At 39.6% G+C, this 144179-nt stretch overlaps 1 protein-coding gene across 1 annotated transcript; it reads right to left on the bottom strand.

The window, feature by feature from the left end:
• Positions 1-40287: 40287 nt before the first annotated feature.
• NR5A2 (nuclear receptor subfamily 5 group A member 2) lies at positions 40288-140509 on the bottom strand. Its single transcript, XM_037907685.2, has 7 exons — positions 140184-140509; positions 136272-136390; positions 134844-134985; positions 131427-132073; positions 86286-86405; positions 69577-69724; positions 40288-42040 (listed from the first exon to the last, which is right to left on the bottom strand). Exons 1-7 carry the CDS (start codon positions 140263-140265, stop codon positions 41793-41795), a joined length of 1506 nt encoding a protein of 501 aa, XP_037763613.1. The 5' UTR covers positions 140266-140509; the 3' UTR covers positions 40288-41792.
• Positions 140510-144179: the final 3670 nt, after the last annotated feature.

The following is a 144179-nucleotide window of genomic DNA, read 5'->3' as shown; positions in this document are numbered from 1 at the left end:
CCATGTTATAAATAATAAAATGAGAAGAATGAAATGATACACAAATACATTTTAAAATAAAATATTTGAAAATGGTTTCTGATCTATCAGGATCTATTTTTGGACTTTTTTCTCCTTACGATGTCACGAGCACCTAAACCAGCATATGGCATGCAGCTTCATGCTGTTGGTGTTAGTGTGTCATTTCACATTCAGGAAAAATAGAACCCTGAACTCACATTCCTCCTATGAAACAAACTGTATAAAGTTTTATAGGGACTAAATCTATAGAATTCTGCAGCATCTAAATAGAGGGTTCTATGGAAATGCTCTAAAACCCTGTATAGAATTTTATAGGAAGGAATCGTCTTTCTGAAGTGTTTTTACTATGCAGAAGAATGCTATAGGAGGATTATAATTCTCTATTAAATTCTATTGCATGATTTAAAAAAACTGTAGAATTATTTATTTTTTGTGTTAAATTGACAGGATTTTTTCAATAAGTGTTGTTTGTTTGTTTGTTAACCTGCTAAGAACTCTGAGTCATGTTTAAAATGCATTGGTCATTTAAAAAACTATTCTACACGTGTATTATGTTAATTGTACTGCAGTTTAGTGTGTGTTTTTTAAATAGTTCAGTTAATCTTTAAACCCAGTAATTGGAACTTTAAATGCAAAATCTAGATATACAGGTACTTTATTTATATTGGAGTTTCACGGAATACAATGTGACTTGTTACTTTGCAAGTGCAATTTAAACTACCTATTTTTAAACATAAGAATGAGTGGTCCATGCTCTCTCTGACTTGCTTAATATAAGTTTAAAAATACTATTTTATAATATCTTGTTTTATTTTATAATTTTATTTTATAAAATTTATAATATCTTGTTTTATTATATAATATTTTATATTTATTTTATAATATCTTGTTTTGGGGAGCAGCTTTCTTCTTTGACAGCAAAATTTGACCTTACATACTGTATAACATTGATTTTAAAATTTTAAATGTTTTAATAAGTATTAGTAGTAGTAGTAGTAGTAGTAAGAATCATGATGATTCAATATCCCCTTTGTCCTGCAGTAGATGTCTGACTGATAACTTTTTGTGCTAAATCCAAGTCCAAGATTTTAAAAAACAGGCGTCTAAAGCTAGGTTCCCAAATCCATATTTAGGCACCTAAATAAGTGACCTGACTTTCAAAAGTGCTGAGCAACCAACAGCCACTATTGAAGTCAGTTCCATTTACTGGATGCTTGGTACTTTTGAAATGGAGACCAGTTATATAGGTCCCTAATTATGGATTGAGGAGCTTTACTTTAGGCTGCTGATGTTGAAAATCTTGACCCCATTTTTTTGCAGGAATATATTGTGGAGAGTGGATGATAATTGTCCTTGTGTTGTATGGAACTCTTTTTATAGTGTTCTATCTATTCTTTATATTATGTGGTAAAATCACCTGAGTGTGCTGTATAAGGGCCAAATCCTTAACTCGTCACACAACCCTAGTGATCTCCTTTGTGCTCTGCAGCCTGTGCTGCAGCCTTAGGGTTAAAATTGCTCCTGGGCTCCTGCGTGCCTCTTCCATGGGGTCGGATGAGGGGTTAACGCCCAGTGCATCTGAATAACTAAGGACCTGTGGCCCACCTGTGCTACCCTGCCACTTCCTTACTCCCAAAATCTCCTGCCGCCTGATACAGAGTACTACACTGTTCCCATTGAAACTGGTGGTGTAGGTTTAGGTCTTGCAGGCTCTTTGTAGGAAGCCAAGCTATTCCCTACACTACAGTATGTTGGAACATGGCAATAAGAGAGTCAGATGTTATTTCTATATGACAAAAAGATTAATTGCTGACCTTTCCAATCTCCTGGTGTTATCACATGGACTGTATAGAGAGCTGGGATGAGAAAATATTTAAAATAAAATGTGATTTTATTACCGTAAACAATTCCCTGATTTAACAAGTCCCATTTTCCTTAGTCATTCAGAGTAATGGAGAAGGAAAGATTTCTTTTATATGGAGGAGCTTAGAGGTGTCAGGACATAAAACTGTTACAAAACCTTAGTTTTCGTGTTTGACAGGGGTCAAGCTTCGTGCCCGCTTTAGATGAGCCATTTGGAGCCAGATTGTCAATCCAAATGCAAGCTGCTCCATTTCCTGTTTATGCCTGTGCAGAGTTACACATCCTGACTCGCTTGCCTTCAGCTGCAGGTTTTTCCGCACTCCCCGGGAGATTTCTTCCTTAAAATGGCTCATTATTTATCATTTAAGTAAGCCATTGGAATTTTGTTAATTCCTGTTTTACTTAACACATGCAAAATGCTATCATTAGCTAAAGGAAGATAATGTTAAGGTAGTAACTGTTACTGATAGTACTAATTAAATGACCTTTGCAAAACAAAACCTGATCAGAGAGTGCATGAAATGAAGAGAATTGATGCCAAGTTTACTGCCTCACAGAGACCCTGCCTATTGTATATTTGACCTGAGGTTATCAGCAATTAAAACCTGGTCTACTAACTTAAAAATAAGCTTTAGGGAAATTCATATATTTTGTTCATTACAGTTTTAGAACTTTTTACGTAATCTGGTGTACTTTGAATTAAGTCTTTTCTATTTAGAAAAGGAAATTAACAGTGAAAAGTAGTTCTGATGTATTCATTTAAATACAGGGTGTATATATACTGTTGCTGAAATTGCTTGGGATTTTTCTGTTTTTCACTAATAACTTTTCTGGGTCATTATCCTTTTTAGTGAGCTGAAAAATGAACAAATCTGGTTAATTGTGATTTTCTCTGTCCCTTTTAATCAAATCTTATTTTAAAAAAATTCACAAACAACCATGTCACCATTGTAAGCTTTTGTTATTTGTACATATTCCACAACATGAGGTACTCGGTGTCTTTCTTTATAAGCCAAGATTTTTCTAAATATAGAGCTAATGGCTGGAAATTTGGCTTGAATGTTCTTCAAAATAACCATTACATGCAGTCAAGTTTATTGCCTAAGTACTGTCAAAGTCAAATGGGTAGTCATAGTCTGCATGCACAATTCCTTTCCATCCATTCCCTGGTTTCTTGAGAATTTTATTTGATAATAGCTGGTGCGATTATTTATATTTTGAGTACAGGAAAGTATTGTTTGATTATCATCTAATTTCATTTTTCCTTATTGTTTGCTTCCTATAGAAGATCTTGATTTAAAATGCAAAAAGTAGCAATTTAAGCCATTTTCCTCAGTCAGCCCTTCAATAAGCATAACTTCATACAAATATTGTTCTGTACCCAGGTGAACTATAGAATGACTATGCAACTAATTCCCTTGATGATCATGTTCAGTGTAAGATGTATTAGCACACATTTTGTTTATCAGACCAAAAGAACATCCCATTTAGGGGTTTTCCCCATAGTAATCAAGGTTAAAGAGAGAGCAAGACAGCATTCCCCTCAGGGGATACATGAATAAAATGAACTCAACAGATGTTTAAGACTAACCTGTAGTACCAATTCATTTCTATGATAGACTTCTAACATGATCTGACTTTGTCAGTGTAGCTAGACAAAATGAATATTTGTTCAAAACCTGTAGTTTAATTTGCCACAAGATCTTTCCTCCACATAATGTTCTCAAGGGTCAGATCTTTGCCTGGGGTAAATTAGTGATACTCATTTACTCTACCTGAGGATCTGGCCTATATTGTATACCTGTGTTGATATGCATGGGAAGCATTTAACTTCTCATGTTCTAATATATAGAGTATGCTTTTACTTAATTCTTTCTTGCTGTGTCAATAAGTGTTACATCACAATGTGAATCTTTTTTTTATTTTACTTACTTCTTGGGTAAAAGGTTGATCGAGTCCAAATCCAGAAAGGATCATTGTAATCATGTAGTCTAACACGGGCCATAGGACTCTCCCAAAAACAATTCCTAGAACGTATCTTTTAGAAAAACATCCAATTTTGATTTTTAAATGGCCAGTGATGGAGAATCCAGCACAACCTATGGTAAGTTGTTCCAATGGTTAATTATTCTTACTGTTAAAAATTCCTTATTTCCCGTCTGAATTTGTCTAGCTTCAACTTCCAGCCAATGGATCGTGTCACACCTTTCTCTACTAGATTGAAGAGCCCATTTTTAAATATTTGTTCCCCATATAGGAACTAATAAACTGTAATCAAGTCTCCTCTTAACCTTCTCTTTGTTAAGCTAAATAGATAGTGCTCCTTGAGTCTATCACTGTAAGGCATGCTGTCTAATCCTTTAATCTTTCTTGTGGTTCTTCTCCAAACCCTCTCTAATTTATCAACGTATTTCTTGAATTGTGGACACCAGGTTTGTGACCACAAAAATGTCTAACATTCCAGATATTTTTCTTTACAATTACAGTGAATGCTGCTTGATAGCATCCCTGATATTAACAAGTTCCAGTTAATAGCAACACTTTACTGGGACCCAATCCTATCCCATTGACTTTCACAGTAATGGGATTTGGATACTGGTAACAATGTGCCACAAACTGAGAACTCTTTTTGGGAGAAAGGCCCCTGCCTCAGGCAGGTCTGTGGGGCTGTATATGGCGAAGGAAACACTGGGACGTGCCTTCCTTGGCTGCAGCTCTGCAAACCTACCTGCACCTGGGGACTGCACAAGAGTTAAGGGGTTGGGGCACCTGCATCCCCTCCTAATGGGGGAGCCCTTGTTGGAGTCTGGGTGCCATGGCCTTGGGGAGGGGAGAGGGAAGGCTATGGGCAGGGTACCAGTGGGGACAGGTCTGTAGCCTGGATGCCAGGCTTTCTGCAGGGAACAGGGATGCTGGGGGTTGCAGAGTTGCATAGTCCCTCTCCCTGCTGCTGCCCTGCCCACAGGCAGGTTTGTGGGGCTGCAGCCAGGGAAGGTAGGCTTCCTTCCCTGGCTGCAGTGCCTCAAATCTGCTGTCGGCTCATTGGTAAATGCCAGATAATGGCAATTCTTTGCTGGCAACTGAGGGGTTGCTAATCAGCAGAATGTACGGTGTAATTTCCCCCTTGTTTATTAGAATTCTCATTCTTGCCACAATGAGGATGTACCCTGCTATGCCCTGGTACAACTGACTGGAATGGAAATGAGCATTCCACCCAATTTGGCAAGCAGGTGAGCACAGAGAAATTAGTTGTTGTTAGCCTCAAGGGATTCCTGAGAAATGCTGTCATTGATGATGGAGCATCAGAGTATACCTATAGCTGAGAACTGTGGGTTATACTCTCACCGTGGGGCAGCATGTGGGGGATAGATGGAACCCACTAATGATATTTGTGGGGTGTGTGTGCGCGCACGCACACATCTGCATGTATTTATAGTTCTGTTAAAAAAAATCCCCTTATACAAGGTGGCAGGTATGGAGAGGAAGGATGGTCCAGTGGTTAGGGCACTGGTCTAGGATGGGAGCGACTCGGACTCAATTCCCTGCTTCAGCCAGCTTGGCACCATCCACCTTTCCATACTTTCTAATAGGGTATTTTTAAATTATTGAAAAAAATGCCGTTCTTTTCCCTGCTGCTTTATGTCCTCTGGCTAACAGGAAGTCAAAAGGATAACAATACCACCTATCACTGGAGAGAAAAGACAACAAAAGGAAAATAAAGAAACTGAACAAACATGAGTCGATATCCTTCTATAAATGACTGCAGTGTTGTGCAGTGATTGTTCAAAGTCCTACAGCTTACATAGTTTAAGGCAATTTCTACAGAAATGTCTGTGGAATACTTCATCTCAGAGCGCCTCAATACCACTCTGAGGCGCTGTAGGAGGCTATAGGTCAGCAATACTCCTAGTCCTGCTCATATGATTCCAAAATGGCGTTCTGCAATTGTGACCATGACCCAGATGATTATGTGTGCCTGAAAACTGGATGGATATTTTGTCCCTGTTTTTGTAATCCCTGCAGACCCCGGTCACCTGTCGGGTGGCTGAGCACGTACGTATGAGCAATCTATATATTGCTACTTTTCCTCTGTACAAAGCCAACCAGTGAGTTCCCTACTCCTCTCCTATCAAAACTCTTCCCCGAGTTGCCCAAACAGTGCTATGCTCCTATCCCCAAACCTCTATCAGAACTGTCCCCTGAACTGGGTAGGGGAAGGACATTTATGGAGTTCATGCATGGCTTGAGTTTTCTCTACTGTCCGGAGCATGGTAACAGTTTTTGGCTGTTTTTGATAGTTGTGAACAATTGTGGTGACTGCTTCTCATTATTCAGATGCAGCATGTATTGTTGCTTATGTTATTCAAAATGTGGCTTGTTTTATTTGTAAAAAGTGAGTCCATCATTTTTGTCCTCTCTCCTGGTGGCATTAGTAATGTATTACATAACAGTTATGCCTGTATATTTATCCTTGAATAAAAGCATGCTTTCTCTAGTATATATCTGAAACATTTTTTGTGGGGTAAAGTTTCTTAATTTATAATGTGATGGTCCTCAAAAAGCCATTGATTCTAAGTTCTCTGTTTTGCTCTTTTTCTCAAAATTGAATTGCTTTAAGAAAATGAAATAAACTCTCTATTTTAAGTTCACAGCCATGACAGACGAAGATACAATCAGAGACTTCTATCAGTACTAACATCTTCACTCTAGACTTTGGGGATAAATAGACTTCTCCATTTACCACTGAAGTGTGTGAAGAACAGCCTATAACATGATTGAACTCCATTGATTTTTCATAAAAATTTAATAAGATGATACAGGTCAAAAGCTTTGCAAAATTTGTAATAAATCTCTGTGGCAATCTGTACAACGGGGGGAGGGATAGCTCAGTGGGTTGAGTATTGGCTTGCTAAACCCAGGGTTGTGAGTTCAATCCTTGATGGGTCATTTAGGGATCTGGGGCAAAAATTGGGGATTGGTCCTGCTTTGAGCAGGGGGTTGGACTAGATGACCTCCTGAGGTCCCTTCTAACCCTGATCTTCTATGATTCTAAGATTTGATTGGGAAAGCTGGCATAAAAGGAGTGTAAATACAAGCTGAGTTATATTGAGGGTAATGAGGCATATGAAACTTTTTGGTTAATCATTTTGAGCCTTGTATATCAGATGCTGCCAAAATAACATTGTGTTGATTTCAGTATATTTTTAGGTGTCTAATTTTTATAGGGGATTTTTGTGTTTTTTCAGTACATTATTTATCCTAACTATCCATCCACCCAGGCTTTTATAATAGCACCCACTGCTATAGTATCTGAGTACCACTTAGGTTAAAAACCAAATGTACAAATTGCCTGAGACCTTGTTTTCTTCCCTATTTTCCCCTGAGGCAATTGTTCAAACTTGAACACTTGAGTTTACTAAAATCATGTTGGGTTCCAACCACAGTACAAGTTTTAACCATGTTGCAACCATGTCAGGATACAACTCTGTTGTATTGAGTTCCATGCGCTGGTGATAGTTGTAGTATAGATGTGACCTAAGAGTTGCGAATTGGTTATGTGAGGAGCAGCATCAGTGGTAACCTTTTGCATGTATCCTTCTGTATATACAGCAGAAAATATCTCTGTGAAGAGTACTTGTAGCTCTCCCTAGAGGTGGGTAAGTGTTCACAGACCCTCGCCTTTTCACTGCATGAGAAGTCACAACTGTCCATGGGGATAAACAATGGGCTACTTCTGCTACTCATCTTCCTTGCTTGTGTTTGTGGCTGCAGCTCAGATTCACAGACTGAAGACTGGCCAAGCTGGTCTGAGGATTCTGTCCCTCAGCACCTGAGTTTGTTGCGTGCCACAAAACCCTTTTATGGTTTTATTTTGTTCCCTAAACATTCATGCTATACAGAAACAGGATGTTTACTAACTGCCCCAGTTAAGAGGGGCTGCCTCTATTTTTCTTTTTACTAATAGAATTAAAAGGTGTTTCCCTATTTTCTCCCTCACTCTCAGTACTTAAAGCTTTCCAATGTTGGCAGATATGTTAATTACTAAACTCTCCTTGCCGAGCTCTATAAACATAGGGTCCTTGGTGTATAGGCCAAGAATTCAGGAAACCTGAGTTCAGTTCTTGACACTGCTAGTGAAATACTGTGAGATCTTGGGCAAATCACTCACCCCCCTCGATTAACTCCTTTGTAAAATGGGGAGAAGGTTTACCCACTAATCCAAAGACTCCCACTGATGTCAGAAATCTTTGGATTAGGCCCAGTGTGAGATTTCACTGAAGTTGCAGTCTGATAAATAACTGCACTGCGATTGTGGTTGCATAGAATTTTCCAGAAACTTTTACGTTGTTTTATTTGTGAATGAAATAAAATGCTAGTTTTAGTGCTACTTTATGTAAGTGTCACTATTTTTAATCAAATCTGAGCTCAGTGCCAGATGCTGTTTCAGATGTCTGGTTTTGCAAAAAAAAACTCTGTTCCTACTAATAGCTTCGTGTCATATACACTATTTACAGTAACTTCAGAATATGATGCAGAATTTTCTTTTATGATCATATGAACAACATAGTTTACTAGAAATTGCAATAATTTTTTTGCCATAGTTTTTGCAACCGATTTATATTAAAGATAAAAAGGCTTGGCAGAATTTGATTTTTATTATTTTAGAATTTCAACAGATATGTTTTTTAAAACAATTATTTTTATTTATTTAAAATTTTTCACAATTATGGGAAATTATGGAGGGGCCAGACAATTATTTAATGATACTAGATGTTAAGATTCAAAAAGTTAAAGTTTTATAAATTGTTTAAACACAAATTGTCACATATGTCAAAATATACAAAATATCCTTAAATCAACAAACCATACCTGTTTCTACTATTCATTCACTTGTCCATTTGTAAAAAGCCTAATTCAAAAGTATAAATCACTGGATTTTGACTCTAAAAAGTTTTCAAGCAGAACTTGGTATGCCTATCTGTAAATTTTGGTTATTGATGAAAATATTTTTTCATTGCTCTGTGTGTGTATGGTGAAAATGATATTTACTGACAAAAATCTAATCCTTCCAAGCCTAAAGATAACCTAGAAAGAAAACCTTCACATTGAGCCAAGCACAGAAAAATGAGCTCACTATCTCCTTACTGGCCAGGCATTGTGGGGAGAGGAGAATTCAATACATAAAATAAGTCTAAACAATCCTCTTAAAAAGTTCTTTATAGCTCCAGTAAAATCAGTGTTTGCTATTGGCATCACAGATACCAGAACACTCCTCAGAAAACTGAGGTGGCCCATAAGGGCACCAGAAAGACTTGAATGTTTTCCTGCACAGGGAAGAGTTTTCAAAGGTTCTTGTTTATTGTCATCTTCATGACTGCTTTATATATGAAACAATAAGCATTTTCCTCTGGGCTTTATGGGCTGATGCAGCTGAGGTGTGCTGTCCTACAATGGTGCACTCTGGAGTGTCAACAGTGAATCCAGAAGAAGCAGGAGTAATAAATTGCCTCCTTCCGAAAGGTTATTTCTGGGTTGATTTTTTTTCCATGTGCACCCTGGGCACTTAGAATTTCTTTCTGTGCTTGGCTCAGTGTTTAGGTTTTCTTTGCAGGTTGCCATCTATTCTAAAAACTCAATTGAAATCCTTCTGGTCACCTATTAAATGTGATGGTCTTGTGGATTATACAATATTTGTTTTCTTTGGAATTATAGTTTGCTAAGAGAAACAGCTATTTCCATTCTAGCTTTCTGTTCCTCCCTATCATATGCACAGATAGTTATAGACTTGAAAAAGAAAGTCCAAATAAGGTTGATGTGCTGGAGACTTAGGCTTAATTTATAAGCACTAACTGAAAATGGAGCCCATCTTATCAGGAGAAGGTTGGGGCTTGTATAAAGCCAGGAAGTGAGAGCAGAAGGGGCTGCAGTGTAGAGGTCTGCAGTCATTCTCTGGGCCTACTGAGGAGAGAAGGAGGAAACCTGGGGAAAAGAGGGGAGCAGAAACCTGGGATCCTGACCTGGAGGGAAGGGCTGATCCACAGGCATGGTGGAGAAGAAAGCCTCTGGAGGGTGGAGTAGGAAGAATCCCAGGGGAAACAGCTGCAAAGGTTGAGACTGTGCCAACCAAGGCTGCTGATTGTAGGGTTCTTGGGCTGGAACCCAGAGTAGTGGGCAGGTCCGGGTTCGTGTACCAACCATGAGGAAAGTGGCAGAGTCTTGAATGGGAAGACTGCCTAGAATGGCACCTGGACAGCTAGTCCAGTGAGACTTTGTTACCCTGGAAGGGGAAAACTTTATAGTGACCTGGCTGAAGAGCTGAGTCTCAAAGGGGAAGCATTGTGACCCCTAGAGAACAAGAGGGGCCATAATATGGGAGAAGGAAGGGGGCATCAGACCAGGCAGAGCTAATCCCCAGATGCAGCCACAAAGGGGTCCCTGACCCGTGAGTAAACCCTGGTACATTGCTATTAAGAACAATCGCTGCTGACTTAGTTTCATTTTATGAAAACGACGTGTTGGTCCCTTAAGGAACTTTGGACAACATCTATTATTGCTTCAGGTTCCTTACTTGACAGTGCAGTCTGGAGGTAGCGTTTGTACACTTAGTAAGAGGTTTCAGAGTGGTAGGCGTGTTAGTCTTATCAGCAAAAAAAACGAGGAGTACTTGTGGCACCTTAGAGACTAACACATTTATTTGGGCATAAGCTTTCGTGGGCTAAAACCCACTTCATCGGATGCATGCAGTGGAAAATACAGTAGGAAGATTATATATACACAGAGAACATGAAAAAATGGGGGTTTCCCTACCGACTGTAACAAGACCAATTAATTAAGGTGGGCTATTATCAGCAGGAGAAAAAAACCCTTTTGTAGTGATAATCAGGATGGCCCATTTCAAACAGTTGACAGGAAGGTGTGAGTAACAGTAGGGGGAAAAATTATCATGGGGAAATAGTTTTTACTCTGTGTAATGACCCATCCACTCCCAGTCTTTAGTCAAGCCTAATTTAATGGTGTCCATTACCATTGGCCAAACTGGACAATCTCTACGTAAAAAAATAAATGGGCACAAATCAGATATCAAGAATTATAACATTCAAAAACCAGTCAGAGAACACTTCAACCTCCCTGGTCACTCAATTACAGACCTAAAAGTCGCAATTCTCCAACAAAAAAACTTCAAAAACAGACTTCAACGAGAAACTGCAGAACTGGAATTAATTCTGCTAATTTTAACTGCAAATTCCCCCCCCCCCCACTGTTACTCACACCTTCTTGTCAACTGTTTGAAATAGGCCATCCTGATTATCACTACAAAAGGGTTTTTTTCTCTGCTGATAATAGCCCACCTTAATGAATTGGTCTCATTACAGTTGGTATGGCAATACCAATTTTTCATGTTCTCTGTGTAAATATATCTTCCTACTGTATTTTCCACTGCATGCATCCGATAAAGTGGGTTTTAGCCCATGAAAGCTTATGCCCAAATAAATTTGTTAGTCTCCAAGGTGCTACAAGTACTCCTTGTTTTTTTTTGTACACTTAGTAGGAGAAGTAGTTTATATCTCCTGTGTAGATATGCTGTTTGGAGATGATATTGTTTCCATTATCTCTGTTTATTCTGATAGAATGTACTTATTGTAGGACCAAGCCCTGACTGCTTATGCAGGGTGTCAAAGGGCCTAACACCTGAGAAACTATAAGCTTCCATTTTGTAGGTGAGACAAAGCATCTGCACAGGATGACTCAGCATCCTCTGTGGGCTCCAGATGGACACAGAGGAACATGAAATGGAGGAGGGGGTGTATTGCCTCCAAATGAGGGTGTAGCTGCTGGGTCTTCACATGATGTGGATCCATGTGAAACAGGTGGGAAGCAGTGTGCTGCCTCGAGTGCTCCCTCCACCTCTGTCTCCAAGAGTAACTGGAAATGGAATGGTTGTGTGGGTGCTCTGCCACTACGACATGTGCCGAGGCTGTGATTTTGTTCCAGGGTGTGAGTCCAGGATTCCAGGATGTGGTCCTATGTACAGAATATGAAACCAGGAGACCTTGGTACTATTCCCTATTCTGCCACTGGCTGGCTCACTGTGTGACTTTAGCCAAGGCACTTAACTTTTATTTGCCTTAGGTGCTCCAGCTGTAAAATGGGAATAATGACATGTACCCAGCTTTGTACAGTACTTGGAGATCTACAGGTGAAAGATGCTACATAAGAATTATTATTATTCCTTCAGCCCCATGGTGGGGCAGTTGATTTTTGTGCAAAGTCCTTTTCATTAGGCCTTTTCTCATCTTTTCAAAATGGAGTTCATGGTTCATTTTCCTTAGCTATATTTTCAGGTGAGGAGCTGAATCATTCTCTCTGGTTACATTATGAGAGATCTCTGTGCATGGTTTTTCTTACTAAAATTCGTGATTTTCAAATGGGCCTAATGCATCCCTTATGTGCAATAATGGTTTTACTTTGTTTGATTTATGCTTCTGAAGGAAGCAGCCCTACAGGAATATATGGAATGTGTATGCCAAAAACAACACAAAAATATTCATGTATTTAAAGGAAGAACTCCCCCCCCCCAACAATAAACAAATTCAAATCCAGACCTATGTTTGCCAGTAAATTATTAGGAAGTTATGTAACAGCAGTTTAATACAGAGTAACTTACTGTAGCTCAGTAGAAGTACACTGCATCCTGTGGGCATACAATAGATTGTTTCCTTGAGAAATACAGTTATTAATGTGTCATGCTAAAGGACGTCCTCTTACGGGTTATGCCAAACCCAGTTGGAGATGTCAAGTTAGGGAATCTTACAATTAGCACACAGCAGTAACAGGTTGGTATGCATATTTCCCCCACTCTTTTTGTCCCACCTCATCACCTCAGGAGTCAGTGTTCACCCAGAGGTTCCCTATAAAAGTCCCCCTGCAAATTAGATGGCTACATTTTAAAAATTAAGAACAGGGACACTTCTATAGCAATAGACCCTGCTACCCTGGCACACTTACTCCCTGCAGCTTCACCTCCCCTACTGATACTGACCCACACAGCTCAGCACCAGACTCTTCAGATGGCTTTAAAGGCCCAAACAACTACTGGAAGCCACAGCTACAGCACAAGCTGGGGAAGTACTGTTAACCCACCAATTTGTTAAATCATGAAGCACTAACCACCTCCTGCCTCTAAGCCCCCTTTCCCTCTGTATCTTTCTTTGCCAGCCCTTTGTCTCCATCTCTTCTTCCTGCCTCCCTTCCTTCTCACTTTCTTCCCTCAGATGCTCTTCTTGCCCCCTTCCTGTTGCCTCAGAACTACTCATTTACCTGTTCTGATAGATTAAAGGGCCATCCAATGGTATTGACTTTCTACAGAGACTGAGCTCAGCTGCAAAGGGTCTTCCAAATATAGTAGTTTGTTAATGTTGAGCTGAGGGTGCCCAGCACCAGCAGACTTTGGTCCCCATCTTTCAGACATAGTCACTGGCCCAAAATAACGTTAATTCTCCTGAACAGAACTGTAATCATACCACAAAGACAGTCAGAGATCACAGGAACCTTTGGCCTACTGAAAATCATGATACTGGCGAGAGATGCTTTTCTAACATGTACCAGAGAAAGTGTGTGAGGTCTTTGCAGTAACCTGTGTGTTACATAAAGTGACCTGTAAACAAGCAAAGGATACAGGATCACCAGGAAGGAAGGCCAAGAAGAGGCTGGAGCTGTTGGGAATCAGCTTTGTCAATAGATGTAGAGACTGTTTTCTGGTTTCAGAGAAATGTTTGCATACAGTACAAAGATATGTGGCCTTAGAAACATCATGCTACTGCCCCTGTGTCTGTAACTTCACTCCTGAAAATAACGAAAGGTTTTGATGTAGTAAAATCACCTAGGAGAGACCTATGTAGTCTACATAGACAGTGGAATGCAGTTTGTTTTACAAGAGGAACTGTAAAGTGATTTATTTATATAATTGTTAGCCATGTTATCAGGTAGACCCTGGCAATCTGTGTTACTGTCTGCATCCACAAAGGTGCTATAGCATTTGATTAGCCTAATCCAATATCTGAAAAGTTGTAGCATAGGTGAAGTGAAAGAGAGCAGTTAACTGCAGGAGAAGGGAGGAGAGAATAACAACCTTCCCCCCACCCCCAATCTCTCCATATCCAAACCACCCCCCTTCCCCCAACCAAACTAAAAAACACAAAGTTTTCAGAGCTTTTGCTTGGGACAGTTCTTTTTTTTTCTAAACTGGCTCATACCTTTCTAGTTGGCTTTGTGAAGGTGAGCTCTGCAAATCTGTTACTGGCAATTTAACATGTAATCCACTCTATGGGCTATATTCTATTATACTGCCATGAAGATGAATAGATAGCTAATTAATGTTTATTTCATTAAGAAAAGGAGTACTTGTGGCACCTTAGAGACTAACAAATTTATTAGAGCATAAGCTTTCGTGAGTTATAGCTCACTTCATTAAGGTTATTTGTAAATTGCAAGCATAAAGGAGGGACTAGTGGATTGTGTACTTTACGGGTGTGAATTATACTTTGATGGTTCCACACATCTTCACTAAATTTTGTATGTGCGCTGTAACCAGGGGGACAAACAGAGGTTTTAAACTGGGCATGATCTGAATCATATCGTTCCCCCCTTTTTAGAAAAATAAGAGTTAGGAGGAGTGGATCTTTAGGCAATCCTAATAAAATGTATTTTAAATCTGATATACATTTCCCATTTGTTTTAAGATATTTCAGATTAGGAGTTATTTACTGATCATAATGGTCTTATGTTTCATATTTCATTAGAAAAGAGTATGATCAATAGTAGACTTAGATTCCTTCATGTTATATTCTAGTCTAGGGATTGGCAACTTTTGGCCCGCGGCCCGCCAGGGTAAGCCCCCCAGAGGGCTGGGCCAGTTTGTTTACCTGCCGCTTCTGCAAGTTTGGCCGATTGCAGCTCCCATTGGCCATGGTTTGCCACTCCAGGCCAATGGGGGCTGCGAGAAGCCATGGCCAGCACATCACTTGGACCGCGCCGCTTCCCGCAGCCCCCATTGGCTTGGAACAGCAAACTGCTGCCAGTGGGAGCCGCGATCGGCAGAACCGGCGGAAGCGGCAGGTAAACAAACCGGCCTAGCCCGCTGGGGGGCTTACCCTGGCGTGCCGTGCGCTGACAGTTGCCGATCCCTGTTCTAATCTATAGAGGTGCTCAGACACCGTGGTGATGAGCATCTTCCAGTACTGTCTTAAGCAATGTGACTAACATCTGCCATGCATTTGTTCTCTCATCCTCTCCCCAAGGAAGAGAAGTGGGTGCAATGGAATGTTTTGTTTTGGAATGTTTAATATATAGATACACACACAGAACCTATACAAATGTTAAGGGATACTGAGAGATTCCAGAGAGAATTTCTAGTTCCAGAGAATGGTGGGAAGTTCTGGTCATCGTTATTCTACTGGGATTTTCAAATAAACTAAGGAATTTAAGCTGGGTGCCCAACTCTCCCTGAATTATTGGAACAATTAGAACAGAAGAACATAAGAATGGCCATACTGGGTCAGACCAAAGGTCCATTTAGCTCAGTATCCTGTCTTCTGACAGTGGCCAATGCCAGGTGCCCCAGAGGGAGTGACCAGAACAGGTCATCATCAAGTGATCCATCCTGTCGCCAGCTTTTGGCAAACAAAGGTGAGGGACACCATCCCTGCCCATCCTGGCTAATAGCTACTGATGGACCTATCCTCCATGAATGTATCTAATTCTTTTTTGAACCCTCTTATAGTCTTGGCCTTCACAACATCCTCTGGCAAGGAGTTCCACAGGTTGACTATGCATTGTTTGAAAAAATACTTTTTTGTTTGTTTTAAACCTGTTGCCTATTAATTTCATTTGGTGGCCCCTAGTTCTTGTGTTATGAGAAGGAGTAAATAACACTTCCTTATTTACGTTCTCCACACCAGTCATGACTTTATAGACTTTTATCATATCCCCTCTTAGTTGTCTCTTTTCCAAGATGAGAAGTCCCAGTCTTATTAATCTCACCTCATACGGTAGCAGTTCCATACCCCTAATCATTTTTGTTGCCCTTTTCTGAACCTTTTCCCAATCCAAATATCTTTTTTGAGATGGGGCAACCACATCTGCACGCAGTGTTCAAGATGTGGGCACACCATGGATTTATATAGTGGCAGTATGATATTTTCTGTCGTCTTATCTATCCCTTTCTTAATGATTTCCAACATTCTGTTTGCTTTTTTGACTGCCACTGCACATTGGATGTTTTCAGAGAACTATCCACAGTGACTCACAGATCTTTCTTGAGTGGTAACAGCTGATTTAGACCCCATCATTTTATATGTATAGTTGGGATTATGTTTTCCGAATTATTGAAATTCAATAAGATTTGGGAGCCATGGACCAGTGAATGCTGGGCGTGTGGAAAAAGGGTATAAAAATCTGTGATGCAGGACATGAGAAGGGTCACTGTGGCATTCTGTCAGCTGATCATTAAGTAAGGGATATTTTTGTGGCTCCTCCTGATCAAATATGATCCAACCACACTGGAATTCCAGCAGTGAGAACAGGGAAATGCAGCATGGCCCCCTGGATAGGGCACTGGAATGGATATCAGAGCTGGATTCTATTCCTGCTTCTGCCACTCATGTGCTGTATGATTTTGGGCAGATCAGTTTCCCATTTTGTAAAGTGGGCATAATGATCACCTACTTTTGTGAAGTGCATTAAGCTTCTCAGATGAGAAAACACTATAGACTAGTTTGTGGCTTATCCTCCGTGCCAACGCAAAGAAGTAAGAGGGCTAAGTGTCCTGCCTTGCACAAGTGGGTGTGGGGTGTAGAAAGGATGGCTGCGCCAGTGCATTGGGGAGTGTATACTGCTGTGGGGCTGGCACTGTTTACTCCCTCTTCTGAGCAGCCTGTTGTGAGAGGCAATGCATTGTTGGAGAAGGAGGGAAGACTGTGAGTTGAGCAGTCACAGAGCCCTTTTGGGCTGTTTTTGCTCCAACAGTGTGTTATCTCTCACAACAGTCTAGACTGCAGTCTGATAATCTCACCCTGAATTAGCACTAAGTATTATTAGTTATTTTTATAACAAAAGAATGAAATGAAAAATAACCCAAACCCATATGCTATGAATGTGTAAAAACACGGCTGACTATAAAAGGAATAGAATATGACATCAAAGTGAAGAGCTCTGGCAAACTGTCAGAACTGTTCCTTGAGCAGCTGGAGGTGTCTTTGTTCATTTATGCTGTAAAGATTTTGGGGGTGGGGGAGGGGTGAATTGGGCAGAGAAATGTGAAGGGGATTCTAGGGAACCTCCACATTTATCGGGTGGCACTAGCGATCTCCTGTCCACAGGGAACACTTATTTTATTTCTGAAACTTAAAAAAACCCTCATCGTGTAAATAAATTGAAAAAAATACAAAACTTATCTTGATCTTTCTAGCCATTGCTATGTTTTTGAGTAATATATTGTCTAAGCTATGGCACTGCTGTGATGTATTAAACTAATATATCATAAGAATGCCATAGCTTTGATGATGTATTCATGTAATACATCATTAAGGCGCCATTGCTCTTGCGACGTTTTATTCCAAATATTACCAAGTGCTTGGGTCAATGCACAGGGATCTATGTATGTGGGACAGAAAAACAGGAAGTGTTTCTAAGTACAAAAATACAATAGAACTTAACGAAAATGCTTCACATGCAGAAACAGTTTAACAGGATTTGGAACCACATGGCTTGTGCAGGAATGGTTGAGTTGAATAGGAACTTAAGGACCAAAACTTTGATTTGAATGGCAAAATTTATGTTTGAAACATAAATATAACATTTAGGAAGATGGAGCCTGGTCCTACTCCTGTTAAAGTCAATGGCAAAATTCTCATTGACTTTAAAGGTGAAGGATCAAACCAGTAGTCTCTAGGGATGGGCAAAATGATTTGGAATATCTATGAACCTACCTGAACACCTCTTCAGAACTTGAATTAAACCTGCAAAAGTGAAGGAATTTTTTGAATTTTTTGTACAGACTCTTTACAGGACACAGTTTTGCACTCCACTCTGTACACCTAGCTCCCATTGACCTCAGTGGGAGTTTCATGGGTGTGTCTGAGAGCAGAATATTTCCCTTGCCTTTTACTTATTTTTTTTCATTGCTTCTGCAGTTACTGGTTTCAGCTGGATGTAGAAGTGAAAGTACTACCATATGTGAGAGAGGTTGTTGCTGTCACAGCCTGACTGACATTGGGAAGTAGGGAGTGTCTTTCATGACAGTATGATCTCACAAAATTCCAGCCTTTGCATAAGTTTCTGAGACGCATCCAAACCATTAATGTGCCTGAGGTCCAGCCCAATCTAATATTCTCCTCAACAAGTCCTGGGAGTTAGGTACACGTGGAGATGAATGTACTCAACAGCAACTGAAAAGCTTAAAAAACTAACCTAATTATGTGATAACTACGAATTTGACAGCACATCATAAAATGTATTAATATAGTGATGTAAAATCTTACTCTGGTTAAAAAAAAAACACAACAAAAAACAAAACAAAACCCAATCCACAATGTTTTTCCGCCAACAAATTTTTTCTGTGTGAAATTTGCAGCCATCTTTGTTACTCTTCTATTAGAGAAATAAAATTTATTTCTGTGGTATTGTCATGGGCTGTACAGACTCCATCCTCTCCAAGCCTCTAAAAGGTTGACAGGGGGCCTCCTCAGCGGGGGCTGAATGGAGACCCTGTACCACCTTGGGAGACCAAAAGGCTGCAGGTCGGAAAGGAGGGGTGGCTGCCAGAGAGGGTGAGGAACCACTGAGAGCAGGGGCCTTCAGCAACAGACTGGTCAGAAGCCTCCCAGGTAGTTTGACTTCCAGAGGAAGAGGATCACAGAGCATGCGTCTGGGAAACAGTCTACAAGAGAGGCATAGTGGGAAACAATAAGAGATGAGGTGGGAGAGGAAACTGCTTTATACAGGATCTCTAGATTCAGGGGCTGCAGAGCACCATTTAAAGTGGAAAGGCCATAGATTTGCCTTTGATCCTCCTCTTCCCTTCTCAGATGCCCTCTCCACCAACAGCCTGATCCCCTGGTTCACGAGCCCCTACACCCACTGCCTCCAAATTCCATTCTTATATAGGTTTTTATTCCACACATATCACCATAGTATCCAGGTGCCTTCCAGTTGTGCATTAAGCAACATGACTACACATCTGTCACGTTTGTTCTCTCATCATCTCTCCAGGAGAAGCAGCATGTGCAGTGGAGTGTCCTGTTTTGCTATGTTGTTTTTTTAAATATACCTGTTTGCTATGGATTTACATTAGAGAAAGCAAGGTCAAAGGAATTCGCCTTGAATTTGGAGGAAAAACAAGTAAGGTTTGTGATAGTCCTCAATTCCTGGGGGAGCTCATTCCACAGTCTTGAAACTTATTGTTGAGATTTCCATTGTGCCAGAGGAGCAAAGTTGTTGAACGCAGTCTTTGTTCTGGAGCATTGAATGGTCTTTTAGGTATGCTGGGCCCAGCACAAAGAGCACTTTGAAGATAAAGACTGAGATCCAAAACTTGATTCCAAATTGTATGGGAAGCCAGCATAGAGTGCAGAGAACAAGTGTGATGTCTTCATGGTAGTCTGTGTTGCTGAGGAGATGTCCTGCAGTGTTTTGTACTAGCTGGAGTTTCCTAAGTGCTGAAGGTTTCATGCTCAGGTATATTGCACTGCAGCTGTCCAGCTGAGGGGTGACAAAGGCGTGAATAAGTGAGGCCAAGTCTTCATCTGCTAGGATGGGACGGAGTCTCCTAGCCAAGCGGAGATGGTAAAAAGCATTATTCGCGGCTATTGCTGTAGCATCAGTGAGGAATCCAAGAGTACTCCTGGACTACAGACTGCATTGACCAATTGTGGATGTGAACCTTCAAACAAAGGATACTGCACTGTGGTTGCAAATTCCTCTGCCCAACAGTGTTTTGCTTGGGTTCAGCTTCAGCCAGCTGTCCTTAACCCATGAGCTTATCTAATCCTAGCACTGAACCATCTTGATGGTGGTGATTGTGTTGTATGTGATGGATAAGTAGAGCTGTGTGTCATTTGCATATTGCTGGCCCTTCAGTCCATATCATCTAACCACTTCACCTAGTGATTGCATGTAGATATTGAAAAGGACCAGAGAGAGAATTGGTCCTTGTGGAACCCCACAAGTGAGGGATCTAGTGGTTAAGTTAGCATATTCATAAACGATCTGGAAAAAGGGGTAAACAGTGAGGTGGTAAAATTTGCAGATGTTACAAAACTACTCAAGATAGTTAAGTCCCCAGCAGACTGTGAAGAGCTACAAAAGGATATCACTAAACTGGGTGACTGGGCAACAAAATGGCAGATTAAATTTAATGTTGATAAATGCAAAGTAATGCACATTGGAAAACATAATCCTAACTGTACATACACAATGATGGGGTCTAAATTAGCTATTACCACTCAAGAAAGGGATCTTGGAGTCATTGTGGATAGTTCTCTGAAATCATCCACTCAATGTGCAGCAGCAGTCAAAAAACCGAACAGAATGTTGGGAATCATCAAGAAAGGGATAGATAAGACAGAAAATATCATATTGCCTCTATATAAATCCATGGTACACCCACACCTTGAATACTGCGTGCCCATGTGGTCGCCCCAGCTCAAAAAAGATATATTGGAATTGGAAAAGGTTCAGAAAAGGGCAACAAAAATGATTAGGGGTATAGAATGGCTTCCGTATGGACCTTTGGTCTGACCCAGTAAGGCTGTTCTTATCTTCTTATGTAAAGTTGCAGTTTCCCATCACCTCTCCTTGTGTGCGTCGCTCTAGGAAGGACTCAGACCACATTGGCACTTTACCTTGGGCTCCTTCCTCTACTCAGGTGATACAGCAGTACGTCCTGGTCAATGGTGTCCTCACAGAAGTCCAGGAGAATGAGAACAGATACCTGCTCTCTGCCCATTGACGGGGGGAGGTCATTCATCAATGTCACTAAAGAGGTTTCAGTTCTGTGCCTAAATGCAGATTGTGCCAGGTCTAGAATGTGGTTAATAGGTCTTTGGCGAGAGCCGCTATGAGCTTGCTCAGAAATGACAGGTTTGACACTGGGCAGTAGTTGGCTAGGACTGTAGTATCCAGGGTGGGTTTCTTCAGTGTTGGCTGGATGATTGTGAATTTGAAGGAGAAAGGGAATATTCCTTCTTTGAATGAAGCATTGGCTATTTTAGTGAGGAGTGAGTAAGTAGCATTACAATCTGGTACATGGGATTGCAACGCCACTCAACTCTGGCCCAGCCAAAAAGGTTGGCACCATGGCCAAAGTGGTTCCCTCCCTCCAGTTCTGTAGCCTATGGGATTGGAACCCCTAGGAGTGGGTGTGTCTGGGTTTCCATACCAACTCCAGCAAGGAGCTATTAAAGCCTGCTGAGCAAAGTCTGAACACCTAGATGGAGATACTAGGGTTACCAGCCTGTTGACTCACTAGACTGTAGAGACTATTAACTTTACTGCCCTGAGAGGGTGGAGACTATTAACAATACTGTTGGAGGGCTGGAATTACTTTGAGGACCTACCAGACAAATGGCTGAACTGTGATTGGCTGAACAAAAGGGAAACTGAGGCAGAATTGACATACTTGTTCGACTGCAGAGGGTGCCACTGGCTGAAAGCAGCCCCAGACCAGCGTATATCATAGAGACAAAAACAAAGTACAATTCCTTGCGAAGTCTGAGAGGGACTCACAAGAAAATCTACAGGGAATAAGCAATAACATTTTAATTACAAATCACTGTATTTCTTGCACTCAGGGACTTACGAACCTACTGGAAGCATTTCTCTTTTCAGTTCTTGCCACTGTAATATCTGCAAGAAGATCTTACACCTTTTAGTCAATTTCTTACATCATATTACCCTCACCTCTAGGTGGTATTGGTAATGTACTTTGGTGAGTAACACATTTTGCATACCATCTCCCCTCTTTAACCCCCAACCCAAAATGTATGGAATTGATGCTATTACAAATTCTTGACTACTAGGACTTCACAATTGTCTCTTTGCAGCATGGTCACTTCGCACTTCACAGCAGCTGCAGGGGTAGAACCCAGACACTCCTACTCCTAGAGAGCAAACTCTGTTTCTTGAGCTTAAGACAAATCCTGCTGTCTGTGAGCAGTGAAAGGGCTATGATATACAGTTGCGCAGTCCTGCTTCTAACTAGTAGAAAACCTGTATGTGTACTACTGGTTTATTCATACCAATATACTCCATAGATTACTTTTTCACCAGATAGTCTGTATTCTGATACCACTCCATCTACAGTCTTTGTTTGAGAACTCTTTTGTATTGTATCATATGATCTCACGAGGTGGTGGTGGAGGATATAGTCAGAGTTGTTGGATGAGGCAGTCACTTGAAAAGTGTCATTTCCCTAGAAGTATCTTGCACGTTCCCTGGATTTTCATAAGAAGAGTGAAAAGAGGGCTTCGGTTTTGAAGCTAATAGCCTAGCGTATGTTAATTTCATCCTGCAAACACAGAAATGACCAACATTCTATTAAAAGATTCTGGGTACCGTAGTCAAAAGGCATTTCCTGTACTAAGTAGAATTTAATTGGAACTACCATCAGAGGGCAATAAATCAAAATGCAGTGCTATGTGCATATATTATAACATTGTTTTTCCAACCCAATAGAACTGAGCAGTGTTTTGCGCAGTCATGTGCCCATGGGAGTAGGAGCTGTAAAAACTTGGCTGCCATCTTTATCATTGCTGTTTCTAATCTTGGACACCTTTACGCTGTTTTCTTTTACAAAATTATGTTTGAACATATATTAGGGCTAGGTCGGTGGCTGGTTGGCTTCAACTCCAGGTGTCTGTGGCCTAGCCAGCAGTGGGATCTTCATCCAGCCTGGGTGATGTCAGGCTGAGGGTAGAGAATAGAGATCTGAAAGACTGAAAAGACAGACCTGTGGAGAAAAAAATGCCAATGGGGGATGAAGAACTAGAGGAGAATTCCAAGGGCAGTAAAGGAATTTTCATTATAAGAAACACCTATGGACATAGTCATGTTCTGGATAACAAATAATTTTGTGTAGCTGAGGTTTGACTAGTTGAGGTACGACTATAGTAAAAATGAAATTTCTAAACTATTTCCAGAAATACTTGCCACTGTTTCTCCATTTCTGTTGCTGTGGCTGCTACTGTTGTGCCATTTTACTGATATTTCCCAGCAGCAGACCCAGTGTGGTGGAAGGAGAGTTTAATAATTTTCTGTTAAGCTGCATGTGACTAATAGCTCAGAGAGCACACTGCTAAAATGGTGCGCTAATCATTGCTGAGGGTCACAGTAAACATACAGAAATCCTAAATGGGCATATAACCTTCAAATTCATTTTGCAGTTTTCACTACATTTTTCTGAGCATAAGTGGATGTGCACATATGTTAACTGTGAAGCTAAATTATTTGCCTTGATTTTGTCAAAAATCTAGCTCACTATTGCCCTGATCCTGCAAAACCTTATGTTTACTAACTTTAACTTCTAGGATAGTTACACTGAAGTCAAGATCCCATTGATCCCATTTGCAGGACTGGGACCTAAGTCAGTTATAGATTCACAAGGCTCATATTTTCTGACTTGTGCATCTAGAAATGGAAAACACAGCTAAGTTTCTTTGTAGCTGAAAGATGGCAAACTTTATTTGTGCTTAGGTTGGAAGACAATAGTAATCCTCTGCTGATTTTTGCAATACAGGGAGACTGTTGTATAGAGGCAGAAAAATGTATAAGCTGTTTTTTGCTGTTTGGGGTTATAGGTCTTGTTTTCTAAGTGCTACACCTTTTATTGATGTAATTTTTTTTTTTAAAATAAATGCACCTCTCCGCCAATAGGCTTTTCTTGTATGATGGTTCCTGAGATACTTGTTTGTTTTGACAGCAACTCAAGTCGGGTGGGTATGTTACAAATGGTTGCTGTAATAGGTCACAGACAGCTTGACAGTTTGGCACATTTTGTGACAAGAAGCAGTTCTCAGACCTAACAGATGCTACTTCACTATTCTCTTTGATCACTACATGCCTTCTTAAGAGGTACTGCTGCTGTAAGTATGTCATTTTCAGTTCAGAGCTTGCCTACTGATATCAAGTGACTGCTGCTGGGACTGAGACTGTAGTCTGCATTACATGGGAACTTAGTGTCTCCTTGGGTATACGCTAGACATAATAAAAATTTCTTTCCATCAGCCGATACAATTTCTTCTGGGATGTTGGTGTTAAAAAGGGATTTAAAAGCTATCCAGATCTGGTGACTGGCTAGGAGGAGATCACTAGTAAAAAAACATACTGCTTTAAATATACTAGGTGGCTTTTTTCCTCCTTAGATTATCTCATAATTTGCATTATTGATGGAATTTACGTATCATAAATAGCAAATGAATTGTTTATGAAACAATGGCGTGTACTTCCTTTTAATACAGCCCTATTTATTGCTGTAGTAAATGTGTCTTGGAGTGGGAAACCATTCATAACCAGCCATTAATGGAAATTATTTTAATGGTAGTTTAGTAGCATGACATCTTACTTAGCGCTACAGGGAAATGCATTTCAAGAAAAGTCCATCTTATAATTCTTAATTGTTATCAAACTTTTTAATAATTAAAAATTATGAAGAAAGAGTATGCATAGAAATGAGAGCAACAAAAACTGAAAAATTGCAATGAGTCTAGGAACTTTGCAATGCTGCTTGATACGAATGGAAGTGTGGGGATTTAATGCCACTGCCATCTCTTACACTCCATTCCTTTAATTAAACAGCCACATTATTTAACATTCTCACTTGTATTATTCCTGGGGGAATTCTGTGCCAAAAAATTAAAAATTCTGCACACAATATTTTAAAATTCTGCATATTTTATTTGTTAAAATAATGCAATATAATTATTTTGGTAATTTATTTAAACTACAATACAATGGATGAAGAATGGGAGTGGGGAGCATTGGAGGAAATCCCCAACCCCACTCTGTCTAATAGTAACGTAGCTAGTATTGACCCCTCCCTGCTGGTTATTAGTCTATAAATATTCAGCCAAATGCTCAGTGTTACATCATAGGCAACTGAAGAGCAAGCGAGGGCTGAGGACTCAAACTCTCAATTTATATTGGCTACTGATCATCTCTAGGAAGGTCAGTAGCAAACAGTTCATGGAGTACATTTTGATAGGATATTTTTTCAGTCCAAAACTTTAGACCAGCACCATAAGTATTTATAAGGCCACACTGGCCTTTACAATAAGGCTCGTTTACACCACTCTGGTAATGAAAAGGAAACTTGAAATTTTTACACCTGTTTTATACTTCTGGGGGAATTCACTAAAAATAGTGGGAACAATTCACTAAGCAGGCAAGCTGCTACATTCTATTCTGCCTGAGAAGACAGAGCCTGCCCCATGCCTACCTCCCAGAAACACCCAAAACTCTGCCCCTCCAGACCGAGCGTGCCGCAATAGTGAGTGACAGGGACAGAGTGGTGTTTCTCTCTCACATGCATGACTGCCCAGCCCTCCCATCCCAGCAGTGATTTATGTCTCTACTGGCTGCTCCAGGCACCCAAACTGATCTGCCTGCACTGCTGGAGTGGGGAGCATAACAGCTCTTGCAGCTTCCCTTTGCTTCCCCATCAGAAGCCATTTTTCTGCAAAGAAATCTGTGGGGGCCATGAATTCTGCTCATGAGCAGTGACGCAGAATTCCCCCAGGAGTAAAAATTAATATTGTAGCAGTGCCCACAGGCTTTTGGCAGATCAGGATTCCATTGTGTCAGATGCTGTATAAATACTTGTCACATTCTTCACAATGGACCAAATTTGGTCCAACACTCTTTCCGTTAGTATATAGAGAAAATCAGTGATGTTACAAGAGGAAAATATCCCCCCAAATTAGGAATGACATCCTTTTTCAACCTTCCTGGCCCAAAGTGAATAACTTTCTTTGCCATGGAAAGGTGGTACAGTAACCTTTTCTTACTATGTTTCGAATTAGGCACTCTCTTCATCATTAATATTTCCTGGGGTGTAAGTTCAGCCTGATTTCTCGGCGTGATAAAACTCCTCCATTCATTGACACGTTGCTTTCTTCATTCCAAAGACCCCTAATACCCACAGCTTATACTGGGTGGCTTTACCCCCACACTAAACTACTTAGCATCTGGGTCACAGTTGCATCCACTTTATACCTGCACATTTGAAATGCCAAGTATCCCATCTTAGGCTACAATCTTCCTACAGATTCCTGTCATATTCCTTGTAGATATTTTGATCTTGCAGGACTTGGGCACCTTTGAGATCTACTGAAAGAACCACATAAGAGCTAGATATTATTAATACCTAGGTATTATTAATGATTATTTATTGTAATTTTGTGGGCTTTTCTAATTGCCTGCAGCTTTGCTCCCCAGAAACCCTCAAATAGCCAGCCCTAAACACAGAAAGAAGGAAGGATTAGCTAATTTTTGCCTCTAACTGAACAGAGCTAAAAAGCCCAGAGGGTGGAGCCTTTCATTAGCCTTGCCTTTCTGGCTTTGTCTCCTTACTATGAAAGTGAAAGAAAAATTATACCAGTAAAATGACTTATTTCATTCTTCTGTCTCTTCTCCCACAGTCAAGCTGGGTTTGGTTACAGTATTGTGAAACATACATACATTGCCCTTCTCTCCATGTTTTCAGAGTTCTTAATGTTTCTGAACAGCTACTGGTCATTCCTAAAAGCTGTGCATTGTGCTGAGACTCTTCTTCTTATACCCAGGCTTTAGATCAAATTGTAGCTTAATTGTTACCTGTTAACTTTTCCAAATGTGCTTCAAAAGGGTGAAGAAAAAGTGGGGAGCTTTCTCAGATCCTCTTCATGTGCAAGTCTCAGTTGGGTAGCAGAGGACAGTAGGATATGGAAATACAGGAGTGGGCTCCTCCAGGACCAAAGCGCAGCTGTTCTGTGTGCCTGCTTATTTTGAACAATAAGTAACTACAATAATGCAGTACTTAACAAAGTTAGGTTAAAGCCTGATAAAAGCAGAGTAATGAAACAGATTATTGGTTGGCTAATGTGTGCTAAATCATCTGCTGTTGGCCATGTTCTTGGTTCTTATGTCAGAATTATGATTCACCAATCCAGGGGCATTTATACTCTAAACATAAACATCAAACCAGAAATATACTACTTAGAACAGAGTTAGTCCCATTGGCTTTAAGGTATGAAGTGCATGTGGGATCCTAAGAAGAAACGGATTAGGATTGGCTGGCTAGAAAGACAATAGGAAAACCAGGAAGCGTGGGTCTCTAGTAACTTTATATGGGGGTAAGAATCTCACTTTTGGGAAAATGTAATATGTGCCTAATAGTTTTGCCGAGCCTTTCAGCAATCTTCAATGAAGTTTGGAGGGATGATTCTTGAAAATCAGCTAGAGCCTGAGAGCAGTTGCCGTAATCTCAAACTACTAGGAAAAGTAGGAGAGTGGTAGTAAAGTTTTATTTTAACGAATTCATTGATGGCAACAGTGGCTGTAAATGTTCTTTGTTACTGGCCTAAATATTATTGAATCTCTTGCAGTAGCAGTTTGTACTCTACTTAGAACTACTTATATGCATTACTACAAACTGTCAAGTACCCCACTCTAAAAAGAGAGGCTGGTCTTTTTGAAATCAAAATAGCTAATTTTTTTATCTATTAGCTTCACAAGGAGTTGCTTATGACTATAACCACTGACCCAATGAGCCAAGCACCTCCATCAAATACTTCACTTAATGGTGCCTTTTATTACAGTTCAGCGACCCAGTAGACTACATATTTGGTTGGTGTGCTAAGCACCTCTGAGAGCTCAGCATAAAACTTGCTGCACATCAACTGCTGCAAAATGTTCTCTTGTGACTGTGAGCAGGCATTTCTTTTTACTTTTGCTTAGAAATATCAAATGACAGGAAAATAAATCAGGAAAATCAGTGCTTGCAAACCTCCCATTTATAGTCAGAGATCCCTATTCTGGTCAATAACTTGATAAGGTATAAAATTTATAGAACAAATGAAGAAAAAATGAAACTGTCTTTCTGATTCTTGTCTTGCTTACACTGTTGTAAATCAGGAGTAACTTCATTAAGTCACAGCCATGTAAAACTGGTATAGGCAAGGGGCAAATCAGATGCTTAGTTTTCAGTGTAAATTGTCTTTAGGCTAAGTCCATCACAGCAATACAACAGTGAAGATTTCTTTGTGTGTGTGGGCAGCACCTCTATTCTGTTATGTTTAAAAGCGCAGTATCATCACTTGTTTATCACAAAGTTCTGTTGTTGTTATAGGTTCATCCAAAATTAAATTTAAAAATAATTAGTGAACTTCCTGATAGAAGAAAGAAATAAGGATAAATCGAACAATAATTAGTAATTTAATATTCAAAATACTGTGTCCTCATGCAGGATCATACACTCCCCAAAGATCAAATTTCTGAACTAATGAGTGGGATTTTATTTCCAAAGAGGCTATCACTTTGAACTCTAAATTCTGGCTGGCTGGCTTTTTTTTTTTTTTTTTAATGGCACCATAAAGTATATATCTGTACCTTTCAATGCTGCGCTGTCTTGGATTAATTTTCTTGGATCTAAGATTTTGGAGCCGTGGGATTGACCAGCAAGCAAATAAGATATATTATGCATATTAATTCTGGCTTTGTAAGATAGTGAATTGCACAATACTCCCACAGCAGAGTCGTCTTCAGATTGTCTTGTACAAAGTTGAAGGAATTGCTTTGGTTGGACTTAGATCGGTACTGAAACTATCATAGTGTTTGATAGGTTGGCATGTAACAACTGCTCCATGTATTTCAGTTCATATTATCTCTGCAACATGTCTTGGCCTTTTAACAGTTCATTCAGTAAAGGAGAGAGAGGATGTTAATCAACAGTATATTAGTGGTATTCTCTGTGGAAGGGCTGCTTGTAAACAATTTCTGAAGGGGCACATACTGTAGTTTCCAAGGTGAAATAGTATTTAACATTAGAACGTGTATTTACCATTGGAATTAGACATGGGTAGTATCCAAAACCCAAGATCCCCCAAAATCAGAGACATGTGGAAGTTCAGATCTGAATTTGAAGCTTGAGATTAGTTGCTGGGAGATGACACTGTCTAATTTCTAATGCTAAAGACTAACCCACTGAAGGAAAAAAAACCCTAAAGTGCTGGGTTGACAGGAGTTCTGCAAGATAAGGAAAGAAAGAAGATAAAGATATTTTTTCATAATAGGTTATACTATTAAGGGCAAAAATGTCAAATTCTTTGTGTTGTATCTGATTGAAATTTTGTTGTCATTACATTTTGTACGTGTATAACCAGGGGTGCTGAAACAATTTATAAAGTGAGGGTGCTGAGAGCCAACCAAACTGTAAACCCTGTACATGATGGAAACCACTGCAAACCAGGAGGTGAAGCAGCACCCCTATTTCCCACACTTATGCAGATTACCCTCCCCAAATAAAACAACAAAACCCACCTTTCAAACAAAAACAAAGAGATGTTGTCATTATTTTGGTTGCCTGTTGGAAGATGTGCTTACTTCTTTGGTCCTTATTCTTTCTTGTTCAGTAGCACATCAGAAAAGAGGGAGTTAATCAGAGCCATGTCCAAAAAAACTCAACTTCTCTAGGGTCACAAAGGAGTTGGTGACAGAAGAGGGAGTGGAATTTAAGACATTGTGGCTCCCAGTCCTGTGAGAAGGACCATTAGACCACATCTCTTTCTTGAAGAGTGTCCTAGGTTTTAGCCTTTTGACTAATAGAACTTGTGGAAATGGTTCAAAATGTTAACACATTCCCCTCTACCCCCCAATTTCTGTTTTTTATACAGCTTATGAAACTGGTCAATTTTTTTCTCTGAAAAAGATTAAATTGTTTTTTGAAAAAAATCTTCACTATATTTTGACTAGCTATATTGGTTAGTATGACCCTTCTTATAGCTTTGAAACTTGTAAAGAGTTAAATTACAAAGCAACTATTGGGAAGATCAGCCTAGCTTTCACAATATCCTTGGCCTTAATTCTATCACCCTTGCAAATCTGACTTCACTTCCTCTTTGGAATTTTGTTCTTGTTTTGCATAATTACTTTTTATGCAACTGTAGCCTTCAACCCCCTGAGTTCTTTTTATTGAACTTCATTTTGCATATGTAAATATACTATGAATTTATTTAAGAACAATGTGCTTCATGATACATTCTGTGTCTATTGAAGAAATAAGTAAAATGTGATACAATTAAATGCATTCCGTAGTAGTTTTTAAAACTCTGCTTGATGGTAGGGTTTCATATATGCTGCTTTCTCAGTTGACCATAGTGTTGAAAACATTTGTGTAGATGAGTCTTTGAATGCTCCTAGGGCTAAATTCTGTTCTGGGCTATTTGTGCATGTGTCCTGTTGCTTTCTTTTTAAGATCTGATTTACTTGTGTAGGAACCACTCACGTGAGTATGATTTGCACTGCAAGAAATCATGTAACTTTTTTTTTCTGCAAGACACATGATAAGTGTCGTTATAACAAAGTTTAGGAAAGCAAACAAAAATTCACATTAATATTTCCTCACCTCTAGATGTCCCATCTGTCCTGTATTGTAAACTCTTTGGGGCAAAGACTGCCCTCATTTGTGGGAACTGGAGAAAGCTAAGCACATTGTTGGTGCTAAACGAATTAATTATGATAGTAATAAAGTGGTCTCAGTGTTACTTCTGAGGACCAATAACAGTTCATCCTGAGATCCAGTTCATGAACTACAATTCTCAGCTGTCATTTTTTCTGAAAACAAATTTACTAAATACAGATAGTTATTTGATTCTGTAAAATAGTTTCACTTGAGCCAAGATGCAGCAGGCTGACCAATGACCTTGTCTTTGCTGTTGGCCGGATGATTCTTCAGGCTGATCTGACCAGGGCCAGCTGTTGCTTTTCCTGTTTTGACATGTTTTGGTCATTTTGCTGCTTTATAAACACAGCAGGCATGTTATTTTGAATCCTTTAAACTATTTTCAGGTCACATAGGTAACATTCATGACACCTTTCACACATTTTGTTCAGTTGATTTGTAAGCTTTCTTTGAGACACAGAAAAAAGAGGCTACAAAGAGAGAAATGATGTAGAGATTAGATAGAGAACAGATTTAGGGGGAAGACTGAGGGGAGAGAGAAGGAGGTGAGAAGGCAGCAAACAGGAGACAGAAACAGAAGTGTGTTCATGTTAAAAAGGACTTTGGTCTGAGTAGGAGAGCCTGAGTGAATTAATCATTGGAATTAGAGTGGAATAGATGGGCAGAGATGAATGATGAACAGAACTGGAAGTTAAAAACAAGCAAACAAATTTTCCAAAAGGGATAGAAACAAAATAAAATCATTGCATTGATGAGTGAGGTGTCAGAAAACTAAGTAATGAGAGAGTTAAGAACTTGAGGTAGATGTCCCATCTAGTACTGTGACAGGGTCGGGCCAGATGGCTACAGGAGAGTAACAGAAGGCAGATATATTAGCCCCAGGTTAAGTAGGTCCCTTTCCCCTGGGTAATGTAACAGGGAAGGTTCCAGAACAATCAGGAACCTTCTGGAGACAAGACAGACAGGCTGATTAGAACACCTGCAGCCAATCAAGAAGCTGTTAGAATCAATTAAGGCAGGCTAATCAGGGCACCTGGGTTTAAAAAGGAGCTCGTTTCAGTTTGTGGTGCATGTGAGAGGAGTGGGGAGCAAGAGGCACTAGGAGCTGAGAGTGAGAACGTGGACTGTTGGAAGACTGAGGAGTAAAAGCATTATCAGACACCAGGAGGAAGGCCCTATGGTGAGAATAAAGAAGGTGTTGGGAGGAGGCCATGGGGAAGTAGCCCAGGGAGTTGTAGCTGTCGCACAGCTGTTCCAGGAGGCACTCTAGACAGCTGCATTCCACAGGGCCCTGGGCTGGAACCTGGAGTAGAGGGTGGGCCGGGTTCCCCCCAAACCTCCAAACTCCTGGTTAGTCACAGGAGGAGTCGACCTCGACTGTGGGTTCAGAAAAATGGTCAAGCTGAGGCCTGCCATGAAGCTTCAAGGTGAGCAAATCCTCCAATAAGCGCAAGACCCACCAAGGTAGAGGAGAAACTCTGTCACAGTACATATGTCTTGGTGGTAAGTCATGCAAGGGGCCATGGATGGGGTCTCCACAACTGGTGAGTTTCTCCCTTAGGCCACAATCCAGCAAAGCTCTTAAACCCGTGCTTAACTTTAAGAACACAAGTAGTCCCATTGACATCAACAGAACTATTCATCGACTCAAAGTTAAAGATATGCTTCAATGTTTTGCTGGGTCATGACCTTAATGAACTTGAATTTATGAAATTCTATTTACAATGAAGTAGAACAAGAGTTCCGTGCTTTGCAAAATGTGAACTGTACATCCAGTTACAGTGAACTTTTACTCACAGAGAAGTTGTTCTGTAGAAAAAATGACTTCACTGTCTTTTGATCATACTTTGGGGGTTTATATTCTAAATGGAAAACAATCCTTTTACAGTTTGCATTTTCTTAATAGTCTGTGAGACAATCATACTATATGATTTTAAATAAAAAACGGTCTAATTTAATCAGAGGCTTCAGTTTTCACAGCATGATCTGAATGAATTGATTGAACGTACTTAATCAATTATGCAATGCTCTGGTTTTCTTAATCATCAGTTTGTATAGATTGGGTAAAACAAAGCTTAGATGTATTAGATGTAAATTAATAATGTCACTTTATATAGCAGCTCCCCGAAATACATAAACAATAATTTATACAAGACTTGTTAACACTTCAAAGCAATAGTAATAATCCCGCATTTTATTTAGTTTTATTTCTTCTAGATTAAAAGTGAATTAAGTTTAAATATTCATGAAACATATATGTCATATTCAGCATCTGTGCTTCCTTCTAATTGTATTGTATTTTTATTCTAAGTTCTTTCTCTGCTCTTCCCTTACCCCATCCCCTTCCTGTTACATTTTATGGGCTGTGTTCACAAGAACATAGACATGGACACAACTACATATTTCTTAATATGGAATGCTAATGCAAATAGTCCTCCAGCTCATCTGTTAGCTCAAGTAATTTGAGAGTACACAACTGGAGACGAGATGATCAGTACCTCTGAAATTAGACTGCACCAATAGTTATCTCAAGATATGGAGATTAAATTAAATTTTAATTTAGGGAAATTAAATCCTCTAAATTAGAAGACACTTGAAACTTTGTCCCTTTTATTTCTTTCTGTCTCAATTTCCCCATATATAAAATGGGGATAATACTTATCTACTTTAATAAAAATGCTTTTGAGCCTTGCATAAAAGATGCTACAGAACTGCAGAGTATTAATTTCATCAGTCTGTAGTGTGCATTGAAGAACTTCTTTCATCCTTTGCTGCATGTAGATCTAGACAGAATCATGAAGTTCCACAAGGTTGTGATCTTCCAAAGGAACATGGCACCAGGTGCAGTTGGTTGTATATGTTATACATGTATGGTAATAAGGAATCAAGAACTGACAAATTACAGTCCTGAACTAGCTTGGGCCCATGACACACGCTACAGTTTTTACCAGCAAGTCTGAGATCCTTTGCTCTGAAGACCAGTGTGTTACTTTTGCACTGTTTATGAGGCTACTTTGAACTGACTGGCTTGTGTTCTTATGCTCTGTTGAATTTTGTATCATATTTGGAAAACTTTTCCTCAGTACTTGAAAAACAGGAAACTGGCATGAGGGAATGTAAATCACAGAGCAAGTGGAAATCTCCATCTTCTCACCTTTGCAGTACTTCAAAAGCAAAGTCTAAAGGCTTGATGGATCTGAGCTCAAAGGAAGAGAAGTCCCACTCTGAAAGCACGCTCACATTGGAAATTAACATCTATCCTACAATGAACCACTGAAATAAAACAAATAACCCAAATTTAAACCAAATTAAATATAACAAAAAGAAACTAGTTCTCTTCAAATTCTGCATAAGGAATTTCTCCCAAGCTGAGATGGCATCATATCAAACTTTATCTCTGAAGGAATTTATTATAATTGTCTGAAAACAGGAGTTTAATAATGAAAATACCACTTTAACTTCACCTGTAAGATACCTACCACTTCACTCTTATATGGCTTCTGAGAATGATGAGTGGCAAGGAAAACAGCTTGTCACCTGGAATTGCATGATGGGAGTCTTTCAACTTTATCTATGGAATTGCGATATTTTGTGCTAGGTACTATAATATCTAGAATCTGCACTGGAAATCTCCAGATCTAGTTTCTAGGTCTATCTGTGACCTTTTACAAGTCAGCATATGAAGTGCTTGTATGGCAGTCAGTTTAAAGGAATATGCAATAGCCACCTATTAATAGTAGGTTAATTTAATAAGATTCTGGACCCTCCTGGAGCCGTGGGGTGGAATGAAAACTCTGAAACTACTTTTATGTTGCGATGGATTACAGCCTACCTGACAGCTGGAGAAGAGAATCCCCCCCAGTCTGTATTTCTGGCAACTAAGGCAAGGAAACACGCATTTTACCAGAACAGCCAGTTCTTCTTCTGTCGAATCTCTTTACTTCTAGGTTGATGCTGAATGACTTCCATCAATGTTGCTTATGTTTCTGAAAACTATCCTGAAAGAAGATAGGAGAACACCAGTTAACTCTCCAGGAAACTGACCTCACTTCATTATATCCAGTGGTCACAAGAACATTCTCCCCCACTCTAGTGATGCAGGGCTATGGGAGTAGAAGAATGTACTGGTCAGTAAAAGCACTGGTTAACAACACTTGGGGGCTTTTATCATGTTTTCATCTTTAAAATACTTACACCACTACTGTAAAGCGCTGCTGAAATTTCCATTTTATTTCTTTTGGAAATATTAAAGGCAATATATACAACAAATAGTCTGGAAATGTCCTACAAATAATTAAAAGAAAGTGATGATGCATATTACAAATACTGTGCATTATTGCTGACATTCTCAAAATGCTTTCCAAATGTTAAACAAGGGAGCGTATGGACCATGGGTAAAGCCAATTTGCGGCTCTTCCATTCACCCCTCCTTAATAGAATCTTATCAGAATCTGGCCTGGGTGTGAAGCTGCATGCTAGGGGTGGAGTCTTTCCATACAAAAGTAATATTGACTGATATCACTAGGGAGATGTTGATGGATAATGTCTCAATGCTAGCAGCATGTTAAATATAATTATTGATAACTAACAGATTAGACCTGTTATCAAAGGAGAGGGTATCTATTTTGGAAAGAAGACAAAGTACTCCATCTTTAGGACAGCCATTTCTAAACACATTGTGAAGCTGACAGTTTAGCACTCAGTTTATGAATATGCACTTAGCTCTCACATGGACGCTGGCTGCTAAACAGAAGATAATGTGGTAAACCTTTTCTGCCACTGCAACTCTACTCTAAAAATTTAATTTGGTGCCAATGGTTCCCTTTCAGTTTTATGCTAACTATATATTATTGATGGAAATTAGTAATAACAGCTCTCTGTACATGACATAAAATTGCCATTTGTGGCATTTGGGGTGTGCGCATGTGTGTATACAGTTACTGGGTGACATCTAGAAATGTATAACACACCAACTGCAACTTCTTCTGGGCCTTTCACACAATTTTACTTTCATCTCTCTAGTGCAGGTTACTATTTGCTATGTTATTACAAATGACATTGTGGATTAATACCATCCAGGGAAACATTCTGAAGCAACGGTTACTGTATGACTGACATCAGCTCTGCCAGAAAGTTCCTGTTCCGTTAAGGCTCCAACTGCGGCTCCTGAACTCTGAGATCTATCACGCACTGCACTGAATGTAAGGGGTATGGACTCAACTTCTTTTGAGTGGCTGCAGCAACATAACAATGCTCATTAGTGTTGCTGGGAGCATTCTGAGAAACATCCTGAGCCTCAGTTTGAGAATTGTTTCCCTCCTTTAGAGTGTGAATTTAGCAATCACAAAAGTAAAAGAGGGGGAGCAGATACCGATGTGCAGCATTTCCCCATGTTGCCTTGCAAATGCGTGTCAACCTGTGTGGCGTTATGGAGACAATTCCTGCTGTCCCTTTGCTGTTCTGACTCAGGCAAAGTCCCCACTAATTTCAGTGTGCCACTATTGCCTTTGGCCTATGACAGCAAGATTGAGACACAGGATTGATAAAGAGCTTTTATAACGCCGACAGACTCCGGTTGTCGGCATTGAACCTGGGGCCTTTGGAGCTTAGTGCATGAGCTTCCACTGCATGAGCTAAAAGCCAACTGGCTGCTAGCTAAGGCTGTAGAGCAAACTCATTTAACTCTCTTTAAGTAGTCTCAGTGCCACTAGATGGGACAGAACACCACACGCAGAAGGTGTGTGGGTTACACTTGCATACTACCACCCTGTTGCTTTTGCTTTGTGACTTCTTCATTATACCCAGAGTGTAATAGCTGCAGGGCCCCTTGAAGCTGATGGTTACTCTGCAGCTGGCTCTGTTAGTAAACCTGGGACAGGTCCTCAGCTGGGGTAAACTGACATAGTTCCATTGACATTAATGGAGTTGCATCAGTTTACGCCAGTGGATAAGGAGCTGGTTGTCCCAAGACTGCCAGTTAGCGCATCTCTCTTATATTAATGGTAAATTGCTATACTTAAACTAATATGAAAGCCAGGGTCTGAGTGAGCTCTCCCCTGCCATCTATTGATGAACTGGGGGAAAAGACCTACCTACAGACATCACTAAGAGCTGAAACCACTAAGAACTGGGCTAAGTGGTGGAACTGCTGAACACAGCATTGCAGTTAGAAGCAGGGGTGGCACTGAGCAGCAGCAAAGATGGCAGTGACAAAGGCAAGCAGTGGCAGAGACCACAGCGACAGTAATGAGCAGTAGCAGAGGCATTGCTCAAACCATCTTCCTCCTTCTCCCATTCAGGGGTAGGAGGTGAGCTTACATGCAGATCCCTGAATTCTGGGACTTCACTGACCTCAGACAATCAACTGTGAGTGGGGTGTAGTGGAGGGAAAGAGGCATGGCATGTTAAAGGGACATTTGTCAGACTTTGACACCACAATGTGAGAAACTGAGGCAAAGGTCTATTGCCCATGATACTAAAGGGTGGGTGTTTACTTATGGTTTGCATACTTTTGAATAAGTGGTGCAGTGGTTTCCCAAATTAATCCTGAGTTCCTCCTATTCTTAATATGTTTCCTTTTGTTACACACAGACTCAATGCTTGCGAGTGGGGAAGTAGTGCCTCTTAGAGGCACCCAGGGGTGGTGTTTAGTTTTCCCAGCTTTCTGGGTGGAGGTTTAAGCTAGTTCTGTTTTGTAATGTTAAAAGTAACCCCTCAATATTGGACCTGGCCCTTGTTGCTGAGGACACTACCTGGCAGAAGGATTACAAATATTTTTTTATCCGGCATATATGCAAATAGCAGAGTACTGCTTTGACACACAGGTGATCTGAATCATTCCAGCATCACTAGGGTACCTCTATAAAACTGTCTTAATACTTGTCCCTAATGCTGTTGTAAGTTGGCTGAACCATGCTTTGATCATTGTTACTTTAACACTCTTAGACCTACAAATATTGCCAGCTTAGATATTAGCATCTAGTTTCTACACAACAACTTTTCCTATGAAAGGTAGTAGCTCATTGTGTAATGTTGCACACAGTAAATGCTTTGGTGAGAGTGAAAATATTGTTAATATATCTTATGTTAGAGACTGAACTTCAGGCTTCCAGTGAAGAGTTAAAGAAACTGTTTTTTAGCATGCCAGGAAATTGTCAAGATCACTAAGGGTTGAACTGTGTTGACCTGAGTTACATTGAACTCTCTCTTTGCATGTTTCCAATAAAAACATACATCAGCTTGCTTCAGAACCAATGTCAAACTTAGTTAAAGCTAAAATCCCCTCCTAGTTTGTGTATACTGTGGATACTAAATACATCACTCATATATATTAGGAAGTTTTTTCTTAAGTGATGCTAACTTGATAAACTTGACATCTTCTTTGCGGGCTGATCCAAAAGTTTCTTGTAATACGTGCACCTTCAAAATAAAAACATATTCCTCCACCATTTAAGCCACACAATATTATCTTTAATTTTTGTGTCTCTTTAGTGAATTTGTGTTTCTTATAAGCAAAATATTTGTACACAACTAATTCTAGACCTAATCTTGCACTGCTAAAGTTTTAACATTGACTTCAGTGGGAACCTGATCAGGGCCGAAGAGAAAAAACACTTTAAGCTAGAAAAGGAACTGGGGCAAGGTGTGTTTGATCTCAGTAGTGGGATTCTACTGACAAATCATAGTGTACCACTATTCCTCATGTTCTTGAAATGGCAGGCAAAATAATTTTTCTAGTAGCAGCAACATCTGTCTCTTTGGCAGAGTCCTCTGGCAGTTGTGTTGCAAGCTCTGGCCTTGTCATGTATTTACATTGCTGACAGGTTAGTCTGAGCTCTGCTGTCCTCCTGAATGCTGTTAATTGATTCTCTTTTGTCTTTGTAGGTAACACTGAATATCAAACTGCTATTCGAAGACTAAGAATGCTGTTAAAGAATACATATAAAACCATGTATCTATAAATATGCTATTTTGAAAGGAGATTTATCTTGCCCACTCTTTCAAGTCATGTGTATTGCATTCAGCATATGCATCTACACCATGTTCATCATGATATCTGGGGTTTCATACATGCAAATTTATATTCCTTTCTGCATCAAATTTTCTTTGGCCTTATCTTCAGTATTTTTTAACTCCTGCTTGAGAAACTGACTTTTCTTTGACTAGGATTTAATTTCCAATGCAATGGGATTATCATAAAAACAATTTTAAAATAATCAGGATGGGCATATCAATATTTATTGAAATACTGAAAAAAATCCATTGGTGATGCATAACTCCTGGCAAGAACTGACATGACAATAGGTATTTCACTGATACAGTAAGAGAACTTCAACTTCAACAAGTAACTAACTGCACATTCTAAAAGTTGCATGGATTCAAATCCGAGGCAGCCGCAGAATGTCTGTAATACAAATATTCAGACATTACAGATCATCTGCTTACAAATACAGAACTATAATAAACCAGGCAAAGCCAAAACCTTTGTATTTCAGTCTGCTTTTACTACTATGTCCTGCAATCAATAAGGCAGTCACAAGTAAATGTCTGGTTACAAAGTGGTTAACAATTAACTTAGGGAGATTTTTGTTTAAAAACTTTGGGCAATCTGGAGGGATTCTTGGAACCACAGATACTGCTAATATATGTTATAGTTTATCTGAAACTGTTTTCATTAAATTGTATGCAAATTGTTGCTTGTCTTTTACATCCTTATATTAGTACTCTTGTCCTGTACATAGATAATGGTGCTGTGCATACAGTTAGCAACACATTTTTATTTATTTTTTAAGCTTTAATATTCAGTGAGGTTCACTGTAGAGTTTCCATAAAAACAAATCAAGAATTTACAGAATATGAACACTTGAAAAAGAAAAAAGAAATATTATACCCATGTTGTACATATGTGACCACAGCAACTTCACTACCACCCTCAAATGCCATTCACGTCTTACTTTCTATAAGTTTAGTTGTTTTGTTTTTTTTCAAGTGATACTTCCATCCCTATTGATTATACAAGATACTCAGGTGAAATATTTTCATATTAACATTTGATCTGTAAAACAGCGTGAGTGGTGTTCCATGATGTGAGACAGACATCTACGTGCTGTTGACACTAGGCTTGTACCCTACACATGGACAGAATATTAGAGATTATTAATACAGGTGATTAAAATAATCTGTTTTATACTAATGCAGAAATAACTGATGTCTTTGGTATACAATGTACAATGTTTGGAAAAGAATTTAAGATAAGAATGCACCTTGTTAAATTCACATAAACCAGAAGAAGCTACAAGTCACATAATTTACAATAGATTTAAATAAACTACATTTAGGATTATGAAGATTTACAGACATTTATCAAGTGAATGGTTTTAATTTGTAAAGACCCTTGTATGTCCCTGAACTATGTTCCACTAACTTGAAGACATGCTACAGTAAACACATATATTTGGCTTCTTCATTCTGGCTATATCTTATATAAAGATGAAACCAAGGACCAATAAATTAGCATCATAATTGTCTACAGTGGAAACTATGATATACAATATAAATAAACTATTCAAAAGCCAGCAACCTTCATGAAAAAAAATTAAGGGATTAGGAGTTTATACAGTTTCTACAAGTGATTGTGCAGCCGATAATCTCAAAAAATTAAAGTTTTAAATGAGATTCCCTTTTTGATTTTAGTGTCTCACGACATACAGTAATTCAGTACTGGTAAAATAATTACCAATCAGAAAGCAACACTAAGGGAATCACTTCTTTGCAATCTTATCACAGATTTTTTTCCCACAGGACCTAAAGAATGTAAACACTAGGGTTCTTTTTAATGCAAAGTATTAATACTCTTATTTTAAACATATGTTGATCCACATTTGCCCAGTTACCTTTTAGGATAATGAAATAAGGCAAGACTTTCATAACTGTGGCACTACATGTTATAATACTGATATCTTCTTTTGGATAGAGATGTAATTATTTGTCCTTCTCCAATATTTGTTCTGCAGCAGACTTTGGTCTACATAGACATGGCAGTATCACTCTTCTTTACCCATGTAGAATATTTTAATTACCTAACTTTTTTAAAAAAATATTTGTTTTATTTAAATTATGTGTTTAAAACTTACCTTCTTTTCTTGGTAATTTTAAAGATCACTTCTTAGCAAGCAGTTTTACTTCATCAGCTCACACATTTTGATTGTTGGTTTTTTTGCATCGCTAAATGCACTTTAGATGTTGACTTGCATTATTTAGCAATGTTACCATTTGAAATCTGAGAAGATTTTATTTATTTTTAAAAGAAACTAACTTTAAACAGGATGGCTAAAAGACTGAAAAACTTCAGCAAGCTTATTTAGCACGAAAATCTTAGACAATGCCAGAGCCATGTTTTTGACACTGTAATTGAAACATGGTTGAATTGGCAAATTTGCTTTGGAGCAACTATTTGTGATGTTTTATATCCATCTCATGTAATACTAATAGAAGAGGGATACTGCCTGATTTAATTACATGAACACACAAAAAACAAACTTCAGAACATATTAAGAATGTCAAGCTAACTTATTAACAGACTCTTCATATTATCTATTTGCAGGCCTGAGACAGAGACATTCAAAACCAGGCTTTTATGATTTGGTGGAGTTATTATACAGTATGTGGCCTACTCCAGACCTTTATTACAGATTGAATAGGTGCCACAACATTTATCACAGGCAAAGTAAGCGTTGGGTCCTTGGAAGGATGATAGAAGATGTCGATGGTGCAGTTTTGCATCCTTTAGAGTTGTTTTAGAAGTCCTGCTGTACAATGAAGGATTTTAGTGCACTCAATTTCTCCGCTATATTAGCTTAATAACACAGATCAGTTTGTTCCTAAATTTCTTCATAGTGGCGATCAGAAAAGTTAAATATACAAGAATTGTTCCGGTTTTTTTCATGTTGACATTGGTGATAGATCCACTTGTAAGCTTGTTTCATTCCAGTACAAAGTCCTATAAAGATTCCTTTGGGGATGTGTAGCATTTGATTCACAGTTTGCAATACAAATACCCTGATACATCACTTATTTACTATTAAGTATTTGATTATTATACCATTTTGCAAAGTCTTAAAACCAAGTTTTTAATTAGCATTGCTTGGAGCAGTTCAGAGTATTTTTTTTTCTTGAAAGCAGAAGCTCTAGTGGGTATAATTTATGCTCTCTTTGCATGCAGCATTTCAATGAGAAGGTTATTACATGGCACATCCCCATTCAGGTGTTTGTAGTAGAGGTATTCTTCGGCCTGCATACTGATGGCCCGGATTTCTGGTAGCCGCAGGAGAAGCTGCCCAAATTTGTCTGTCTGTTGTGGATAGTTGCACATTGTATAGTCCAGCAGAGCAGCATTCACTTGTTCCTGAACACCTTCCACAAGCTGGAAGTTCTCAAGGTTTTTGACATCTGATGGGGGGAAAAAGAAAGTAACATTTCAATTGCATTTGAATTCCTGTTTACTAATGCAATGTTTTACTTAAAAGATGTTTTTTTCTCTTGACAAAAGCATACTTTACATGCTGCTGAATATTCAGCAAATCCATTCCCCAACTTTCCTGGGAAAATGATCACAAAAGAACTCTAGCAGAGTGTCTTGTTGAAATTTTGCATACACCTCAAATCAATTAGACACCAATGGATTTTGAGCAAGGTCAACTCTTTTCATAGCTTACAAAAGGAAAGGTTGAAGATTTCTGAAGTAGATGACCATAATATATTGCCAGCAAATGAGTCCCCAGAGGAAGACCTATCTTTAACCCAGTATATTAAACAATTCATATAATTCTGTATTAATTTTTCTGACCCAAGGTGAAATCTTTGTCCAGGGTATGATGTAGTTAATTCTAATAAAAAGTGACAGGGTTCTTGTTTCTGTTTGACATTTTCTAAATGATTCTGAAAGCCTTTGACTTGTCTAGCCTATGCTAATGAGCCATCTGGTACACTCCAGTGACTGCCAAAATAATCTTACCTACTAGAAACTCTCTAAAATATATATTTCAATGACTAATGATCTTTATAAAATAAAACCCATGTCCTTTGGACAGAATAAAAGATAAAAAAAGTGCCCTTTAACCTGAATACGGTTTATAAATTCTGATACACTGATCTTCTTTGCTATTGGACAACTGTCATTCACACTGGTGAGGTGGGCACTGACAAATTGTTCATTCTAACAACATACGATTATCTATAAAGCACCTCTGAGCTCTCTAGGAATGTTGAAGTAGGTGGTTTACTAAAAGGTAGTTTGGTGGCATACTTATTTTGATGTGTCTATATTGCTGTATTATGTAGTCCTTAACATGAGATGCTGAACTTTTTTTATTATTCAAAAGAGTGTAAATTAAAGTTCTGTTCAATGCAAAAGACAACACTATTGGAAAGCTTAGTTAGAAACTAAAACACAAAAAGATCTAGAAATTCAAAATTTCAGGATAACTAAAATCATCCTGCTTACATGTATGCACCAGATGCTGTTAAATTAACAACTTTATATATATGTATGCAGTGATCAAGGTACAGTTGCTGTGAGAACGTGTCTTGGTTGTCAGCATAACATTATGACATAAATGAATGTTAGCAAGAAACACAATAACAATGTTAATTAACATGAACGTAGAGGCCAAATTTTCTCCTGTGCAGATTTTTCCAGCATAGTAGGCAGGGAACTTGCTGAATTCCCACCTGTGGAGTCTCCTTCAAATTGTACTGGTGAAGGGAGGTGAATGGAGGTTTTCATTATGAAGATCAAGAATGGGTTTTGGCCTGGGATACATGTGGCACTCACTCGAGCCCAAGCTTTGACCTAATTTATTTTAAGCTTTAGGCTATTAATGCTAGAATGTGTTTTAATGCTTTTAATAGGTAAGAGTATAAGAGTGCTTGAAATGCAAGTAGATGAACACACGGTATAAATTACAGGCTTGGCAAAAAGGTGAGACCTAGCAAGGCCTATTACAAAGTTGGCATAACTAAATTAGGGGTTAGCATTAATAAGTCACCTAGGGTCACCAGTTCTGGGGACTTTTAGTGATTTGTATCTTGTGACAAGCAAGTTAGCCACACAGAAGTGAAAAACACGTTATACAGTAGCTTTTGGGGGGATTTGGGGTACATGTATCCATGGAGCTGACTACATTGATGTATCAAAAGTAGTGGGAAAGGGGTTGACCTAACAGTGAGGCCAACCGTAGAAAGTTAATTATGGGCAGCCAGCATACCAAAAAAGGTTTCCCAGAATATCACAAATGGATTGGGGCTGAACCATTGTCAAATATGGTCCCAGTCATGTGTAGATGTAAGGAAAGAAAGGGGTATAAAGAAGACATGTATCTGATCTTTGGTGAGCACCTGAGAAGCTGATGTAAACTGGACCATCACTTCCAGATTATGATGGACTCCACTGACTATATCTATTTTTATCTGTTTCCTATGTTTTCAGAAGTTTTAGTATGACAACACTAGGACTGGCTGTTTCTATGCATCTGATTTTTGTTCAGTTGCATGAATGATTTGGGCACTTTGGTTATTAAATAAAAACTCTATTCATGTGATTCACCAATCTCATTTATTAAATAATAATGTATGTAGCTGGTAGAGAGGGAACCTGCTATCTGTGATTGGTACACTTTGCACCCCAAATCAATTTTTCAGCCTATATGCCAGAGATCAGGTCCATCGGCACCTATTCCTAAAAGTACTTCTGATGGAGCAAAGCCTGGTTCCTGCACAGAGCCCAAATAAATTCTGCTGTGTGCAGGAAGACGTCGGAGGTGATTGAAGGACAGAATTTTCCCATTCCAACCAGGCAACAAGGTCTGAACCACTCTGAAGTTTCTGCATGGCCATTAATGCAGACTTGGGACTACAGTAGCATACGCAGCTCTTTACATGGGTTGTCCCATAGCCCCAAATCCCTACTATGTATGCCTGCTGCAGAGACTGACATGCAGCAGCTGCACTCTTCAGCATGCTGAAAATATGAGGTTTCCCTCCATGGTTACTCTGCACCTTGCTCCTTCAAAGCGCTAATTTGACTGTGTGTGTGAGGCCTCCTGTGACCAAGGTGTATTTGGCCCTTACACTCTCTGTCTGAAGAGAGGAACAGCCTATGCCTCTACACTGAGCTGAGTTCATGAATCAACCCTGGGCAATCCACTTGCCTCCTTTTTATTGTGCTGCAGGCCTGAGCAACTGGGAGCACCATCTCCTCATGAATTGCTGGCTGGCCTTAAGGAAGCCAGTAGGAAATCCCTAAAATTGGGGCAGGTTCTATCCATAGCTGGGGGTTCCAGAAACCAGACTTCAAAGTCTGATCAGCCACCTCCCCTAGTTATTCAAACCCACAGTTATCCAAAGTTTTCTGGTGTCCCCAAAGATCTTTGGATAATCAGGTTTGCATTATATTATAAAAATATACCATGCATTGTTTTTAAAGACATTGTTTCAATGCTCATAATTGCAAACTATGTGGCTGTAATTAGTCCTCCAGGTGGCTGTAATTAGTCACTTTTGCTCTTTGCAATGTCTTGTGTGGGAAATGGCATAATTTCATTTTCTCTAGTCTACAGAAAACAAAGTGCACAGAATTAAATGTGAAAAGTTGTACTGCTCTGCATAAATAACCAGCGCCATTTGCTTTTTAGAAGAGTAATGACACTCACAAGGTATTTTGCAATTCTGCAATGGTTTAAAAATCTGTCTAAAATATGTTTCTGGGAGGTTGTTAAGAATACTAACATTACTAACTATCACAATTATTTAAAATGGGTTACTTTCAAATGTGAAATATAATCACTAGTTTGCTGCTATAATGTAAGAAATTCCCATAGACACTGCAGGTGAAGTAAAAGACAAACAGATAAACAGGGAGTATACAGTTTAGACTATATTAAATGAACAATGATATGTTACAAAATCAGTATGTCAAACATCATCTTATAAATGTAACTTTTGAACTGCTTTCAGCTACTGTGGACCTGATCCAAAACCTATTAAAATTGATGGGTATCTTTCGACTTCAATAGATTTTGGATTAGGCCCTATTTTAGGTTAAATTATTATAATATTTTTATAATAAGTTTAATCCTGACTTCTGCTCTATGTTCTTAAATATTACTCGTGTTTTCAACTGTAACTTCACAAAACTACTTAATTCTTAGCAGAGATGAAGAACAGCCAAAGTCTGAAAATACATAGACTTCTTAAGCTGATGTTTTTCCTTCTTGTTTTTTGTTTAAGATATGGAGGCAAAGTATGTGCTGTTGAGAGACATATTGTGCTGTCAGATGTGCCGGTATCATATTGGAGTCAGTGGGGCTACATTCTGCCCTCAGTTAAACTTGTGCTACCTGTGACCTATGACATTAGTTATGCCTATGTGACCCTTTGTGAGTTCAGTGGCTCGATCTGATTTAATGGAGGATGCATGGAGGTGAGGGCAGAATCTGTCTCTGTGATATTTTCTCACTTCAGTGCACAGAGCTTTAAGCATTCCTATAGAACAGTGATGATCACTCTAGGAATGCCATATAAATAACTTCAATTAACAATGACATTAAATACCAATGCTAGTATTGTGGCTAAAATGCCACATATTCAAGTTGAAAATACACTTCTTAATGCATTTGCTTTAGAGAGGTATTCTTAATAAAGTATTACCATTGTCTGTGGTCTCGGAAAACCCGCTGGGTCTCACAAATTATGCACAAAACAAATGTAGAAAAACACAGGAGATAATTATGAGGCATTGATATAATGGGAACACATGATTTTAGGCTTCATTGTGAGGCCCAGTACCCCTATAAAATATAGCATTTACTTCATAATTTTTTTCATGGAACCCTTATGTATTTACTTAAAAGTAGTCACAGTAATAAATGTAAATACTTTTAAAGAGATAGACAAGGTGGGGAGAGGTCCACCTCTGATGAGGATGAGTAACAAGGGAAAATAGAAAATGTAAGGTATTTTTGTTGTCTTCTTCAGCTTTGCAGGTTAGAGCAAAGGAGATTATAACACTATTGGGCCCACTGCTGCTTCCTGATGCTTGTGTATTTAGCTGATTATTCATAATGTGGTACTTAACAGTAATTTTGATTTTCTTTTATTTTAGCTATTCTAGGATTTTTTTTAACATTTGTGGTTGTACCTCTGGGTAAAGCGATTTGATTTCATTATAAAAATATTTATCTTCTGACTAAAGATTCTATGACCACTAATGTTTTATGTGGACAAAGCACCAGTCATCATATTGAGATTAGCTGGGATGAATTCACCTGACAAGTATAGTAAGAAAATCTGTAGTGCTTTTTATAAAATTTTTCAACCTATTCCAGTTTTTTTTGCAGTCTATATGTCTCCTATCTATCTTTGTATCTCTTAGTGAGATTTTAAAGTACATATGTTTAAGCTTAAAGTAATAAATTCGTTTCAAAGATTTAAAAACTTGTAAAATAAAATGAGCAGAAATAGACCCCCTCCCCTTGCACCCATACACCCTTTAAATTCTAGCAACTAGAAAACGCATGTTATGTTGCTACAGTAAGTCCAATCTCTTATCTCATCTACTTTATTCACTCAGGGACTAATTACCAACTTTTTACATGAAACAGCCTTACTGTGAGCTCACAGTGGGGCGCACATCTTTTTCCATCCTTATTGGAGAGTACACCCTTAGGTCTTCTGGAATATATTACATGTTTTACAAGAACTAGCAATAGCTATTCTGTCAAACATAGACTTTGTGTTCTCTATAGTTTACTTCTGAAGATGAAGACAAAAAAATTATTATAGTGGTGCCAGTAGCAGCCCTATAGTCACAGTAAAGGTCTGTCAGTATTCTCACTAAATCCTCAATTTTCACGGGTTCATACCTCTGTCATCAAATTGTGCTCTAAGCTGAAATTTTGCATACAAGATGAGCACACTTGGGTTTTGAAGAAAACACTTTTGCATATTTTCCAAAAAATGGGTCTGGCCTTTAGAGGGGGGAAATCTTTAGGTTTCAGAGAGATTTCCTCCCCTCATGTTCCAAACTTGAAACACTGAAATTTGGTGTGCTATTAATCTATAGAGAGCTCTCACTGGTTTGGGAATTTTGAAAAGAAAAATGAAAGGGAATGAGAGATTTAACTTTGAAAAATGGTTACTGTGCAGGAGCTGTGTAAATACTTTTCAAAGAAAGTTAATTAATTTTTAGTACTTCATTTCACCAGCCACTCCTGTCTGCACTGCATGAACTAACTGGCCATGCACAGAACCCATAATTCCACTCCCTCCTCTCTGGACTTTGGAGTTCTCGGCTCCTACTCTAGTTCCACAAATGAGAATGCTAACGTTCTCAATATTTTAAGGTATGAGAGGAGAATTTTTCCAGAAGATGTCAAAAAGTGAAGTACTTTAGAGATGAAAATTCTGAAATGGTTCCTTTTTTAAATGTTTACATTTTTCCCAATGTTTCCTTGCCTCTCTGCTCTTAGACTCCCAAAAATCACATTGGGCTGCAAAATTTGAAAGACAGAGATTTCGACAACATTTTGTAGTAATAGGTTTTGTGCTGTATTTACAATACTTTAAAGTAACTTGCTATTCTAAAAGACCATGATCCATACTTCCGCAACAGATCTGCTCCCTATAAGTGTTCAGAATCATATCTACTTACTTTTGTGTCAAAATATTTTATAACTGCTTCATACTTCTGTTAAGTTCTGGAGATAAATATGACTAGGAGAGAGTGAGCTGGATTCTGTTCCTTCCTTCCTTTGTGCATCAGCATATTTACTAAGTTCCTATCACATCTGCTTGTGCAACCCCAGAATAAAAGGAGCTTTGTACAGATTCACCTAGGCCTAATTTGACCTCCAGAATCTTTATTACTGGTGATGATACATGAAAAGAAATGAAGCCAGCTTGACTCTCAGATCCTAGGTTGAATTTGCGGGGCTGGCAGATAAAACAAAAACCATTACTACTTTTAAACTGAGGACATTTATCATTGAAATGATTGAGACACAGTAAAAATGGAACCCCAGAGCAGCATATTTACCAAGTCACTTTTCAAAGTAGAGATTAATTTAAGTCCTGCTCCAATCCCTATTGACTTCAGTGGGCCATAGATAAAATTATTAAATTTATTATATATTAAACTCTGTTTCTCAAAGGACTCAGCTGTAGGGAAAACGTATGGACAAATACAGTAGTATACTTGATGTATACAAACTGCTTGGGTGCCCTATTAAAGACCTTTGTTCTCCTCTGCCTCCTCACCACATTTGCAGCAGCTGAAGCACCCTTCAGCCTCAGCCTCCTGAAGTCACAACTGACATTTACACTTGGACTTTTTTGGCCTATCAGCTGTCAGATGCCTGAATCTCCCACTCTCTCCTCTTTCTTTCCTCTTCTCTTTTCTCCTCATGCCTTCATTTCTTCCCTCCCTTCCTTCTGTCCAATTTATTTCTTCATTATTCTTCTACCTGCCCATCCAAAGAATAAAAAAAGCAAATCTGGAACTAATAAATCATGTGCCATCCATTCCGGTGACCACATGCTTGTAATTTGCATCCTTTCCCTACATTATTTATTTTTGTCTTTTTAAACTATATACCCTTCAAAAGAGGGACTGTATCTTTCCATATGCAAGGTTGAATAGCAACTATGATATTTTGGGGTCTATCAAAAATAAGACTCCCCATAGGTTTCTAAAGTTGAACACGCAAAATTATAGGATATTTTGGACAATTTGGGCAGAAGTGACTTGCTGAAGGTCATATAAGGAGTCTATGGCAGGGAATAGACTATATCTACACTTATGGTGGCGTGTACACTACAGGCACTACACATGTCACTACCTGCCACAAGGAAAGAAGGCAGGCAGGGTCCATACTTGTTACTGCGGTGTGTAGCTACGTGCTACAGTGAAAGGCTCTGGCAGTGGGGGAAGGATCTGGGAGCAGGGAGGTAGTGGGGAAAGGCTCTGGCAGCAGGGAGCTGCTGCCAGAACCTTTCCTCACTGTCTTCCGGCTGCCAGAGCCTTTTACTGTGGTGAGGAAAGGGTCTGGCAGCAAGGCTCTACACTGCTAAAAATAGACATGGGAGGCTCTACTTTGGCATGTAGAGAGCTGTGTGGACAGTGTCAGGTATGTACACTGGGGGTTCAGGCACGTGGGGCACACTACTCGTGAAAGTTGTGTCTCGCTGTCTCCACTGATATTTATAGTGCTGGCTGGGTGTGCACTGTCTGTACTCTACATGTTGCCATAAGTGTAGAACATAAATTAGAATCCATATTACTTGACTCCTAGTCAAGTCCCCTGTCCACAGTATGACTAATGGCTAGAAATATTCAGCTTACCAAATATGGCAAATACTTGTACTTCTAAGCGAGCTAATGATTTCATTGGCCTAATAATTCTTTCTTCTCAGAGCCTCTTTGTTTCAAGAGTTGTTGACTGAACTAACGGTAGTCATAGGAACCTGATTTGTCAACATATAATGTTTACAATTTGTAAGTTATGAATATTCAAAATCAGTGTAATTTTATATGAAATTCCTGGAAATGGTGGGTGGGGCAATCTTTCAAAAGACTTGAAGCTGAGAACAAAGGTAAATAAGGTGTTATATTTAGTTAATGACAAATCACAATAAAAGAGGAATGTGGAAATATACATTCCTTGGATGGGAAGGTACTGAAAGTCTGGAATAAAGAAACAGGGGTTTTTAGATAGGCATTTTAGGGGTGGAAGTTGGAATATTATGTTTCCCCTTTACTAATTAAACACTGTTTATTAGAGGAATAATGGGCAGATTAATTTCAGGTGTAGTTCCACTTTAGTCAGTGAAATTACACCAGGAATGAATATAACCAAATAGAAGTACAAATATTTTTTGAAAATATAGCCTATATAAATTTCTACTGTGGTTAAAACACAGAAGTGCAGCTGTCACTGAAACCCTCTTGAGTAGCAGGCTGTATCCTTTTATAAAGCCCATCTGTCTCTATGAAAAATGCATGATCATAAAAAGCAGTGTTCCTTAGGGAAAAACCTCTCTGTGCTAATCTTGTAGACACTTTACAAAACACTTTTTTAAAACTTAAGTTTGCTTTTGATTTTCATTCTGGAACTTTTGTGTTTTTGCGAAGTTTTCTTATTCTAATAGAATAAGATATGAGGTTCAGTTTGTTCAGGTGGCAAGTCCAGACTATGAATAAGCTATGTTATAATATGAAAGAGAATTAAACAGGCAGATCCAAGTGGGGATATATTAAGCCAAATTTAAGCTCCAGTTGTTGAATTTAGCCTGTACTGGATGTCTGGTTTGCCTCGGGATAAATTCAGCTTTTCAGCTAATCGAATGAGGAAAACTGCCTCAGGTATGATAAAATTTACAAGAGAGCTCAGTCAAACAGTTCTTGTTATAAATATTAGCTTAAAGGCATTCTTCTGGTTTTTGGATCAGGACTGTATGTACATTTAATTATTACATTTAAAACTTTTATCAACTTGGCTAAAATGTTAGGTCAGCCAGTTATATTATGATGCTCTATAGGTAAGAGTAGAGCTTCATACTCCTTTTACTTTTGTATTATTCTGTGAATCTTGTTTGGCTACACAACACCATTTGATTTCAGTGTAACCAAGTCCCAGCAAGAACAAGAATTGTAACGTCTTTTCTTTAAAATGAGAAAATATAGCTTACAGTAAAGATGTTTTAGTGATTTACTAATCTCAGAGACCCTGTACACTGCCATGTTTTTCTGCCAACATAATAGATATGTTGGCAAAAAAATTACCTAATTTAGTAATTAAAACAAAACAAAACAAAAAAAAATACAGATGAAGAACATAAATATTTAGCAAAAAGAAAAGGAGGACTTGTGGCACCTTAGACATCCGATGAAGTGAGCTGTAGCTCACGAAAGCTTATGCTCAAATAAATTTGTTTGTCTCTAAGGTGCCACAAGTACTCCTTTTCTTTTTGCGAATACAGACTAACACGGCTGCTACTCTGAAATAAATGTTTAGGTGTACTGTGGAATCTGGTTGATAGGTAGCTGTAAGTTTGTATAAGTTTTAAGTGCTAACCATAGCAACATGTTCTGTATGGTATGGTAACACACAGCCCTCTCCTAATGGAACACAGTCATAGACCATTTGTACTTTTTTGAAGTTTTGCACACTCTACAATGTGAGTGGAAATTCTTCTTCCATTAAGCAAATGACTTTTCTTGTTTAGTTTTTTGTTTGTATTCACTTGAACATTTTAGCTCTTACCTTAAAGGGCTCAATCCTGCAAGAGGCTGAGCACTCTGGTCTCAACCCAGCAAAGCAGTTAAGTGTGTGCTTTACTTAATGTATGTGCTAAGCGCTTTGCTGAATCTGGACCAGAGTGCTCAGCAGGATGGAGCCCACTGCGGCAACAAAACAGTGCAGACACACTCACTATGATCACAATTCGCTTTCCTGGGTCCAATCCTACACCACTGAAATCAGTGGCACTTTTGCCATCAGTTTCAATGGGATGAGGGGTCAGGCCCTGACATTTCCACATGGCAAGACTACAAAGCCAGGGGCCAAAACGAAGGAAAATAATCCAGGGTCCAACCAGCATCTTATTTCTGGGGGAAAAAAATCCATTGTCAAAGTGATTTCCTAACAAGGTCATTAAAGCCAAGTTCTTATCAATAATTTTTTGACATTGTTTAAATTATTAATTCATCCAAGTGCTTGGGGAAATGTATTTTGTGTATGACGGACAGTAAATCCATAGTGTGATTTTTGTCTTCTGCACTCCGAAGCATGTGGCAGAGGGAGCAGCAGGGATACTGACCAAAGGAATCTCAAAGTACATTAGCCATTGTGGCTCTTACTTATATATATATTATATAGGTACAATGAGGTGTGTTAAGAATGGAATGACAGCCTCACTCTTTTCCATGCGTTCAGTGCTAATAGTAAGGGGTTTTGTTGTTCATAATATCTATTTTGCTATATCTGGCAAGTAGTTACCATAATGAGAATAAAGATTTGTGTAATTGTTATGGTTCAGTAATGTGCTGTGCAGTATGGTATGATAACAATAGTGGTAATAAAGTTTGACTATTTTTACATAATATCAATGAAAAACTTGAGCTTTACTATTATTACATATGGGATAGTCTTTATGGGGGCATCTGCGTTTTTCACAATGTAGACTTTACAACTACAAAGATGGCTGGAGATTGGTAATGAAATATGGGGCCTTCCCATCTAGGCGACTGGTTCAAATCCATCCAAAATTAGAGCTGATCAAAAGTCATCTGACACCAGTTTGGTGGAACTATGTAAAATGAAGGGGAGGGAAGTCCCATGCCTCACTGGCAGATGTGGATGTCACAAAATCCACCATCATGGCCGAGTGTGAGAATCTGTATCTGTGCAGATAATAGGTACTGCTGTTGGCATTCTTGGCAGAGAGGCCAGGGAATGAATGGGCATGGAGACTTTTCACCTTTCCCCCCTAAAAGTGGTCCCTCCAGGTCAAGGCAGGGCACTGCTGCTTCTTGTTCCATAGATAAAAAGCAGGCTTCACTTTCAGAATCCTTGACCTTTCACTACCATTAAATGCAGTTTAACTATGTGATTTACTACTAGAATATTTCAAACCATCTTTCTTTTTACATAGCCTTGTTACTTGCCTGAAAAGTGGTAACATAATTTTTCTACCAAGACTTTTTGTCTACGCTTGGATATAGAAGTGGTTTGGATACTTAAATTACAGAGAGAGATTTCATCCTGTGGCTTCCACATGTGCAAAGGCACTTTGCAGGTACAAACGCTTGCATATGTACTTTAAAAAGTCTTACACCTGTGCACATGCAAATGTTAAAATCTGAATTAATTATTTCCCCCCATTGGGTCTTCTGTATCTGTTGCTAACTTGCATATGCAGATGTTTACAATTTCATGCACACACATGTAGTGGATGGGTAAAGACTCCACTGAAATTTTACCCCACAGTGTGATGCTTTCCATAGCACAACTTAACTGTAGATTCATGTCTGTAAATTCTATTATTTATTTGTATTCTGGTAGTGCCTGTGGGCCCCAGTGGAGATCAAGCCCTACTGTTCTAGATGATGTGTAAATAAATAGCGAGAAGCAGTCCCCGCCCCCAAGCACTCACAGTTTCGACAAGATAGACAGGGATGGGGGGAAAGGAAGTATTATTCTCCCTATTTTACCGATGGGGAACTGAGGCATAGAGAGATAAACTGACCTGTCTAAGTCAGTGGCAGAGCCAGGACTTGAACTCAGATCCTTTGAGTCCCAGTTCAGTGTCTTAACCAAAATCCCATCCTTCCTTTCTAAATATTATTTTATTTTATGCTTGGTGGCCATTCTGTTTTGAACACATGACATTCTCATGAAGTGAGCTTTAATTCTCAGTCACCTCCTTCATTTTCCTAGTCACAAATCTATTCAGAAAGGCTTCTATAGTGTAGCAGCAGAGCACATTTTAAAAGTTTTCCCTGGTGTAAATATGAGGGCTAATTAGGGATGGGTGGGCCAGGTTAAGTAAATCCCAGATCTCAAATCAAATTTGAACCATTGCTGTGGATAAACAGCTTGATCCTGTGAGTTGCTGAATGCCCTCAAGTAAGTCAATTTGAGTTCAGGGTGCTCAACGCCCCAGAGGATCAGGCCCTTAATTCTGCCTCCACTATCAAATCTCTGTAAAGACTTCTAATCCTAGTTCCATCTCCCACTGCTGTTTCCTCTTCCACAGGACTCAGGTGGGCACTAGGCTGAGCTCAGGTGCACCACTTACTAACTCTCACCTACAGCTTCCCCTTTAGGGGCCCAATCCAACTCCCACTGAAATCAATGGGAGTATTTCTATTGAATTGACTGGTATTTGGACCAGGTCCTACTTGAAAGTAAGTGTCCCAATGCACCTCAGAGCATGTGAATTTTTCCAGCTGTGAGTTTCAGGAGTGTTTACTTGTGGACAGGGTTACATTTCCCATTCCCATTTTATTTTAAAGAGTGAAATTTATATCTTCATTTTAATTTTTTTTTTTTACAGATTCTCATTAATCTTTCTAAATTAACAGTAGAAGTTACACTGGCTGGAGCTACAGAAATCTTTAAAGAAGCTTGAGTTTCTTACTTTTAAATGTGAGGTCATGACCGCGAAATATTGCTTTTCCGTTAAATCACAGTACTGAAACAAGGGGGAATATATGTTTTGTGGGATATAATTTAAGTAAGTATATACCCGCACCCTTGTGTTATATATTTATATAAACATGCAGACTTTCAAGTTCAAAGGTATTCAGCAGCAAACACTGGATTCTCTGGTTATACATGATCATATCCTAGAAATGCCAGAGGAACTGCTAAAATTTGCTGCAGCATTCTCCCACCCTTGCTGCAGAAAACAATACTTCACTGCTGGAGAAATCCAAGGGCCCTGATCATATCCCAGGCTATCAGCTCATAAATTTTCTTTTGTTTCTCTGCATTCTTGATTTACATTCACTAATTGGAAGTTAATGTGCTCCCAGAGGCACATAAATCATATTTAATCTAAAAATCATACGACTTTCTTCCAAGGTGTGCTTCAGAAGGCCACTGAACATGTTAAATATTCTAAATGCCATCGCTGTATCTACTATGTCTTTGGTAATATTATAGTGAACCTTTTTTAGTAGGTAGTGGTGACTGGGTGTTTAACACAGAGGTTATTGTAACCATTCGCTTTAATCAGAGGAAGTTTTCTGAATGTGGACTAGTGAACATAAAAGCAACCCTCACTACATCTGTCCGGCTGAATTTAATTAAATTATTTCAAAACAAAGCAGTGAAAGATTTCATCTTGATATTAATTTTCCTAGTTCAGCTTTTGGGGTAAACAAACAGTTCCCAGTGTAGAAAAGACAAATCAGCCTTGGCACCTACCCTGCAAAAGAATTACCAGCTAGAGTTACATGACATAGGATCCAGTTGCGTCAAAAATCCCAGATATTTGATGTTTCAAATTCAGACATCCTTCATTTAGACCGAAATAACAGACATTTATTGTGTACCTTGCAGTTGGTGACTATTTAACAGCAAGGTGCTCTCACAGTATGGTACTCTTTACTTTATGTGCACAGTAATGAAAGTTCACTATTGATTTTTCTGTAGCTGCTTGTAACTATTATAGTTGATACATCAATAGAAAAGGAAAGCACAATGTTTCACAGGAGGCAGAAAATCAGAGAATACATGATGCTGTGATAGTAAATCATGGCATAATCTCAGGAATTGATAGATGGTTACTGCTCACTTGAAACCCATGGCTTTCTCTGAAAAGACTACCCTATAATCGCCCAATATGTTCTAACAGACTGACTGCCTGTAATAGTGCTAACGGACACAACACAATGTTTCATCTTCAGAGTAATAGTTTCCACAAGCTCAGTTGTTTTGTTGTGGCAGAGTCCATTTTGCATCTTATTGCAAAGGGAGACAGAGAGAGAATATGGTTTGAATATGGTTTGAATATGGGTAGGACTTGAACTTTGTAAGAGATTATTTCCGGAAAAGAGCACAGAGGGTTTAAGTAAGTTGTCATTAATTCTCAACTTGCAGAAGTCTGCAGGTCTCAGTAAAGGAAATGCCTAAGAATTGGTTATTGTTGGTGTCAAAATATTTGAGCTGTTTTGTCAGAAAAGACAACTGCACAGAAAATACGTTTACCACAACCACTTCCGGTTCCAGTGTTCTGAAAGGGTGCCAGAAGTCATGTGAATAATTGGTGGTGCTCTTAAGTGTCTGCTGCTGTGTCTGCAGAATGTTTTCAGGGCACAAATATGTCTGAATTGTACAGTATGCCTTGTGAGGTTTTTACCAGGAATGCGCTCAGCTGCTCCATTCCCTTTTCACCCCTGTCCCAGCTATGGTAGTTTTACTTGTGGTTTTATGAACTGTATGGTCCCATCTCACTGCTAAACTTTTAAAATGTAAAGATCTGTGGTAAAGAAATGGGATATTGCTGGGGGCAAAACTCCAGATAACATAGCTGGCTGGATGAAGCTTTATGTATTATTTATGGCTCTCACAGTAGCTATTTACCCATGTTCCTGCACTTGTAGAATTCCCTTCTAGATATTTTTTTGAAGAGTTCAGGGTTTGACTTTTGGCCCTCTCAGCCCTCCAAAAAGCAGCAGATGATTCCATCTCTGCAAGCCTGGACATCTGCCAGAAAAAATGGGTATCCACAAAGGGAACAGACATCCTCAGAAAATCACCTGCCTCCCTACCGAACTTGGACAGCAGCTGCCCTTTGAGGAAGAGTCTATCTACAGTAATTTATTCTGTTTTGGTCCATGGGTATTTTTGGAGAGGAATCATCAGGAGGAGGCCCAGAGTCCTTGCCTTCCCTGTCCCCAAGCAATCCACCCCCATGAAGGGTTCTCCTGCAGTTGGGAGAATGGAGAGGGTGCTGTTGAGGTGCCACTCCCCATTTTGGCATCCTACCCCTTCTGTAGCTCAACAGCAGCAAGTGGAGGGGTATACTGGGACCCACATTTCCAAAGGTCACTGAAAGTCACTGTCTGGTGATGATGGTCAAAGTATATTTTCTGCATAAACTCTTGAGTTTAGTTTATAAAAGCAAGTTAAGAATATCCTTAATAATTAAGGACAGTGAGTGAATCTTGTGCAGGCTGAGGTTTTGGAAACTGCATTGAGTATTTTGGGGGCTTCTAAAACTAGTTCACCCTGCTCACTCTCTGCTGCATGCTCCACCATTGTGGTAGGCACTGTACAAACAGATACAGACATAGGGCCTCTTCCCTTAAGAGCTCATGTACATAATTATGTATCTGTATTGTTGTAGTGTCTAGGAGTCCCAGACATGAACCAGGACCCATGGGGTGAGGTGCTGTAAACACAGTACAAAAAGACATGCCTGCACCAAAGAGATTGCATCTAACTACTGAAGCCCATTTCTGCACTTTCTTCCATTGCTCTTTTCCTGTTCATTTATTCATTTCACTCTCCCTCCATCTCTCACTTTTACTCTTAGTTCTATTCCATTTTTCTCTTTCCTTTCTGCCAATTTTCTCCTCCCCACCTTTTAATATTTTTTTACTTTTCTCATGACCCTCCATTCTCTTGCCATCTTTTCCTCTGACCCCCATACCATACTGTTCTTACCCTTCATCTTTTACACTTTCACCACTTCCTCTTTTGTCCTGACATGCTCTTTTTCCTCCCATCTGTTTTCCTCCCTGAACTTCCTTCTCTCTTGTTGACCTGCTCTTGCCTCCATTTTCCTTTCCCTCCCTCAGATCCACCCATTATTTTTTCTTCCTTCTTTGCTAGGAAGCCACTCAAACTGCCCCAGTTGTTCCTTCTACTCCACCCAGCGTCCATATTCCTTCCTTTTCTCCACTTTCAGGTCTCTCCCCCTTCTCTCTCTCTTTCCAGGTTGTCCCCCCTTTGCTCTCTCCCAGGTCCTCTATTACATGTCTCCATTAACCACCTCAGTCCTCACTGTTACAAGAGTGCTCTCTAAAAGCGATGTCTGTATATATATAGCTAGTTAAGTAATGTACTAGAAGATGGTGCTTAAGAATATGCAGCATTGCACACAGGTTTTCTAGGAGCAGTAAAAGTTGTTGTTGTGCCCTGGAAATGGATTCCTTTGTGCAGCTCTTTACTTCAGTTCTTAACGGCTTTCCTGTCTCCACCATGGCTAATTCCAGCTGTGTGTTCTTGGCTGTAAGTAGGATAGGCCCAAGAATCTCTTCAGCCTGGCTGCAAAGATTCTTTTGATGCAGAGCCAGGATGAAGCAGGAGCTACTGCTACTATGTATTTGCATAGCCCTCCACATCAGACCTCTCAGCAGTAGGAAGCAGAGGTCATGTCCACTCTTGCTGCACAGCAAAGAGGCAGGCAAGTGTACATTTGGTTGGCCAGCAGGTGACAGGAATAAAAGCTGCCATTTGGCACTGGAGAAGGCACTGCTCTGCTCGCAACCTGGCAGGGCTGCTACAGCCATAGTCAGGCATCAATGGGATGAGAGAAGTATGATGGGGATTTTTGGCACACACTGCAGCGTGTGTTCCCTTAGAGGCTGACTATCAAGTTTATGTTGGCTTTCAGGTGATCATCTATGTTCATGCTGTGTTTAAACATGTTTGTAGCCAACAGCTCTGATCCCAGTGTGGAATGGGCCTCTGTTGGGGTAGATTGTTCTATATTTCAGATTTAGCTCATAGTTATTTACAGCACTTCATTGTTCCCTTCTACACCTCATCATAAATTAATGTTTGTAAACAAACTCTCGAGATGTTAGAAATTGGCTGGGAAAATCACTGTTAGGATTTTTAAAGGTTCCATATATTTAGTACTGCAAACCCCTACAAGTTAGATATTATGGCCAGATCCTGCCAATCCTTACTTATGTAACTAGACACATTGCTTACTTACAGGAGTAAGGATTTGCAAGAACCTCTTAGTTTTACTCTGGCGGGGGGGAGTGATGGGGGAATTATTATCAGTTCTATAATGATTACTTCTACATAAAAATATTTAACTCTCAGCCTGGTACAATTACTTTCAGAATCTATCCATACATTCAGAATAATACCATATGTCTCAATTCAACAAAGCACTTAAGATCATGCTTACCTTTAAAAATGTGGGGTGGGCCTATTGAATTCAAAATTAATCAAATGGGTAAGTTTTGCTGGATTGGGGGCCTGGGACACCAAAACTGAGGAACTGGTCTAAGGAGTTTACTGCTTCTGCTTACAGTACTTGAAAATTGTGTATGCATGCTCATTCGCTCCCTCCCCCCAAACACATGCAATCCACTGCCATACAAACATTGAACATATGTAATCTACATTAAAGACATATATGGTGCACAAATTCCAAAGTGACCTATCAGACCCAACTGTGGATATGTGCTGTTTTCAGTATAGATGGTAGCAATGGGGGAAGCATCTAATACTACGGTGACTGACATTCTATAAATTCATTAGATAGATAAAGTCCCTTGGTGTTATGATTGCAGAAGATACTGGTAGGCTTATTCTGAAATCCCCACTGAATGCATATAAAGGCAGTATAGAATACAAACATCACTTGGATACCCATGTTTCTAATTACTGACAAAATTGTGTCTAACAAATATGTGACCTAATTTTCTCTTCAGCATCTGATCCTTTTGTTGTTTAAAAAATTGCATTTTTAAAAACCCAGTGAAAGAAACTGCAGGCTTTTTTTGATCTGTAACATCCCCCCTTCCCCAAAGGTATAGTGACCATATCGGAAGTAGTTCATGCCTGGTGTAACTCCATTGAACTCAGTGGAGTTACACCAAGGTGAATCTGCACCATTCATTGTGTTTTATCAAATAAAATCAATGCAAATGAATGATGATTATTTAATTTCTACATAATTTTGGCTTAGTGCACTTGTTAAAACACAATCCATGTAACCATAAAACAGAAGGGTAACTCTGCTTCCTTTTGAGGAGTTTATTAACCATGACTCTAACATCCAGAGCTGAGGTGAATTATAAAGGATTAAAAACCAAAATGGCTGGTTTAATTCCTCCTCATAATTTATTAATCCCCCACCTCTGTTCATTTTACTCCTTTAAAATAATTTACTTTTTTCATAGACACTGAACAGGTATAGATTGAGAAACCCTTTGAAGAAAGGAAAGTAGAAAACAAATGTTAGCTGTCTGTTTTTCTTCTGAGCTGATTGTACAGTGTTTGGAAACCAGCATGGAAGGCTGGACTAAAAAATTGTCAGCTTGCCGAATAAGTGTTGTCCAAGAAGCAAAGAGTAGTCTTGCATGGTCAACTCAGTTTATCAAAAGCGGCAAAGAGTCCTGTGGCACCTTATAGACTAACAGACGTATTGGAGCATAAGCTTTTGTGGGTGAATACCAGTTTATCAAAATCCTCACTCCACACATCATCATTTAGCATCTGTAACAACTTCAGGAATCAGGACTCATTTTCCATTATTTGGCTTTTTGTTGCTGGTTATGATGGATGAAGTAAAAGGAAGACAGCTTGATTTCTTTCCCTATATTGAATTTAGAAGGGCCAGAGTAGCAAAGGAATATGGTTTTGATATAAGGTTGCAAAGGAAAGTCAAGTACATGGCATTTTGTGCCATACAATATATGGAATGTAAGTGTTTGGGTGTGAAAATTGACCTTTGAAAGGATTCATTTCAAAGGGTTCCACACAGTTTTAGCCCCTTGATTCCCACTAACATGAAAATGTAGAAGGTAACTCCTTCAGGACAATATGTTACACAATTTATAAAGAAAAAAGACTTCCCCCAACATCCACAAAGGTTCTTTAATCAGGGGCCTTTAGCTGTGACTTTTATGGAGTCTGTCATAAGGCAGCCCTGCCTAGAGTGCCCGCCTGTGACAGGCTGCAGTATAACAGTCATGCTTGCCTCAGTTTCCCCTTTCAGAGGCCCCAGTAACTCTATGCAAGCTGTCAGGACCTACTTCACTCACAGGGTCCAGTCACCCTGTCTCAGTGCCAGATGATATTTTGGTTATGATACTTTCAATTATATAGCATCTTTCATCCAAGCATCTCATTATTACTTACAAAGGGTGGATAGATACTATTACCATTTTACAGATAAGGAGATTTAGGCATCATTTGAATAATCCAAAGCCACATTGTGAATTTGTGACAGTCAGTAATAGAAAACAATTCTCCTGACACCCATCCCTTTTGGAAAATCCTTCATAACATGAGTTAATCCTAAATGTGTTCAAATCTAAAGCAATTAGGATCAAAGACATAGAAAATAAACAAAAGCAATATGTGAAATATCTTTATTGGGCCAACCCAGTTCAACCAAAGTCTACTTTAATAGATTTTAAGGCCAGAAAGGACCATTATGATCATCTAGTCACAGGTCAAAGAACCCCACTCCCCCAGTAATTCTTCCATCAAGCCCATAACTTCTATTTAAGCTATAGCATATATTTTAGAAACCCATCCAGGCATGATTTAAAATCTTCAGGTGACAGAGAATCCACCATCTTCCTAGGTGGTGGTTCAATAATTAATTATTCTCACTGTTAAAACTACACCTACTTACTTTGACCTGCCTAAAAAATATTTATTAGCTATCTCACCAGTTCCATTTAGGGCACACTTAGGGCTTGATCCTAGAAATGTGAATAATCCCATTGACTGCAGTGGGATTACTCACACTAGTAAATATTTGCAGGACTAAACTTTTATCTGATAACCAGGGCAACTCTACACTAATAAGCAACCAACTTAATGAATTTAAAGGTGTCTCCTTGCTTGTGCAAGTCATTCTTAGGCTGGGAGTAAAGAACAGGGAATGTAAACGATCATGTTCATTTCCAAAAGTAATCTACGCTAAATACCATCAGTTAAGTAAACAACACTATTAATGTAACAAGCATCACATGGGATAAATATATTGTCAAACTGCTGTTTGAAAAAATATACTTAAATTCATGGCGTTTTTAGCTACTGCAGCCAGCTGCCATCTCATAATAAATGAAATTCACTCCTTCCCTTGATATAAATACATATTGATTAGGTTTAAACTCTGAACTTCAAAATGAGTTATATCTGCCCATGGCTCAACTGCTTTGTTCACTAGACAGAGAAAAAAACCCCAACAACTCCAACACCTATTATACTGCGTTTAATTAAGACAAGCATCAGCTTTATGTACAATTATTTGCTTCTGCCAAGTCTCTATGGTGCAAATATTGAACGGTCACATCTCCTGAATGCTAATCAATCCTTTCTGAATTCCAAATGATTACATAAATTTAAGGAAATGTTTATTTGCCAGTATTATCCTCCGATGCATACATTAGTTAGACATTAGGATCAAGATATGTGCATCTATTTGACAAGTGTACAGTAAGTATTTTTTCAAAATTAGGCTATCATATGGGGAAAGTTAAAACTACGGCTGCATGCTAATAAAGCTGAGAACCCCAGGATATTTCTCTTGCTTATCTGAGTTCACTAGATACAATTTTTCTAATGCACTCGGGTAACAGTATGTGATGAATACATTACAAAGACCTCCAATGGTTATCACTTAAAACCATCGTAATATTAGACCAGTTATAAAGAGGCATATTTTATAAGCTGTCAAAGGTAAAACAATAAATCTGGAGTGACCACGATGTTCATTCTGAATAAGATTAAATTAAACCATAAGTACCGTCTGTTACTTTGAATAAGAATCAAGCATATTTAAGGCAACAATTCTATCTTTGCATGCATGTGTGCAGTCAGCTTTTACAGAACTCAACTAGAGATCTGCATTAGCTACTGGGGGCAGAATTTGTCCCACAGAATACTTCACTTCCACCTTGTGAAATCTGTTTTGAGATCTTTGAATGAAACATGCTATATAAATGCAAAGTATTAGGAATATTATCTATGAGCCTCACAACAGCCTTTAAGATAAAGAACTATCATTGTTCCAATTTTACAGATGGTGAAATAGAGACACAGAAAGTCTTAAGTAACTTGCACATGTGAACTGGAAATAGAACTTCTGGGAATAACTTTGTCTGACCTAATCCTTCCTCCTGTTATTTTATGTTTCCAAATTTATAGCACCTTTAGTGAACTGTGCCTTTAACAAACCCAATAGCAGCCCAAACCAGAAAATCCAAGTGGCTGGGTTCAGGTGTGGTAGATGCAGAATGATCTCTGAGGTCTGCAGGTCTGTTAAAGGTCTGTTTGTTGGGTTGTGTCTCTGTGTGTGATAACAAATTGAGGATCATATACCCCTGCACTGATTAGTTTCTGTCTAGCTCTCTGATATTGTCCTCTGTTCCCTCCTCAGACCCCTTTGCCCTGCTCAAGCCACATGACTCACTTTGTTCCATCTCACACTCACCAGATCTGTGCATCCCTAAGCCTTGAAACTCCACCACAAACCAGTCCCCATGCCCCCTTCACATCCCGCTTTAAAACATACTGCTTCCAAATGATATCCTAGTGTTCCTCACCCAAGAAGGGCTAACTAATCATGTGATAAAAAATAAACCCTCAGCAAAAACTGTGGAAGTGACAAGTTACATGTGAACCACAAAGCTTTAGTAGTATTTGTTGCTAGCTTTTGTCTGTTTAGATAGTAAGTTCTTTGGAGCAAGGGACCGTTCCTTGTCTGTAAATCACGCAGCACGCTGTGGATGCTATATAAGTAAATAATAGTAATAATTAATAACAAAATGCTTTTCCAGCTTCAGGCTGCTGCTGAGCTCTTGGAACCAACTGAAAAGTGTTGCTGCACAGATTTCTCTGTGTGCTTTCCAAGAAGCAAATGATGGAGCACAATAATGAGAGCTGTCCTCTCCCATCTGTGCTTGAGTACTATAGAGAATACACAGACATAAGCACAGGTTTCTTTGCTAATATTGCTCCTATCTGGCAGAAAAGGGGCACATCCCTAATGGACAATATAACATCCAGGGAGAGTGAATCACAATTGTCTCCCCATGTGACATGGTGGCCTGCTTGAAAACTAAGGCTTTCTTTGCTTTGTTTAATAGCCCATTGTTTGCCATACATAATGATTAAACGTTTACTGTTTGTACAAGTCCCTGTTGCCTCATGTTAAGTGAGATGCAAGATCAATAGTTGCTCTGCAATTATTTGCCCATTGATAAAGCCTTCATTTCTTAAATGAAGTACATTTATCTCTGTTCTGACAGAGATGAGAGAAGTACCAGTCAGTTGCTGCCTATTCTAGCAGTAAGCTCTGCAGGCAGACAAGTGGCTGGACATGGGTCAAATGATGTCTAACTTTCTTCCTATTGGCATTTCACTTTACAAACTGTTCTGATGGAAGCGTTGACAAATCCTTGCTGAGTTCTAATGATGAAAGCTAGCAGGACAAATAGGAAGTTTTGGTAAAGGGAAAACAGTGGCTGGATTTCAGTTTAAATGACTTGACTATATAAATACTGGACAGCAATAAAGAAAAGATCTGTTGCACTGAAAACTGAAGATGATAGAAAATATCCCAATGAGAAACCTGCTTGGTTGTTAAAATGTCCATCTTAAATTAGTCATTTAGGTAATGAAAAATTAATCTGAACTCTTTTTCTTTTGTAGAAAGGGGACCTAATTTAGAGCTGAAGTGTGAAATCCTGGCCTCGCTGAAGTCAGTGGCAAAATTCCTATTTGCTTCAAGGGAGCGAGGATTTCACCCAAGTTATGCTGTGTATCTGTTTCTGCTTTAGGGTTGCAGAATGTTAGTGCTAGTCAGTGAAGCAGGAAGGTGACGATGCTGTTCTGCTGCTAAAATACATACACACACAAACAGAAAAGTGCATGTGAAGAGGAATATTTTTGACATTGTTGGATCTGTAAATAATTCGTACGTTTGTAGCTTTGTTTATATTAGCTGTTATTATCAAGCAGTCTGCAACTAGTATTTTAATTATGTTAGATGTTTAATTTTGTTGGGGGAATTGATAGCTGTTTCTGTGTGTGCTGATTATTTTATTTAGATATTAATTGTCAAGGTTTGGGTGGTAGTATAATAAGCAGTTAGTACCTGTGGCTACTTTGCTTTCTAGGTCCAGCGTTTGGAGATGGAAAATCTGTGCATGGAATGTTAATACACTGGGGACTTGATCCTGTGAGATGCAGAACTACATGTAAGACATGCTGAGCACTCTCAAGTTCCACTGATTCCAAGGGGGAATTGAAAGCTCTGAACCCATTGATGAAGCAGGACCTGTAGGTAGAACTATTCTGCGGAATTATGTATTAGGATATTAAAGCCTCTATTTTCTACTATTTTGACCCATCTTGGTCTTCAGTTCCCTGTAAAATGAGATCAAGTGGTATCTGGCTATTTTTGAATATAGGGGTATAGAATTCCAGACCATAGTTTGCTGCTCTGTTTGGAAATGCCCTATAAAGTTTAATAGAAAAATAATTTTTCTGTAGGTTTTGGACCATCTTATAGAAAATTATACTCCTGCTGTAGAATTCTACTGGATGTTTCTAAAATCCCACAGGAAGGATCCCATTCCTTGTTAACTTCCATAAATATTGAAGGTAATTTCAACAGAACTCTGTTTAATCCCCATAAAATTCCATGGGATTTTCCATAAAAGGCTCGCTGAGAGTGATCCTGCTCCCATTGAAGACAAATACAAAACTCCCATTGACTTCAATGGGAGCAGGATCAATCCCATGAAGAGCTCAGGCTTCAGTGGACTGTTACATTTTGTCAATGTCTGGAATAATTTCTCGGGGGTGGGGTGGGAGGGGAATTAAATAGGTAACAATTTAGTTATATTTTGGTGAGACTTGATTTAATTGTGGCAGAGAAGGGGTGTTTATTGATTTCAGTCTAATTTATTTTGGTCTTATGATCTCTGTGGGTCCCATCCTGCTTCCTTAAAGGGGATGCTGTTTCCAGATACCTGGGCTTGCTGACTCTCTCCTGATATGTTCTGCTCCAGCTCCTCTGCTCTCCATTCCTTGTGAGTTAGGCTATGGACTTAGATCAAAGGTGTGATTTGTAACTGGCATAGGCATACTTGTGCTAGCTTTAATGTAATTAGCATAGTTAAAAATAGCAGTGAAGACATGGTGGAATGGACCACAGAGTGGGCTAGCAACGTGAATACCTACCCAGGGGGACTGGGCTTGCAGAGGGGTCTTCAGTGAGAAGAGAAGAAACAATGGGATAGGGGTGGGAGGCACCAGAAAACAGATGCCAAAAGGGGCAAGGGAAAAAATGGAACAAGGAAAATCTGTAAAACTCTCTCTCTTTTCTGGTTCCTAGCTAATTTTAGGATTGGCTGGACTTTGGGACTACAACATGAATCCTCTCATTTAAGCTTCAACATCCTTTTATTATCTCTGGAATCAATCAAAAGCATTTTTCTGCACAAGCCCTTTGGACCACTTTACTAGCAGATACTAACAGTCTACTTCTCGAATTTTATATCTAGACCAGCAGTTCTCAAACTATGGGGCGGGCCTCCCAAGGGAGGCGTGGGAATGTGTCAAGGGAGGTGCTGTGTGCTTGTGCTTTTTGTGTGTGTGCGTGAAGAGCTCTGGCTGTCAGCCCTGGGTGGCTGGGCTGGGGCTTGTGCAGAAGGTCCATGGACACCTGGGAAGCGGGGATATGGGGACAACCGGAGCCCCACCACCCAGGATTGGGCTCTCCTTCCCTCTCCACCCCCCACTCAATCCTTCATTGGGAGGCAGCTTGAGCTCAGACTCTCCTTCTCCCCCATCCCCAGTCCCTCACCTGGAGGCGACAGGGCTCTAGCTGTCAGCCTTGGGGTGGCAGTGGCAGGGCAGAAGTAAGGATGGCAATTGCATGCTAAGTCTGTGGTGAAAAGTGATATTGACAACATCACTAGGCAACTATCTGCATCTTTATGTGCCTAAATACCTTCAAAAACCTGGCCCTTAAACACATACTTGGCTTTAAGCCTGTGAGCAACATCATTAACTTCAGGGGGATTATTCATCTGCTTAAAGTTAAATATGTGCTTAAGTGCTTTGCTGGAAAGGACATCTGTGTTTACTATATTAATTGTCTCATAATTCTACTTAAAATTTTGCCTTAGTTCCAGTGAAAACTTCGGATGATGATGAGGATGATGATAATTAATATATTTACATTTTACTCTTAGTAGGATAACACGTAGCTTTAAATATTGGGCCAAATTCAAGCATGCAGTAAGTAGGAGACATTCTGTTGAAGTCAATTATGTTATACTTGGATGTGCTAGGCCTGAATTTGGCCCTGTGAGTTAATCTGTTTTCAGATGCACTGGACCTCTCTCAGGTACACCGCTTTAAACATTGTGATACATAACTCCTTTGATTTCAGCAGAGTTGGCCCTAATTTACACTAGTGTAAGTGAGAGGAGAATCAGACCCTCTGTCTCTGAAAAGGGATGGGCACCATTGCAAGATGCTGTATACCCTCAACTCCTTTGAAGCCAAGCTCATCACCTTGCAGAATCAGGCTAAGAGCCAAAAATATAAAGGCAGGGAGCAGAATACTTCCTAACTGAATGGCAAGTACTTGAGGAGCTGATGATAATGATCAGACATAAAGACCGCTTAAAGTAAATGTGAGTGTTTTCCAAATGTAATTCATTTTTTCAGCTAATTTGAAATACCACTGAAGTGAGATGAATTTCTCAAAATATTTTATCAGGGAAAAGCTGTAAGTCTCCTCAGACCTTTCTATAACATTGTCTAATGACTACAAAAATATACTGTACTAGAACTAAAGAAGCAGATGCCTTGCTTTACACCACGTTAATTCATAAGACAATACAACTCCTGCCAAGAAAGGTCTGCTTTTCCTTCTCTGAATTTAACATATGGGAAGAGACAGATCTCCAAATATAGAATGTTAGTATGTTGCGGACAGTAGATAAATTACACCTCATTTGTTTTTGGGATTGAGCATGCACAAGCCTTGCAATCACCCAGAAGGCCTGCCAATGCTGACATCTTCAGGTTTTTTCCAATAACATTTCTGGTTATGTTATTTCACTACACGTTCTATGTCAGAAATTATTTTTTCGTCTTTAAGATGCCTATATTTAAAATGAGTTTCCTTCACAAGCACTCTAGTTTTCAACAAATGCTGGGTGGCAAGTCCAAGAAGAGTGCAAGGCACTAGGGGACAACTTTGAACATTAGGACGTAGCTCTCGGATTTATGCTGCTGCCCAGTCATTTCACTCCTGCAGTTTATTTAAGGATGTGTTGTAATGATTCTTTATTTTTAAAGTTTTATTCCTTTGCACAAGAGCTTGTAACTTGAAATTAAAGAAAAAATATCAGTAAATTTCAGCACTACTGGTATTTATTTGTTTTTGTTACATTTGGCTCAGTCCCGCACCTTCTATTTGGACAAAATGCCCTTTGATATAAATGGGACTTTTGTCTATGGAGGGATGGCTGGATCTGGCCCTATTTATGTTTTTCAAGTCTCCTCCTTCAGCTGTCTACCAGCATATAATAAATTCACCTGGCAAAGCTGTATTTGCTGGCTTTATTAAGTCAACAAAATGCAAACCTAAAACAGACGACAGGCAAAAAAATCTGGTCTCCAGAAATCAATAAGAATCCATCTCCCTAATCCCTTTTTTATTCCTGGCAATAGTGATTTTTCTTGACTGATTCATTGGGAGCACTGATTTAACTAATTTGTCTTGCATAGGTATCTTTTCCATTCTAAGGCCTTTCCACTAGTACAAAATAATCTCCCCTTTAAAGTCTATTTCCTGGATAGATCTTTCATAAAATGACTACCATTTATTTACACTTTAATAGTGCCTTTCATTGTGCTTTTAAAAACTATTAGTTACGTTGTTGGTTTATGTGTTGCAATACTGACACCAAAATGCTAACAAGACTGTGTGTACTTACCATGCACGCTCTTCCAAAATACATGTATATTTCAACCTTACTACTTCTCCATCTCTTACAGAATTGCTTTATAGAATTCAACACAAAATTATGCCTTTCTATAGTTTTTCTGAACCCTCCTTTAGAATTTAGTAAAGAACTATATACCTGGTTTAAAATTTTATAGCATGTTAAAGTAAACATTGAAAGTATATCATCCCCTTTTAAATCCCATAGAATCATTTCCACAGAACCTTATTTTGTAAATCCCTCCTATATTGTATAGCATTTCTCCAAACGTGATAATTCAAAAATAATTTCCAGGTTACTGTGAACGTCATAAAATATGTTTCAAAGTCTTACTTCATTTTTCAAGAAAAAAATAAAAAACATTTTATAAAGCCAAAGATTTTCAATTAAAAGATATCAATATTAAAATAATTTCAATTAAAAGATATCAATATTAAATAATGCACAAATAACAGGATTTACCTACCTAAACTAAAGAGCACCAAGAATTTGAGACACACAAACTCCCGTAGATCAAACTGCAGGGAACGAAGCTTTGCTACTAGCTCCTGTGCATGGCTCATAAGGTTGTTGAGGGTGGCTCCCGCTTGAGATGCTATTACTGAATAATCCATCTGTAAAAGAAGGTCACATTTTTGTCTGATTATCACTGCCAGATATTGTGTCCAGTTGGAGAGTCTCAAGAAATCTTATGCATGTGAGATACCCCAGGAAGTAAAACATTTTACTTTAATCTCAAAGTAATTATGGAATCAAATCAAGATGATTTTGTTTAGAAACCTATTCTTGCACGGCATTGTACTTTTCAAATGTTATTGGTGTAAAGCATTACGGTATGTAACAACATTTTTGAGTACTGGTTTGTACTAAATTAAAGGATAAAATATTTTTGATATGACACTATGCATTATCAAAACTGTCTCCTCTATCTGTTAGTTGTATCCAACTGTTGTGTCTCATCCTATACCTAGATTGTAACTGTAAGATCCTTCAGGCAGGGACCATCTTTTCATTGTGTGTGTGTACAGTGCATATCTGACCCTTGATCGGGAACATCTGGTGCCATTACAAACCGCAGCATGAAAATAGTTTGATTCAAGGGGCTGAAATCCTGCCCCTACTAAAGTCAATGGGAATTTTGCAATTGACTTTAATGGGGGCCAGGCTTTCACCATAGGACTTTATTTTGAGGATCAAAAAGGATACTGTATTTAAAATATAAAGAGCCATATCTGGGCCTCATTTACACACCCCTGATTTCAGTTGGGTTGCTCAGGTGTAAATGAAGGCAGAATCTGGCCTGACTTGTCTGCTCTGCATTTGAAGCCTGTACTTTAAAAAAGGAATTTACAATGGAAAGCACGTTTAAATTTGTTTGAGAAGGGCTATATAGGAGCTAATTATTATTATTATTTATTATGAGATGAAATCCACCCTCAACTTTAGATAACACTTCACTGTAACCGAGTTGACTGAGTGAAATTTACCCATTGGAAGAGGCCTCTGTACTAAGGAAACACTGTGGTACCCTTGCTTGGAGGGCACTGGTTGAGGAGCCTCATAGGCTGGTCTTTGCTCCTGTTGTGTACCAAGGAAGTGGGCTCCATGTCTGCTGTGAGTACACTGATCCAGAGGAGACTGGTGCCAGGTGTTTGAGAGGAGTGATGCAGCCTCTGGCAACCTCCATAAATGAGACAGTTGGGGGCAGTGCCCTCTCTTCCAGCCCATAAACTGGAGTCCCATAGAAATTCCTAGGGCTGTGGGAGTGGTTTCTCTCTCTCTCAACCCCTGTCAATCCAACAAAGAGGAGTGAAGCAGGAGTGCTGTAGACAGCAGCTTCATCCACAACACACCATTCCACTGCTGCAACGAATGTAGCAGATTTCTTTATATAGGGAAGAAAGCAGGACTGCTTTTGGGGTTTGCCTTCATTGGTATGTACCCCATTTACGCTGCAGAGGAGCTAGGACTGCCTATGAACTTTCCTACACTATCCTCACATGCAGAAAGAATTGAATGTTGGAATTCATACCCTGAATTACAAAACTTGGTGTGCATGCACAACGCACATTTTTTTAAAAAAGTAGCTTTGATAAATAAAAGCCAATTTTCACCTGCCCACTTATTTGCAAGAGGGAGACATTCTGTCTGCTAAATTTCAAGTTTCAACATCATGCACTAGAACTGTTTAAAAAAAATCAGTGACAAAGCCAGGATTTAGAACCCAGGAGTCTGACTTGCAACCCTGTGTTCTTGTCTCTGGCCCAAGCTGCATCCCACAAACCACCTTAATCACCAAAATAAGTTAATTGTTTCAGTAAATATTTTTTTTTAATGTTAACATATCTGTCAGAACAGCAATTTTCTAGTAGTGACATGATGCTACTTACTGCTGTGAAACTATTCACAGCAAAATCATCTCATTCACAACTTAATTTCCCCTTTTGTAATTGTACTGCTTTGTTAGGGGAAAACATCTCTCAGTGCTGTACTAATTTCAGAATCTTCATGGGTGAAAATATGATCTTCACTTCCTAATAATAAGTTAAGATGTTTGGATGGATTTCAGGAATATTACTGGCCTACTGCCGTGATTATACTATAATGGAAAAACCCAATAGGTGTCTGAATGTCCCACCTTCCCTCTACTGGAAAGCTCTTGGGCAACCAGCTACTCTTTCAGGTGCATTTAATATTTGCAGCACCAACAAATTTGTCTGGGAGGCAAGTCCTCATCTGCCACTCACCAAGAGCAGACTGTATTAAATTTTTATATTTATTGACATTTCATTACCATAATTGACTGCACTTGGTTCTTTAGTAGAAGGCACAGGGCTGCCTCCTAAGCAGGAGAATTGGTCCCTTGAGGAGGATTTGCAATTAAAAACAAGACAGAATGGATTTTTTTTATTGTGTAAATATGATGAGTTGAATTTTCAGCTTTAACTAGAGAATACTGGGTGTACAGAAGGCTTTTTCAAGAGTGAGAAAAATTATGAGTCAGTGGAAAGACGACCCCCAAAGGTGTCAATCAGTTTATATAAAGTCAACTGTGCATGAAAAAGCCTCAGTTAATGTCTATTCTGAAAAAAAGCGTTCATGTTAAACAGCATGGTGTCCTATTTGCCGTGTCTGTGTGCACTGTACACAACTAGAGGTGTATAGTCCGAGTGGGTTTTATTTCTGTATCGAAGCAACTAAATACTAGAAACTCACAGATAACCACAATTACCTTCACAGATCCAGTAACTATCCGAAATGCACCAAGAAATCTGTTATCTACAGCCAGGGACTCAGAGACCACAGAATATGCTCTGAGGAGAAAAACTAGGACATACATCTTAACACACAACCACCTTCACCAAACAAGGACACTCCACCAAAAAAGTAGACTCCATCATGGAATGGGCTACTCAGAGTCCCAAGAGAACCTGCTTCCGTACAGAAATACCTCCCCTCAACCGTACACATCTAGTTGTCACCTACCACCACACATTGGAGCCCATATTGGGTATCATCAAACAATTACAACCCATACTTGATGGGGATCATCCTGAAAGAAATCTTTCCTGAACCCTCTCTTCCGGTCTTCAAACAACTCTCCAACTTCTCCAAGCTCATCATCAGAAGCAAGCTCCCCCAGACCAGGACTCACCAACTCAAAGCACCAGACCCTGCCAGAACAACAGATGCAAAATCTGTGAGTATATCTCCACTGCTATAATGATTAACACATCTTTCAAGATCCATGGGTTCTTCACATGCCTATCACAACATATGGTGTATCACATCCAGTGCACTAAATGGCCCAATAACAACTGTGTGGGTGAAATTATGTAACCACTATACTTTCAAATGAACTCACACACAAAAATTATGTAAGACAAAAACACCATATCACCAGTGTGTGAATACTTTTTACAAAGCACTCACTCTGTATCTAACCTCTCAGTTCTCATCCTCAAAGGAAATCTACACACCACCTTCAAAAGACGAGCCTGGGAGCTTAAATTCATAACTTTGCCTAGATATTAAAAATCATGGACTGAATAGAGAGACTGGATTTATGACTTATTACAACAATCTATAACCCACTTAACTTACCCAGGTTTTTTCCTTTCCCCTCTATGACTGGAGAGATGTTAAAGGGGCCACTTCACCTTGAATGGTCTTTTGAAATGTGTAAACTACTTATGCTAAACAATCTCTTCAACCTTGTATTTAGCTGTGATGCTCTGGATACATTCCCCAGACCGGAAGAAGAGCTCTGTGTAAACTCAAAAGCTTGTCTCTCTCACCAGCAGAAGTTGGTCCAATAAAATATATTACCTCAATTACCACATCTCTCTAAAAAACCCCAAATAAACTACAGTACTTGTAACTTGAGCTGCAAATTCACATCATATGCAATTGCATACTGAAGAGCATAACTTTTACCTAATAGTGAGTCATACTGTTCCATCAATGCTGGTTAATTAACCAAATTAACCAAAAACCCGTTTGAAATTAAATGATGATTTGCATCCGATGAAGTGAGCTGTAGCTCACGAAAGCTTATACTCAAATAAATTGGTTAGTCTCTAAGGTGCCACAAGTACTCCTTTTCTTTTTGCGAATACAGACTAACATGGCTGCTACTGTTAAACCTGCCTTAAGATTGATGGTCTGATATTGCGCAATAGATTTTAATGCAGAAGAAGATGGTTCAACATGATGACTGACACTTTCAAAAATAAGAGCTTAAAACTAAGCGCCTAAATCCCTATTTAGGTGCCAGAGGGTGGGATTTTCACAAGTGCCTAAGTAACTTAGGAACACAAGTCACATTGAATTCAATGGGAGCAATGTTAGGCCAATGCCGAGTACATTTGAAAATCCCATCTTAAAACTGTGAAAAGTGATGTTGTATTTGGGAAAACTTATATCGGAAACCAGATCAAGTAATCTCTAGTTGATCAATACAGTTGTAAGATATTTACTTAGATGAGGCCAAATTCTGCGATCCTTACACACAAAGATCTCTCTGAAGTCAATGAGAGGTTTTGCCTAAGTAAGAATTTAAGGCAAATCTTGTTTACAAGGGAAAACTATATTCTGGGCTAAATAAGCTTTGAGCCTGAAAGCCAGGATATGAATACGACTGAGTTAACAGGGACCATCAAATTGATTGGTGCTGTTATGATTTAGTATAATAATTGTGCTCTCCATCTCACAGGTGCTCTGACCGGCTACTGCCCATGACTGCCTGAATTTCTCCCCAGCCCGTCACTTGACTTGTGGCTGGCCTTGTCCACAAGCAAAAGGGGTTGTGGCAGTGGCACAATGAATCTTTTGTGCCCTGAACAGGTGCCAGCAAGCATTTGGGGGCAGAAGGCCTAGCTAGGACTACTTCTTCAAGACCTAGCCGAACAGTTGGCCGTAGCAGTCGTTCGCCATTTGGTCTGTTCCTGCGCACGCAAGGGCTTGATGGCCTGAGAGTCCAACATCAGAACAGATTTGATGAACCTATGTAATAGGGGATCTGCCTCTTGGCTGCTTCCACCCCTCGGTTGGTGGCATTTTATCACAGATGTTACAAGCCACCCAGCGAACGGCGTTCGCTGCAATGTCTTGTGGTATTCTTGCTAGGACTAGTAGCCTCTTAAACATAGATTAGGAAAGATGAGGTCCTCATCCCTTTCACTGGACAGCAGAGCAGCACTGGTCTGAAGGGGAGAGTATGCTGCACCCTCTTGTAGGGCAGCAGCGATCCTGCTGCAGTGGGCTCCTCAGGAGGAATTCTGGTTGAGCCAGCCAGAATGCCACAAAGGATTCCGCTGCTATAGAACTCTTCCATAGAGATCCTAATGCAAATCCTAAAACATAAAAGCACAATCTGGCTCCTTCCCTGCACTAAAATTAATTCTTTTTTTAAAGTTTAAATTGTATTTAACATCTAGGATCAGGTGGAGAAATAGAGGGTTGGTGGGGGAAGCATGTGAGTGGGGAGATTGAAGCTGAGTGGTCATATTTGCTGAATGCTTATGGATGGGGTGCAGTAGCCAGTCATAGTGTAGCGATTTGCATAATCACTGTATTGTCCTTTTTCAATAATTAATCCTCTAGTTGGCTAATAATTGTCCCCAGACTAGTAGATTACAGTGAATTTCACAGTGTATAGTTATACCAACTGTACCACTGAATTTTACATGCTCTTCAACCAGTGCCAGGAACTGCATAACTGAGGAATAAAGCTACAGTTACAGATCAATAACTGGACATTCTGACTGGCTGAGATAATTTAATTTCAGTTTAGTGACATTTAATTCATATATAATTTAGTAAATTAACTTACTGTTTGTGGATAAGTGGGTGCGTTTGGGAGAAGGGGGTGGACAGGCAGGTGACTTAACATAAGTTAGCTTCATACCTAAAACTTTCTCATAAGGATGTGATACTATAGTGACAAGCATGGTTTGTAGAAAAGGATTATTTAATATCACAAGCATAATTATGTTGTTTGCTGAAGCGTGAGACTGTATACCTTTCACTGGCAACTACATTTCACTTTTCACTACATTTTTACGTAGCTATTAAAGCTCATTTAGAACTTTTCATATATAACTTGCCTCAGTAACTTAATGTTATTCATAAATATTTGCTTCAGATTTCTAGATCTACCTTTGTTTTATATAAATTGAGATGGGCTCATATTGGACAAAGACAGAAGGTATAGTTAAATCAGTTTTAGTTATATTAATTAAAATTGTGATGACTTGTACAGTGTAAGATGCCTGACATTTTAACATGGTACACAATAATAGAAGACAGTGAATTAAGTTGCCAGTGGACCTTTCCCTTAGAATGATGTTATTGTGGTTGCTAATTAGCTATAATATGCAAATAGTAAAACTGATAACACTTCAAAGTACTGTATTTGTTTTGTCTAACTTACATTATAAAGACCACTAGTACATCAAGATAGGAATGGATTGCAATTTCCTGTATTGGGCCATATATATATTATCTACAGTGACTGATTTGACTTTGTTATAAAACCTATCATTGTAAAAGTATTCTCAAGGTGCTGTACAGAGAGCAGTTTTAATCAATTACTTATTTTTTTTATAGAAGTAATGACCAAGATCAGGTTCTTCAAATTAACAACACTATAAACATTATGTTAAAGTAACTTGCTGGACCTGGCTAACTCAGTCACCACAATACATTGTTAAAGTGCCCACTCCACCCTTTGCTCACCTTATCTTGATTAATACTATCACATCTGCTCAGAGACCTCTACAAAATTACTACAGAAATTACTATAACAAATGACCCTCCCCTTGGAGTACAACCTACATAGAGATGGCCTGGAACCAAATCCCTGAGTCTGAACGTGCCAGAACTTCAGGGAAGTTTAGATCTGAGATCAGAACTTTCTACTTTTGTGAATGATTACATAGATGCCCTAGTGTCATACTAATTCACTATTTTCCCACTGATAGGTAGTGAGGAGGTGCTTTTAACTCCAAGGATTTAACATTTCCCTTTTTACTCCCCCCATTCTCAAAGATTTTCAAATCTCCTTCCACTGGAGGAGGACTGTCTATGCTCACTCTGGAGACCATCAGTGTCACTATTGCAATTGCCCTGAGGGGTTGCTAGAAATGATATAGTGTCCACTCCCTCCAGGGATACTGCTTCTGAAATGCTCCCATTGCTTGTTGGTTCTAGAGCTTGAAATCTGATATGGGATCTATACTGGCACCATTCTTGTGGTGCTGCTACCAGACTGCCAGTCCATTAGCTCATGGTTTGGCAATGTCCCTCTTTGTCTTTCTGGAAACACTGTATTAAAGAATGAGAAAGGAAAACATTTCCCAAGGAAGGGTCTAGTTGTTAAAACTGTGTGAAACAGCAATTTTGGTTCACAGGGATTAATAGAAGGTGTTCTCCTTGCTGTGAGGATCCTCCTCCCTATATATTTTTTTGAGTTTTAGATATTGGATCATATTAAAGAAGTTCTGTATTAAAATCACAAATGAGTTTGATTCCCCATAGTTTAAATTCCAGGCTATTACTAATTAAGAGATCTCTTGGTTTTTGGTACTGTTTCTCTCCCTCTGTGTGAAACTTGCAAGCTGCTAATTGTGTTAGTACATTCTAAGACAGAGTCTGCTCTCAAAGCAATTCTTTGTAACAACAACTACTCACACAGAGAGAGACTCAAAGCAATACTCTGTAACAATAGAAACAGCACCCAGAGACTCCCCGCCCTTTTGTTGTATTCATCTCGCTTTGTTAACAATTGTGATTAAAATAGAGATAGAGGATGTATGTGGATGGATGCTTGGTGTGGATAATAACTGAATGATCAGAGAGGTGCCAGCCTAAGAATCCAGTGTCCATCGGCTGAAGAAGGGCTCAAGTGGAAATAACCAGAGGACCCCCAGAGGGCAGACTGGAATCCACCCAACAGTCTCAAGAATGGGAGAACCAAAGAACAAGATAACATCTGGCAGCACAGAGCCATCAGGAATGTGACATCTGCTGATTGATTCAGCAACAGCATGATGAAGCAATTCCCATAGACTTGCATAGGAAGAAATTCCTATAAAAATGGACTCTAGAAAGTGAGAACTTTGGGGTCTGATTCTGCAAACCAACTTCCAGGAGCATCAGATGAGCATCTGACAAGGCCCTGCTCCCTCCTCATGTCCAGGCCACCTGGCCAGTGGCTTGGCGTGAGCAACTCTAAGGCTGGTAACTATGATAACAACCTTGCAGAACCTGCGTGTGTATGAATGAATGTGTGAATAAATATGAAATTGAATGGAATGTTATAGCTGTAACTAACTGCTTACTATGATTCTTTCTGTATTCACAATAAATGTGGTATTTTGCCTTTCCCCCTTTAATAAGATCCTGCTGGTTTTTATTTTATTGGTATAACATTTATTCAAACTCAAAATCTCAGTAGTAAACTGGTTTTGTATTGAATGCATAACATAGCAAAGCCTCCTAAGCAAACATTAATCATGGCAAGATTGCTGAAAATCTTGGCCCAGGGTTACTTAAAAGGATCAGGATCCTTAGCAAACCTTTAGACGAACCTGAATTTGGCATTTGTGATTAAGCCTACAGTCTGGTAAGTTTTGTATAATTTGGGGTGTCACTGTAAACTTTTAGCACAGCTAGAATGAACACACCATTTTATCATCAGAGATGAGAGACTGTTAAGGACAAACCTAACACTGTTTTAAATATGTGGGTTAAGGTTCTGTTTTTTCCTTCCCTTTTGGTCAGAGATAGCTAGATCAGATGAGACTTGGGCAAACCTGAACACAAGAGGACAATAAACCGAACGCAAAACAATCATTGCTATACACTGTTTGTATTCACCTTGTCCCAAATCCTGCAGCCCATTGCCTGTGTAATGACTTCAGGATTTGGCCGCTTGTACACAAATTAGTACTGGATGCTCTGTGCACTGATGCTCTTTTTAAATTTACACCACCATGAGCTGCACTGACTGCAATGTGTTCTTGTCACAAAGTTAGTAAGAAAGCAAAAAGAAATATGATTTTGTTTTCAGAACAATTTCATGCAAAAGTTAACGTCATTATCATATGCCTCCTTTATAAAAATCAAGGGTAATCATCATTTTATTGTTAAGTATTGCAATATACTGGCTGTGGATTCCATTTCACTAATAGACTAGGGGTGAAATTCACCTCTGTATAGAGGACTAACATAAGGACTATTTGCCATTTAGTTCCTACTTCAGTCCTTAAAATTTCTTCCAATAATATTGGCTGAGTGCAAAACAAAATCTCATATCCTTAACACGCAGCAAGTTGGAAAGTTTGAAAGTTCTGCCTAAACATATGGGATGGACAAATTCAGAAATTGCACTTTAAGAAAAGTTGAACAACTGTAACACCAAGTATATATCAGATATTTATTGAATGGAACTGGGGTTTATAGTTGAAATATTTTTTCATTCCTTCTTTACAAAATGGAGAAAGAGAAGAACAATTCACTTATGTCCCTTCTTTAACAGCCCCTTTTTTCTCTCTCCCTACAACTCTTTCTCCTGTTCCTCCTGTACTTTTATTTAGGTGTTGCTGCCATGGGACTGCTTCTGAAATGGATTCCTCTTTCTCATGAAGTTGTGTGTGGCCAGCACCTAGGAAGCTCAGCTGTGCCCCCAGATTCTCTCCATCAACTATGTGCTATCAGGGTGGATCTTGAGGCAAATTTGGTCTCCAAAGGCCTTGGCTAATACGGTTGAGGTGAGTAAGTGTCCACCAGAGATTATGGCAGCGCATAAAAAACCCCACCCACTCCCCACCCTGCCAACATCTGATAGTAATGGGGAATTAAAAGAAAGCTGCAAAGTATTCCACCAAGAGATGGGTTCAAACCACAATATTCAGATGTAGGTTGAGATTCAGATCTTAACCTGCTTCAAAACTAGACGTTGTTTAGATCTTGGATTTCAATTACAGCCCATCCTCACAAACCCAATTGGGGATAGAAAATCATGTGACCTGTTTCAGTCAATTGGCCAACCAGTCAAAAATTTTAAAAGATATCTCAAAAAAGTCTGAGTTTTAGGCAAAGTTGTGAGTCATTGTTTTTTATCTGAATTGATTTGACCAAATGTGGTGATCTGGGGTAATCTGTCTGTACAATTTTATGAATTAAGACTGGTGCTCTGAAGTTGTTCTTATGAAAATACTGTATTTTGGAATACCTCTATCTAAATGTGGAATTCACCATGTGCTGACAGGGCCTGTAGCACATACAGACCAGACTAGGGATGATGGAGGGTAGTTAACCATAATGATTGTACTCTGCCCACATAATAGGTATGCTAAGAAGGTTGGCTGATGCAAGGAGAACCAGTTTTTTCCAACCCCTCCACTGGGGACTGGCATTTAGAGCAATGGAAAATCCCCAGAAGCAGAACAAAAGACATATTGTTGTTGGTGGGACATATAAACTAAAGGTACTCAGAATGAGAGAGGCAGGAAGGTTTAGGTAGGAAGAGATGAGTCAGGCATGCTTTCATAGCTGCGGGATGTGCGTGCTCTCTGTTTAGTTGCTAGAACAACTAACATCAGAGAAAGCGAGAGACTCCCTGGTTCAGCAGTAAAGCCATGAGCTGCAGCAGAAGTATCCTGGATATGCCCAGAGGATACCTCAGCCCAAAGACTGCCCTAGAGTGGTGAAGAAATCGAGGCAGGGAAATGTGTGTAGAATTCATTATTTTTATATAGATCTGTGCATTTTTTGTGGTTTTTAAAGGAAGAACGATGGTTTTAGAAATCTGTGCAAAATCTGTCTGTGTTGTGTTATGCCTCTCACGTGCCCTAGAAGAGTTAACCTGTGGACCCAGAACACCCACACAACTGGAGTTCTGGGAGACAGTGTGTTTAAGCTACAGGAGAATAGGGGGGAATGGTCAGTATTGGTCCCAGGGTCTTGGCAGTTGGATCACAAGGTCTCGGCTCTCAGGATGGGGTGCTAGACGGAAGATCTGCATCCCAAGAGTGTGTCTGAAGACCCCAATCTGCACCTGAGAAGGAGCCAGAATTTACCTATGTACATTGCCAAAGAGCCACAGTAATACATCAGCAGCCCCGCATCAGCTCCCCCCGGCCTGCCAGCAGCACTGCTGATCAGCACCTCACCCTCCTTCTCCATGTCTCCAGCGGCATGCGGGAGGCTCTGGGGGGAAGGGGAGGAGCGAGGGCATGGCAGGCTCAGGGACCGGGGCGGGCAGGAAGGAGCGGGAGCCTTGGGGGAAGGGGTGAAGTAGGGACAAGGCCTGTGGCAGAGTCAGGGGTTGAGCAGTGAGCAAACCTCTGACCCCCCCCCCCCAGCTCACTGGAAAGTTGGCGCCTGTAGCTACAGCCTCAGAGTTGGTGCCTATGCAAGGAGCCAGATATTAACTTCTGAAGAGCCACATGCAGCTCTGGAGCCACAGGTTGGCCACCTGCGCTCCAGAGGCTTAAAGCACACAGGATACAGTGGTTGGATTCCCTCACAGCTGTCTGATGAATGTCCAGTAGGGGGAGCTCAACTAGATTTATAATACCATACTAGGAAAGCAGAGGATTTTACTGCAACTATAAGGGGAACATGGGTAAGATCAAAATGAATAACTCATGTCCTGGCAGCCTGGGCAATATATCTCATGTTGCACATTAACTACTGCAGCAAAATGCATGAACAATGAATAATATTCTATTGTAATGTCTACTCTTGAGTTCTGAGAACAAGAAAAATGACAGCAGCTTGTTATGTAGAGAATTCAGTAGGATAGCACATCACCCTGGAGGAATTAAAGTTTCTCTTTAATGGGAAATGGTTTGTTACCATCACATACCACGTGGTTAGCCTGTGAAACCTGGAACATGGAAAGCAATGTGGCAATGATTTACAATTAACTAATACAGTGCAACTCATTCCTTGGTTGTTTTGTGTTATGAAATTTGAAGAGATGTAAAATGCACCTGTGCTAGTTTATGTCCTTTTGAAATGGTAATTACTGTTGCTGAGGGGCAGCATTTAGTACAGAAAATGAAACGTGCACAGAAAGGAACTCATCCATGAGGAACTGCTGAGGGACCGTAATGATCTGAAAAAGTGCTTTCTTGCAACACGCCCCCCCCCCCCCCGCATTATTTATGAAACTCCAGCCAAATAAATAAATAAAACAAAGCCTTTCTGTGCAAGCCCCAGTGCTTGCTGCTTTGCCACTGACTGTGCTCTTTCCTATCAAGGGTTGGCATGTGGCTGAAAAGAGGGCAGTACAGCTGTGCAGAACTCCAACCAGAGCCCCTAGACATCCTGTACTTGATTCGAAGCCTTTGAAAGGGTACAGAGTGTGCTTCATGCAACTGGCCCAGTTCTGCTGGCTGGGGTGGAGTAGGTGAAGTTTGACACTTATTTATCCTGCTCTTCCCATGGCCTTAGAGAAGGTTGGCATCACTAGCCAGGAGTGGTCCTTCCCCTATGAGAGCATAATGGCTATGATTATAACCAGCTCATGGGCAAAGGTGCAAGGAGGAAGGCTTTCTGGGCTCTCTTAACTTTATTACCTTGCAGGGCTAGTCACGATCTAGCTCTTAATGTCTCCAAGTTAACAAAGCAGACTATATAGGACTCCATTTACAAAAAATGATGGGCTTGTACTCAAAGACAGTGACAGCCAGAACCACAAACATTTCTCTTGAAAGCTTGTATGTTGCCCTATAATCTTGCTTATAGTGAGGATGATAATGATAAATAATATCCATAGCGCTTCTCAGTCAAATGACTCAAAGTACTTTCCAGACATTGAGCAATTTAATGTCATGACAATTACTTAATATAGGCATTATTGATGTGATGCAGGCATTATCTGCATTTTACTGTTGGGGAAACTGAGGCACAGCGTTACATCTTGGGAGCTGGGCAGCAATCAATAAGCACACAGCATGCTGCACAATAGCAGAGGTTGGAAGTATTTTGGTCTAGGACATTGGTGCCCCAGAATTACTAAAAACACAGTGGGATCTTTAGCATCAATGTAAAGCTGACAGACAGTTTCTAAGCTTTCTATCAAAAATTCTACTGCATAGTAAGCCATAGTTTCAGTTTATCTCTCTCAGATATAAATGGGATGAGTTTATCCTGCCAGGATTTGAACTTGTGGTTCTAGTAAGTCTGGATATTTAAAACCTGATCCTTAGAACACTCAGCTAACCTCTCTGTAAAATAGTTTCTTTTAGTCCTGAATGGCCTTTTAAACTGAGTGTTTTAAAATTACAAGTGGCAAATTACTTATACTGGCATAGTTAGAGCAATCCCATAGTTCCCTGCTAATGTTCCAGTGGATAGGCCACTAGCATAAACAGGCACAGTCAATGGAGTAGCGTGCACTTCCACTAGCAATGAATTTGATTCCATATTGATGGTGATCAGAGTAGGATGAGACTGCATACCTAGAATCTACCAGCTGTGTGTCTGATTTCAGACTATTTACTGTCTTATTACCATCAGTCTCAGACTGCTGTTATTTTTGGATAGCCTATTTGATCCAGCTGCTGTTCATGTCTACTTCTCAGTGAAAGTCTGTAGGAGATTAGCTGGAGACTAAGTTAGTTCTCAGCACGAGTGAAGTGAGCAGTAGCCCATCCATAAGGAGAGGCACTGAAATTGGTTTTTGTTGTTGTTCTTGCAGGGTGGGTCCCTCTATTCTCTGAACATTTCAAGTTGAAGGAAGAGTGTTCAATGGATGAGGAGAAACTTTTTGCAGGGGATGCTGAGAGTGCCTGCACCAACTAATGCAGCACTAATGCTGGAAGAGATGTAGGTGAAATTGGGTCTGAAAAGAGGACATATTAGACCAGCTTGTCAGTGGTGGGACAAAAATGGATGCAACCAGTCCAATTTAGTCATATTTTGAGACTCTAGTTTTGCCTGGAAAAATAAATTTTCCAAGCAACTCTGATCATTTGTAAGCAGTGCAATTATTATGCAGCCTGCTGTGCATTATTGCCCAATAGTCATGAAATGTTCTGCTTTGTCTTTGTATCACAAGCACATCTTTTTTTTTTTTTTTAAGTACAGGCTAAAAGTGCACAAGGCAATAAGAAATTACTATTGCATATAAATGGCTGCAATGCAAGGGAATAAGTTAATCATAAAATAAATTAGACATTAATTTACTACAACCCTCAGGAATAGAAAACTGCCAATGTGTCATAGTAACAGATAGTATTTTTCATTTTGAAAGGGAATTATAAACATAAAAATCATAAGCATCCTTGTGTGGTAGGTAAGCCGCTACTATTATCTTCATTTTGCAGATGGGGAAACAGAGGATCGACTTTGCTTTCACTGACACCAATATAAACCCAGAGTAATTCCACTCATTTCAGCTGATATCAGTGTGGGGCAGAATCTTGGCCTAGGGACATTAAGTTATTTGCCAAATGCTGCAAAGGGCATCAGGATTAGCCAAGATTAGAACGTGGGAGTAGTGTGGCTGCCCAGTCCTGTCTAGCACCACTAGACCATGTCTGTGATGATAAACTTTCTAATAGTAAGCAGAACACTTCTTCTGAGCATAGGGAAATGGCCTCCATTCATAAAATTATGACTACGTTGCTAAGCAAATTCTGCACAGCATAGACCCATGCATGATGTATTTCTGTAGTTGGAAAAAAGAGTTGTTTCCCATTGTGCATATCAATCTAGGCAGCTTAGTTTTACTCCTGAGGGCATTCTGCGCCAAAAAATTAAAAATTCTGCACACACTATTTTAAAATTCTGCAAAATTCTGCAAATTTATTTGTCAAATAAATGTGGAGGCTCCATAATGGCTCCACTGGCTGCACAGGCCACTGGCCGCACAGAGATGGGAGGTCACTGTGCAGCTCCCACCCAGGACATGGCCTCGGCGATGAGGCTGCACCCAACCCTGACACAGTGCAAGGATCAGGACTGCCCCGAATACCCCAGGGCCTTGACCCTCCATGCCAGGTGCACCAGGCAGGCTCCAAGTGTGGAGGGGCTTAGTGTGGGAGGGATCCAGGTGTGGATTGAGAGGGTTCTGTGTGGGGCAATCTGGGTGCGGGCGAATCAGTGGTGGATCCGGGTGCAGGAGGTTATCTGGATGCACAGCGGCTTGTTGGGGGGTTCTGGGTGCCAGAGTAATAGGACTCTGCAGGGGGTCCAAGTGAAGGTGGTTGGGGCTCAGCAGATTGGGGTCTGGGTGTGGGGGGCTCAGTGGGGGTCCTGATGCTGGGGAGTGGGGCTCAGTGGGGTGGGGATCCAAGTGCAGCTGGTTGGGGCTTGGTGGGGTAGGGATCTGGGTGCAGGTGGCTCGTTGGGGTGGTCCAGGTGCCAGGGGAGTGCGGTCATTGTGGGGGGCGGGTTGAGTGCGGGGAGAGGTAAGGCTCGGCAGGAGGGTCTGGATATTAGGGGGTCTGGATGCATGCGGGTTGGGCAGATGGGGGAGCAGCTTCCTGTAGAGGGATCCCTCCCACTGTAGCTGAGGAGTGATGGGTGCAGGAAGCAGGGGGTGGGGGGCAGAATTTTCAGAGCTTCCTGCAGCTGGGAAAGAAATTGGGGGATGGGTCTGACCCAGCCCTGGATGCCATGCAGGGGAAGAGGAAGCCCAGTCCTTCTCAGCCCAGCCGGAACTAGCAGCTGAGCCCAGTGCAAGAGTAGGAGCCACTAGCCGGGTCTTCCCCAGTCCTGCCCCCTGCCCCACAGTGATTTGCCTCTCTGCAAGCTGCTGGGGCACCGGAAACATACTGCTAGGGAGGGTCACATGACTGCTCTTTTGTCGTTCCTTTGCTTCCCTGTCAGAAAGTCATTTTTCTTCAGGGAAGCAAAGAAATCTGTGGTGGACATAAATTCTGCGCATGCGCAATAGCGCAGAATTCCCCCAGGAATATAGTTTGCCGTTACTTAAATACCAGTGGACCATCATTTGTTTTCACTTTGAATCAGGAACCAAATGTACAGGCACACTCTACCTCTCACTGATGCTGTACATTTTGTTCCATTAAAGTCTGAATATGTATTCTATTAATAGGTTCTCATTTTCATTGTCAAGCCCGTTGTGCTTTTGGAAATTATAAATGATACAAAGCTTTCTATATTATTTTGATTTTCCCACAATTTTCCTCATTTCATAATTTAGCCTGTTTTTTGCTGTGTCAGACAGACTATACCTCTGATGCCTGGAGACAATCAACTCTTTGAGAAGCTGTTTAGCAACACTGGGTAATAGCTGCAGGGAACTTCTGAGCTGACTAGTGATTATTCTGAGTAAACCAGAATTCTCAAAGAAAAATAAACTTTTATTGCTCAGGTCTAAACCCTAGTTTTTGTCAGAAACCATCTTAGCCCTAGGAAATAAAACTTCTTGAGAGACACTTCAGGTCTACTCTCTTTCAATCATAGTGGTATACAAGTAAATTGGAAAACAAAGTGCTTATAATTATATCTGCTTTTATAAGTTTAACTGTAATCATTGGACTAGGAACAGAGTACACAAGTCATTTTATCTACATTATTTGTAGCCAATCTCTCTATTTCAGAACACAAGTGCTTCTGACCTAGTTAAGCTCCTGCTATTTTGAAGATGATTAATAAAAAAACAACACCTCTTGGAGTCTGAACACTCACTTGTTGCCCAGTAACCAGAAGGATAGAGCCTTCTTTCCCATGTACCACTTGCCGGAAAATGTGATCTAGAATTAAGAGTTCACTCCAGCAATTCTGAAGCAGCTTCATTTGGTCATCAACCTGTAAAACAAACAGAAAAATTGATAGTATTACTTTGGTAATAACTTTTACAAAACTCATACTGCACAGATTGCTGAAGGAAAAGAAGGTAGCATACCACCCTTTTTAGTTGACTAGTTAAGTTTCAGATATTCAGATTAAATGTTTTGAGAACTGAAGTGATGTCAATAATTATTGGTGTCAGAACACTGATATCGCAGCTAATAGGCCTTTGTCATTAGATGGCACAATCTATGGTTAAGTAGAATATTTACAATTGATTAACTGCTAGAATAAGGTGATCCATGAGCATAATAACCAAATTATACCGGACACCTGGTGAAATGCCCACTGACCACGAGGAGCAATTAATTTTATTTTTCCACCTATTAGGTGCTTTTCTCAGGAGATCAGCATTCTTTTCCTTTCTCAACCACTAGCCTGCTGCGTGACCTCATGCCTCAATTTCCCTATCTGCAAAATGTAAATGATACTCACTTTCCTTTAGACTGCTTTGAGATCTATGAGTGAAAAGCTCTGGAGAAGAGCTGAATATTATTATATGCCTATTATGCTATTATGGCGATGTTCTTTTAAACTGCAACTTTCACCATGGATTAATATAAATTGAATAACTGAGCATGACACACACTTTAAAAGAAGTAATTAAAGAATTTTAGGCCTTCTGAAAAAAACCCCCAGCTTTGGGGAGTGGATCTTATTTGACTCACAGAACAGGCATAGAAAAGACAGTGCTAGTGCGAGCATCTCCATGCTCCCTGCCACTGAGCCTCACTCTTTAGAAGTACTGGAGAATCAGCAGAAAAGTATCAAAAACCCAGTTGTCTTGACAAGCCCAGGTCCAGGATTAATCCCGTGACAAGGAGCAGGCTGAGGAAGAAGTAAATACTGCCTCCATCAGTGGTGGTGTTACACTGAAAAAGGAAGGATGCTTTCTCTCCACGGTTTACTTCTAGAAACAAAATGGAGCAGGGTGGCTCCAGGCAGGAGAAGAAAATGTATGTACAAGCAGTAGTCAGAGAATTTGTACAGTAGTAAGAGCTGTATCACTGACTGCATCTGGTAATAGCAGAAGCATATCTGACACTAGTCCTGATTCTGACCACCCAGAATATTGTCCAGGCATTGAAACATAGCAATTATAATCTGAGTCGGAGACAGACTGGAAGAGGCTGAGATTAAAGGAGTCTGTCTTCTCCCAAAAGGGAGGAGAAGAAAAAACATGCAAAATAAAGGGTAAATTTCCTGTGAGTAGTACACCTTCCTGAATACAGAGAGTAAACAGTGCCAGAATGAACCTAGAGGATTCATGGTGCTACTGTATACTGAAACCAAGATTTTCAAAATGCATTCCTGAATAGGTTCCTAACTGATTTAGGCAACTTAATCCAAACGTGCTGAACATTTGAAATCAATGGCTGTTGCTATGTGCTCAGCACTTTTGAAATTCAGGCTATGGATTTAGGAGCACTCATTTTTTAAAAACTTAGTCTGAATAAATAGGCGTGACACAAACTAAACCAATGCTATGGCATTAGGTAGTGGGACCAGTGAAAAATAATCTTTTTGAGAGAAAAATGCAGGTAAAGTGCACAATGTCAATGTTTTTCTTAGAGAAAATGGCCCAGATGACATAGATGATACAACATGAACAGCCAGAGACGTGCAATTTTAATTAGACTGTATAATAGTCATAGATGAAGCTTCAAAAAAAATGAGTGATCATTTCTTATTGCCACATTGTTAATCTTATTTCTATACTTAGAACATATTGAGAAACATATTGTAAAACATCTAGAGAATAATGGAACCATATTTAATATCTTTATTAATGCTCAAAAACTGGGGGCATAATATTGCACAGTACTGAAATTTGAATAATACAAAAGGCTTGCTCCAACTATCATTAAAATAAAGGGAAAACAGCATTTGCTAGAAGCGGTTTGCCAGAATGAGTGATAATAGCGAATAGCAAATTAGAGAGAAAACTTTAAAATATGATATGGCTGCAAAGAAGTGGTTTGCAGTATGAGGCTGCAAACAGGTGGCTTGCAGTACAATGTATATATGTGCAATGCAGTTTGGGTTGGTTATGTAAAGAGGCACTGTGTTGCAGACAAGGATGGTCCCAGCAACTGTATTTCTCAGTGAAAATGTGTGTGACTGCAATTGGAATATTGTTTTTAGTTTTGGACTTTTTTTTCTGGCCAAAAAGAAAAAAAAAAAGAGAAATTGCAGGGGAATCATATAAAAGCAGCACAATTGTTAGGGGGTGGAGAGTCTGACTTTTAAGGAATGATTAAAGGCATGACCCTACAGTCTCATTACAAGTAGTAGTCCTACCGACACCAAGTGAAGTTTTGCTTGCTTAGGATACTGCATGATTATGCCCTAAAAAAATACATATTTGTACAGTAGCTTTGCTGGGCAACAGTTAAATGGGAAGCATGATAAGATTCAACAAATATTTAAAGGCTGTAAACACCACTGATGGATAGGAACTGAGGATAATTAAAATATTTATAATTCAGAGAAATAAAACAAAATTACAGATGGGAAAATTTAAGCTGAATATCTACCTAAAACGATTTCTGAGAGACAGACCTATTAGGCTGCAAAACAGCCTCCCAAAGGAAGCGGTGGACACTGCACAATTTGATACATTTAAAACTAGACTGGACAAAGCACTAGAAAAATGTATTTCAGGGAACAATCCTGCATAACTGGAGAGCTGGAATGGGTGATGTAATAGGTCTTTTCAATTTTTAACTTCTAGGACTCAATGAACTTTTTATCAGTTGCACCCTTTCAGACTTAGGCTACAGCCAACAGGGTGGTACTAATTGTATGGTTTGCTTAGCCTAAGAAACTGAAAGCTTTTATTATAAGCTGGGCTAGTAGTGCCGCCTATTATTAAGGCTGCCTGACACCTCCCATTATAAGTTCCTGTTTTCAGTTGCTTATAATTTTGTGAAACCTTATCCATTTGGGCTGAAATTTTCCATGGTGGTTGTCTGCCTCAGCCTAAATTGTTGTGAAAAGTTTCAGCCAAAACAGTTCAACCACTTTCCAAGAAAGAAACGCAGGAAAAGTGCTTTGTTCTTCCCCTGTTAAAAAAAAATCCTGGTGACCTTTTCATTGAGAACCTCTAGCTCTCCCATGCTTTGGAGCAGGGACTTTGGACTTTGTATGAGGGATGTATCTTTTTCCAGCCCCGTGAAAATCTGCCCAAATTTGGTCAAGTTAGAAGCCTTTGAAAAATTGCAGTTCACATATGCTCAGTACAGACCTTTCAGATTTTTAGCAGCTAAATTTCCTGAAGATTCTGTCTGTTCTGGCATGTTCCAGCCTAGTGCTGAGCAGGGCTTCTGCTGCAATTGCAGTGCTGTCAACCAATACCTGTAAAACTCACTCTCATCTCCTGCTATCCTCCTCACAGAGGATGACAGCCTACTACTGTTATCAGTTACTCCATTAGTTTAAGTGGTAGAGATATGTGGTAGAGATTCCAGCCCTGGTGATGACCTATATAGGTATCAATTTGATGCCACATGATAGAATTTTGTGGGTTTTTTAAAAACCTAAGAAATTACACACAACATCTACAATAAAAGAATATTATTAAAATTGCAAAGTCAACCACTCAAAAGTTAGGTAACGCCAGAAGTCAGGTTACCTGTGCAACCTTAATTTGGCCTTGTTGTGCATATGCATTATGATATGGCTTTTAACTGCATAATCACACACGATTTTTTCCACAGAACCTTGTCTCATTCAGTGTGCAAGATGGACCTGCTTTGGGGATGAGTGAGGGTTTTGTAGTGAAGAAATTGCTGACTGTAGGATACCTGCTTCTACCTTGCAGAATTTGGAAGGTACATACTATTTGTAATACTGGGGCCAGCGGGTCTAAGCCTGCTCATAACTAAAGGCCGACCTCCTCAATTAAAGTGGGGAGACACTAAGTCAAGGTTACAATTGATTGTTGGGGACAACAAAGGAGAAAACAGGAATGGGAGTGAGGTTAAAAGTTGAATATTAGGAACCAGAAGGGGACACTGGGCAGAGAGCCCCGAACAGTACCCCCTGCTTCCCAAAGGAGCTCAGGAGTCAGTGGACACTGCCCAGAGGAACTCTGCCTGGAGATGTGGCAGATAAGGGACTGGAAATAGGCTCCACAGTTGCAGAACACCCCTGCCCTATCCAGCTTTCTCCTCCTGGTATGACTGATGGCCATCTTGGCCAATGCCAGAAGGAGGTTGATGAGGAGGTCTCATGACGCAGGGTGGTGGATGGGGTGCGAGGATCAGGAGATGTGGGGAGAAGTGCAGAGAGAACCTCAGTAAGAGGTTCTGAAGGAGCTGGAAGAAGGGCTGCAACCTGACACATTATGTAGATTTGTACCAGGGTCTCCCTCTCACCCCAAAGGGGACAAATGTTGGAGGAGTTTGGGAGCTGTGCCATGTACATACCCATGCTCACAGGTCCATGGAGGAGCTGTCAACTAATATCCCCAGTGGACCGTATATTGGCAGGTATGTAGTGAATGAGGTGGGAGATTGTGGGAAGAGAAGAGATGGTCTCACGGTTAAGGCAAATGAATGCTACCCTAGAAATCTGGAGTCTATCCCTGCCTCTGCTACAGAGTTCTTATGTGATGCTAGCCAAGTCACTTGAACCAGACTTTTTACAGTTGTTTAGTGATATTGTATTCCTCATTATCTGTGTGCCTGAATTGAGATTCTGGGGTCTCATTTGTAGAAGTGCTGAGTATTCATAGCTGCAGATGAAGTCAGTGGGAGCTGTGCTTTGAACACATAAAGTGCTATATTATGGTAAGTACTCTAAAAAACCAGGTCCTTGGTGTCTCAACGTGTGCACCAAAATTAGTGGATATTTTTGACCTTAATCTCTCTGTGCCTCAGTCCCACATCTGTAAAATGTTCCTTCATCTCACAGGCATGTTGTGAAAGTAAATTCTTTAATATTTGTGAAGTACTCAGATACTATAGTGGTGACCACCACAGGAAACACCACAAGGAAATTAATACTTCTGTCTTCAGAGAAGACTTTGAATAAATGTACAATAAATAAGGCCTGGGGCCACATATTGAACAACATGTAGAAAAAATATTGAATAGTTTCTTATTCAGTAGCACCATCCATTCTGTGCACTGCACAAGGCAGTGGTCCTGTGGAAAAAATAGTATGTGATCAGGTAATTAAAGACTGTGTCATGATTCATACGCACAAGGGGGACAAACTAGGGTTTAACAGACCACCTTTATTCTGGCATTCCCTAACTTCTGAGTGCTTGACTTAGCAAAAATGTTCTTCTAACGTGTTTTTATGTGAATAATTTTAAATGGGTTAAAAACCCCCTTGCTGTATTTATTATAATCACAGTGTGCAAACCAAGTTAATATATGTACGCTCAAATATCAGCTACAATTCACATATCCATTGGCAACAGAGACGGAGGACAGAAAGAGGAGTAGACTTAGTAGATGGATATATTACTGATCAAAGTGAAGCTGGAGCTATCACAAACTCAGCCTTGCTCTGTCCCGATGTTGTGTGTGGCCATGATAACTCATTTCTGTTCAGATCACAGAGCAAGGCTGAGTGTGTATTAAAAATGTTTCTTTTCCTCTGCCCACAACGTCTATTTGACACCCCTTGCCATTTCAACCAAGCAACATGTTAGCTGGAGAGAGGATTGTAAATTACAACATTCATACACACCCTGAAAAGACTGTGGGTATGTCTACGCAGCAACCCACTCTCCGCCCTCTGCAGCAGTGAGTCTCAGAGCCTGGGACAATTGATTTGGGCTTAAGGAGCTCATGCTATGGAGATAAAAATAGTGCCTGGGATCCAGCCCAAGTCTGAACGTCTACGTGGCTATTTTTAGCCCCACAGCTCAGGTCCCATGAGCTTGAGTCAATTGATTTGGGCCGTGAGATTCGGTGCCGTGGGTGGTTTTTTTGCTGTGTAGATGTACCCTATGGGCCAGATTTTAAGTAAATGGAATTACTTGGAATTTACAATAGCATAACTGTATTCAGAATCTGCCACTATCATTTGAATACCTGAAACTCTGCTTTGTGGTCATTTTGCTGTAGTCTACGCTGCACAACAAGGATTATAAAACCATTTAAACCATGCTCTACATATAATAACCTCCAACATAAATGGCAATTCGCACATTACTGTGTCTCTAACTCTGTTTACCGCATAATAAAACAAGCTTTGAAACAAAGTTTAATCATACAGTCTTCATGAGTAACAACTCATACCTGGAAAAGAGGCCAAAATACGTGACTCCGTTCATGCAACTGCTCATAGAATATATTTTTAAAAAATCTACCTCAGCTACAGGCAGCAACTTTTGTGAACAAACTACACTTTGCATTTCTGGTTTTAGAAGGATCCAACAGCAGCTAACATTATCAAAGCTCACCACCCAAGTTTTTATCATCTCATTACAAAATCAGTGCTGGGAGAGCGCTGGGAGATGACAAATTCACAACCCCTCCCCCCCCCACCCCCGGCCCATGTTTTCACATAATCTGCTCCTGCTGTTGTACAAGATTCATAAAACTAGCAACAGTGAACATCTGCCAGTGGCTCACAAACTTTGCACCTATTTTAATTTAATGAGCAAGAGCCCATAAAAGTAGTAGAGAAAAAGCAAAATACACATGCACAAATTAATGCCTTCTTGAGAGAACTTAACTGATGCATCTCTTTTGACACAGAATCATAGAATCATAGAATATCAGGGTTGGAAGGGACCTCAGGAGGTCATCTAGTCCAACCCCCTGCTCAAAGCAGGAACAATCCCCAAGTAAATCATCCCAGCCAGGGCTTTGTCAAGCCTGACCTTAAAAACCTCAAAGGAAGGAGATTCCACCACCTCCCTAGGTAACGCATTCCAGTGTTTCACCACCCTTCTAGTGAAAAAGTTTTTCCTAATATTCAACCTAAATCTCCCCCACTGCAACTTGAGACCATTACTCCTTGTTCTGTCATCTGCTACCACTGAGAACAGCCTGGATCCATCGTCTTTGGAACCCCCTTTCAGGTAGTTGAACGCAGCTATCAAAACCCCCCTCATTCTTCTCTTCCGCAGACTAAACAATCCCTCAGTTCCCCCTCATAAGCCATGTGTTCCAGTCCCCTAATCGTTTTTGTTGCCCTCCGCTGGACGCTTTCCAGTTTTTCCACATCCTTCTTGTAGTGTGGGGCCCAAAACTGGACACAGTACTCCAGATGAGGCCTCACCAATGTCGAATAGAGGGGAGCGATCACGTCCCTCGATCTGCTGGCAGTGCCCCTACTTATATAGCCCAAAATGCCATTAGCCTTCTTGGCAACAAGGGCACACTGTTGTCTCATATCCAGCTTCTCGTCCACTGTAACCCGTAGGTCCTTTTCTGCAGAACTGCTGCCTAGCCATGCGGTCCCTAGTCTGTAGCGGTGCATGGGATTCTTGCATCTATCAGAGAGGCTGGTAGAGCAGCAGAATGCTATACAGTTTGCATTAGAAGGACACAGAGATGAATTTAAAGGTGGTGGTGTTCTACTACATCTTACGGGATGTGATCGTTTATGGAATATTCCTGTAAGCTTTTGTAAACTGGGAAGAGCCACATAAGATATTGGTGTTAGTGAAGTATAAGTGAAATAAACTTAGCCCCACAGTCCACCACTGGAAAAAAACATGGTAAGACAAGATGATTGATTGATCAATGATGTGTATAAAGCCTATCGACGAATTAACGAGGTGCTGGTATATAAAGATTTTTTAAAAATTGCAAAGCTAACCCACAAGGACCTCACTACCTCCATGGGTAGGTTAATAGCCAAGTTACATGTACATACACCATAACCAAAATCAACCCCGGGCTAAAGTAAGTAAGTGTCACTAGCATTGTTTCCTGATGGCTACTCGTCTCATATTCTGGTGGCCCAATAAGTGGAATGGATTCCCAAGATGAGAGAAGCCTTCTGCTGAAAAAGCCGTACTGCTCATCCTGCCAACTTTAATCCTATGAACCAACAGTAAGATCATGCCAGCAAATGTTAACAGGGTCAGTGGGCTGAAAGGTAAGAGGTTGTCTCTTGGTTAACTGGGTTCCAGACTGTTCAGGACTTTATATATTATCAACATCATCTTGAATCACACTAAGAAGTGAACTGGAAACCAGTGCATAGACTTTCACTATTAGATGAGAGGAGAGAAGACATACAGAAGAAGGTAGAAGTAAGGTAAAACCTTGAAAGCAAGGATGATAAACCTGGACTTGATGTAGACTTGAAGGATTAAAGTGTAAGGGTGTGTGTGATGTAATTGGACTGATGAGTGAGCAAGATGATCTGGCCATAGAGGAGATTACACATAATTAGACTGAGAGGTGGCCAAAGCATGGACCTATGCAGTGTCTTCTCTCCTTGACTTGGAAGTGGACACACACAGGTTGGGGAAGAGACTAGAATGGAGACTGGAGCATCATCCTTCTAACAGTGCAAGTTTATGCATTGGTTTAGAATCATAGAATATCAGGGTTGGAAGGGACCTCAGGAGGTCATCTAGTCCAACTCCCTGCTCAAAGCAGGACCAACTCCAACTAAATCATCCCAGCCAGGACTTTGTCAAGCCTGACCTTAAAAACCTCTAAGGAAGGAGATTTCACCACGTCCCTAGGTAACCCATTCCAGTGCTTCACCACCTTCCTAGTGAAAAAGTTTTTCCTAATATCCAATCTAAACCTCCCGCACTGCAACTTGAGACCATTACTCCTTGTTCTGTCATTACTCCTTGTTTAGGTGGGGGAGGAAAAGAGAGCCAGCTACCCTCTGACTCCGGCTTAGAGTTAAGGGGAAGAGAGAATACCCTCATGTAGTCCTTAGCATCTACCTTCTGGTGAGTGGGTGCCTGGGAATGAAGCATGGCAACAGGAGTTCAAAGGGAGTAAAGAGATCTAGGATTTAAAGCTCCAGTAAATTCAGCTCAACCCCTGTCCATGTGATGTCCTTGGAAGCCAGTTTAGAAGGGGAGACTTAGAGTGAGAGAACTGGGAGCTAGATGTAAGCTTGTGTCTCATGCTGCTTGGACTATTTGTATCATCTCCTTCTGTAAGTAGAGAGAAATACATAGTTGTCACAAACACCCAGCCGAAAACATCCATAATGCTGCCTATTAGTTGCTTTTCCAGTGGGAGTCTCTGCATTTAACAACCAAATATCAGCCTTATGAGGAAAGTGCCTGGCACGTAAAATACTGAACAAAAAACATGGCCAGCTTAATGGTGGGCTATGGCTGACTGTTGATTTGCACATGGAGTTTCCACTGATGGGTGTTCTGCATAGGGTTACCAGATAGCAACTGTGAAAAAAACGGGATGGGGGTGCGGGGTAATAGGGGCCTATATAAGAAAAAGTCCCAAAAAACGGGACTGTCCCTTTAAAAACGGGACATCTGGTCACCCTAGTTCTGCATGCTGGCTGATGGCAGGATACAAACCTGTATTTGCTGATGAGGATTTAAGAGTTTTTCATTTCAGAACTGGCTCAGAATGTGTCCAGTAAAATTAAGATTGTTGTTAATTACCCAAATGCAAGTATGAAGATAGGACTCTTTGCTTCTATGCCTGAGTTCCTCCACTGACTCACTGTGGAACCTTGGGCAAATTACTTATGACTCAAAGTTATTTTTAAAGAAAAGTTTGGCGCTCTTTATGAGATAACTATGATTAGAAAACAGCTATGCGTGAGAAATATATTAAATATATACTCATTTTGGCTGATTTCTCTTACACAGTATAAAGCACATAAAAGGATCCAGTATAGGATATTTTTGTGTGTGAGGTAAACACATCTGTCAAAAATGCAAGATCTGATTCTGAGTATTGTGGCATCACAGTACCTCCAGGATCAGATCTATCTGAGGAGTCCTGCCTAATTTGGGCCCCATCCTTTCCCAAAGAAATCAACAGAAATTTGTCATTGACTTCAGTAGAGCAGGAGCAGGTCCTTGCTGACATTGCAATACAGAACACATGCTTATCGAGTCTAGTTAAAGGAAGGACTTATCTCAAAAATGTTGGCTACTCATCGTAAAAACGATCTATGCTGGTGTTATAGATGAGGGAGGCTAGTGCAATACAACGGTAGTATTGTTGGACAGTGTATACTTCCCACAGCACAGAATGTTAATCATTAGAAACTTTTGTTTTCTTTGAAGAAGAACGCTGAAACTGGCAAACAGTAAAATGAAGAAAAATGTGTATGTTTTGCTGAAATTTACTATAACCTTATCAAACCCATACTGTATCCTTCTTTTTTAGAATAGCGCTTCACAATACTTATCGTATTGTAATCAACAACTGCAGCTCTATTTCTGTTTTCCTCTTGAAGAAGTGTTTTCCAACTGGAACTTGATGAATTACCTTTATGAGTTTTCAGGGATTACACATTTTTGTGCACTGCGTAAAGGTACATATTTTACTTATTATTGTTGCAGTTTTTTCGAAAGAACGCAACCTGCATTCCAGTTTTACAGCTCCTTTTTTGAGGATCCTATTTCATGCAAACATAAGTTGCTTTTTAAGTTGCTTCAACTGCCAATATATTTTTGTGATCTATTGCTAGTAAAAATTCAGGAGGGTATCTAATTACTGAAATTAAAATCTAAAACTGACATGATAAAAAAGTTGTAAGTGTTGGCTTTGGTTGAATTGGTTTTACTTATGTTTCTCAAAGTCAAGAAGTAACTTGAAGCATTCACATCAAAATGTTGCTTTTTAATTCCTAGGCAATTGAATAGCCATTTCCCAGTGAATCTGAAGTGATTAAACATCTGTCTGAACTGTTCAGCCTGAAGCACAGAAATTCAAGGGATGCTGGAACTTTCTTTCAAGCGTGGTTTGGAGATCTCTCATAAGTCATTGCAGGTCTATAGCTAAAGCAGTTATTACATTTTCTTATGCTATGGTGAAGCAGATCCCCCCATATCAAAGTTTTATAAGACAAGTGCACTTGAAGGGCCAATTTCTGCCCTGGAATGCAAGTGTAGCTCACAAATTGTTACATAGGTGGGGAGGGGTTTGGTAGATCTTGATATGTCGCTGGTAACAATGAAAAATTCTTGCACACAGCATTGTCTTCTGAATGCAGGGTATAGCTGTCTATGTGGTTTTAAATGACAATGCATATAACTTGCTGAATCAGTGAACACTATTATAAAGTTTGATGATTATCTGTATGCTCAGCAATAAAGTGCTACAAAGTCCAAGAAAAAATGATTTAATATTAACTCTGATTGTTCCAGCCATCCACTTGGTACTGTAGTAGAAACCTATCTGCCAATAAAAGTGCCCCTCCTAATTAAGGGAGAGGAAATATGTTTACAAACTAGGGGGCCAATTCACCATTGCCCTGCACCTGTTGTACTTGTATCAGTGCAGAGTGAGTATCAGATCCATTCTGATTTGGTAGCATTTTACGTCCACTTGGTGCTTCTGTGCACGACTCTAGCAGGTGCAGGGCAATGGTGAATCTGGCCCAGGATAGCCTTAGGTGGGCAATGCCTAGTCCAGTGTATTTCAGCGCGAATAGATATACTAGTTAACTGTACATTTTATCATGATTTGTGTATGATGGGTGCTGCTCATTTATGGTCTGTATAGGTGGCCTTTTAAAAAGTTTTAAAGATATTTTAAACATCTGGAATATCAAGCCCTGGCTTCCCCCTTTCAGTCTGTGGAGGACTTGGAGAGTGACACTTACATTATATCTTCCCCTCAGCTAACAGTAAGGGGAACATGAGGTTAACATCCCCTCCAAAGTCACCCTTGCTCCAGGGTGATGTATGATGTCTTTTGTTTAGCGAGGCCTGAACACGTTGAATCCACTGTGCTCCCAACCACTACCAACCTCCTGGAATGAGATGCAGGACTAAGGAATAGACTTTAGGACTAGAGCTGGGGGGTGAGGGGGGGAATGTCAGCTGAAACGTTGCAGATTCGGCAACAGCAAAAAGTTTTGCAAATTCATGTCAGTTTTGCCAGATTATTCACATCAAAAAAATTCTGAAGTCTAACTATTTCATTTCAACATTTAAAATGAAACATTTTCATTTAAAATTATTTTTCTTTCAAAATTTCCTGCAGTTTTATTTAAAACATTTGAAAATGCTCAAAATAAAAAAAAACATGTTTTGTTTGGGGTCAAATCAGTTTTTTGACTTTTCAATATGCTGAGAATTTAAAAAAAAATTGGGGTTGACCTGAAATGATTTTTTTTTTTCAGAATTCCCAGCAAACCAATTCACAGCTGTACCTAGGACTCTGACATGCAATGCAGGGCTCTTGCTGCTGACTATTCCACTAACCATTGTCTTTTGATAATTCAAACTCCTGCCACTGTTCTGAAAAAGTACGGAAAAATGTGTACTGTATAGTCAGCTGCAACATACTGGGCTCTTGTACAGTAGCTGTGTTTTGACTTTGCATTTTATAAAGCTGCACTTGAGGATCAAATACTCACTTTAATAATCTAGGGTTGGTTTCCTCCACTTACACAGGCAGAAAGGAAGAACTTGTGTGGTAGGAGCTGTGCAGACGGAGAGCAATGGCTCTGTGGCATGCTCCCTTCTGATATGCCCATGAACACCTGCACATAAGATCGCTGCAAAGTAGGGACAGGCCAACAGTCAGGCAGCGAGAGACTGCCAAGGTGTGGCAATTTCTAAACTGCATGCTTATCTCCCAAACTTGCAGAAATACCGGCATTAACAGCACCCTGTTCATGTGGCTCCCGCTTCCCGTAAGAGTACAGCACAGGGATATATGTGTAAGGACACCATATTGCCAGAACGGGCCCTGGAGAGCAGCAAATGGCAACCAGACTGCAGATCTGGCACTTCTATTCCTCATGGATGCTTCGAATCTACACGATTTGGAGATTGTACCCCCAAGGAAAAGGTAAACAAAAGCTCTCATCGTGCAGAGGAAGCCACAAATGATTTGAAAGTTAAAATGAGGTCATAGCTGTATATTTATTTGTATTATATAATCCATCAAATGCAACACTTAAAATACTAGCATGAGCTTTTCAGAAAAATAGATTTCTGTCTCTGTAATCAATGTTAGCGTATATGCAGATTATTCAGTATCTTGTAGCCAGCATTATTTTTGATGAATTATAAATGTGTGTTTCTTGGGTTCTTTTATTTTTTTCTTTTACCAAAAAAAAAAAAAGTTATTTTGAGTTTCAACTGGAAATTCTGCTTACACTGCAGGGACTTTTCTGTATCAAAGTGGATACAAAGACAGGTATAGAGAAACACTATACTTTCCAGCACACATTTTACTAGGAGGCAAGAAGATGCCTTCTACAGGATCTGGCCCATAGGACCCTGCTCCTGCAAGCTTACTTCCGTGAGTAATCCTTACTCCAATAAGTGGCTCCACTGAAGTGAGTAAAGCTATGCAGAGATGAGCCCATAGTTAGTAAAATTTTGCTAAAGGTACATACTTTGCATATTAGTTTCTGGTAATGAAAGTATTCTCTTCCCTTCAGTAGACCTACTTCTATTTCCAACATGCCAAATACGAAAACACAGTGGGTCTGATTCTTATCACACTTACACTAGTAGACTGGTGTAACTACATTGACTTCAGTACAAATGAAATCAGAATTAAGCCCATTGGGTTCTCTGTTGGGAATCAGAAGACAGGACAAAGCCGGGTGAATTTTAAAACGCTGTTGGTGATTTTATTTAAGAACATAAGAATGGCCATACTGGGACAGACCAAAGGTCCATCTAGCCCAGTATCCTGTCTTCTGACAGTGGCCAGTGCCAGGTGTCCCAGAGGGAATGAACAGAACAGGTAATCATCAAGTGATCCATCCCCTGTTGCTCATTCACAGCTTCTGGCAAACAGAGGCTAGGGACACCATTTCTGCCCATCCTGGCTATTAGCCACTGATGGACCTATCCTCATGAATTTATCTAGTTCTTTTTTGAACCCTGTTATGGTCTTGGCCTACACAACATCCTCTGGCAAGGAGTTCCACAGGTTGACTGTCTGTTGTGTGAAGAAATACTTCCTTTTATTTGTTTTTAAATCTGCTGCCTATTAATTTCATTTCGTGACCCCTAGTTCTTGTGTTATGAGAAGTAGTAAACCACACTTTGTTATCTACTTTCTCTACCCCAGTCATGATTTTATGGACCTCAATCATATCTCCCCTTAGCCATCTCTTTTCCAAGCTGAAAAGTCCCAGTCATATTTTTTGAATATATTGAATCAGCAATTATAAAATATGTTACAACAGCCTTTGATTAAAGTCCCTATTGACATCTTTGAGTCACAAGTGTTTTAGCATTATGTAAAATGATTTCTAATATTTAAAGTTCATCTCCTGCTTGGTGATTTATTGGATAGTTATTGCATCACTTTTCTCACACCTACCCCATTTTTGCAGCTGACACTTATTTCAGTAGTCTATATATAAAGTTTACCACTGTATTAGCTCTCATTTGTGAAATTTATTGGAAAACAGCAACATCAAAACCTGAGAGAAATCAATACAGCACATACAGATGCATTGCTAAGAGAAAGATTAAGGAGGACCTTCATCCTAGTGAGAATGGAATTTATTTTTTGCCATAAGAAATAGTCTATTAACAATCAACTAAATATAAAATGGAGAACATATTTATTTCTTGTGCAACAGAGACATGCTAATTTCAGAAAGAACCTCTGTCATCGTAATGGACAACTAGAATAACCTCTCTATGCACGTAGGGTTCTGTACTTTCATGTGCTGCATGTCCCACAGTGCTGATTTTTGCATACGTTAAAATATACAAAATGCTTAAATTGGCTCTAATTTAAATTTTGCTATGTGTATATTCTCCTGTCTATCAAGCTCTGCATCTCTTGATTTCCATTATTGCTACTCAAGGGGGTGTGGATAATAGGAAAGAGCCAGGGAATAAGGGAAAGGAGGTGTAACCTTTCTCACTAAACAAGTGACACCTACAGTATCTTCCAAGAACTGGTTTGTACACAAGATTCTGCCAGATTCTGTTCTCAATTATACCAGTGCTATTCTACAATTACTCCACTGACTTCAACTGTAATTATAATTGTAGTACAATCTCTTTATCATGAAAGTTGATCTTACAAATGTAGAATTAAGTACAAAAAAACCTGCATTCAAAAATAAAACAATGTAAAATTTTAGAACCTACAAGTCCATGCAGTCCTACTTCTTGGCCAGCCAATCACTCAGACAAACAAGGTTGGTTTCAATTTGCAGGAGATAATGGTGCCTGCTTCTTGTTTACAATGTCACCTGAAAGTGAGAATAGATGTTCACATGGCACTGTTGTAGCTAGCATTGCACTAAAGATTCATATGTCCCTTCATACTTCAACCACCATTCCAGAGGACATGCTTCCATGCTGATGATGGGTTCTGCTTGATAACAATCCAAAGCAGTGCATACTGACACATGTTCATTTTCATCATCTGAGTCAGATGCCACCAGCAGAAGGTTGATTTTCTTTTTTGGTGGTTTGGATTCTGTAGTTTCCGCATCAGAATGTTGCTCTTTTAAGACTTCTAAAAGCATGCTCCACACCTTGTCCCTCTCAGATTTTGGATGGCACTTCACATTCTTAAACCTTGGGTCAAGTGCTCACATCGGTACCTTCTTTGTGTTTTGTCAAATCTGCTGTGAAAGTGTTCTTAAAATAAACATGTGCTGGGTCATCATCTGAGACTGCTATAACATGAAATATGTGCAGAATGCAGGTAAAACAGAGCAGGAGACATGCAATTCTCCCCCCCAGGAAGTAGTCACAGCTTTAATTGACCCATTTTTTTTTTAATGAACATCATCAGCATGGAAGCATGTCCTCTGGAATGGTGGCCAAAGCATGAAGGGGCATACAAATGTTTAGCATATCTGGCATGTAGATACCTTGCAATGCTGGCTACGATAGTGCCATGCAAACGCCTGTTCTCATTTTCAGGTGACAATGTAAATAAGAAGTAGGCAGCAGTATCTCCCATCAGTGTAAACAAACTTGTTTGTCTTAGCAATTGGCAGAATAAGAAGTAGGACTGAGTGGACTTGTAGGCTCTGAAGTTTTACATTGTTTTGTTTTTGAGTGCAGTTATGTAACCAAAAAAAAATCTGCATTTGTAAGTTACACTTTCACGATAAAGAGATTTCATTTCAGTACTTGTATGAGGTGAACTGAAAAATACTATTTCTTTTATCATTTTTACAGTGCATATATTTGTAATCAAAAATAATATAAAGTGAGCACTGTGCACTTTGTATTCTGTGTTGTAATTGAAATCAATATTGAAAATGTAGAAAAACACCCACAAATATTTAATAAATTTCAATTGGTATTCTATTGTTATAAGTGCGATTAATCGCAATTAATTTTTTTGACTTAAGCGCATGAGTTAACTGCGATTAATTGACAGCCCTAATTAAAATGTTTTTCCAGTAAGGGACTTGGTGCTTGTTCAAGGCACAAAATGAACATGGACCTTACAACAAAGTGAGTATGGAATGCTGAAGCAGTGGTCAACTCACTCAACTGGACACAGCCTTGTGAGAACACCTCTAAATGTTGCTCAGTGAGTTCCTAAATGCCTATATGCAAGAGCAGGTTCTTCCTTAGTCTGGGAAGAAGTTTAAGAGGCTTATTAGGTTTTCTCTGCTCACTTCTGGGTGTCAGCCAGGGGATGAGGAAAGGAGCTATGTTGCCTGTGGTTCACCGCCCTTCATCCAATGAGTGCCTTGCACGCAGTAATTTGTCAATGAATTAGACCTAACTAGATGGTTCAAGAGCTCACCCAATATTTATTCTTTATTCACTGGGAAGTTATATGATCTTGTAATAGAGAATGCAAGGAATGCACAGAAAATTAAGTTTTCCCTATGTTGTAGGATCTGGCAATCCACAATTAATCTGAGAAATTTGTGTGCTAGTAACTTGAACTGATCTAGAAACACATTCATTGTGATCTAATAGTGCATTGGACTGGGAGACAGGAATTTTTTGGGTCTGCTATTAACCTGCTGTATGACCTGGGCAAGTCTCTGTGTCTTTGTTTTCTTTCCCACCCTTTGTCTGTCCTGTCTATTTAGATGGTAAGCTCTCCAGGGCAAAACTGTCTCTCATTATGTGTTTATACAATACCTAGCATAATGGATCCCTGTCTCAGCGGAGGTCTCTGTGTTATTATAAAAATAATAATAGTAAAGGGCTGCTTACTGTGTGGAACATGCATGGGAACTTCTATGTAAATAAAAAAAATCTTCAGAGCTGGGTGGCCGTGGAGTGGTGGCTGCTGACTGAGGGCTCAGTTCTGCAGGCAGCAGCACAGAACTAAGGATGGTAATACCTACCATGCCATCCTTACTTCTGCACTTTTGCTGGAGTCAGCTCTGCCTTCAGAGCTGGGCTCCTAGCCAGCAGCCGCTGCTCTTCAGCTGCCGAGCTCTGAAGGCAGCGCTGCTGCCAGCAGCAGCAACGCAGAAGTAAGGGTAGCAATACCGCAACTCCCCCTACAATAACCTTTGCGATCCCCCCACAACTCATTTTTGGGTCAGGACCCCTAACAATTACAACACCATGAAATTTCAGATTTAAATAGCTGAAATCACGAAATTGACCAAAAATGGGCTGCTAATTTGGTAGGGCCCTTCTCATATGCGATAACACAGCATTAAAATCCAGTGTTCTGTATCGGATATATGCATTTTGCAAATATGTGACTGGCTGATGAACTAGGTTGAAACTGGGGTCCTGCAAATGATCTTTAAAGATGGAAAAAATTGCATTTTTTATATTTTAACTCAAATTTTGCATGCAACTTGTCACTTAAAAGTCTGAGCTGGACAGACAATACTAGTACTACATGAATACACACACACACACACACACACATATATATATACTTGGATATATATATATCATCAGTATCCTGTCATGATATAGAGGGTTGGACTACATGACCCATGAAGTCCTTTCTAAATCTAATATCTATTATTACTTTGCATTGGAAAAATAACATTATAAAGTCACTAATATGTGGTTGTTGAAGGTAGTCATGCTTAGCATTCAGGTTATTCATGGCTACTTTTTATGTCCTGGTTGGAAAAGATTCAGTATAGTAATAGTATAAATCAAAACTGAAAAAAACCCTGATGTCTTGTTCTGAATAATTGATAAAACAATTATATGACCTTTATTCCCTTATTATGTGAGTCATGCACATAATGAGCCACCCAAATGAAGTGGTGAAAACATCTAATTCTCCTGTCATGGGTGGTACCCTGATAGAATCCTCAGGGTCAGAAACCCATCAATCTCTTTTCACACATGAGCTAATCAGTTCAAGGAGGGAAGTGCCAATGAGCTATTAGGTCAATATGATGAAGTATGGAGATTGATCTTATCCCAGAGTGACTGCATTAACAGACTCATCAGTGTGACCTCTGCCCTATAGTGCAAATTATACTGTACCGCAAACCTCATATCTGAATGAAGACCTCAGGTCGTTGCTTTTAATAAATCTCCTTTGCTACAGAGAAAAGAACATAAAGCTGAAAAGAGATGACTAATGAAAATACAGTGTGCTTTTATTTTCCTCTTGCTTTTTAGTTCTTATAGAAATTACACCAGCCTTGCACAATTGGCATGGAAATTTTCCAGCCCAGGTACAATTCTACTTACTCACTTTTACCATAATCAATTAAGATTATGGATAAAGTACAACTAATGATACTTTACTGGCCTGTCAACAAAAAATTACTAGCCTTGGCAAAGTGGATGAATAGAATTCTTGAAAGGCTGAATTACTGTAACCAGTGGTTTTCAATCTCTGGTCCGCAGTTCCCCAGGCAGTGGCATTGGAACAATTTGTATAGTAGGGTGCTGAAAGCCATTGAACAAAACTGTAAACCCTGTTTATGATGGGTGGGAGGTGCTGCCATACCCCCAGCACCCTTAGTTCCAGCGTCACTGCCTAGTGTCTGCAGACTATGTCTAAGGGATCCGTGAAAGGGGTTGTCGTTACCATAGAACAGTGGTTTTCAACTGTTTTCGACTGTCTACGATTGCCAAAGGGGTCTGCATCTCTATTCAAAATTTGTAGGGGTCCACAAATGAAAAAAGGTTGAAAACCACAGCTGTAACTGATTAATCTAAGCAACAAAACTAACAGCTATGCTTAAATTATGGAGGTCATGGCTAGTGTACTTTCTTTAACATAAAATTTTAACAGCTGCCATTGCTGCTAAATTTGCTAATAAAATTGCCATGTTCTGCAATTACTGTGTAGCAAGCATAACCCTCATAATATTTCCTGTTAACTCTGAACAAATCCTGAGGGTCTTACTTAGCTATCATTCAAACCAAACGCTACTGATTTCAGTGGGAATTTGTCTGAGTAAGGACTGAGTCAAAAGTTGTGGGTAAGTTCCTCAAAAGGTAGCCCTTACTATTACCACTTTAGGAACTGATCCTGCAATGGGATCCTAGTAGGCAGACTCAAGTCCATGCACTCCATTAGAGCTTAAGTGTTCACCTGCTGCTCAGAACCTTTTGGATGCTTGGGGCTTTGTAGTATTTAGGACTACTACATGCATACTTCTTATAATAGGGCCTGGCTCTTTTACGAATTAGCTCTCATATTGGCATTGACTTTCGTGGGAGTTCTACATGGGAAATTATTGCAGAACTGGGTGTAATCTATATGTGATGTCTCATGGAATCATTTCAGCCTTTCTTTTTTTAAACATCAAATTTTTGTCTAGTATCTGGTTTCAAAAATGTTTAACAAACCATACTTAGTAGCCCAAAATCTTGACGTTTCTATGTTAATACATATATATTTAAAACCCTGTATAATCTGACTGCAATACACTATTTATATATAAAGCACATTTTAGTACTGTATTTTTATTATACTAAACATTTTTATTGTTCAGTGTATAATTGAATCAATGAATTAGAAGAAGGTTACTAAAAAAGGATTAATGCATTTTTAATGAAACTGAATGATATAACTTCTGTTATTCACTAAGAATAATGGCAGATCTATCAGGCTTGTATAGATAAGAGCTTTGTGAGCTTATCTGAAAGCCTACATAATGACTCTCATTTAACTGTAACCTAGAAAAACAGACTGAGATCCTATTCAGCTTTAAAATTCATTGTTTATTTATATGATCTCTAGTCCTCTTTGTAATCAGTTCACCTGTCTAAGCATGAAATTGTAAATCATTTTAACAAATATATTCATTTCTCTCAATAATACACTTTTTTGAACAACACGGTTTCAAAATCTAGATGGAAGAACTAAGATAACCATACAATACCACTGGGAAATATTTTGAAACCCTTAAGTTAATAGACAAGAGAACTGGTGAGAACTTTGTTTGGTAATAATGAGAACATGGATATTTCAATGTTCGCACAGCTCTAATCTTTAATTATCCCAACAGACTAAATTATAAATGCTTTCCAGGTAATTACTGATGCTTTTAAACTCATTTCCCATTAAAAAAAAACCCCTACATTAATATAACATTACATTTGAGATTTTTAACAATACACAAATCAGTAAATTTATAGTTAAGATTGCCACAGTAACCTTAACACTGACTCTTTATAGACACAGCCCGTATTGCAATATGATCTTGCAATTACTATAACACTTGGGAATGAGAAATACTATTAATCTAATAATACAAAATGATAATACAAAGCAAGATGAACTTTCCCCTACAACTTTAAAAGTATATTTGCCTTTTGCATTAGAAGGTGCATTATTAGGCTTCAGTTTGAGGAATATTACACATAGATGCATCTATCTGTCTCTCTCAATATACATTTGTGTATATGCCTACAGAATATCTATCTTCTATATATTCAGATGTATTACATATATACAATGTATAGATATATTCTAAAATATATGTTATATACATTATGCTGTGGTATAGGATGAAAGTTTTGTGGCATGAATTTGTGGGACCACGTAACCTGCAGTGGTGAAATCATGCGACAAGTCACTAAAATGGGTAGCAAAAAAATCTCTAGACAGCACTATGATATAGTTTTTACAGTACATATTTGCTGGATAACTTTATTAAAAATGTTTTAGATTTGCATTTTGAAGAAGTTTTAGTGGTCCTGATGTTTGTATTCTCCCGCCCATAAAGCTAGGAGCTTGAGCCCAAGCTCACAGACCTCAGAGGGGCTCTGATACAGAAAAACACCTGTGCACTTGTTTAACTTTTAAGCATGTGCTTCAGTCCCATTAAGTACCTGCTCAAGTACTTTTGTGACTAGGGATGCTTTCCTGAATTGGTGCCAGAGAGAAAAATGTATAACCAATAATTTTCAGAGACCCTGAATAACAGCTAAAATACCTTTTCTGTAAATCATAATGTCCTTTTAAAATCCAGTATTTCACAGTCTACCTGTGCTAGAAACAAATGTTCTCTCCTAATGGAAAGTGGGGGATTGTTAGCTCTCCAGTTGGATAAAGCACCCATTTCTAGCCCGGATAGTTTATCATACATTGGAGCTTAAACTTATTATGGGTTTATAACTGAATATTTTTTCGCTTAGCCCTCGCACTGAAGTAGTTTTGTAGGGAAATTCCACACTGGCAGGTAAATAAGGAAACATTTTTGCAGCAAGTTGTTTTTTTAAAAATGGCAGCTGCTTGGAAGCTGCTGAAAGGTTTGGAATCTGAGGCAGCAGAGATGGATTAGTGGGCAGAGTTCAGGTGAGGCAATCAAAGTGTATGATAAATTATTTATCATATAAATCTGCAATTTATCATATAGTTCCCCAATTTATAACTTGGATACCACTACTACATGTGTTGTACCAACAGATCTGTTTATCTATTCATAGTATCTATTGATAATGTTACTACTGATAGATATTACTACCTATATATCTAAATTATGGTTATTTATACAACTACAAATAAATTGTATGCATAGTTTCTTAACCAATTAAACATACCACTTTTCCACCTTTGGATAATTCAGAAATGATTTAACAGAATTTTATAAAACTTTCAAAAAGCGGTTGCTTATAGACAGAGAACAACCATGAAAACTTTCAGCAGAAAAAGATACTTTTCTGGGAAAGTTACAATAGATTGAAAATAGTATTTCTGTTCTATACATGTATCTCAGCCTCCAAAGAATAAATAATAAATGCTTTCCAGGTAACTACTGCTGCTCTTTTGATAACATATATATTAATAAATTAAAAATATTTGTAGACTGACAGCAACTGTTTTGTGGGCTTATACTGGAAAGCCAACAACTAATTATGAAAGCCTGACTTGACTAATCAATTATTCAGATGAACATTAGGTGCCTATTATATACATAAACATGGGAATTGTATTTCCCTTAAGTAACTTACTAAAATAACAAACCCAAAACATGCAAATTTGAAACAGAAAGAAATGGCAGATATAATCTGACACCCTTATGCACTCATTGCACGTACAAAACTTGAATTATTCAGGGAGTGCAGAATCAGGCCTGTTGGTATTTTGACTCTAAGCAACACAGCAATAGTTGCACATGCCAGTTGTATTTGTTATGTGTACAATATAGATTTAGCTTATCCTTGCTGGTAGTGTTTTAGATTCGTTCCATGTTGAAGGGGTGGAGGAGAGAGGGAGGAAGTATCACTGGATTGATTTTTGCATCATATGTTTTACATCTATTGTACACTCAATTATCTTGTAAATGAATAAAACTACAATTTCTATTGTGAAGAAAGGCAGGAGCATTGTAAAGGAGAACACTTCAGGTACTGGATTGTGTTTTGACAAGGTTTACAGTTACTCTTCCTGAATTTAGAGATCCAGTGAGTGCTAATACATAAGAAAATTACTGAGTGGATTCATTGGCATTTCATTTAATTTGTCACAAAATAAACACAATAAGCTAACACATAATAGTCCTTTGCATTTAAAAAAGACCAAGCTCTGAAAACAGATTGCAGCAGTAGGGAAACCAGAAATAGATGTGACCAGACACCTGCTGACAAATAGTGACAAATCCCACTGACACTGCAGTGACCCCCAGTTAGTCAAGATTTAATTAAGGAGTATAATTAAGTCAGTGGAACAGAACAGTAATGAGTGTTTTTTTTAATACAGGTAATTACACATAAGAATACAAAGTAAGATGAGGCCCTAAATATATCATTAAAATGAACAGTATAGAATGACAAACAGGGCATTAAGTATGCCTTTTGCTTTGGCTGGAAGAATGCAAGTTGAAATAACTCAGCCCCACTAAAGCATTTACTGTTTGATGAGCCCAATCCTTTTAGTTCTTTCTTGGTCAAAACTCATTAACCTCAGTGGTGGTTTTGCCAGAGGAAGAACTGCAGTATCATGCCCTGCCAACATTTAGTACCAGCTATACTGCATATTGGCATAAGTAAGCACTATACCTGATCTCATTGACCACTCACCATAGAAAATGCTATGGGCACAATCCTGCAAATGTTTAAGCATGTCAGTAACTTGCAGTCAAAGAGAGTATGCACGAGTAAAGTGGATCATATTTGCAGGATTGGGCCCTATGCCTGTTGTCATGTTTGCACTTGTTCGTTTCATGCAGGGATCGCTCGTTCTAACACAGGATATTGCTAATGTAATTCCCATTCCAGGTATAGAACCCATTGATTTTAAAGTGTCAAACATTTTGCCTACAAGAAAACAGCTAAGCAACTGATTACAAGCAAGTTATTCCTCCCAGGGCATGTGTACGATTATCTGAGTCCTAGGTGCAATCCCTTCATGTTCAGAACAAACGAGAGATCTACCAAGGCAGCAGAATTTTATATTTGATCTAGTTCTTTGGTATTCTGGGATTCCTCATTCAGTTAAATGAAATATCTGAAGTATTTTTGTCTAGTTAATGATAGACAAATAACACAGAGAAGATAAATAAAAATAAATTTTAAAATAAACTTAGATGACAAACATTTTAAACATGGACAGAAGATACCCACATCAACACTGATGACGATGACAAAAACAACTTCTCTGTATTCTCTATAATTTAAAAGAATGCCTGTGTAGTCTGGGAGCAGCCCTCTGCCAGGAATATTCTATTTGCTCCCAGCTGGTATCTTCTAGTTCATGACAGCCTTTTATCCATTATCAAAGCAACAAGTGGAAAAGCAGATCCTCCTGACTGCTAACACCCTCTGTTCAGTTCTCTCTGTAGAATTTCTGATTCTAAATCTTTCCTTTTAACAAGTTCTCAGATTTCCTTCCTACTGCTGCAGTCGGTACTAAATACATCTCTCAAGTCTTTAACTCGTCTAACCTAAACTCTGCTGGATTCTAAAGGAATCCATAATTGCTTTACAACAGTGCATTATCTACAGAGACTGACTGAAATACAAGATGATCTTAATCCTGTTCCCACTGAAGTCTATGGTGGTTTTGCCTTTAATTTTCATGACAGCAGAATCAGGCCCTAAATCCATAGGCTACACACATAGCAATACTTCTGTTCAACGTTAATTTGAGATTGAGCCTCCCATGATTCTAAGTTTAGTTTTTAACGTAACAACCATTTTATAAAAATCAAACAATTATTTCTATAAACACAAACTCTTAAAGACAGCACAAACAAACAAACAAAAACTACACGGTGACTTCATACATAGATATATATGTCATGATTTTGTTTGTTTGCCTGCCTGTTTTATCCAATGTATCTGGAGCAAAAATGTCAATAATAAAAATGTGGCAGATTTGAAAATAATTGATATGAACTATTTTAAATAAAATCTACTGTAAGTATGGTGAAGTCTATTAGAAAATAATTTTTAAATGAATAATATTTTATGTAGCTAAATTATAGACCCAACTTTTCCTTGCTTCATGTTGTCAAAGTATACGAATAAGTTATCTCCAAAATAAAGTCTTATAATAGTTATCAGGAAATAGAGACACAAACATTATATGTGTATTTAAACATCCTAAAGATCAAAAGAAAAACTTGTTAACAATCTGCTAACTATCCAGAGGCACTTTAAACAAAATGCTAGATGATAATTTATCATGGCCATACAGCCAAAGGAAAGCCAATGGGAATTCTGGGTGTGCAATGAATGCAGAATCAGGCTCTTTGCTGAATTGAGAGCTTTATCGAAAGGTATTTAAGCATATGCTTGTGACACTTAAGCATGTGTTTAAGTGTGTTGCTGAATCAGGGCCCAAATGAATGTATAAATTAACTTTCAGAGCGGGGCCTGATCCTGTAAACACTTACTGTTGGTTGTGGTGCTTACCACTAAGCATAGTTCTATTTAATCAACAGGATTATGTTTAGTATTAAGCGCTAATCTAAGTAGTACATTTTTGCATGATCATGCCCTATTGGCCTAATCCTGACTGTTCAACTCAATCATATATTACTGATATCAATGAAAGCAGGATTGGGCCCTAACTGTACAATAACTTAATTAAAATGTGGTCAGTAAGGACCTGATACTACAAGGTATCGACTTTAAGATTTTTACTTAACTGGTTAGAGCACTCATCCAGGATGTGGGATTCATGAAAGGGGAGACTTAGGTTCAATTCCACTTTACAAGGTACTGAGCACCTCATAGTAAGTGTACAGCAATTCCCAGTAGGCATTCAGCACTGTGCTGGATAGGCCCCCCTAATAAAGCATCTTTGGCTATGGATTGCGTAATTTATTGCATCACCAAATACTCAAGCACATTTGAAAATAATTAGTAAAAATGAAATATTATAAATCAAAATGACAGGGGACTGTGAGAAGTTCTCTAAATTGTTACATTACTCTGTGTATCCTTACATAGGTAAAATGTCAATACAGAAATATTGCATTTGAAGATCTAAGCTCATCTTAGGACCCTGACACACACATTCATAATTGATTCCTGACATCTATTTTTTTTGTTGTTGTTGCAAGGCCACCCTTATCAAGTTATGTATGAATGAACAGAAGTGTCTTTCATCCCCCACTTGCCTCCTGGTTCAAAAGGAACTACTAAAATAGCAGCCACAAAAATTCAACAGCCTGCCAAACGGCCTGCACACGTCCCATTCTTAAAGGCATGTGAAAGGTTGGAGAGCTCAGCAAAATTTTTATGTACGGGAGCAGGCCCAAGGAAAACTCACACGCCATAACCAATTGTGGACAGAGGATCATCTATCAGCAGACAAATGCAGGAACTCCAGAATGTCTCTCCTCAAATGAAATAATATATCTTTGAAAGCCAATGCCCGTTTTAGGCCTGAGGCCCATATATCAAGCCTGAGAGGCTTGTGGATACGCTCCAGGGCCATTAACCTTCCACCTGTTTCCCCTTGTCCTTCAGGATGAGACCCTGCCCTTGATTTTACTCCCTTCCCCTGTTCATCTTCCGACAGAGTGTAAATGTAAAGCAGAGGGCCTGTGAAATAATTCAAAGGCAATGGACCAGGGACATGGTTACAAATCTCTGCCACTGGCACTGTGACTTATGCAGGCAGTTTGTCACACATGAGCCAGGTGACCTCTGTGACATAACAGGGAAAAATATTGCCTGAGATCAAAAGATGAGATTCAGAGCACTCTAACTAACTCTGGTTTATAAAGTGACATTATACAGTGTCCAAGGATTTCCTCTTTTCCAAACAATATTTGTTCAAGTTAATAAAAGGTAGGGCAGGTTCTTTCTAATTTAAGTTATCTCTGATCTTCTTTGAAATCCTTCCTGTAACATAAAGATTGAAATTTGTTTCCAGTATAAGTTTCTCTTTTTTTAACACCTAAATGTGGCCTGGCAGGAAGGTACAACCAGAAATTATTCAGTGGACATTTAATATATTAACATCAACAAAATTTTCAAAATGGACTAGCTACTTTTACAAAGAAAAGACTTAACCCCCTCCCCCCCCCCCGTAATTATTGAAATGCTAAGTAATAGCAAAACTTTAAGATAACCACATTCTAGAGACAGTATTACAATTAAAGGTCTTAAAAGTCCCGAAGTGTTTATTAGAATTCAATCTGCATGATGGCTAAAACAAGATTAATATTAATATTGAAAAAGACAATGCACCAAGACAACACAACAGCTATAAATCCGTATTTTACAAAGACAAGGACTACAGGGCCAGGAAATAGGATTTGTTTCATTTGACTATTTAGAATTAATTTCTAACTTGGATTCATTATTCAAGTTATATACTACACATGAAGTTTCCCAGCTGTTTTGTGCATTCAGGGCTTCTTCTCTGTTGGGTGCAAGGCCTAATACAGTCTTTCCCCTCTACCCCCTTAACCTAATGGGATGTCTGGTATGAACGTTTAATTTTGTCATTTTCATAAATTAAAGATCTGTCTGTACAATCCAAGGCATGATGATGAAGTGAGAAATGTAACTGCTGCTCGATTAGTCTAAACCCCTGGTCAAATGCAGATTCAACTCTAAGCCTAAATCATTTTTGGCACATGCCAACTCCTATGTGATGAAAACCTTAATTTAATCCATGCACAAATATACACATGCACACACTCAAAAATATACATATAATTTATGGGTTTCAGAGTAGCAGCCGTGTTAGTCTGTATCCGCAAAAAGAACAGAAGTACTTGTGGCACCTTAGAGACTAACAAATTTATTAGAGCATAAGCTTTTGTGGGCTACAGCCCACTTCATTGGATGCATAGAATGGAACATATAGTAAGAAGATATCTGGTCAGCTAATTTGTTTCATTCGTATCACACGATGAATTTGGAAGTCAGGCACGGAATTTAAGCTTTTAAAGGAAATCATTTGAGGAAACAGTGCTCCTCCATTACAACTATTCTTTTACAGTAAGTCTAAAACCATTAAAGTTGTGGGATCATAACGGGAATCTTAATGTTCAGTGTTGTGATAGTTTAACGCGCCCCACCCCACAAAGTTGAGGATCAGCTCATGTTTTGCGCTGATAAAAATATTTCATGCAAACAGTACTAAAGTAGTCTGTTGCAGGATACGTAAAGCAATGAGAGCAAAATTACTATTACAGAAATTCTGTCAAATATTACCCCATGTCTTTGTAAAAATGAATCAACACTTTGGCTTTATAGTTTTAAAATAATTTCACTCCTGGTTGGACCCTATCATGAATATAGTCTTCTTTTTCTTTATTTTCCTATTGAAGCATGCTCACATAGTTGATTTTTGTAGTTTCAATTTGTCACCGGATCGGAGGTTTGCCATTGTCTTCACTGGGCACAGAATCAGAGCTAAGATGTCTTAATTTTTAAATGTATCTTGAACATTGTATCACAGATTTGCAGTGTAAGAATACAGTAGGAATGCCCCTGAGTTATGACAATCATGTCTTTAACTTTCATTATGGCTCATATTGAGAAGAAATTGTTTTCATAAATATAGTCACATGGTAGGCTTGATTTCAAGTAGCTTTTCTGCATCCAGTATATTGTTAAATATGGTTGATGCATCTCTAAAAAATTAATATTTAATTTAAAAAGCACCTAGGCTAATCCATTGTCTCTTACAGTAAGTATGATCTAGTGCTTTTGCTTTTGTAATATTCATGATATTTTCAAATCAAGGCTAGGCATTCTATTCTATTCTCATGAGAAAATTTTACTATTTTGAGTGTTTTATAATTTTTGAATGATTCAAAAATCCTGAAAAAATTGCTAGGAAACAGAGAAGCCATTAAAATAAAATTAACTGTTTTATGTACGAGAATGCTAATTTGTAACTTTTACAGAAGAAAACTGCTGAGTCTCTAGGAAAATAGATAGATACTATGGACCATATTCTCTGCTAGCATAAATGAGTGCAGCACCGTTGACATAAGTAGAGTTTTATGCATTTTATAACTGAAGTGAATTTGACCCTATGTGCTCAACATTTTCATAATAATACTGAGAATAGTCATGACTCTGGGGAAAATGCTGTAAACACTGCTCGGTAAAGTATTACATAGATGCACCAGCATACTGTATTTTGATTGTTTAATTCCCTATTGTTCTGTCATTTAGATGTGTAGCACCTAGCAAACGAAAAAAATAATCATTTTGGGCATGAATCACTCCTTACATTCTTTTCCATCCACAAACAATTTCAGTTGGGAAAAGTGCCACATAGTATCGACAGTGACAACAAATTGTATTGTCCAGTGAACATCTGTTTCCGACTCCCACACTGATATTGCAGGTTGGGTACTTATGAGTGAGTTAGTCTTCACAAGCTGCCTGGCCACAAAGGAACTGGAAATTACTGGTACGTTCAGCTTTTATTATTGGAACACAGGAAAACTTTATCATCATGCTGGGAAGTTCTGTATCTTTTGAAATATTGGAACAGGGGTTATGTGAGCACATAAAACCACATGGAATACTACTTCTAAAGAGAGAAAAATGCCTCTTGTTCAATATGTCTTTGGGTATATGTGGGCATGCAAGCTTGAGATCAAAATCCCAAAGCAGAAGAATATTTTTTGTTCTCAAGATGTTAACTATAGTTACACAAATTTTGTTGCTTAAAAAAAAAAGTCAGGAAGCAGTGCAAACTAAGGGACAGATTCTGCCTGTCTTACTCAAGTTGAGTAGCATCTTATCACAGAGAGTCCTATTGAAATCCATGGGATTGTTTGCATAGTATAGTACTATTCAAGGTGAGTAAGGGTGGCAGAATCTGGCCCTAAATATGGTAGAGAGAATTTTGGTCCCCTACACAGAAAATGTAATTTTTCTAGTTTATGTACGGGGTGCTAAGATTAGCATCAGGATAATTAAAAATATTTAGCTAGCTAGATACATATGTTGCTGTTTTAAAACAAAACAAGATAATTTGAATAATTTATATAATTAATATGAATTTGCCACGGTGCTGAGGTTTAATTTTTCTTCATTGGTATGATACAGGTATTTGTGTGGTCTACAGAACGGCAGGTCACGTTCCATAGTGACTGTGGTAGTAAAAGAAAGAATAGAAAGGATGGTCCTGGTAGACAAGGAAATATGCTAGGCACTGTAAAACATATAACAAAAAAGATGGTCTCTTTGATGTCATTTTCTGCAGCAATTTAACTTTTCCAAAGAGTAACAAGTATTGGCAGCGTGGGTTTGATTCATATTAAAAATTACTGCTAAAAGATTTTAAGCCTCAACGTTTTGGGCATAAAATAGTCTGGTCATGCTTTTTATGAGGAGTTGTTCTACTGCATAAGTTATAGTTATTAAATGATCTCTTCCAAGCTACACAGAAGGGGCAGACAGGGAGTTCTACATCTGTGGCACTGTTTCCCCCTCTCTAGCACCCTATGAAGTCCCTCTGCATGGAAGGGACTCTACCAATTGTGGGAGTGGATACCAAGTTAAGTGGGAATGGAGCACAAGACAGGCTACTCTGCAGAGCATCATCATCTGTTAACAGCTGGATTTCTTTGCTGAAACCTGGGGGAAGCTAATAGAGTTCGGATTGGCTACCTCTGGGCCATCTTTGTGGCTGTTCCTGAGCTCCAGAAAGAAGGCCACTGGAATATCACAGAGGCAGAGTTTATCCATGCAGAAGATCCTCTTCCCATAGATTTGAGGCTTCAAGAGGGATGGGAAGCCTTATCCCCTTCCTCACCTCACAACCCCACAAATTCCTCTCCCCTGAGAGGATGATTCACAGAAATGTCTCTGGGGGAATCTCACAGAATTTTTCTGGCCCCTGCTGTGGGTTTTTCTGTGGAGGGATGCAAACTGGCCCATAGATATAAAGGGCTAAAAATGCTACTCCAGGTGGCAAAGCTGGTGCTAATACAGTTTTCAAGAGGCAGAGAAATGAAAGGAAAAAGGGGTGAATATGTGGGAAGTTGGAAACAGGTGAATAATGTCTTAGAAAAATATAATAGTGAGCGATTTAACAAGGGAACTCCTACCAAAGAAACCAGGCAGCCACTTCACACTAAATTCTAAATATACATATGTAGGACCTAAGACTGCACTCGTTATTCAGACAAACTCCCATTGACTTCCATGAAAGTTTTCTCCCAGTAAGATATGTTAGACTGAGTCCACACACACAACTTTACTCACACTGATAATCAGTAAGAGAAAAGTTGTTACTTTCTCAATCACCCGCCTAGGGAGCAAGGGGGTATAGATGCCTCTCAACATCCTTGCACCGCATACCACAGGGGTATGCTTCCCTCCCGAGTCCCCACCCTCACCCCCTCCCTCTGCAAGGGGGGAATCAGAGAATGAATGATGACAAAAGGCTTGTCTTCACTGCTTTAAAAAAAAAAAAGATGTGTTTTTAATCTCAGGGTAACTAATGTACATGGGCTATCTTGAGGTAAATTATAATGAAGACCAGGCACTTCAATTTTACTGTGGGGTTAACTTGCCATAGTCAGACTTATACTTCCACCTGGGGTTACCCTTGGTGAATTTGCCTCCTGGTGAAACTAATGTGCCTGAGTTTTTACCTCAGGCTAGCTCACATTCATTACTTACCCTGAGGTTAAAAAAAAAACACAGCCTTTTTAGCAGCGAAGACAAGCCCTCAGAGCCACAATTCACAGCACTGTCCCTTACTTAGGGCAGATTGTGAGGTTACAATATGACCCTAAATATTCATGAATAAATACATAAAGGTAATCAGTTGAGACGAGTAGACCATGCTCATTGTAGCACTAGAATGAAGATATAATTCTTCGTCTCATCCAATGTCACTTAGGAAGGATGATATTTCCTGTATATAGGAAACATGCCAGTAAAAGAATTTTCTTGGCAAAGAGACAACATGGAAATGTCCTTTTAAAATCAGTTAATAGCCACAGAACTCTTGAGCTAGCTAGAACCATTTCCTATGCTATGGAAAGAACACTTGAATAAGGTTAGCCAAGACATTTCACCCTCCCCCCATATCTATTTCTGGATATCTTCTTTTGTTCACCCTTTGCTAATTATAGTGGCCTAGCTTAGGTGATATTTATAGTCTTAAAAGATTTGCCTGACTTTCTGAACACTTTATTCATGTATATTTCCTGTGTTTATTGTTGCTTTAGCACATTATTAATTAAATTTATTTGATCCAAGATTTTATTTAGCAACAAACTTTTCTAAGCTACTTTTCTTTCTACAAACGAAAGAGCTGTATTTAGATGTAAACAAAGCATTTTTCTATTTCTGTATTAATGAAGACAGATTTTTGTTTCTTTCCAAATACAAGAGTGAGGACCACTATAGGAATCTCTAGAAATAGAGAAAACAAATATTCGTTTTTTCAGTAATGTGTTTATTCAGTGTCTTACCAAACATTTACTTGAACTTTTCTTGTAAATTGCAATTTTTTTAACTATTGGTACTTTATCAGAACACAAGTATTCAACAGTTTTAAAATTATTCAGTGTGATTTGATTTTACCAGCAGTGTATCCATCTATAATGCTTCTAAGTCACTCATCACCACAATATCCATGAGAAATACAAATCTTTCTTTCTTTCGTTCTTTTTCTATTTGCCCTATACTTGTCCTGACAACCTAATAGTAGTGACTCCAGTTGCAACTGCTTACGACCAATATTTAAAATGTATAAATAAGGTACATTTGGGGGGCAAAACTTGTACCATGCCTTTTAACTCTATTGAAATCAATAGGGTTAAGAAAAGTTTTGGAGGAAAGCGTGAGAAAATGATCAATGATTTGCTATTCAATAGGTAGCATTAACTCAAATCTACCACTGGTCAGAAACAAGGGAAATTGCACTTGTATGGAATACAAACCTGAACAGGTGGTAGCCTAACTCCTTATCCTATTTATCATATGCTGTCTTGAGTCTGTATCCCAGTTATCTTGCAACTGGGCAGATGTAATGGACTTTGTCCAAAATGGCTGCTGTGCACTGCAAGATCAGGAGCAGGAAATTCAACCCAAACCACTCCTCAATCTATTCTGAAGCCTTACATATTCCCTTCTCCTGCCTTTGTGCCAAGGTGGAAAATGGAGGCGAGATGGGGGCAAAGAGAATGGGTCAGAGTGGGGTTAAATTCACCCCTCTGCAGGAGAGCAGCACTAGGTTTATACACCACCTCGGTCCTATTTAAATCCAGTTTGGAGGGTTTATGTAGTGCATAGGCCTTGGTCTGGCCCTCTGTACAAGGGTGAATTTCATGCAGGGTGCAGAAGCTTGTGCAAGTTACAGATTATCTGACAGGTTTGCACTTGCGGTATCTCTGTGCTCTTGTGGTATACAAAGTCCTTCCCCTGCCCCCTTTTGCACTGCATAAGATTGACCCTATGCTGTGAACATCAGTGAAATGGAAACAGACCTGCCGTCAAACAGCTAGATTTGAGATTTTAATCTGTAAACTAGTTGCTGTTAGGCTAATGCTTCCCTGAAGTATGTTGCTTTTGTTCAGCAAATAATTGACATTTTTTTTCTCATTTCAAGATGAAGTCATTTCAACAACTAGGCCACAGTTCTGTACTCCCTTACTTAGGCAAAATTCCTATTGATGTCTATGGGGGTTTTGTCTGAGTGAGGGTTGCATGTCTATTTCTGTTCGACACACAAGGTAGTGCCATCCTACATCCTGCTGCCAAGCTGAATTGACAGAGCAGTACATCAAGAGACTATAAAGTACAAATGTAATGGTAGTTTAAGAGTACTTTTTAAAAAAAATTAGTCATTTTTGCAGAAGTACAAATGAAAGCCATTTCAAATGAATGTTACCATATGGAAAGCCCACAAGTAAGCAAAATGTACTCGAATTTAGTATTAACTCCTCTTCATTCTCTGAATATAAACGGTGCTTTTTTATAAACAGTACTTACTTATAAACCTTAAAACCACTAGAACAAGGTAATTAGATGGGTTTTTCATTAGAAAATCAATCAGAAACCAAACAGGAAGTTAGAACATTCAATTCCCAAGAGCTTTCTTTTAACAAAAATATTTTTTACTATTTTGCTTTTTAAAAACTGATCATACTAGAAGGTTCAGGGGAAAAGGGAATAATTAATAGAAGCGAGCAAATTGATTTTTCAGTTCAATGGCTGAACAGAAAAAATCAGAAAAATAATTCGATCTGTTTTGAACTGAAACTAAATTTTTTTAAAGGTCTTTCTTGCCAAAACAAAAAATATTTTTTTTGTTTGGGTCAAATGAAACATTTCCAATGTTGATTTGAAACAACATTTTGAAATGGAATATTGATTCAAACCGACATGTCATTTTGAAAATGTTATTTCAAAGCTAAATGTCAATACAAAATGTTTCAGTGTTTCCAACTTTTTTTTTTCAGGTTTCTTTTCTGACTGAAACTAATTGTCAAATTCGACCCAAAGTCATGAATAGTTTTGGTGCCGCAACAAATTAAATATTCACCAGAAGGTTTGCCTGCTTTAGTAATTACATAGCCATGTTATTCATCATGACTCACTGCAGGATTTGTCTTACCCCTATGTTAACAGAACAACAAATTCTGGACATAGTCATTGTATTAAGTGCTACTCTCCAGTTTGGCTGATTGTTTTGTGTTAATAGAGTTAACACTGGGAAAAATTACATAGACACTGTAAAGTCCACTCAGATATAACCTAATTATTGAAACTATCACGCCTCCACCTTGTGTAATGAAACTATGATGGATTTCACATCAAAAGTGAAACTTGCTCTGTGGAGGTTGTTTTTGCTCCTGAGAAAATAGGTAGAGTAGTTAGCATGAAAAATAATTAAGCAACTGAATTCACTTTCCACTGCCTGACTTTACCTCCTGCTTGAGTTTGCAAGTAAAGCTGGCAATAATTTGAATGCTCAGATATTGAGGCTGGGTAATGGAGCAAACCTTGATGGATTCAATAAATGCCAAAAATAATTTTAAAAATCTAGGGATCAGATCTTTGGCTAGTGTGAAATGGTACAGCTCCAGTGAAGTAAATGGACCCATGCCATTTATGGACCAGTAAATGGACCCCAATGAATGATCTGCTCCCTAATTTATATTCACTAAAACTAAGAAATTCAGTCTACATCTTTGTTCCTTCCTGCCTGTGGGGCTTAAACTGATTTTTACAGTGCAATCTTAAAACCAAAGATGGAAAAGACATAGTAAGTCATCTAGTTCACTCCTCTGCATACGTTGGACAGTTCTCTGTAGTATACAGCTGTATACTTTGTGAAGACCAGTTTTAAATTACTCAAGCAATAGGACTTTCACCGCTTCCCCTAGGAGACTATTGCGCAGTTTGATAGCTCCTGTTGTTAGGGAATGTTTCCTGACAGTCAGCCTAAATTTTCAATTTCTTAGTATCACTCTATTACTCCTAGTGCAGTTAGAACACAGTTCTTCAGTGTCCTTGGTGTTTGCTCCATTCAGATACAGCACTTCTATGTGCTTATGTGTTTCCCAAGGTGGTTGTTTGACCAAGCTCTGCATATGCAGTTCTTTTAATCTATCTTTAAAGTCAATTTCTCCAATCTCAATTACTACTACCGCTCTTCCCATAGTTACCTCCAGTTTGTCAATATTTTTCTGCCCCAAGAATTTAATGCATTATTCTAGGGGTTGCCTCCAAACTGTATATATTGTATACAGAAAGATAATCATCTCCCTACTCTGTAACAACATGATACCTCTACATATGAAGCATAAAATTACATTGGCTAGTCCCATAGGGACGGAATCCCCAAACCTTTGAATTTAGTAAGGGTTTTGACATTGGCATCTATGAGGCCAGGAATTTACCTAGGTGTAGCAGTTGCTAGCTGCAATGGGTTAAATTAAAGATGCCCTTAAATCTACATCTCCTTGATAGAACTGGATGAGAAAACTTTCAATGTAACTGAAAACAGCCTTCCCTCCAATTCTTTTCATTGTTTGCAAAAAGCAGGGCATTTTGTTCTCACACAGAACTTTTTGCAAAGATGAAAGAACTTTTTACAAGGAGAAACCTTCCACCATGAAACTGTAACATTCCTCTGTGAATGGACAAATCTGTGATTTTCCCCGGGACTGGAATTTCTTCCTTTTTTCACGGTTATAAAAGTTGTGTCATTTAACAGAGAATGAAATTGCACCCTACATCAGCACAGCAAATAATAGTCCAAATAATAGTTTGGAAGATTGTGGACCATATCATATCCTTCTCTAGCAGCAACGAGTGCAAGGGGTGTAGAGGTGGTGAGTGCTGCCTCTGTGGCACGCCCGAACATCTGTGTGTGAAATGGGGCAGGCAGTGGGTGCAGAAATTGTTATGTCTCCCTACCCACCCTATGGGTCTTTAGTAGATAACTTGATGCTGATCTAGTCAGCATCAAACTTAATGCAGCTTTCCACCTCCATGAGGAGGAACATTCCCCAGCTGGGAGAATCTGGGTCAAGCAGCCAGTATAGAAGCGCTAGAATGTACCCTTGAAGGGAGTACCATTGGATATTAGGAAAAACTTTTTCACTAAGAGGGTGGTGAAACACTGGAATGCGTTACCTAGGGAGGTGGTAGAATCTCCTTCCTTAGAGGTTTTTAAGGTCAGGCTTGACAAAGCCCTGGCTGGGATGATTTAACTGGGACTTGGTCCTGCTTCGAGCAGGGGGTTGGACTAGATGACCTTCTGAGGTCCCTTCCAACCCTGATATTCTATGATTCTATGATTCTCCTCAATTTTACTCATAATGGGGCAGATTTTCAAAGGTATTTGGGAGCCTAAAGATGAAGAGAGGTGCTACTGGGATTTTTCAGAAGCACCTAAGCAGCCTCGATAAAAACAACGGGAACTAGGCACCTAACCTGCCTACCTGTTTTTGAAAACTCTACTATGTGCCTATCTGCATCTTTAGGCACCTAAATACCTTTGAAAATCTGGCCCATTATTCATTGGGGCCCACTTTCCGATCAAGGGCCCAGTCCTTGCTTGGATTGACTTTAATATAGTTTTTGCTTGAATGCAGAATGAGGCCCCTAAAGAGCAGCATCTTTTCATTCTAATCTGGACGGATAAACATCTCCCATGTAACAGTTCAAAGTTCAGTGCAAATAGTTGCCTTGAGCTTCTGATTTTGCACCTCGGTTTTGAAAGGGAAAGTTAAACAAATGGAAATTCTGAAATTCCTTTACCTGTCATGTTTCCAGCTAATTGTTGTACTGCGTGCCTTTGCTTATCACATCAGACCCTAGTTCTAGGGTGGACTGGGTGCCTCATGGCATCATCAGTAGTTCAAGTCCCGCTCAGTTCATAAATGACTAAACATCATTATTACCTGCTGGCTATTCACTAAGGTGGGTTGGTGAGTCTGTCTACTCTAGTGGAAAGTGTCTACCTCAAACATATACCCCCTTAAGTGGCATGTTTATGGGCTGCCTCAGCACAAGCCCTGCAGTAATTGGGCATGGAAGGTCAGCTTTCTTATCATCCCAAGAAGGCTTGGGATCAGGACTGAATATAGTGTTCAAGAAGGATGTCAGAATAACGGCCCTAGATACTGAAATCCTGTATTTATCCTTAGAACAGATACAGCAAAGACAGTGGCAAAGTAAACTTCCACACACACCACACTGACTGAGAAGGCTCACCTGTAGATGGTGTGTGTAGCTTAGTCTCCATGCTCCATCCATCCTTGTCCTCTCTCGAGGCTTTTCCTTTTGTAATATTGATTTTACCACTGCCTTCCAAGTCTTCTCAGATAAAAATGTCAGTATGAACAATTGTTTTTCATCAAAGTACACTCAGCGTTTGTCAATTTAAAGTTTTTTTTAAATGAGTAATTCTTTTTGTTGTACAAGATTAATACTTTCACCCAATATTTCTTCCACACAGTTTGAGAAACAGACTAAGAATGAAGGCAATTCCTATTTCCATATCATGGAATACATTTCGTAAGCGTGACCAGAAATCCACGACTATACGTGACAGCTAATATAACCATTGATACTAAGGGAAATCCTGAACCTAAATGTTTTAAACAGCAGAGCTGTTCTCTCCTTATTTGCTCTGGAAGATCCCTGATTGAAAGAACACTGCAAAAGATTCCTTTCATCAGCTCTGTTAGTTACATTTCCTGCTTTGATAAATGTAAATACAAGAAAAATCTAAAGCACTTCAAGCTACCCAGTTGCATTTGATTATTTAGTCTGAATAATGTAACAGTCTTTCAGCACCCAAAGGAAAGCTTTTTGAGTTCCACTGCTAATATTTTTCTCCACAAACAAATATAGATTTCCTACTCTATATAATTATCTTATAAGAGATAACTTAATATTTCCTGGACTTCTGTAATTCAATTCCCTCTTTTTTATGGGTTCTGTTTTGAGATGTTTGATGTATTTGTTTGGAATTAGAAATTTGGAATTAAAGGTGATGTACGAAGTATTGTCTGTAATGCTTTTGGATGGAAGATGTAGCAGAGTAATTTTGTTGATTCTGTCCACACTATACTTTTTACCATATTTAGAACCCATTTTAGTTTCTGCTAACTGTTGTACTGATGGTGAGCATGGGATCTAAATTTATTTAAATGGCTTTTGCCCAATTGCCATCTGTCTCTGCTACCAGGGTAAACAAATTTCCAAGTGTTTATACAGCAGAAGTAGCAGAGTAGACTGGGTCCTATGGAACATAAATTGTCAAAGCTATAGCTCATGAAAGCTTATGCTCAAATAAATTGGTTAGTCTCTAAGGTGCCACAAGTACTCCTTTTCTTTTTGCGTGGTTTCTTAGAGAATTTAAAACCTTGGAAGAAATATATTTTAAGTCAAAGGGCTAAATGCAGTTTTGGTGCAAGTGTGGGCATCTTCACTGACTTAGATGAAATTAGATCCACTTACAGCAAGGAGGATTCTGGCTCTGAACTGATACAGTCAGAAATCACTGGATTGTCCAACTCAGTCTACAAACTCTGGATCCATGGTTGTGCAGGAATAAAGGACACAGTATCCTTAACCCAGCTCTGCGCTGCCCTGACCAACCCTGAAGACAGTAAATATATTGGAAAATGGACTAGCACCTTCTCCAAGGGTGCAAAGCCACTTAACGGGGAGGCCCTCCATAAATCTGGTTTCCCCTTTTCCCCTGCACAGGAGAAACAACGGCTCCTATAGCCCCAGGTGAGCATTAACTCCAGTGGGGTTGCCACACAAAAGTTGAAGAGGTCCAAAAACAACATTGCTAGAGGGGTTAACTAAGAAAGCAGTTTCTGGAGGGTCCTCTGGGGGGTCTCTCCTGTACCAGCCAGGAGGGGAGAAAAGAACTTTGCCCTAATAAATGTGTCCTTTCAATGTGTTTTAAAACTGGGTATGTTCAAGATACTCATTCCAACTTTAAATTGCATGCTCACCTTGTAAGAATCTCACTTCCTCGCTATTATCCTGTCTTGACTACATTACCAAATTGTCATCAACATAATAAAAATGATCATCTTAATGACAAAGAATGTATGGGTTGTGGCTGGGAGAGGACTTACCCCATTGTGACAACAATACATAAATTAAACTCCTCTCATTTCAGCCCCTGCTCCTCAAAGGTCAGTTAAATGACATATTAATATCATTTCTTTCCAGCAATGTAATGAAGGAAAAGCAGTCTAAAACAGGAAAAAAATGGGGCAATACTTGAAGTTGCAAAAGTCACAAAAAGGAGCACCCCAGACAAGGAGAGGGGATTTATGTAAATGTGGCTTTGTATACTCTGTGTAAGCACGGTTTACATACCAGAATCCTCCTTGCTGTAAGTGGGTGTAATTTCATCCAAGTCAGTGAAGCTGCCCACACTTGCAACCATTTGCTAAATGACCTCACCACACATTAAATGATAGGGGCCGATGTCTGGCTTATAGGAAAAATGTGCAACTTGTGGAGTGGGGGGACTACTTAAGTCCACCCTGGTGCAGGAAAAGCCCTCTCTAACCTGGATCAGGCAGAGCTGCACCAACCCTCCCCTCGCACCCCATTGGAAGTAGTTAAATGCCAGGTTTTATCATGATCTGCTGTGGTCATCATGCTAGTTATTCCTTTCTCAAAGGGCTGGGAAGGACTTTTTCCTTCACTGCCAGATTGGCCATGGCAAGGTGGGTTGTTTTCTTCTTCCCACAGCAGGATGGGGGCTTAGTTGGGGTGGACATGAAATGGAGGTTAGGTTATGATGTCACAACTCATTATGTAAACATGAGGCGGATGTCCACTGCAGGTACTCCATAGGGAAGGGATACAGTGTTCAGATAGCACGGATTGGTAAATAATTTAAAGGAGATGAAACGGGTTTTGGGACTCCTATGACTGGTACAGCTGGCAGCCAACCCCTCCTCCTTTATAGCCCCCCCCTTAGCCCTTTTTTGAGGTGGGCGGGGGGCCCAGCAGCAGGTTATCTGGGGACCAGAATGAGTAAAGGGGAGAGCTGACATCACTCCCCTAACCTTTAGTATATATAAATTATTATGGGATTACCTGCACTGTATGCTTTTACATGCTGGGTACTCCCTAACATTTAGGAATAAAGTTGCAGCCTAATTAAACCACATCCAGTGCCTCCTATCTTTCTTCTAGCACAGCTGGATATTGGGATTTTGTGGCCATATAGTATTTTGACCTATAATATCCACACTCCAAATTATGGGAATAAGTTGAGCTAAACATTACATGATCCTTGCCTTTTAGGTACTACCAACCTCAGTTAATTTTCGGAGCCCAGGGCCCTTGCTACTTTCCAGGATATTATGCCACAGCGTAATCAGGACCGCATCAAGATGAAAGCAATTTGATGGCTACTGGGTCATGGAAGTGTTATTGTCTTCCTGAGTTATGCAGCAACAGAGATTGTTCCCCATTATGGAATGGGGAATATGTTAGCTTTGATAGCAGTTGGTGAATTCTTCTGTGGCTGACTAACATTTTGATCAGAGAAGATGGAGGCCACTGGAACTTTCTGTATCCAGTCTTGCGGCCATGCAGTTTTTGGACTGAAGAAACTCTTGCAGTGTTTTCTTTTGAGCCTTGCAAAGACCTTTCTCCTGGATAGCACAGCCTGCTACATAGCCATCATCTAGGGCTACACACAAGATATATTTAAGTTTGAGATATTAGCAAGATGTTGAAATCAAAGTTTCCAGACTGCAGCTAGTCACTTGGAGACAGATTTTGACATCCATATTCCCTGATGCATAGTACTTTACTTCATGTGGTTCTATTAATTTCAGATAGGACAACTTTCAGAATAAGGTGCCACTCATTGTAAAAACTGGCAGAATCTGGCCCTTAATAAGTAAGATTATCAGTCTTAAAACATTACATTTTCTTAATATCATTTCACTACCAAGCTTGAAAAGTATTTGTTATGCATACTTTATAGTTCATTGCCGCAAATGATAATGAACATCATTTGAAGACTCTAATGATTCCTTTCTCTCTTTCTCCAACATGAAAAGGATGATCCCCAAAATTTAACTCATACATGGATTGAAAAGATCTTTAACTTCATTCCAAAGATTTGAAGAGTCCAGTACAATGCAAAGAGTGTGCTACAATATATCATTTAACTGACCTTTAAGGAGCAGGGTCCAAAATGAGGAGTTTAATCTATGTACTGTTGTCACAACAGGATAAGTTCTCTCTCGCTCTTTTTTTTTTCCTGGTGTAAGTCTACTACTCTAGTGGTAGGTGTTTCCTGTTGTATGTATGTCATGGACCACAGAAGAGATGTTGCGTTTTGATAGAGCAGATACACTCAGAGGAAGATGATCATGGATAAACTGAATGGAAACTTCAAGACATAACCATTTAAGAAGTAAACATGCATTTATTATCATGTGAGTTGATTTTAAAATAATAATTATAAAGGGAAAACTTAAAATAATGAACAAAATTCAGTGCCATTTCCCCAAGGATGAATTTTTCCTAATCCATTTATGAACTAAGACAGCACGTTGTCATCATGCGTCCTTTTCAGTCCCGAGTTAAAGGATGTTTAAGCTTTCTGGCTCCAAATCGGTAGGGTTGGGACAAAAGAAAAGGTTCCCCCTTTCTCGTGCATCGAAGAGATGAGCATGTAACAATGGGTTTGGAAGGAACTGAATGGCTTGCTAACACCCCGTTTAATAATTTGCACCCATTTGTGTAAGATGTGATCTATATGCATTGGATCATTATGAATTTGTTACTAGCCACTATTTATGCAGATTGTTTTGTTACATCATTTGTGATTCACTCATCCAAGGGAAACTCTTATTCCCAGATCTCCTTTTATGCAGCTATCTAACCTGCAAAGGATGTTCAAGATTCATACTTTAAACTTGGAGAAGTAGGAATAAAAAGAGATACATTTTCTCATTCTTTTTACATACTTCTCATGCTTCTCAGCTGTGACTATTGATTTGAATCAGTTGAGACTGGCAAGACGAGGGCTAGTTCATTTGGCGATCTAGTCCCTCTTTCCTCACAAGCACCTCCCACTCCCATACTGCACTTGAGTTCTCCCAGTCATATGCACAGGCCAAATATGCTTCCTTCAGTATCCATGCTCTGTGGAGCATTCTGAGATGTCTGCTCCTTTTGCACTGACCAGGAATGGACACCTGAAACTGATGCAAAAGGTGATAGGACGGGGGGACCTGGGAAGGAATCCATGCGCAGATAGGAATGTAAGTCCTGCTTTAGTGCTGTTTCTCTCATCTTCTTTTAGCAGCAAAGAGATATGCTGTTGTCTTTCACTCTAGGACCTGATCCACGGAAGTGCTGAGCACTTACAACTCCCACTGAAGTCACTGAGGGTTGAACATGCTCAGCATTTTGCAGGACCTGGGCCATAAAATCCATCAGGTCTATATGTGCTAGTGTGCTTCATTTTCTTGTGATTTTCCAGGGATGCTCTCTGGTTTAGTAGCTCATTGTCCAAGAGGAAGATCTCTGTCAGTAGACATTAAACTGTCTGAAGTATAAGGTCCTATAGTGTAAAAGGTACAAATATTAAGATGAAAAAAGTGCCTTAAAAAGCCTATTTTAAAAAAACCTGCTTGCTGGGTACAGAATGTATGTAGTCCCCATACTTCTGTAGCCTGGAAAAGTTGGTTCTCTCTTGTATGGAACACATTCCTGCATCTTGTGTGTTTACTGTAGTGGATGGAAGGGATAAAGAGACTCTATAAGGCTGATGCTGGAGGTAATGCCTGTCTCCTATAACTGTCCTCACTACAGCCATCTGAGTGGCTAGTCTTCATACGCACTGGGTTTTGGGACACCAAAAGATGAATGTTTAAGGAACATCTGTTAAAGATGTTTTCAGACTATCATTTTATCACATAACTCCGCAATAATTTTAGGCCAGATCCTGCCATTTTTGCTCACATTGAGTAGTACCTTACTCTGTGAATAGTCTCAGTGATTTCAGTGGGTATTCCTCAGTGTAAGAGCAGCAGGGTCTGGTCCTTTATAAATAAATTTGACTTTTAGGAAATGGTTTGCTAAAAGTTTATTGTTTCTGCATTTTGTAGCTTAAAGTTATTTAAAATAGAGCACATGGCTCATTATAAAATCTTAAATAATTTATATTTGCGAATAAATCAGAAGAAATTATACATTTATTTTTCCTTTTTAAATCACCTTCCCTCTAAATGACCTTCCTCATCATTCAGGCTTAGTATGCAGTGCTCCTGCAACTACTCTCATGAATGGAGTGGGAACAGACATCTGAGGTCAGAGTCACCCATACTTCAGCTGCCTAGGTAGCACGAGGTTCCCTTAGCTTCCTTTGAACTGGCCTTCAGAGATCACTCCAAATGTGTCTTAGCATCATCATGCTTATAACAGCCAGCAACTCTGATGCAGCGAGCATCCTATTCTGTACCTGTGCCTTTTTTAACAGGGTCCCCCATCAGTGCTCCTGATTCACAAGGGAGGTTTCAGTGCTCAGTGAAACTCTGCAGCAGCAGTTCTATCAGCATACTGGATTACCTTCCATTGGCTACAGAGTCAGCCTGCAAGGAACCGATGGCTGTCACAAGGCTGTACAACAAATGATGTTGAAGCAACAGCATCTCCCTGAGTAGCAGAAGGAAATGCAGAAACAGGAACTAGAGCAGGAAGTTTCAGAGGTGGATTCCAATGCATCTTCTCTTTTGGGGACAGAAAGAGACCATTTGGTCATTCAAGAGCGATCCCCCTATTAAGCTAGTGGGTAGAGAATGCTCTTGTTTACCCCCCTAACATTCTGGGCCTGATGTTTGCCCCCCACCCCAATTCCCCAGTTCTTCTATGCCAGACCAATTGCACAATTGGGCCATAAAGCTGCCCTAACAAATCAACTGGGGAATCCCTTGGTGTGAGGGAATTCCTGGCTATCATAGAGCTGTCATTCATGTGTGTTAGGGGTTCCAGCTGTTTAGTGCTCCGGCAAACCTTGGCCTGAGGAACAGCCTCTAAGGGGCTGTTGCAGCCAGCATGGGTTAAAGCAGTCCATTGGTACCTCTAGGATCAGGGGAGTGCAAAGGAGACCTTAAGCCACCATTGCTTGCTCTTTATCAGGTCCTATGCTCCAGTGGTACACAGTAATTTTGGGGCTGTATATACATAAGTGTATAAAGTGTTTTTTCCCCATATGTAACAACAGTAACAGGACCAATTAGGTAAATGCTACCTATAGTGGTGTAACTTGCATACAATATACTCAATGGATGTATTTAGAAGAGTAAATGATTTCTGATCAGAGGGAGAGCGAGAGAGAAAGAGAGGGAGATGCATTAAATATAAAAAAGGCGGAACAGTGTCTAGTCTCTCTTATATTCCACATAATAGGCTAAAATAGCAAAATCAATTGAAAGTTTATTCTCATTACAGTAAACCTACATGAAGCCGAAGTAAAGTAAGCAAGTGTGATGCATTTTAACAAAATAAATCATATTCTCTTGCTTAAAAACCTGTATCTAAAATAATATGAGCTTTTTACCTACCTTAAGTTCTCTAAAAAAGATGCTACTCCTTGCCCACTCAACAATGGAGAAGAGGGTTTGGTCAGCCATTTTACACATAAGCCCAAATGTGTTGAGCTTTTCATGTTTGCTTCTGTTAGCTTGCTCCTGCTGCAAATATGCCATGATCTTAGCCTGGACTTGTGGCTCATCTGGCTCGCACTTCAAGAGTTCCAATATCAGATGTGGAATACTTGCTGGTGAGCTTGTCTGATAACTATCCATGTATGAGTAGCCCATTATTGACTCTGGAGAGCTAGTGTAAGGGTCAGGATACTCAGACTTGATAGCACGGCTTGGAAAGTGGCCATAGGTTTGGTAACCTTGTAGGCTGCCATGAGGCGGCATTGTCATGCTAATTGGAGAGGTTACAAAGGGACTTCTGTCATAGTCTGTAGGAGGCAAGGCAGTATGGTTCAGAGGTAGGCCTTTGGAAGCAGAGTGGATATTCTGGATTGCAGAGGATATTGTCAGGTCAGTGGGCATTGCTTGGATCACTTGAGTCATGGCTTCCAGTTTAAGTCCATTTGCTCGGATAAGGGCTTTCTTCTGCTGCTTCAGTGCCCTGTCTCTCTTGTACATTGGTCCAAATTTGTTTCGACCCCCACGCATTCGGTCAGCTCTCACAGCTGTTGGGGAAAAGAGAAGGAAGTAAGATATTCGTTAAAACTTAAGCAGGTAACTAACATTCTTGAGTTGAACACACGTTTAGGAAAGAGTGGCAAGACAGCAGCACTCCCTTAATTTACTTTGATCAAAATATCACGATTATTCCAAAAGGAAAAAAAATCTTTTGATTTAATGAATTTTAATTGTCTTAGTTACCTATTGGACAAATATTCTTAACATGTATGAACTCATTGTTTAAGTCATTTAAAATGTAATAATTAGGGACAAACACAGTGGTTGGCTGCACAAATTTCACACATCATGAGATGACGTGATTCCTGTTGAGATCTCATACTTTTTTTTAACTGCAACCCACGGTATCATTAGGAAAAAAATGGCTTCTGTCCTGAACTCATCTGAGAAGTATCCTGAGGGCCATGTTATCTCATGATAATCATTCCATTACTGCATACCACCATTACACAACAATTGTCTGAAATGTAAGCTGTAAAATGCTCAATAGGCATAAAGATGAATCTGGTTTCTTTGGCAAAAATTAAAGATTATTTCCTTTATGGTTTGTGTATATCGTTGCAAATGTTTAAGGAACATTCCTCATTTTCTAGAGATGTTTCAAATGCAATTTGAATAGGCATAGAGAAAGCTGCCCGCTTGCCATATTCCACACAGAAGGTTGAACTGACTCAGAAACTACTGACAATGTTATAGCTTGTAATATCTCTGGAATCAGAAATAATTAAAACAAATCTACTTCAACAGCTGCCTCGGGAATCATATTGGTGGTCTCTGTCACAGCAGTATCTGTCACTATGGCATATATCTAATGGACTAGTGAGTAGTTCTCGCCAAACCCACCTTGCCCAATGGCAATTAGATAGAAACAGGAACCTTTGACAGCTTGGTGACATGATGAGACTGCTGAGATTGCTGGAGGTTAAGTTCTTGAGCTTTTTATCTTAGGGATTAGTGTAACATTAAAAATTTATTATGAATCCTAGGTACACAATACTGTAAATTATCATGAAGACTTTAACAATTAATGATTTTTGGTATACACGGTAATTTATTAACTAGAATTCAAGTCCACATATCACTATCAGGGAAATAGATATATAAATGTTACAGGCATTTATAATTATGAAAGCATGTGTTCTTCCAATTTTCCAGATAGAGAAAGAGAAGTTGTACAGATGTGACAGAAGGATATAAAGATATAAATCTTTTATAGTCTCTCTCGGTTTTAGTTAATGCTGTAGTTAAAGCATTTTTTGCTGCTAACACTATCCCTTATGAATATTACAGGAAACTGAAAAGTCTTATACAATATTTTGCTGATAAATGTAACATATATATATATAAGCATCCTTCTCAAAACAGTTGCAACATGCTGCACAATTAAACATTATAGGTCAAATTCCACCCTGAGATACTTTGATTTCAGTAGGAGTTGCACAAAAGTGAGTTGTATGTAATCATATGATTACAGAATTTGCCCTGTATGATTATCTGTAATTAAAAACAGTTAGAAGTAGCAGTTACGCAATATATTTTCAACCTGCTGATAAATGTCCATACTGACAAAAACATTAAATGACTTATTTTACCGCTAGTTTTCAGAGGGATATACTGCAACCCAAGATGCTTAGCTCATTGCAAAATACCAGTTTTATCTGTGCACTGTGGGCAAATGTAATGAGTGTTGTACTTACTAAATTGTGTGAGGCTGTCTGTATATTTGAATGCATACTTGCATTTATATCTACATATTTCCATTGTAATACTGGCATGATCCTGCAGTCTTAACTCAGGCAAAACTTATTCATTACAATAAGAGTTTTGCATGAGTAAAGAATGTTCAATTCTGATCCTGCATTTCTTACTCAGGCAAAATTCCCATTGACTATAGAATCTGGGCCTAAGTGTAAATGATATGTTTAGAATGTGTTGTGTTGAACTGCCAAGATTCTCTTACTAATCTCTTGACAGTAATTTTGCGTTCTGTTATTTCAATAGACTCTTGTAGTATTACTATTCTTCTCTGTATGTGAATGATCTTTCTGAATTCTAAAATCTTGTATTTCCTTTAAATTTTTCAAGAAATCTCATTGTGAAAGTATACCTATTCATAATAGCTTTACGACATACTTTTAGAGATTATTTTACCCCTATTTTTAGCTCAATTCTTTAGTCACTCTGTGTACTGAACTCCCATTGAAATCCGTTGCAATTTTACATGAGGAAAGACTCTTAATTTTTCTTTATTTCACATTCTCTTTAAGACGGATATTGCAAAACAAAACCACAACAGAAACAAAATACTCTATAAAATATAAATTAAATAAAATAATGCCTGATACTAAAGACCAGAAATTAGTAGCAATTATTAATTCCCCGTTCTGTATTCTGTTTTTATTCTGAATTAATTCTGTTTGTTCCTATAAAGTTTAAAAAGTAATTTCCATGCTATTCTTACTCTTTCATCCAAGTACTCCTAAATGCATCAAACTATCTATAAATCAAATGTTTTCAATTTTTTCTTGTGGTTTTAACTAGCTTTAACTTATAATTGACCTGCTACTACTTATGAATAGATTAAAAATATCCTTTATTTAAAACATACAAGAGCAGCATATAGTAAGTTACTAGCAAGTATTTTTAAATGGGTATGGTAAATTATGTGCAACATAATTTGTATAAAACTAAAATGTATGTAATATTTTCAATAGTTTGCATAGATTATAAATATACAATAACAGTAATAATTCTTACCTTCTAACTTCATTCCAACACTTAGGCATTTTTGAAATCGACAGTAAGGGCAACGCTTTCTCTGTGTTTTGTCAATCTGGCAGTTCTGATTTTCTATACATGTGTACCTTTTGTTATTCTGGACCGTTCGTTTAAAGAATCCCTGTATGATAGACAAAGAGTCAGTCCGTTTCACTTTAACAGTAGGTTTCAGCATTTTATTTTATGGAAATTTGTCAGAAACTTGTCATATACCACTCAAGCACTTATGAGGTTACGTGGTTTATTTTAGATTTCAGCAAGATATACCCTGGAGAAAACTGCTAGACTATAGAGGAGTTTTTCTGGTAGTAGTACTGCGTTTTTTGTAGACTTACGTCAAAGATTGGTGAGACTTGTCTGTATGCCACTGCATCCCTAACAATGTGACCATAAACACTGATGCTGACCAGTATCTCTTTTGTCTGCTCTTTAATATTCATAAAATGACTGAAGTCTGCCTTATTCAAGTAATCTTATATGGAATAAATGATGCAAAATGTAAGAGAAACATAAGATACATTGGCTCTTTGTATATTGTTATGGTGTATACCAGAGGCATAATAAATATTTGACATTCATTGTCTCGATACAATTTTTTTAAAACAAAAATGCGGTTTGCTAGGTTTATTCTGCTTGCCATACAGTGAAATGTTTAAAATTGCATTGCTCTGGTGTAGAGGATAAGAGATTCTGCTCTTAGAAAACTGATTTAAATGGTTGTATATAACTTTAAAAGGTTTATTCATGACAAATTATTGCATTCACTTACCAAGGCTCAACTATATTTAATAGTTGGTTTCATTAGATATGGATTTAGTTTCCAAATATGTGCACAGGATAAATTACATGTGTGAATATTCTTTATTTAATATACTGCAAGAAATTATTTGCTTGACTTTAATTGTGTACATGTCCAAGTAAATACTAAAATAAAATACTTTGTAGGAAAAATAAGCATGAAGTTGCGATGACAACAGAAATTTACATTTTTATATTGAAAGGGAAAACCTTGGAACAGTGGCATTAGATTTTGTAAAACTGAAATGTATTGAGGATACCAGTTTGTCACTTTATCCTACAGGAACAATAATACTCTAAATGTATATAAATCACCTAAAATCAATAGTTGAGTCACTTAGGACTGAAAGTTCTACAACTCTATCACTTCACAACAACAAAATATTTAAAAGCAGTGGACACAGACATACAACAAAACAGTCTAACGTCTTGTTTTTTTCCATTTGGGCAAATGAGGTTTTTCAAAATTTTGGGTGTGAATCTAACAATAAAAGGAATCAGAAAGAAGCCAAACCCCTGTTTGTTTATTTTTACCAGCATTTTCCTTTAACATTTTTAAATATTTTAAACCATTTTGATTTGCATTCTATTAAGTAATTTGTACTAAACCTTGCAGCTTTCACAGGTGAGAAGTCCATAATGGTAACCAGACACTTTATCTCCACAAACTGGACACAGTTCTTCCAGGTCTTCATCGTAAGAGTAATTCACCATTTTAAACTGAGACACTGGAAAAAACAGAAATAACACATTCAATGAGCATTTACATTAGTAGTTCAAAAATGCTTTCCTCAGCTCCAACTATCAGACATTAATTTTGACCTGAGGAAACAATTCATTAGAGAAACACCTTCTGCAAATTAAATAAAAAGACTTTAAAAAAATCCAAACAAACAAAACATCCCACCACCACAACTCACACAGAAACATGGAATTTTTCATTCAACAGCAAAACAATATGGACTCTTCACAAGTAAACAAAAGTATAAACTTCAGAGTTTTGTGTTGTAAAAAAAAATTCTAGAGTTATTCAGAATTCCAGTGCTCTTAAACCATCTACAGTCCATCAAACCAGAAACTATGTTAAATAATTTAATTTCACCACTTATCAGGAAAGTGCTTTAAAAAGTCAGAACCAAAATTGACAAGGTTAAATCTCACTGATGTATGTAAACTAACTTTAACTAGGTTTGCTTCCTTTAAAGTTTTGTTAAAATAATACCAATCTGTAAATATTTACTTTATCTAAACTTGAAACCCACATAACCAGCACTCTCCTAGTGTGTTGAATGTAAATTACTTACAGCACCAAGTTAAAATGCTGTCCTGACACCCAAAACCTTGTATGCTTGATTCTGATCAGCGGCTCATCTTTAACAAAAGCCTGCTTCCTGTAATACCTAAATCGATCAGTTTTAATATTAAGGGTTCACATTTCTTATTGTTTCCCATTTTATTTACTTTTGCCTCCAAACATTTTTAACCCCCGGAAACTAGAGAACAGCAAAGAAGGAGACAAGCAGAAGGCACTGGGACTGTTTTTTTGGAGAGATGAGGTGGTAAAGTACCTAAACCTAATTAATTTTATATAATCGCCATGCTAAATTAAACCCAAATCAAACCCCAACGATCCAGGATGAAGGTCCCAGGCGCAAGTAACCAACTTCCTCGGACAAAAGTAATCAGTGTTTGCGGGAGATCTAAAAGATGTACAGAATGTAAACAGGAAACGCAGCAGTTCCTATGCCCTGATTTTCCCAAATACCCCTGTGCAATTTAGACAAAACCCTGAAGGAAAAAACCTGTCTGTAGGAATCTAATGCGGCCTCTGCCACTCCGAGGAAAGGAGGAGGAGGAGCTGGGAGATGAGGGGGTGCGAAAGGACCTGAATGAAAGAGAGAGAGAATTGATCTGGATTCACCCCACAACCAGCTCAATCAGCAGGTCTGATTATCCGCCCCCCCAAAACCCTCCCATCGCTCACCGCAGAGCCAATTTCCTTCCCTTTTCCTGCTGCAAAATACACCAGGCAGCTGACTGGTTTGTAATGTAATCAATGATCTCTGTAAGGGGGTGATGGACACAGCAGCGGCAGAAGTTATTATTTTGTTCCCCTAGAATCAAACCGCTATCACGTTTTTGAGTCATCTAAGCGAGTTACATCTAAGTAGTTGTAGCAAGGGAGAGATCTCCCAGAAAGCGGCTGAGGATGCCTTGGAGTTAAGAGTCTCTGGGTTAAGAAAAAGATGTGCTGAGACTTAAGTAACTAACAGCAGCCGTGTCCCCTAAGGAAAGAACCCCCAGGCTCTCTCTGGGAACTAGAGAGGGAACTGGAGTGAAATTAACACGGCGTGAAATAGCCGAGGGAAAATATTTTCAGAACTTCTTCACGGTTTATGAATCAGGGCCAATCTGATCAGAGAGCAGAGTGTGTGTGTTACGCGCTATGGGCTCTCCAGCTACCATCTCCACGCTTGTTGATTTCTTTTATATACCTGACCTTAGGTGGACGATTCTTTAAGATTAAAGAGCGGATGAATGTAGTTTCTCTGCTCACGGTATGCAGGCAATAAATACACAGGGGGAGAGAGAGAACGACCAGTCCCTTCCTTCTCCTCACTTTGTCTGGGCTGCAGGGGCCGACGCAAGAACAAAGTTCCCGGTGTCACAAGAGAAAATAAATGGTCAAAGGGGTCAGTAGGGAAAACAAGGATTTTTTTCCAAGCGCTGTCCGGGAGCGTTGCAGGATAACACAGTGTTGAGCGGGACACATCCAAAGAAAAAGACTGAATTACCCTGACACCCCAACCCCCTTACAATTTCTGCGTCCCATTAGCCTCAAGACAGAAAAGGGCCCCTTGAAATCGAACAATTTAGGCTGAAACAAGCGACCGGTAGAGAAGTTTCTGCTAAAGGGTCGCCCAGAGCCCTCACTCCTACCCCCTTCAGGAGTTGAGTAGCACATTGTGTTAAAATGGGGCATTTCTACAGGTAAGAATTACCGCTGTGCCTCTGGCCAGCTAGCCCCACCAGACACCTGGGACTATAGGATGTGGAGAATGCCCGAAATGGAGACCCAGCATTTAGGGGATCCTCTCTGCTCCTCCATTTAGGGGAGTGAATGGGGTGCAACTCCAGCGCTGATGCCGAATCTCTCTGTGACACAGCGAAAGCCCCCTGCCTTTAGCATGGCAAATAAGGACCACCTTTAACTGAGCTCGGGAGCGAGCTGAGAATCACTGGTTCCCGTGCCGCTCACAGCCACTTCTCTGAAAGAGCGTTCAAATCTCCTGTCCCGAGCTCAAAATTAATGCAGGTTAAAGCGAAAGTCTCTGGGTTTCAGACAGAAAGTTTCCAGCTCCGCTCTGGAGTTAGGACTTTAAAAGATCCTTCCTGCTAAACTATGGTACCCCAGCGACTCAGCTCCAGTGCCTGCATTCTCTGCCCACCCAGGAATGAAATTCAGAGGCATAAATACACCGTCAGTTTCAGGACTTGCTGAATCAAAGTTTCCCAACGCATCTGGTTGATCACCTGTGTTATTTGTACTGAAAGACAAGCTGCCCTTATTACCACACTTACTCTCACACAAAGCCATAAATGCAATTAGCAAACCGACAGGAACAGCCCAGAAAACGACCGCTAATAACGCATCAGAATGGCTAAAACCCTGCTTGGAAATGGTCCCCTGACAGCTGTGTATTTCTGATGTCTTCGAGGCTTCAGTCTCCAAGCCTTATTCCTTCGAGTCTATGCCAGGTAAAGTTGTAAAGGGGTGGCGAGGAGCATTTCGAGAGCAGAGACAGAATCTGGGTCGTGCAAAGGGCGAGTATGGAATTGCTGCAGGGATTTTCCTGATATCACCCCCTCGTTTGCTTGAGAGAAACTTCAGAGGCTCTTTCACGCGCGCCAGAATCTGGAGCTGCCTTTTTTTTTTTTTTTAATAAAACGCGTTTAAAACAGAGCCAGTGGGATGGATATGTTTTCTTGCGAGCAATCAGGAGCTAGGAAAATAAAGGGGACCTGCAAATCCCAGCTCCCATAGGCCCCATTCCCCCCTTAAAATACTAGACAGCGGGTCCGAGTTTCCCTTAACAGCTCAACTCTGCGTCGGATGCTTTGAGGATACGACTGCACCGTGTCACGTCTCCCATGCACCGGGGGCAGAGGGTAGATTCGGATCGTTACACGTAGTTCTCCCTCCCATTCATTGCTTTCGTGCTGAATTTCCGAAGGCTTTAACCCCACGCCCCCGCCCCCCAAGCTTTTATTAACTCGGTTCTGGAAGTTCAGCGAACTTCCCAATTGTCAGGCTCAGCTGCCCGGGTCAGCCCGGCTCCAGCTGCCGGTGCCGCTAAGCCCTGCCGGCTCGAAGTGGCTAACTGGCAATCGCTTTAGAAACCTCCGCAACCGATTGCTCAGGAGCCCCCAACTTTTTATGGAGGGAGCCGCGGAGCTCTGCCCCCGGGGCTCGGAGCCCTGCCCGGCAGGTACCGCAGGAGCGAGCCCCCCTGTGCTTACCTTGCATGTTTTCCGGCATCTGCCCCTGCTCCCCATTCGCTCGGGCGAGTCCCAGGGCTTCCGTCTCCACTTTGGGCAGCATGACAAGGCGGCTGCGGGCCGGGATGGGGGCTCCGTGTCCGTCCGGGAGAGCGGCACCTGGGCACGGCAGCACAGATTTAGCTCGCAGAGGGGGCGAGCGGCGGCGGCGGCGGCGGCGTCCACCCCCGACTCCGGCCCGTGCCCTGCGCGCCCCGCTGCTGCCCGCACCTAGCGCCGCCGCCCGCTAGCGCCGCGCGCGTGGGGCGCTGGGGCTCGGCGCGCGCCAGGGGGCAGCCCGGGAGCCCGCGGCGCAGCTCGGGCCGAGAGCGACGGCAGCCAGGCTGAGCGCCAGCCCGGGGAAGCCGCGCTGCGGCGGGGCTGGTGCGCGGCTGGCCGGGTTCCCCGCCCCCCTTCTTCTCCTCCCCTCGGCCTGGCAGGGGCTCCCTCCAGCCGCGGCTCTCGCCCTGTCACAAGTGTGGAGTTGCGAAGTTCAGACCTTGCGGTCCTGCCTTGTTTACTCCACATGCACAGAGAAGAGGCGCTTCCCAGCCGGCTGGGGTTGGGGGAGGGGGACTGGGGAGATAGCGAGTGTGAGGGCGCTGGGGGGAGGCTGACACTGCCGCTCCAGCCAATGAGGAAGAGGCACAATCTGCAACCAACCCTTCCCCCTTCACTAAAGCCCCCCCCCCCAAGTTACAGTTGTTAAATCACCCTGATATTACAAGGCTAGTAAAACAGGCACGGGCCGCCTAAGGGAGCGAGGTGCACCGGCCAGCAGCTTGCAAACACCCCTAGCAAGCCAGGTGATCTCTGCATCCAGGGGAACTAAGACATGAAGGTGCCGTGCAAGGAAGGAGCCGGGCAATGCATTATTCCTGCTCCGTGGAAGGCAGGGCTAAGGGGTCTTCTTTAGTCATCGCAGGCTGTTTCCTCACTGTGCAGCCGTGCTCTTGCCTTACACTCTCACCCAGCCATTGTGCGTGCACAGGGGGTATGTGCAGGGCTGATAAGAGACGTTTTTGTCTATCCCATTTGCACCCATCAGGGCTATTCCCCGCCCCACAGCAGCGACAGCTGGAGTTGAACTCTCTCCAGTAGAGAGTACGTTGTCGCACATGGTCCTAGGCTCGCCGCCTGTACATGGTCTCAGGTGGGAAGCTATCACCCCCCGCCCCACTATTATAAAGGAATTGTATATCTTTGCAAACACTGCCTTGATCCCTCTTGTTTACATTTCCTTCTTACAGTCCGATGGAGACCTAATGGAGGTACAGTTGGGTTTTCTCTATTAATTCTACATTTTCGAGCGTCTTGTGAGACGTATCAAGACGAGCTACATAACTTAAATAAAGCAAACGTCCTAAAGAGCAATCTGTTAAACAACAGCCAACCTGCCGACTAAAAGTGCAGTAAATGGCACCAACCTAAACGTTACCAGAAAGACCTCGTTCAAATAGTATTTTTTAAATGCTAGAATATTTAATTATCGGTGCTAGCTTTTGCAGTCCCACAGTTATTGCAGGCAATCGCAGTCCATTCTAGTGAAAGGGATTTCAAAGATTTTAATATATTCTATTTGAGTAGCACGAGGAGCAGAAATATTTCAATCAAAACTCACCGTCCGCTAGTCGAGGTAATACAATTGCTGTGATATTCAAATTAGTTGTATTAACATATATCTATTTTGTTGACATTAGATGAGCAAGCATTATTTCCATCTTCAAAACAATCAAAACCTCCTCTATCTGACAGTTAATATGATTATTCTTCTATGGCTCGTTAATCATGTTCACGTTTATTGAAAAATATAAATATTTGGAAAATAAAAATCCCTTTGAACTGTAAGTATTATATGCTATTGACTATAATAGTGTATGGAAAATAAAGGTTCATGACTGTTAATCCAGATTCTATAAAATGTAATTATTGCTCTAACTTTATTAAACAATTTTGATCACCAAAGTGCTGATAGAAAAGTGACAAAAAGTCATTTAAGAGCGATAACGGACTCGGTTGTGCTCTGTGCTTAGTTAGTTTGAACTTTTCCCATCAAGCAGTTAAAAGTAAAAACTCTAAACTTAATTTACTGGAGATCTGGATATCTCCAAACGTCAGTGTTACTGCAAAATAGGTTTCTTTCTTTCTCTCTTTCTTTTATGAGACTTCCGGACTTGATATTCTTGGGACGGGTTAAATGTGGGGAGGGAATCAGACCTGTAAGTGTTGCAACTTAAAAATATTGAAATAGCCAATTTGGGGGAAAAAATCCTGCTCAATATTAACATGATTTCCAAACCTGGAATTTTATCTCTCCAATTCTCTTGTGGACAGGTTTTAAAAATAAATACCGGCGCAGCTATCTTACTGGGGAGGGCTGTTTGAGCGTCCCCTGAAAGATGCCTTCTTCTCAGGGGAGCGGACGGGTATGAGATGAGACCATACAATCTTGGCATTTGTAGATGTATTATTTACTTATTTTTTAAAACCTGTAGACTTTGCTTCCATAAAATTGTTGTAAGCTCAGGTTGAATGGGCTCAGCAGTTGTAATACCTTCAGAATAGAGGCAAAGGGTCACAAAAGTGGATCTGATGGAAGTTGCTTTTGGTTCGGCTATGGGTTAGAGGACAACACTTTGGGCTTCCTGTCTCCGCAGCAAAGAGGAGCAGATCAATGGATAAAAACACAGAGGTGCTTTCGAAGAGCAGGTCTTAGACGGAAAATTCTGATTTGGAGACATGTAACAGGATAGACTGACGCTGCTTCTCTCCCAACATGCCCACTCGTTCCAATGGGAGCAAAGGTAGCTATCTGTGTCCTATTTTAAAAGCACCTCGTTCTCTGTTAGAGGGATCTCTGCCCTGTCCCTCCCACCCCACTTTACCTCCCCACAGGATATAAATTATGAAAGGCACAGCCTATGACAGTATTTACAACAGACCTTGGAAAGTTAGATTAATACCTATATACAGATCCTCAGTCCTACAGCTCTCTAAGGTTTCCTGGGCAAATAAGAAGGGCCGTTCTCTATCCCTCTCTGCAGTGTATTGTTCCGGGGAAAGTGATTTCATGTTGTTTGTCCGATGAACTCGCAGCGAGACAATCCATTTAGTTTCTCCCGCTCTTTCTGGTGAGTAAAGAAGATGAACATTTTAGCCCACCAAGGCAAAAGCAGAAAAAGATCATGCCAACTAGGACAGTATAGCTCAGTCTCATAGCTCGTCTGGGACCAGATTATGCATTGAAATCAATGGGAGTTTTGAGCGCTCAAATCTACTCTGGTTAAGATCGAGCCCTTAATGTTCAGATTTTCCCCATTACTTATTTTCACATCAATACGAGCCAGTCTTCTTTGTGAAGATTCTATCTATTGCTTCATTTATAGCTCTCTATCTCTACCTCTACTCTCCACAACCCCATCACCCCTCCCCCCCCCCAGTGGTTTACTCCCACTCAGGTATAAACAGAATCCACCCTCTAAATGACTCTTTAGTGCTTAAGTCTCTGTTTAACTAGGACTTGTGGAGTCAATGTTACAGGCAGTATCACTCCACAGGGGCCTGACTTGGAAGGAGTTCAAATGGTACATTGCAAAGCTACTCCAGGAGTTATTAGTGTCGATGAAAATACTTTGGAGTGGTTATTACACATCTACATTTCTCCGAAGTAACACTTTAGGGCAGTAACCATTATAAATTATACCTGCTCCCTCGTGGCTACGTTAAATTTAACATGGAGCTTTAGCTCTCACAATTGCCTTGAGCAACCTTAATTACCCTCTCTTCTAATCCCTTCGCCATTCCTTACCAAGTTCTCCAAACTTTTTAATGTGACTTCTCTCCAGAGTTTGCCTGGCTTGTTCTGATGTAGCCTGAAGGTCTTGATTGACGCGTGTAATTATAATAATAAAAGATGATGGCTTGGGGAGCCTCTAGCAGCCTTGATTAGTGCAAGGAGCACAGCTCTGGAATATTTAT

The sequence above is a fragment of the Chelonia mydas genome, chromosome 8 (assembly GCF_015237465.2).
Source record: "Chelonia mydas isolate rCheMyd1 chromosome 8, rCheMyd1.pri.v2, whole genome shotgun sequence".
NCBI classification, from domain to species: Eukaryota; Metazoa; Chordata; order Testudines; family Cheloniidae; genus Chelonia; species Chelonia mydas.
The sequence above is the reverse complement of the archived record's forward strand: the minus strand, read 5'-3'. Positions and strand labels throughout refer to the sequence as shown.

Excerpts from the sequence above, each read along its gene's own strand:
- NR5A2 (XM_037907685.2), bottom strand. The coding sequence starts at position 140,265 with ATGCTGCCCAAAGTGGAGACGGAAGCCCTGGGACTCGCCCGAGCGAAT. Across the intron at positions 136,391-140,183 it reads GATGCCGGAAAACATGCAAG|TGTCTCAGTTTAAAATGGTG; the intron begins GTAAGCACAGGG and ends TGTTTTTTCCAG. Across the intron at positions 86,406-131,426 it reads TCTTTTTTAGAGAACTTAAG|GTTGATGACCAAATGAAGCT; the intron begins GTAGGTAAAAAG and ends TTTGTTTTACAG.